The sequence below is a fragment of the Oncorhynchus kisutch genome, linkage group LG17 (assembly GCF_002021735.2).
Source record: "Oncorhynchus kisutch isolate 150728-3 linkage group LG17, Okis_V2, whole genome shotgun sequence".
Classification (NCBI taxonomy): domain Eukaryota; kingdom Metazoa; phylum Chordata; class Actinopteri; order Salmoniformes; family Salmonidae; genus Oncorhynchus; species Oncorhynchus kisutch.
In genome coordinates, this window is record NC_034190.2 from 28938022 (window position 1) to 29082200 (window position 144179).

At 41.4% G+C, this 144179-nt stretch overlaps 1 protein-coding gene across 5 annotated transcripts; it reads right to left on the reverse strand.

Moving 5' to 3' along the window:
- Positions 1–600: 600 nt before the first annotated feature.
- Positions 601–110715, reverse strand: LOC109875608 (ras/Rap GTPase-activating protein SynGAP). 5 transcript variants are annotated; one of them, XM_031793504.1, is made up of 22 exons: positions 110282–110715; positions 92186–92319; positions 86147–86264; positions 26024–26118; positions 24963–25084; positions 24409–24562; positions 24125–24223; positions 23759–23998; positions 23314–23649; positions 23006–23150; positions 22604–22748; positions 22218–22454; positions 21240–21441; positions 19008–19198; positions 18302–18506; positions 17426–18043; positions 16290–16811; positions 15431–15598; positions 12826–13037; positions 12569–12596; positions 6329–6646; positions 601–5587 (listed from the first exon to the last, which is right to left on the reverse strand). In XM_031793504.1, the coding sequence occupies exons 1-21, from the start codon at positions 110301–110303 to the stop codon at positions 6338–6340; spliced, it is 4302 nt and encodes a 1433-aa protein (XP_031649364.1). In that variant the 5' UTR covers positions 110304–110715; the 3' UTR covers positions 601–5587; positions 6329–6337. The 5 variants fall into 5 exon arrangements, with proteins under 5 accessions (XP_031649364.1, XP_031649366.1, XP_031649365.1 ...); XM_031793506.1 differs by lacking the exon at positions 6329–6646 and having other exon boundaries at positions 110282–110714; XM_031793505.1 differs by lacking the exon at positions 6329–6646 and having other exon boundaries at positions 12524–12596; positions 110282–110714.
- Positions 110716–144179: the final 33464 nt, after the last annotated feature.

Genomic DNA, 144179 nt, shown 5'->3' on the forward strand with positions numbered 1-144179 from the left:
CAACCGAGCACCGCCCGAACAAGGAGAGGCAACGACTTCATTAGAAGTCGTGACAACAATAGCTGAAATATCAGTTGTGCAAAAAAAAGGTAGTTAGTGTGCTTGTGTCAGCAACAATTATTCCCCATTAATTTACTCTACCCAGGATTCTCTTCCAGACCTATTTTAAAGGGATAGTTCACGCTAATCATAAATGTACATATGTTTCCCATAGAGATAGAAGACTCATCTTTGTATCTGTGCCATTATAGCATCTTTGACAGGCAGTGCCATTGAGGCTATCTTCATTTTAAAGTTGTGAATTTTCTTATTTAGTGTTTGAATAAAACGTAAAGCTAATATTGGTGATTTACGAACAGTCCAGAACAAATCTTATCATTCATTTGTTATGGTCACTAGATGGCGGTAATATAGTTTAAAGCCATTTACAAATTATAATCAACCCAATTTGAAGACAATTCCCTGATTGTTGGCTGATCACTCCCAACCAATAGGAATCCCCACCCTAATTTGAAATAGTGGAAGCCCTCAATGGCAAAAGCAAAAGACTATAGTTAGATTAGATACAGCAACGTAATTGACAGAGCACACAATGCAATGTGGGAGGATAGGGATATATCTATTTATTCATTTGTTTGCTTATTTAAATCTCCAGAAATATAAACTTCACCCTTATTCACATAAAAGCAATTTCTATTTAATTAAGTAAATATCAATAATTCATTGTAATAGCAATAATAATTACAATAATCATCATACTAATTACAATACCCATTACCATCATGAGACTAACATTCATATGAAATCTCCATAACATTTTGTTAAATATGTTTTTCATTGATCTACAGTATACACACAAAATAATGTCTGCATACAAATGTCTGTGACATTCCCTAATGTCCATTAAAAGTTTGACAATAGGAGGGGGTGGGGTGTTCAGAGGTTATGGCTTGTCAAGGGGCATGGCTAACTTTAAGGGAAGGCCCCATCATAAGGGTAGCATCAAAGGGAAGGCTAAGAGAAAAGGCATTATATCACGTCACTCAATGTTATGAATAAATAGGTAGTTTCAATATGATCGATTAAGGGTTCAGTTGATTTGTATGACAATCTACTCATGTCTAGGAGTAATATGCATGAAATGTTATAGCAAAGCAGCTGAGAATGATTTACATTTGAAACTTGAAAAAATGCCTATATTGGCTAAATCAATATATGGCAATTCATTCCTTGTGGCTACAGCAAACATTTCTATGCTATTCACTTGTATTTTGGACACTCGGTTATTGACGTGAGAAGATGTTGATCTGAGGCCTTTGTAGATGAAAAGAGAAATGGGATTGTGGCATTGTTTTAAAAAAAATCTGATATTTGAACAGAGGCACAGTATATCATTTAAATATAGTGCACCTGTATCTATGAAAAGCATGATCTTAAGTCTATCTAAATCCTTAACTATCTCAAACACTACAAAATCAACGTACCATAAGGTCTACTCATAAAACCAACAAAGATCTGTATGTAAATATATGTACCTTAATAGAACTATGAGAAAATAAAATATTAAAAAGAAAAGTGATTAAATGAATTAAATAGTTTCAAGCGGGAATTTGTAATATCCACTGCCCCAATTTATATACAGAAATTACCAACACATAAAATAATGTCAAAGTTCCATAGTTTGACTAGAAGGGAAAGATAAAGCATATACAGAAATCTCTGTGGGATTCATTTAGTTAGAGTTGGTATGTGAGTCTGTGTGAAAGGGTGTTCTTATGTGTGTGTGAGGCTTGAAATAGTTATTTTTGCGTATGCGTGTGCAGAACAGGGTGGTGTGTATTTGCATGGGTGGAAAACAAAAGATTGATGTTTTGTTTTTCTTCGAGTGGGGGGAACCAAGAGAGGACAATACACAACTCAAATGAGAAGACATGGGATCTGCTCCTGTGTGTAGCCATGCTTGTGTACCCCCTCTCGTCCCTGCCGTTGTGAGGTGTATTTTTATAGATTTTTTTGTCTTAGGGAACAATTCTTCACACACACACTGCATATTCACACATACTGTACAAGCCAACCATATACACTGAGTGTACAAAACATTAAGGACACCTGGACTTTCCATGACATAGACTGACCAGGTAAATCCAGGTAAAAGCTATGATCCCGTATTGATGTCACTTGTTAAATCCACTTCAATCAGTATAGATGACGGGGAGGAGACAGGTTAAATAAGGACTTTTAAGCCTTGAGACAATTGAGACATGGATTGTGTATGTGTGCCATTCAGAGGGTGACCAAATATTTGAACACCTTTGAATGGGAAATGGTAGTAGATGCCAGGTACACTGGTTTGTGTCAAAAACTGCAACGCTGCTGTTTCCTGTGTCTATCAAGAATGGTCCACCACCCAAAGGACATCCAGCCAATTTGACACAACTGTGGGAAGCATTTGAGTCAACATGGGGCAGCATCACTGTGCCCCGATGTATTGATTCTGTTCTGAAGGCAAAAAGCAGAGGGGCAACTCAATATCAGGAAGGTGTTCCTAATTTTTGATATACTCAGTGTACATGGAACCTTTTTCTTGTATATTTAACTATATATATACACACAGTACCAGTCAAAGTTTGGACACACCTACTCATTCTTTATTTTTACTATTTTCTACATTGTAGAATAATAGGGAAAACATCAACACTATGAAATAACACATATGGAATCATGTTGTAACCAAAAACGTCAAGCAAATCAAATTATATTTTATAATTGAGATTCTTCAAAGTAGCCACCCTTTGCCTTGTGACAAGGTAGGGTGGTATACAGAAGATAGCCCTATTTGGTATAACACCAAATCCATATTATGGCAAGAACAGCTCAAATAAGCAAAGATAAGTGACAGTCCATCATTACTTTAAGACATGTTCTACCAAGTGCAGTCACAAAAACCATCAAGCGCTATGATGAAACTGGCTCTCATGAGGACCGCCACAGGAAAGGAAGACCCAGAGATACCTCTGCTGCAGAGGACAAGCTCATTAGACTTACCAGAAATTGCAGCCCCAAAAAATGCTTCAGAGTTCAAGTAACAGACACATCAACATCAACTGTTCAGAGGAGACTGCGTGAATCTGGCCTCCATTGTCGAATTGTTGCAAAGAAACCACTACTAAAGGACACCAATAAGAAGAAGAGACTTGCTTGGGCCAAGAAACACGAGCAATGGACATTAGACCGGTGGAAATCTGTCCTTTGGTCTGATTAGTTCAAATTTGAGATCTTAGGTTCCAACTGCTGTGTCTTTGTGAGACGCAAAGTAGTTGAATGGATGATCTCCCCATGTGTGGTTCCCACTGAGAAGCATGGAGGAGGAGGAGGGGTAATGGTGTGGGGGTGCTTTGCTGGTGACACTGTCAGTGATTTATTTACAATTCAAGGCACACTTAACTACCATGGCTACCACAGCATTGTGCAGCGATACGCCATCCCACACGGTTTGAGCTTAGTGGAACTATCCCTTGTTTTTCAACAGGACAATGACCCAACACACCTCCAGGCTGTGTAAGGGTTATTTGACCAAGAAGGAGAGTGATGGAGTGCTGCATCAGATGACCTGGCCTCCACAATCCCCTGACCTCAACCCAATTAAGATGGTTTGGGATGAGTTGGACCGCAGAGAGAAGAAAAAGCAGCCAACAAGTGCTCAGCATATGTGAGAACTCCTTCAAGACTGTTGGAAAAGCATTGCGGGTGAAGCTGGTTGAGAGAATACCAAGAGTGCTCAAAGCTGTCATCAAGGAAAATGGTGTCTACTTTGAAGAATCTCAAATATACAATATATTTTGATTTGTTTAACAAATTTTTGGTTATTACATGATCCCATATGTGTTATTTCATAGTTCTGATGTCTTCACTATTATCCTACAATGTATACATTTGTAAAAAATAAAGAAAAAGACTTGAATGAGTAGGTGTGTCCGAACTTTTGACTGGTACTACACACATATATATATATATATATATATATATATATATATGCAAGGAACAGATACACCCATTCAATAATTGAGACATTAAGTTATTCCATCTGATGATTGTTCTGCCACACCCCTATGTGATGATAAGGGGAGGTGAGTACGACCTGAAGGTTGGAGTCCAGGCATCTGCACGAGTCCAAGGTGAAAGAGTGGCGTCAATTCAACTGGAACAGGTCACTCATGACAATTGCAGCATCCCTGATCCCCAGCCAAACACGAGCTCTGTAGCTGAGCACCACTTGAGGAAGCATCCTTCCTCTGCTATCGAGTGCAGATTGATACTATGGTCACAAGAGGGCAGTGTGTCCCAGATTTTGATGGAGGCAGAGCAGGTCAAATCCACCTCTTTTCCATCTCAAAGAGAACCCATACATACACAAGCGAAGTGGTCCAGAGGAATTGTCCACAATGTAAAGAAACCTTACTGGGATATCAATTTAAAGAAACAAACACCACACATGTCCAGGTGAGTAATTCATATCATTAAAACACATATGTAGGAAATGTAAAACAATGTCCATATGTCCCAGCTCCTTAGGTTTAAATTGTATCCAGATGACATAGATAATCGAAACCTTTTGTCCTTCTGTTGTGAAACATAGGGCTGTGCATATTTAGTTTGTTTACTCTCGGGTGGAGATAGAGAAGAGCAGTACAAGGGAAAAGGAGGAAACAATTTGGCCAGAGAGAATAGATATGTTCACGGCATTACAGAGATATATAGTCTGAGAACAGGGGCAGTATTGGCATTAGGCTTTCATTTCATTCACCGTCTGTAATACTAAGTATTAATCTACTCAGTTTAATACTAAGAACATTAAAAAAACATAAATTGGAGCCATAGTGTTTGACAGCATAACTGGACGCGTTACCCAGTAAAAGTATCCGATTGCTGCCATTGTTTTCAATAAAACATGGGCGTAGGCAGCATGTTTCTCCGACAGGCTCCCGGGTGCTGGTTCTGTTTTCAAGAATTCTACCCTCTGGCCGCGGGTTACGCGTTCAGCATAACAGTTAAAAAACCTACTGCTTTCGCGAAGGCCTCGGTGTAGTAGGTTTGTCACAGGGGAATTAATAAAGTGATGTGAATATTTGAGGTAGGGGGAGGAATCTTGGGATACCCCAAAGTCTCTTTCTCTCTCTTTCTCAGTATTGTGCTTTGTCATACCTATTTAAACAGAAACAACAGGTTCAATATTGCCATGTTTCATCACTCGTGAATGGGTCACTGCAACAAGCAGACAATGTAAACATCACCACTCATATTGAGCTGATTGTCACCAGGGTCAAAACTTACAGTGGTATTGCAGAGAGAGGGAGAGAAAGAGCAAATGCATGAAGGAGTGTGTTTGTGTGTGTGTGTTAGCATGTGAAGACCCCCCCCCCCCTTGAATTATCCAAAAGTTCAGCTTGTTGTGGGAAGTCAACAGATCTGGAGCAGCCATGTACTGCAGACCTCTTCTATGTTTTGCCAGCCAATAGAATTATGCCGGGACCCATATCAGCTCTGCCAGTCAGGTTCCAGGGTGTCCTCCGTAAAACGGTTGGATTGGCTGCAGGAAGGGAGGGAGGGAAAGAAGAAGATGGTGAAAGGGCAATGGATGAAATAACAATACGAATCTTTGAGTTATTCTAGACTGCAATAGAGTTAAACATTTAGCAACCACTGCAATAGAACTATATGGTAAAACAAAATACCCTCTCCACCTGTCTCTCTCCACACACACACACACACACACACACACACACACACACACACACACACACACACACACACACACACACACACACACACACACAGCATGAAACCCCTAGTAGGGAAATAAAAAATGAGGCAAATAAAGAGGTACAAAAAGCCTTCCCAATCCACACGTTATTAACTATGATTTACTAATTGTCAACCTCAAAACTGATAGAAGCCCATTTGACCATTGAATTAAAAACGACATAACCACCATCTTTGGATCAGCCGTCAAACATCAGAGCATGGCTCCTTTAGTCTTTAAAACTAACATGTCATTTTATTATTATTCCTTTATTCAACAAGGCTTGTTAACTGAGAACCAATTCTCATTATTTCAAAGCCCATGTAGTGACTGATGGTGGAAATTAGCGCAAGCTAAAGCAAGACGGTGCAATGCATCTGCCATCTGGTAAATCAATGTGTCAATGTCATTAAATCTGTCCCTATCAAGTAAATCTACTATTATTTTGGGGAAAAAGGCTAAAAGGAGAAACATAGCCAAGAGGATGTTCTGGGAGTGAAAACTCGTCTCTCCACTTTCAGTAATCACATTTCGTTATTAGACTGCTCTCCCCCCGGTTAAACTCGGATTTGATGCTGCTGTTGCCGAGGTCCATGATGCCGTGCTCCTGGCTGGCGTAACCATGGTAGTAGTCGAGGGGTAGGCTCGGTTGCCATGGAGTTCCCCATTGTGGCTGACGTGTAGGCGGGGAGGTGGGAGGGGAGGGAGGGTTCCTTTCCAAGGGGAGTTGGCACAGGAGACACCTGAAAAGGAGACCCCGGGCCTGGCAGTGGCGGTGGCTGTCCCCCCCCCACCTCCGGGGAGACCATGGGGGTCTGCTGAACCCAGAGAGGAAGAGTCCTCTTCCTATCGATAGCAAGATAGAGGGAGGGAGGGAGAAAAGGAGGAATGGTGGGTGGGAAGGAGTCAGAAGAGAACGCATGGGGAGAGAACGTCACACAGGAGGGGATAGAGGAGGGGGATGGGGGGAGTTTTGCAGAGAGGGAGAGAAGAAAAATGGGTTATAAAGTAGAGGAATGATAAATTCCAACAAAGATGAAAGAAAAGAAAGAAAGAAAGAAAAGAAAGAAAGACCCCACAAGAAAGCACAGGACAGAGGGGGGGGGGGGGGCACGGGGTTGGTTTAGGGTTCATTAGGAACCCAACTGAAGAAGACAGACTGATATTAGAAAAGCTATTTTTCATTTTGCGTTGCAAAACATTTTTTGTTGTTGTATGCCTTAATAAACACAAACCAGGTGTAGTCCAACCATTTGTCTGAGTCAATACAGCCTCAGCTGGCAGTAGAAACCTTTCCCTTCATGTAAAAAAATAAAAAAAAGTCAGTGTTGGTCATTGAAATTTGAGAAAATGTAGTTGTCAATGGGCTTCATATCAGTGACACCCTAACAGTGTTGGCTGCCTTAATTCACTACAGACTCTGGCCTTATACACTCAATGAACAAGTAAAGCTAGATATGGCCAATTTACGAAAAATGTCACGTGGAGTCTGGTTGAGTGGGCAATGCTCTCGCCTTTGGATCCTGGTTCGATCATGAGCCCGACACATTTGTACTCCGTTTATGCTGTCTCCCTGCTTCTGCTCCTATCCTTTCTCAAATAATAAAAGAAAAGTCTCATGTTTAACCTCTGTTCGGATCATCAAAAACTCATGCTCCTGATCAATCAAAACCACTGTTTCAGGCATCTGGCAGATGCCACAAACTCATCCTCAACACAGAGATGCATGGAAAACTAGCATTAGACATGCACATGCACTTTGTAAGACTTACAAAAAGAAATAGCGCTAATTTCATGTAAAGATTTATCAGTACACAAACATAATTTCCTGTAAAGACGTATCAGTACACAAAGATGCTAATGTATCCACCCCACCACCCCAAAAGAACTGATGAACATAAACACAGAGGCAACACAGTTTGAATAAAACAACAACCAAAATCACAGGTACCACGGTATGTGAAATCATGCTACATGAAAACAGAAATTCACATTACCCACAACCCTTTAGCAAGAAGAAACCCCTCTTTGCAACCATTAAGAAAGCGAAGAATCTAGTGAAGTACCCTCTCAAAGAAAAGGGTTGTTTGAGTACAAAAAGTGCTACATAGAACCATTGCTGTTTGAAGCTTTAATATAGCAGATAGTGAGTTTTATCAATGTCATTGTTTGCATCATTTCTAAATCCACTTATTTAAATGTTTTATTTATTTATATATTTATATTTATATTTATACTCTACTTTTTTCCTCAATCCTGTTTACTATCAGTGCAATCCCCAGCTTCTTTCTGATTCACACTTTTGAAAAATTAAAACAATGTACGAATATTTCAAATGATGAATTAGAAGTTAATACAGTTGTACCATGGTAAGCTACGGCATTTTGTTTTCAGAAATATAGGGGGTAAACTGTTTGTGCCTACATCTGTAATGAGGGAATTTTGCTAAACAAATTGGTCAGTGATTGGATCGCCTTCAACCAATCAAATGTTGTCCAGTTGATAAAATTCCATTCTCTAGGACTCAGTAGAATATACTGCAATGCATAGCAACACCCCAAATATTTACTACACCATTCAACCTTCTACCAAGATGGCATAGCAGTCACACGTCTTTGTCCTGTCTTGTCTTGTCCCGTCCCGTGTATATATTGTTTTCTTCGTGTATATTTTTAATCTCAATTTCAACATACTCTCCTACAATCCGCCTCACCCAATGTGGTATGGATCTACTATTTTTTATACTTTAGAACCGGAACCCCGATGAGGAGCTAGCTAGCTAACTAGCTACTAGCTAGTAGTCAGTTAGCCACTGCTAGCGGTCATCACCGTTAACTAGGACATCAGCCAGCATCAGCCCGGTCAATTCCCGACTGTCTGCGCAGCGTGATGTCAACCAAGAGCATATCGGACTGCTTTTTCTCTACCACATCTCCGGATTCCTACCGCAAGCTCTGAACCTTTTCCTAATGCAAGCTCTGCACACCGGATCATCGCAGCTAGTTAGCTGCTATCCGAGTGGCTACTCCTGGCTAACGTCTCTGTCCCGAAGCAAGCACCAGTTAGCCTGGAGTTAGCCTCAAGCTAGGCCCATCTCCCGGCTAGCCAAAGAGATCCATCAGAAAATTCCTGGGCTTCAATACCTATTTTGCCAATTGGCCTGGACCCTTTGCTGTCGACACGGAGCCCCGCCAATCCATCACGACTGGTCTGCCAACATAGCCATTCGAGGGGGTTTCAACAGGCTCTCCAGTTGCGACGTCCCCCTGAGGCCCATCTGCTAGCCCCTGCCTGCTAGCTGTCTGAATCGCCGTGTCTCTGGCTCGCCCAGCTACTCACTGGACCCTATGATCACTCTGCTACACATGCCTTGTCTATTGCTGTTTTGGTTAGTGATTATTGTCTTATTTCACTGTAGAGCCTCCAGCCCTGCTCACTATAACTTAGCTAGCCCTTTTCTTCCACCCCCCACTCATGCTGTGACCTCATCTGGTTTAAATGGTGCCTCTAGAGACAAAACCTCTCTCATCGTCACTCAATGCCTAGGTTTACCTCCACTGTACTCACATCCTACCAAACCATTGGCTGTACATTATGCCTTGAATCTATTCTTTCGCGCCCAGAAATCTGCTCCTTTTACTCTGTTCCAAATGCACTAGACGACCAGTTCTTATAGCCTTTAGCAATACTTTTATCCTGTTCCTCCCTAACCATAACATTTTACGAAAAGATAGAACTGCCAAAAGGGGCGGAGTTGCAAACTACTGCAGAGTTCTGTCTTACTATCCAGGTCGGTGCCCAAACAATTCGAGCTTCTACTTTTAAAAATCCACCTTTCCAGAAACAAGTCTCCAACCTTTGCCACTTGCTATAGACTACCCTCAGCCCCCAGCTGTGCCCTGGACACCATATGTGAATTGATCTTCAGAGTTCGTACTGTTAGGTGACCAGCACTGGGACATGCTTAACACCCCGGCCTTCCAGCAATCGAAGCTAAATGCCCTCAATCTCACACAAATTATAAAGGAACCTACAGATACAACCCTAAATCCGTACCCAATGGCACCCTCTTAGATATCCTCCTGACCAACTTTCCCTCTAAATACACCTCTGCTGTCTTCAACCAGGATCTCAGCGATTACTGCCTTATTGCCTGCGTGCGCAATGGGTCCACGGTCAAATGACCACCCCTCATCACTGTCAAACGCTCCCTAAAACACTTCAGTGAGAAGGCCTGCCTCGCCTGGTTAGATAGAGTCCACGCTCTTCAACCGATTGCTGCCCGCACCCTCCCGCCCGACTAGCATCACTACTCTGGACGGTTCTGACTTAGAATATGTGGACAACAACAAATACCTAGGTGTCTGGTTAGACTGTAAACTCTCCTTCCAGACTCACATCAAGCATCGCCAATCCTAAATTAAATCTAAAATCGGCTTCCTATTTCGAAACAAAGCCTCCTTCACTCATGCTGCCAAACATACCCTCGTAAAACTGACTATCCTACCCATCCTTGACTTTGGCTTTTTCATTTACAAAATATCCTCCAACACTCTACTCAGAAAACTGGATGTAGTCCATCACAGTGCCATCCATCCCCATATACTACCCACCACTGAGACCTGTAGGCTCTCGTTGGCTGGTGCTCACTACATATTCGTCGCCAAACCCACTGGCTCCAGGTCAAGTCTTTGCAAGGTAAAGCGTAGCCTTATCTCAGCTCACTGGTCATCATAGCAACACCCCACCCGTAGCACGCGCTCCAACAGGTATATTTCACTGGTCATCCCCAAAGCCAACACTTCCTTTGGCCGCCTTTTCTTCCAGTTCTCTGCTTCTAATAACTGGAACAAATTGCAAAAATCACTGAAGCTGGAGTCTTATATCTCCCTCTCTAACTTTAAGCATCAGCTGTCAGAGCAGCTTACCGATCACTCTACCCGTACATAGAAAATCTGTAAATAGCACACCCAACTACCTCCTCCCCATATCATTACTCTTGCTCTTTTGCACCCAAGTATCTCTACTTGCACATCATCATCTGCACATCTATCACTCCAGTGTTAATGCTAAATTCTAATTATTTCACCTCTATGGCCTATTTTTTGCCTACCTCCCTATTCTTCTACATTTGCACACACTGTACATAGATTTTTCTATTGTGTTATTGACTGTACGTTTGTTTATGTGTTACTCTGTGTTGTTGTTTTTGTCGCACTGCTTTGCTTTATCTTGGCCAGGTCGCAGTTGTAAATGAGAACTTGTTCTCAACTGGCCAACCTGGTTAAATAAAGATGAAATAAAAAAAATAAAAAAAATACATCCAGTCTACTCCATCATACAGTAGATGCCATTCACACCAACTTTGAGTTAGACATGCCTCAATATGAAACTTTTGTCTTTTGTCAGTGGTGGTAAAAATTTAAGAATGTAGGGACATTGTGCCTTGACAGACATTCAACAACTTACATACGACGGAACAGACATGGTGCACATGTTGTCAAGTAAACTAATTCATCAATGTAAAGTGAACACCATTGTAGATGTTTCGGCATGGGTTTTTTCAAGGGAAACTGATGTTGAGAAACTGGATTGGGTCCATGAATTATCAAGGCCCTTTATGGGGTTAAGGACACGACCATTCAAAAGTTTGGGTTTACTTAGAAAGGCAGAGTTGCAAAGAAAAAGACATGTCTCAGACTGGCCAATAAAAATAAAAGATTAAGATGGGCAAAAGAACACAGACACTGGACAGAGGAACTCTGCCTCAAAGGCCAGCATCCCGGAGCTGCCTCTTCACGACGACTGGTGTTTTTGTGGGTACTATTTCATGAAGCTGCCAGTTGAGGACTTGTGAGGCGTCTGTTTCTCAAACTAGACACTGTGTGCTCAGTTGCACACCGGTGCCTCCCACTCCTCTTTCTATTCTGGTTAGAGCCAGTTTGCTCTGTTCTGTGAAGGGAGTAGTACACAGCATTGTACAAGATCTTCAGTTTCTTTCCAATTTCTCGCATGGAATAGCCTTCATTTCCCAGAACAAGAATAGACTGATGAGTTTCAGAAGAAAGTCCTTTGTTTCTGGCCATTTTGAGCCTGTAATCAATCCCACAAATACTGATGCTCCAGATACTCAAAAAGTCTAAAGGAGGCCAGTTTTATTGCTTCTTTAATAAGCACAACAGTTTTCAGCTGTGCTAACATAATTGCAAAAGAGTTTTCTAACGATCAATTAGCCTTTTTAAAATGATACATGGATTAGCCAACACAACGTGCCATTGGAACACAGAAGTGATGGTTGCTGATAATGGGCCTCTGTACACCTATGAAGATATTCCATTAAAAAAATCTGCCGTTTCCAGCTACAATAGCCATTTACAACACTAACAATGTCTACGCTGTATTTCTGATCAATTTGATGTTATTTTAATAGACAAAAAAGTTGCCTTTCTTTCAAAAACAAGGACATTAACTTTTGAATGGTAGTGTATGTTACAGTCTTTTTTGCCACAGTTACGGCATATCTGGGTAACCCAGTCATATCTGGGTAAGCATGTTGCAGAGTGGCAGGTTTCCAAATGCATTCCACTAGCTACATGCTGCCACTACTAATGTAAAAATGGCACGCATGACAGACCAGTGAATCCATAATAAACCATGTCGACGTACACGCCATAGACTCAGAGACTAGAAGACACTCTCAGCCATACAGACAAACGGACAGACCTGCTCTCTGAACATTCTGGGCTTGATTTCAGGAATGGCACTCACTCTCAACTCATCCTCCACAGCCATGAGCCTGGAAAAGAAGGAGACAATGTTTATTTTAGAGAAAGCTACAGAGCCATGATTCCGTTTATTTCTACTATTTTGGCTCCCAACATTAGCCTTTCCGTTTTTTGAAACAGATATGATGTTCAGGGAATTGAAATTCTCTCTAAAGTAAATGCATTCAAAGTAAATGTTATCTAGGCAAGTGAGCAAGCAGACATGAACCTTCTTTCTTGTCTTGTTTTGGTCGAGCTCACCTGTTGATAATGCCTTTGATTTGACTGTCTTTCTCCAGCTGCTGCTGCCTCAGCATGCGCTCGCTGTCGTCCAGCCGGCTCTGGTACTGTGATAGGATCTTGCTGGTCTGCTGCTCCTGTGAAAGCATCCTGCGCTCATACTCCTCCAGCTTCCGATGGGACATTATCAGACGCTCCTTCAGGGAATGGATCTCCTCCTCGTATTCCTTTACCTGGCAGAGAGACGACAGGAGAGGGAGATCAATGCTCTGGAATTCTGAATGTATTAGCATATACAGTTGAAGTCAAGTTTACATAGACTTAGGTTGGAGTCATTAAAACTAGTTTTTCAACCACTCCACAAATTTCTTGTTAACAAACTATAATTTTGGCAAGTCGGTTTGGACAACAACTTTGTGCAAGTAATTTTTCCAACAATTGTTAACAGACAGAATATTTCAGTTATAATTCACTGTATCACAATTCCAGTGGGTCAGAAGTTTACATACACTAAGTTGACTGTGCCTTTAAACAGCTTGGAAAATTCCAGAAAAAGATGTCATGGCTTTAGAAGCTTCTGATCGGATAATTGACATAATTTTAGTCAATTGGAGGTGTACCTGTGGATGTATTTCAAGGCCTACCTTCAAACTCAGTGCCTCGTTAATTAACATCATTGGAAAATCAAAAGAAATCAGCCAAGATCTCAGAAAATAAATTGTAGACCTCCACAAGTCTGGTTCATCCTTGGGAACTATTTCTAAACGCCTGAAGGTACCACGTTCATCTGTACAAACAATAGTGCGCAAGTATAAACATCATGGGACCACGCAGCTGTCATACCGCTCAGGAAGAAGACCCATTCTGTCTCCTAGAGATGAATGTACTTTGGTGAGAAAAGTGCAAATCAATCCCAGAACAGCAAAGGACCTTGTGAAGATGCTGGAGGAAACAGGTACAAAAGTATCTATATCCACAGTAAAACAAGCCCTATATCGACATAACCTGAAAGGCCACTCAGCAAGGAAGAAGCCACTGCTCCAAAACAGCCATAAAAAAGCCAGACTATGGTTTGCATCTGCACATGGGGACAAAGATCATACTTTTTGGAGAAATGTCCTCTGGTCTTATGAAACAAAAATAGAACAGTTTGGCCATAATGACCATTGTTATGTTTTGAGGAAAAAGGGGGAGGCTTGCACGCCAAAGAACACCATCCCAACCATGAAGCACGGGTGTGGTAGCATCATGTTGTGGGGATGCTTTGCTGCAGGAGGGACTGGTGCACTTCACAAAATAGATGGCATCATGAGGAAAGAAAATTATATGGTTATATTGAAGCAACATCTCCAGACATCAGAAAGGTAAAGCTTGGTCGCAAATGGGTCTTCCAAATGGACAATGACCCCAAGCATACTTCCAAAGTTGTGGCAAAATGGCTTAAGGACAACAAAGTCAAAGTATTGGAGTGGCCATCACAAAGCCCTGAACTCAATCCTATAGAAAATGTGTGGGTAGAAGGGGGCCTACAAACCTGACACAGTTACACCAGCTCTGTCAGAAGCAATGGGCTAAAATTCACCCAACCTACTGTGAGAAGCTTGTGGAAGGCTACCCGAAACATTTGACCAAAGTGAAACAATTTAAAGGCAATGTTACCAAATACTAATTGAGTGTATGTAAACTTCTGACCCACTGGGAATGTGACGAAAGAAATAAAATCTGAAATAAATCATTCTCTCTACTATTATTCTGACATTTCACATTCTTAAAATAAAGTGGTGATCCTAACTGACCTAAGACAGGGAATTTTTACTAGGATTAAATGTCAGGAATTGTGACAAACAGAGTTTAAATGTATTGGGCTAAGGTGTATATAAACTTCCGACTTCAACTGTATTAGGCATACCCGGCCCCAGGATAAAGTGACTAAGGGTGTAGTTGAAATCGGGGGGAATTATATTGAATTCTGTTTATATCACGCTATACCACAATAACCATTAAGCGCTGGTGTTTCAACGATGATGGTGATATTTACAAATTCACTGAGTTAACAAAACATTAAGAACACCTTCCTGATATTGAGTTGAACCCCCCTTTTGCCCTCAGAAAATCCTCAATTAGTCACGTCAACCAACCACTCAATCATTTGAACTTTTTTTATATTTTTATTTAAGGTCATAAAACTAAAGCTGGCCCCGTCGTGGAGACGGGTATGGTATTAGGGCTGACCCCAATGTTTCAGAGCTTCTACACTGCACTTTATTCCACACCTGTAGCATTTTATTGCTGACTTTTTCACAGTGTGAAAAACATGCATGAAAAAATGTATGTACCATCTGGTAGGTGAGGAATTAAATGAATTAAAGCATTCCTTTCTTCAAGGAACAGATGTTAATTCAAGGAACAGTCTAGCAATATTCTCAGGCCCCAATCCTGGTACATCAAATTATGACATAGAGTGAAGGTTTTCCTTTGACCCTGCCATAACATTCTTGGAACATCATGCTGGAGGTCAAATGTTACCATACAACAAAATGGAAATCAGATAAAGACATTCCCTTATAATCTAGAAACCTTCTTTAATTTACCAGAGAGGCTGTCATCACCACCAAAATAGACTCACCCTATCCATGCGTGACTCGTCCATGCTCTTGGAGTACTCCTTCAGCTTGAGGTCCTCAAGGTTCGATGAGCTACGCAATATTTCAATGTCGGCAGAGAGGTGTGGCATGTTGGACACCCAAGCCACAGTGCGCTCGTTGGGGGTCAGGGTGGAGGGAGACTGAGAACCCTGAAAGAAAAGAGGCAAGATGATACAGGAAGAGGCTCAGAAATCACATGATCATGCTATCAAGATTATTAAGACTAAAAGGTACTCCTATCTCAGAAAGTATTTAGGAAAGCTTGTGATGTTGTCTAAACTGTTAAGACAGATTACTTAAATGACTAGCTAAACCAGCAACACCTTTCTGTGCTTTTTGGTTGGCTATCCATCTTCTACATGTATCTCTTTGGACTTACACGTACTTAGATTTTTTACAATATGCCGTAATGTTCAAACAATAGCCTTCAATACATAATCGATTTTCTTTGTTCTTACATTTACATTACATAATTTTTACATTATGGGAAACAAATATAGATTTGTTTAAAATCGAACAGAAATTACATGTTCATAACACTGAAGTTGTGACACAGGCTAAGCTATCTCAGTAATCCATCCCTCCTAAATCAGCTGAGACTCTGAGAATCACAGAAGTGTGATTAATATTGGCACCGGTTATTAACAGGTTTGATTGTACATGTAGCCGAGGTGGTTTGTGACAAGTACTCTTGCCTGAGAACTCTAGACTCGTTTTAGCTCCCAGAGCTAATGCCAAGGCTTTAGCTCAGTGGACTAACACGATCTCAAGTCTCCTGGATTTCTCCAGCTGGATACCCAGGCATTCCAACACAGAGCCCATGGCGTTCCATTAATAGACCTGTTTATTGACTGTCGGCTTGAGCAGGTGCTGCTGTGGAGGCTGCTGCTGCTGGGACTGCGGCTGGGGCTGCTTGGTGTTCTTAGTTGGGGTGTCTGTGGTCTGAGGCTGCTTTGTGCTCTTAGTCGGGGTGTCTGTGGTCTCTCCGTTCCCCCCTTGTGGCGCCCCCTGGCCGTCCCTGGCAGAGCTCGACTGGTGCGGGAGCCCAGGGGCTGGGCTGTCAGACTGTTTGACGGACAACTGCTGCTGTTGTTGCTGTTGCGAGGGCTGCCTGCCGCCAAAGCTGGAGTCGGGTGACTGGAGAAGGAGGTTCCTGCTCTGGGGGCGGGCCTTGGGAGGGGTGGAGGTGGCCCCGGGGCTGATGGACAGCTGGGATTTGAGGCGCTGTGGGGGAGGCGGTGCTACAGAGCCATGACGGACAGGGTACACGGTGGAGGGGGGAGTGGCCAAGGAGGTGGGAGTGCCCGTGCCTGTGGCCGTCTGAGGGGTCATGCCCATAAGAATCTGCTGCTGAAGATTCTCCTGAGAGAGAGAGGGTGGGCGGGAAAAGTAAGAGAGGGAGAAAGAGGGAGGGGGGGCAGGAAATATTTAGAAAAAGAAGATACAGTATTTGAGATCAAATACTATAGGAGAGGGAGAAAGAGGGAGAGAGTGTAAGAGGAGAGACAAGGAAGGAGATGGAATGGTTGTGAAGTCAATTTAATTGGACAACTCCTTTTAATTGGACAATCCCTTTTAATTGGACAATCCCTGTCTAACTTGTTTTCAAGCATCTACAGTAGTCATACAAACAATAGGCAAATACTGTACATTTCACTATCAATGCTTCTAAAAAGTGACTGCTGTGTGAATTCACATTGTCAATTTATTTTGAAATTATATGAAATATCTATTTAAATCTATGATGGGGTTTATCAATGCAACAGACCGCAACAACAGTCTGCAACAGCCTGATTGCTAAATGTAATGTCTACGGGTGTTACATGCACTGTGTGGTGTATGTTTAGTATGAAGGGATGTATTCTTGTTAACATGCACTTAGGCTCTGCCAATGTCATCTTAAATGCTGCTACCGGAATGAATAAAGTTGAATTTAATTGAAATTGATTTCGTGATATTTTCCTGGAATTACCGACCTGTACTTGCAGCGAAAGCTGGCGCCGGGCGTATTCAGCATTCTGGTTTTGCCGTGTGTAGTCGTCACTGTAGCTGTGCGAGTGGACAACACTGGGCTGCACCAGACTGCTCTGTGGCCGCAGGGCTGAAAGGTCCTCACTACGCGAGAAGCCGCCGTGGCCAAATGCCCGCACGTAGCCCTGTTGGTGGTGGGCATTGTCAAGCTCTGGGGCCAACAAGAGTGGAGGGGGAGGTGGCTGGGCCTGAGGACGACTGTGGGGCTGACCCCGAGGGCTGTCGGCAGCCAGATGGAAGAGGGGATTCTGGAAGGAGAGGGGGAAGTGCATGGCGGCTGCCGCATGTTGCTGCTGCTGGGAGAGAGAGTCAGTGGGACCCCCCATGTGGTGAAGGGGTCCCCCCATCTGGCTTAGCCTCAAGCCGGAGCTCCCAGAGCCACCGGCGGACATATGGCCTCCCATGCGAAGCGGGCCGCCCAGGTTCCCGAAACTGTGGCCCAAGCCTGCTATAGAGGCCTGGGAGGAGTTGAGCATATCGCCCACTGAATGGAGGTTGGAGATGCTATTCATGCGTGAGTCCTGCAGGTCCATCATGGACACGCTTTTGTTAACACTGAGGACCTAGGAGAGAGACAGAACATAACCTGTCAACTGGAATAACCTATTACAATGTCACTTATAACAATGTTCACTACTTAGTTATTCGGGAAATTCATAACTACATTTTGAGGTATACTACAAGTTGTAATATACACTGTCATGGAAAGAGCAGGTGTTCTTAATGTTTTGTATACTCAGTGTATGTGTCCAACTCAAAGTTTTTGTTGGTCAATTTACTGATGTCTGCTAGTGGCGATAAATCGATGCATCAAAGTTTACCTTTGGGTCTGGGTCAGTGATATCAGAACTGCTGGTGCAGTATGCAGGGCTGGACCGAGCCAAAGGGGGACGGGTCACGTAGAAAACATCCTTTGAGCCGTGGGGGTCTCGTTCTGCAAAGCTTCCCATGCTTACATGAGACGAGAGGACACCACCCCCAGATAATCCCGCGGTTGGGGAGGGGAGACGGGAGATGTCTATTGAGCTGGAGATGATCATCATCATTATCTATCATCACTGCCATTGTCAGGGGCTGTATTTTAAAGCTATACTACAGCATATATTGTAGGGGACCCTCAAGGCTCACACCTCACCCCTCTTTGCATCAACATTATTTGTTTACAAAGACTACAAACGACAACCAAAAGCATCAACAATGAAATTGTACCACCCTAGCTGCTGAATTATATTAAAGGTGAAACAAGGGATTTATAACTTATGCTCTTCAATAATCAATGCATATTTTTTTTACCTTCATTTAACTAGGCAAGTCAGTTAAGAACAAATTCTTATTTTCAATGACGGCCTAGGAACAGTGGGTTAACTGCCTGTTCAGGTGCAGAATGACAGATTTGTACTTGCAACCTTTCAGTTACTAGTCCAACACTCTAACCACTAGGCTACCCTGCCACCCCGATCAATTGAAATGACTATTGAACCTGAAGAAATCTTACACAGATGGTGCGTTTAAGCCAGGAGCAGTTACCTGTTGAGGTCCCGCATCATGAGGCTCTGGAAATCGGATGATACCAGGCGATTGAAGGAGGGCCGTGTGATGAGCCTGTCCTGCTGCCTGTCTGGCTGGTGGCTGGCCTGCCGGTGGAGCTGGGGGTTCCTCAAAGCTACACTGATGTCATTCAGCAGACGTGGCAAGGGACCAAGCTTCAGAATAGCGTCCTGGGAGACAAAGCGTAAATGAAAAGATGTGACTGTTTATCCCAAATTCTGTCCTTTCTCCCAAAGAGTGCACTCATTCACTTCCATTAATGGATTCAAAAGGAAAATACTGTTATAAGAAATGTGTTGGAACCTCTATTGAGTGCAGGGCTGTTCATTTCCGGTCCTGGAGTGCCAAAACACTTCTGGTTTTCATTCTTTCCTTCTAACCAGGGACTGATTCAGACCTGGGATACGAGATGAGTGAAATGAACTACCAGTTAAAAACAGAAACGAGAAGTGTTTTGGCCCTTCAAAACTGGACTTGAACAGCTTTAATCACGCCCATGCCTCAGTGCTTATAAATGAGTGGGGAGGAGTGCATAAGTGTACACTTCTGGAGAAAGGACAAGGAATTGGGATACAGGGATCATGGAGAGAATTTGGCTACATCTCAATAGTCTAAAGTGGCTTCTTTTCCTCTCATTCATCTACACTGAGGTGAAGGAGCTGAGCAGGTGAAAGCAGATGTCAACCATATTGTTATCACCTGTTTTGTGTTCTCAGAACAGTGCACATGGAGGAAGGGAGACGAAGAGAGGAAGCCACTGTAGACTATTGAGATGCAGCCACGGGCTCAATTAAAACAAACGTGTTCAGTCGCTCACTCCACTCATTGATTACATGGGGAAACCCTAGAGTTGGAGGTGTCCAATATTTCAGTTGAGGTGTAGATTTTGCAGATGTTATGTCATTTCACCCTATTGTTATGAATTTTGATCTCAGACAATAAAAAGTGATTTTCCCTTCCCCCTCGTTCACTCCCCTTTCAGTTTCACTTAAGTGATATTTTGCCAGTCCTCCAAAACATTTGCATGCTCCCTTATAAAATGGATTTTGTCATTTTAAAATGAACAGAGTGGAGGGAGCCAAAATAGAAATGGAATTCAGCCAAGTGAACAGCAGGAGTGGAGGGAGTGAAAATACAAATGGATTTTAGCCAAGAGGTGGTGAGAGAAGAGGTGTAAAGGGGTGGGGGAGAATAACTAGTAGCAGGAGGCATATCAGCAGAATAAAAAGGTGTTACAGCTGTATTACAGTCACTTTAGATGTATTGTTACACTTCAAAGACACAAATGCAAACGTAGCAAATAGAAAAAGTGACTTTTGTACGATAAAAGGCATGTCTAATGCCTTGCTGCCTCACTAACACGCTCCACCTCATGCGGACAGTGTTGCGGGCAGCATTGACAACAGCAGGAGTGTAATCAGTCGTGGCTCAAGCCGTGAAGACAAATGTGGCAGGTGTAGCATTGCTGTTACCTTGCTCAGCTGGAGATGGCAAAATATTCAGCAACTCTTGGAGGACAATGGAATTTGTCCTCACAAACAAGTATTATCCAAACGAATGCATTTAGGATGGGATATCTCAAGGAAGGGTACAGTATACGCAAAAACATGTTGGTTTTAATAAGAAATAAGTATTTTTAACTTCCTTTGTCCTCCAAGATTTGCTTTTCGGTTAATGAAAAGTGAGGGAGCGACAGTATTTTCTTCATGGGTGATGACTAACCTTACCTGAGACCTAAAGACTGTGACCAGGCTTTAGATTCTGCGGGTTTACGCATGTGTGTGGTGTTCAGACGACCAGGGTTTGAACCTAGACGGTCACATTCCTCATAATCTCGTTCCCAGACAATTCCGCCCAAATGCCTGAAGAGTCTGGTGGACCAACATGTCAAACTTGGCATTTGTTAGGCAATTATACAGAGAGATTGGGAGAAACTTAGGCATTGACTTAATAGGCTTAATCTACCAGCCGATCATCTCCCACAACACCTTCCCCCTAACACTACACCGTAGGTGTCTTGTGCCTGATCCTGCCTCCATTTGGAGCCACGCCTCACAGTCGTGTGATTTGCTCAAATTAAATGACAAATAATTTACTCAGTAAGGTCACTCCCATAGAATTCTATGATCACTCCCAAAAAGGCCAACTTTGAATCGTTGATGTCCCAGGATTATATGCACAACAGCCTGGAGAGGTTACATTCCCCATTACCTTGCTCAGTTGGGCCATGACTTCCCACAGCAGGCTGTGGAGCACTGACAGCTCCCTGCCCAGGTCGATGTAGCCCTCAAAGCCCCCGGCATTGCTCCCCGTGTCCATGTTGGAGATCTCGTACAGGAACTGCTGCATGGAGCCCCACTCCATCTCCAAAAACTCGTTCATGAAACACATGTGGTCCTCTTTGCCACTAAACCTGAGGGCAGAAGAGACAGCAGCGTGGGGGGAGCATAGAGAGAGTGGGGGGAAAGAGAGAAAGAAGTTCCCACAGACAGTGAAAGATTGAGGGAGAAAGGGACAAGATACATAGTATGGCGAAGTACAGAGAAATAGTGATAAGGGCGTACGGAGAGAAAACAAGAGAGGGGAGACAGACAGTGTGAGAATGCAAAGAATGAAAGAGCAGGTGAGGAAGATGGAAGGATACAGTATGAACAACAGGTGATGGTGAGGGGGAGAATTGAATTATTCGTACTGTAACCTTGTCTGCAATGTGCCAAGAACATCGCTAAAAGAAATAGTATCGGTGCACACAGACTTCTCCACCCTCTGAACATTTGTGCCATTGAAACCTGTTACGGTCATCTTGTTTGTGGACAATCATGTTGGATGAATTCTTCATTCACTGTCACCAAAGGACAAGCTTATTTCAGAATAGTTTACTTCATGCTGACTGATATAATGTATTATGATACAGTTATAACGCATAGTAAGACTTAAGCAAGTCTTAAGCATGTATGACTCAAACGCAATGTCGTGGAAATAATTAATGGATTGGAAGAGGAACTGGCTGAGGACATAGATAATGACTTAACAAGGCTTGGCTGGTAGTGGACATACTGGATCATTTTGGGAAAGGCAGGTTAATTGTTAGAGGACAGGTGAGGGGAGGCTAAATGTGAGGGAAGGCTAAAAGAAAGGTCATGCAAAAAAAAGAGGGAAGGCTACATAGGAGGGAAGGTGGTGACTGACTTGGAGAAGCTGGCCAGGTTCTGCACCACCTTGGCGATGAGGGTAAGTGTGCGGGAGGTCCGCTCTCCAGGGTACTCCTGGGTGAGGTTGAAGAGAGAGGGCGACATGATGGCGGGACACAGGAAGCGTAAGAAGAGGGAGGAGCTGATGAGGCGGTCTGCGATGTCCTCCCTTCCCCGCTCGGCACACCGGACCCTCCAGGAGGCAAATACGTCCTTCAGCTCCCGCGGAAACACACTAGGACAGAAGGATAGAATTGTACTTTATTTTTCATTGCAAACTTTTTTTGGGGGGGGGTGGGGAACAAACAGCCCATCATACTAGAAAGGACACTGTGTTACTGACACATTTGTACAATGGGGTAGTCATGTGGAAGAAATTCTGACCAATGAGAGTTGACAATCTTGCAGAGTGCCAGCTCGCAGCACATGCGAAGATTGGCTTGGTGGTCGGCCAGGACAGACGGTGGAGTACGCATGGGATCCACTTCACAATTCTCCTCTGACTCGTATAAAGCTCGAATGAACTCCCCTGTCAACGAGACAACCGTCCATTAATCCTCATCAGTATCTTCTTCTTCATCATCATCACCATCATAGTCTTCTCATCAACATCATTGTCACTCATCATTTCAAATACTTTAGCAAAGCTCGCTCAGCGGGCACTCCAGGCAGGCTAAAGCAAACGCTAAAAGTATTTGAATGATTTCAAATAGTATTTGAACCCAGGTCTTGATTTGGTCATTTTACACTGGTATTGGTATAAAATAAAATAATTTGCAGTTTTACCTATGGCATCCTTGAGGTACCGGTGCCCTATCAATTTGAGGTACTCCTCTATGGCTTTAGTAGCAAGGGTGTTCTCTCGAAAGATCAGATGCTCTCGTTCCATGAATCTATCCACCTCGCACATCGCCATGTCTGACAGGAAGTCCTGAAAAAAGAACATGCTCCTCAAACAAACAACACAAACACATTGTACAACAGACACAGGGGCCAGGAAAGATGCTACAGGCCTCATTTACAATAACCTCAGAAAGAGGTTACTCTACAACAGGAGTGCTTGGCCACCTCTGCTTTAGTGCCTTCCTTCCTACCTTCGCCTTGCCCGTGCTCTGGAGAATGTGCACCAGCGCGAACGCCACCTCCTCTTTGCTTTTGACACTGAGCAGAGGCTCCAGCACGGCACACAGCGTACGGTAGTTATTGGTGATGTACTCAGCGAACTCCTTGTACAGCTCCATGGGCAGGATACTCATGGTCTGGTAGCGGGACTTGAGGCGGATTGAGGCATTGATGACCTTGCCACCGCCTACACCGCCACCCTTAGCCAAAGCACTGGGCTGGATCACCGGATACCACTGCTCCACAAACTGCCTGCCTGTGATGCTCGATATGGGGATAGTGACCAGGCCGAGGTACGTGCTCTTCTCCTAGGTTAGAGAACAGAACGGAGAATAGAATAGAAGTAAATATTTGAGTAACTCTGCAAACACAAAAGATACACAAGGAAAAATACAACCGCCATAGACAGACACACACCTTGCGTCGCTTTTTGTCTGTCTCCTTGTAAAGGTGCAGGCGTAGGCTACGAATGGCAGGCAAGTTGTTGAACTCAAAGTGCTCGCCCCAGAAGACAGTGTCCGTGCGGGGCTTGCTGGTGGTGCGAGCGTACAGCATGTCATCCAGACACAGCTCACAATAGTACCGCTTCTTAGGAGGAAGGTCCCTGGCCTCAATGATCCACAGCTTAAGCACATTGTCCACCCTTCGACTATTGTCCTAAAATGGGAGCATTGGAGAGAGAGGTGAAGACTGCTGAAACTAATGGAGATGAAAGGCATTTTGATAAAAGGCATTTTGAGTGTGGACTGCAAGCAGGGTCCTTGTTCCTCTCTATTTTTTCACCTTGTTGGGCTTGACAGCTCTCTGTAGATTCTCAATCCATTTGTCTCTCTCTGCAGCCGAGCGGCAGGCAAAGCATTTTGTCCCTGAAATGGTGGTCACCTACAGTCAAACAGACACAGAAGTGAATTCATCAATGATATAGTTTGTTGCTTGTTAGTGTGTAACAGTTGATCAATTACTATCACCATGACACATCAACTTGGTAGACTGAGCTGTAATAACTGTTTTAGATTTAATATTAGGAGAGATACTATACACTATTTTTCTCTCAGAAGGGCAGTCACCTCAAAGCAATACTCCTGGCCCAATATGCTGGAGTGGACAGGTTTGATGACAGCATCTTCATCCAGCGTGAGGTCCAGAGCCTCCGCTGCACTGCTAGGGGAAAGCAGGGACTCATGAGAGTGGGACTCCTTGAAGCTCTGCATTAGACGTGTCCTTGAGAGAGAAAGACAGAGAGAGAGAGAGAGAGAGAGAGAGAGAGAGAGAGAGAGAGAGAGAGAGAGAGAGAGAGAGAGAGAGAGAGAGAGAGAGAGAGAGAGAGAGAGAGAGAGAGAGAGAGAGAGAGAGAGAGAGAGAGAGAGAGGTTAAGACACACTGTGGTCCCATTACAATGTTAAGGGAAACAGTGCATTGAAACAAGCACTGCTAAACATAAAATCTGGTACCAGGTAGGGCTAAAAATTGTGTTAAATTCTTGCAATAAGTACCCAAAAGTAACCACTGTTAACATAAACTGTACATATTGGAAAACACAGGTAAATACACAAAACAAGGAGTGTAAAATAAATATTTATAGAGTGTCACACATCCAATCGTTTGGGAAAGCGTTACCTACCTCTCCTGATCAGCACTACGGAAACGGGGTAGAATCATGTGGCGGAAGCTGCTGGTTCGATCCAGCTTGGGCTGGCTCTTTGCCCTTTTGATGGAGCCCTTCAACTTTCGACTGAGGAAGCTCTGTTGGGGACAAGATTGGAGACCATTACACAGGTGGAGATGTCCATTTCATTAAAAAAAAATGTAATTTAGCAGAAGCTCTTGTAATTTGCTCCAGACTGACTTACAATCAGTGCATTAAACCCTTCTTTCAAAATAGGACGCTATCTGCGAAATCAGTGTTAGCATGAATCCATGTTATTGGTAGTGGTGATGGTTGTGGTACTGATGGAGGTTGAGGAGAGGAACCCACTTTGGAAGTGTTTGTGTTTTGCTTCCTTCAGATGACCACTGGAGGAGCCTATTGGGCTACAGATGAAGCAACAATGGCTAATTCAATAATGTTCTTTCAGTGGGCTATGCGAATTCAGCCACTAAGATGGATGGTGTAAGCCTATTTGAAGACTTGAAAACTCAACTGGCATGAGGTTGAACTGGTGAAATGTACAGGTGTATCCCATACTGCTATAATGTACTTTTAATTTGGAATCAGTAAATTATTAGCATTACAGTTAGCCTACTATCTATTACTAGCCTCCTGAGTGGCGCAGCAGTCTAAGGCACTGCATTGCAAGGCTAGAGGTGTCACTACAGACCCTGGTTTGTTCCCAGGCTGTGTCACAACCGGCAGTGATCGGGAGTCCCATAGGGCGGTGCACAATTGGCACAGCATGGTCCGGGTTAGGGGTGTGTTTGGCCTGGGGGGGGTAGACCGTCATTGTAAATAAGAATTTGTTCTTAAACTGACTTGCCTAGTTAAATAAAGGTTAAATAAAAAATGAAAGAATGACTATTATCAATTCTGCTCTGAACAAAAGAGAACAGGGTAATGAGGGAGAATAATGATAGAGAGCAGGAAGTGAAGCTAATAGTGGGTAGCACTTTATTGTATGGCTCAGAATAAGTGGAAATGACACGATAATAATGGAAAGAGGTAATATAGCATTTTCGAGTACTTACTTGTTGTCTGAAGGGTTGTTGGGGGGCAGTGGGAGGGATTTCCATGCTTGGCTGTCTCGCAGTGGCAATGCTCTTCCTGCGAGCGCGAGCGTGCTCTGTGAGAGAGAGAGAGTAAATCTCAGTAAGACAAAATAATGGTGTTCCAAAAAAGGTCCAGTTGCCAGGACCACGAATACAAATTCCATCTAGACACCGTTGCCCTAGAGCACACAAAAAAACGATACATACCTTGGCCTAAACATCAGCGCCACAGGTAACTTCCACAAAGATGTGAACGATCTGAGAGACAAGGCAAGAAGGGCCTTCTATGCCATCAAAAGGAACATACAGTTTAAGTCAGAAGTTTACATACACATACATTTAAATACATTTCAACTCAGTTTTTCAATTCCTGATATTTAATCATAGTAAAAAGTATAGTCTGAGGTCAGTTAGGATCACCATTTTATTTGAAGAATGTGAAATACCAGAATAATAGCAGAGAATGATTTATTTCAGCTTTATTTCTTTCATCACATTCCCAGTGGGTCAGAAGTTTACATACACTCAATTAGTGTTTGGTAGCATTGCCTTTACATTGTTTAACTTGGGTCAAACGTTTCCAGTAGCGTTTCACAACCTTCCCACAATAAGTTGGGTGAATTCTGGCCCATTCCTCCTGACAGAGCTGGTGTAACTGAGTCAGGTTTGTAGTCCTCCTTGCTCGCATACGCTTTTTCAGTTCTGCCCACTAATTTTCAATTGGATTGCGGTCAGGGCTTTGTGATGGCCACTCCAATACCTTGACTTTGTTGTCCTTAAGCCATTTTGCCACAACTTTGGAAGTATGCTGGGGGTCATCGTCCATTTGGAAGACCCATTTGCGACCAAGCTTTGACGTCCTGACTGATGTCTTGAGATGCTGCTTCAATATATCCACATCATTTTACTTCCTCAAAATGCCAGCTATTTTGTGAAGTGCACCAGTCCCTCCTGCAGCAAAGCACCCCCACAACATGAGGATAGTGTTCTTCAGCTTGCAAGCCTCCCACTTTTTCCTCAAAACATAACGATGCTCATTATGGCCAAACAGTTCTATTTTTGTTTCATAAGACCAGAGGACATTTCTCCAAAAAGTACGATCTTTGTCCCCATGTGCAGTTGCAAACTGTAGTCTGGCATTTTTATGGCTGTTTTGGAGCAGTGGTTTCCTCCTTGCTGAGCGGCCTTTCAGGTTATGTCGATATAGGACTCGTTTTACTGTGGATATAAATACTTTTGTACCCGTTTCCTCCAGCATCTCCACAAGGTCCTTTGCTGTTGTTCTGGGATTGATTTGCACTTTTCGCACCAAAGTACGTTCATCTCTAGGAGACAGAATGCATCTCCTTCCTGAGCGGTATGACGGCTGCGTGGTCCCATGGTGTTTATACTTGCGTACTATTGTTTGTACAGGTGAACGTGGTACCTTCAAGTGTGTGGAAATTACTCCCAAGGATGAACCAGACTTGTGGAGGTCTACAATTTATTTTCTGAGATCTTGGCTGATTTCTTTTGATTTTCCAATGATGTCAAGCAAAGAGGAGTTTGAAGGTAGGCCTTGAAATACATCCACAGGTATACCTTCACTTGACTCAAATAATGTAAATTAGCCTACCAGAAGCTTCTAAAGCCCTGACATCATTTTCTGTAATTTTCCCAGCTGTTTCAAGGCACAGTCAACTTAGTGTATGTAAACTTCTGACCCATTGGAATTGTGATACAGTGAGTTATAAGTGAAATAATTTGTCTGTAAACAATTTTTTGAAAAATGACTCCAACCTAATGTAAACTTTCGACTTCAACTGTATGTAAAATTCGACATAGCAATTAGGATCTGGCTTAAAATACTTGAATCAGTTATAGAACCCATTGCCCTTTATGGTTGTGAGTTCTGAGGTCCGCTCACCATCCAAAGAATTCATAAAATGGGACAAAGCCCAAATTGAGACTGCATGCAGAATTCTGCAAAAATATCCTCCATGTACAATGTAAAACACAAAATAATGCATGCAGAGCAGATTTTGGCCGATACTACTAATGATCAACATCCAGAAAAGAGACGTTAAGTTCTACAACCACCTAAAAGGAAGCGATTCCAAAAGCCATCAACAACAGAGAAATTAACCTGGAGACAGGCCGCCTAAGCAAGCTGGTCCTGGGGCTCTGTTCACAAACACAAACAGACCCTACAGAGCCACAGGACAGTAACACAGTTAGACCCAACCAAATCATGAGAAAACAAAAATATAATTACTTGAGACGTTGGAAAGAATTTACAAAAAAAACAGAGCAAACTAGAATGCTATTTGGCCCTAAACAAAGAGTACATGGTGGCAGAATACCTGACCACTGTGACTGACCCAAAATTAAGGAAATCTTTGACCATGTACAGACTCAGCAAGCAAAGACTTGCTATTAAGAAAGGCCGCCGAAGGCAGACCTGGCTCTCAAGAGAAGACAGGCTATGTGCACACTGCCCACAAAATGAGGTGGAAACTGAGCTGCACTTCCTAACCTCCCGACATATGTATGAACATGGAAAGGCGGCAATCAGTGAAGAACAAACACCATTGTAAATACAACCTATATTTATGTTTATTTATTTTCCCTTTTGTACTTTAACTATTTGCACACAATTACAACACTGTATATAGATGTAATATGACATTTGAAATATCGTTATTCTTTAGGAATGTGTAACGAGTGTAACGTTTACTGTTAATTTGTTATTGTTTATTTCACTTTTGTTTATTATCTATTTCACTTGCTTTGGCAATGTAAAGATATGTTTCCCATGCCTATAAAGCCCATTCAATTGAAAATTAGAGAAAGAGAGGGGGTGGGGGGGCAGAGAGAGGGTCAAAGAGAGAAAAGAGATAAGGAACACCAGAACCTTAAAAAGTGCAACCTGAAACTGTCACCATGGGAAAAAGTACAAGATTAGTCCAAATTCGAACAAAAAAATACAAACACAAGCAAAACTTTTGTTCTGAGAAGTTCTAAATGTTAGAGAGGCGTGTTTGTTCTATTTAAGTGATAATGCCAGAGAAGCCGCTGTTTGGAGCATGTATTGGCACGGGTGTTGTTAGGCCCGAGACGAAGTCGAGATAAAGGATGAAGAAATCACAAGTACAGTTTGTCAGCTACACAATAAATAAATGTTAGCCATATGTCCACGTCATGTGTGTCTACATTCAGAAGCAGATCAAGAAGTAGGCCACCAGCAAAATTACGTGAACATGGAAAATAACCACCAACTGGCGAGCAGACTACATTAAAATAATCCTTAGAATAAGGGCAGATGAGAATTAGAATCTGCGTCAACACTTCTGTTCCCCCGACATCATCTCGCCAAGTGGCTGAGGGAGCTTCAGTTGGCTAGCCAACAGGGGAAGTCAATTATATAAGAATAGGACTGCCTCTACTCTACTATTACACAACTTATAACACAAGGTCATCGACTTTGTTCGTTAGAGCAATGGTAACTTGAATATCTTAAAACCACAACACCAAGATGGTTGCCAGACTGTAAACAAGAGCTGCTCTTATGTTCAGCTATTTTCTACCAATTCTATTTCTATGGTTACACACATGTTCACTCTAAGCTGCATGCACAGCTCCCCCCGAACTGCCGCCCAGAAGCCAACAGAGAGAACGAGACTGAATTTGACAAAACTTTCTAGAATGGTGGTCACCAAACAGTCGAGCGCGATCCACTGGTCGATCTCCAAGGAATTAATTTCTGTAAAAACCCCAAAGATATTGTTTTTATTAGTCTCGGGCTGTTGCCGGTAGATCCACGCGATTCAGCTGCCCTGTGCTCCGGGTAGGATAACTTTTGCCATTTTGTTCCAGTTCATGTGCCTGAAGGTACAAACTCTTCCTTCCCGGCGGGTCCAGAGAGCAAATCATGTGCACTATAAACTTACCGGATGCCTCAGATGACCGTGTCTGCAGCAATGTAGCAGCAATAAGATACGGCACAGCACAGTTGATACTGTGCAGATTTCAAAACGTTTAAAACCATGACTAGAGAGAGACTGTCAACGACTGCAGCAAATATATGCTGTTTTTAGGAGTGAGTTCATGTTTAAGTTCTTACTCAGCACTGTCAACACTTTGTGTTCAACACTTATATAAACTATAAAATGCACATTCTTCCTATTTCGTCTCAGCACTACAACAAGCACTGCAGCAGTAATTAATGAGTAGTAAAGTGTATCTATAGGTTTGCGTTGTTGTTATTAGCGGTTTGGGGGTCTTTTTAAATAGCGAGGAATATTTAACTTTCTCTGTTCATAGCAGTAACATAAATGTGTGCATGAGGCAGAAATAATGCGGTGCGACTCGAGTTTCACCATCAGTCAGTGTCAGTGGAGGAAAGGGAGAGCAGAGGGTTGAGAGGCGGACCCTCAGTCCCTCCACTGAGACTGACCATCAGATGCTGTCACCATCAGCCCAGTAAAATACAAATAAAAAGCAAATGATTTAAATGTATGCTCATTCAGCTGTGCTTCACAAGTAATACAACAACGGATCTATCAGCGGTGTGATCATATAGCCTACCTTAAATGTAGAAATATAATGTAAAAAATGGCCCAAACAACAATACATTGGCTGGGCAATTCAAGAAAGTCAACATGCGGTGATAATGTACTGGGCCTATATTGTAGCTTACTGCATAAACCTCACTGCTACAGTACTGTTATTAATGCATTAATGTTACATAGGCTTACATTTTTTTTTAAGTAATGTTTAAAAAAATTGGACCGGTAGATCTCGGCTTGCATTTTGACTCAAAGTGATCTTGACTCAGAAAAGGTTGGTGACCACTGTTCTAGGGTTTTCCCTGTTTATACTATCAACGTTTACCCTTTACTGTGGCATTTGTGATTGAATCAACGCAATATTATCCACTTTCAATGCAACATACGGTAACAAAACAAACTATGCAAGATATTTTGTTGCAGGCAGAACACATTGGAGTAGGATTCTATTGCATTGACACGCACTACTCAGCCCGTAATCTACCCAGACCTGTGCGGCATAAACAATCAGAGCTGCAGTAGTCCTATATGCAAATAGACCATTGCCATACATGGATCTGTGTCATTTACATTCAACTGGACTGTGTTTACAGCATGAGTGGCCATGAGTAGATGCACTTGTTTTGAGATCAAAGCGAGAGCTGCATGTAGCCACGTGTGCACATTTAGTTCATATCCTTTGCTAGTTAGTGAGTTATTAGCCCAGTTATAGATCACCTGTAGTCAGCATTAGGGGAGTGATTGCTTCCTACAAGACCACAAAACATGCACTTTTCTAGACATCTTAGAAAATCAAGTCAGGTAAAGAGCTTTTTTGCATCAAAGGAGCAGTGAGCAGTGTTGTATTTTGAGACGGGCTTGAATAAGCTAAGTAGTCAGTAGGCAGAGAGTAGCATAATTTGTCTGATTCTCTGTATTAATGGTATGGGAATAATAATGCATTTTATTTTGTAAAGTGGTTTCTTGCATCACACAACACAACAACATTTTCAGTCAGCTCCTTGTCTGAGGTGGATAAACAGGTTAATGTAACCTTTTAATACATATTAAGGCACCATAAATACTCTCCTTCTATCTGTTCTTCTCTCCCACGCACTTTTTTTACATAATTCCAGCTGTGTACTCCCCCTCCTCTCGTCTCTATCTATCTGTCATCCATCATGTAGGTCTACATTCAGAAGCAGATCAAAAAGTAGGCCACCAGCAAAATTATGTGAACATGGAAAATAACCACCAACTGGCAAGCAGACTACATTAAAATACTCCTTGGAACATGGGCAGAATAGAATTATCATCTGCGTCAATACGTTTGTTCCCCCGACTCCATCAAGTCAAGTGGCTGAGGGAGCTTCAGTTGGCTAGCCAACAGGGGAAGTCAATTATATAAGAATAGGACTGCCTCTACTCTACTATTACACAACCTATAACACAAGGTCATCGACTTTGTTCCTTAAAGTAATGGTAACTTGAATATCTTAAACCATGCCACCAAGATGGTTGCCAGACTGTAAACAAGAGCTGCTCTCATGTTCAGCTATTTTCTATCAATTCTATTTGTATGGTTAAACCCACACCAATGTTCACTCTAAGCTGCACACGTGCATAGCCCCGAGACTGCCCATGCAGCTCCCCCAGGACTGCCGCACAGATGCCTACTGAGAGAAGCACGAGATTGAACTTCACTAAACTTTCTAGAGCAGTGGTCACTAAACGGTCGATCTCCAAGGCATTTCTAGTCGAGCACCAAACATTTCTGTAAAAAAACAACGAATAAAGCCTTGTGTTTTTGTATTAGTCTCGGGCTGTTGCCGGTAGGTGCATGTGATTCAGCTGCCCTACACTCCGGGTAGGCAAACTGTTGCCATTTTGTACCATTTCATGTGTCTGAAGGTACAAACTCTTCCTTCCCGGCAGGCCCAGAGATCAAATTAAGTGCAATATAAGCTAACCGCTGGCCAATCGGATGGCTCAGATGACCGTGTCTGCAGTAACGAAGCAGGCATACAAAAAAAGTCCAGCAAAGTTGATACTGTGAGATTTTTTTTTTTTTTTAAGAATTACTAGAGAGAGACTGTCAATGAATACAGCAAAGAGCTGCTGTTTTTATGAGTGAGTTCATGTTTAAGTTCTTACTCAGCACTGTCAACACTTTGTGTTCAACACTTTTATAAGCCATAAAATGCACGTTCTTCCTATTTCCACCCAGCGCTACAACAAGCACTGCAGTAGTAATGAATGAGTAGGAAAGTGTATCTATAGGCTTGCGTTGTTATTATTAGTGGCTTTAGTCTTTTTTAATAGCGAGGAATATTTCACTTTCTCCGTTCATAGCAGTAACAACATGAATTTGTGCTTTAGGGTGAAATAATGCGGTACAACTCGAGTTTCACCATCAGCTGGAAGATTGTGCCTTCTTTGGTTCAGTGTCAAATCAAATGTTATTGGTCACATACAAGTGTTTAGCAGACCGTCACCCTAATGTCCTCAGAATAGGGAGTTACATTTCCGTCAAGGGGCTTAAATAGGATTGGGAGAGAGGGCCGTGTTTCATAGTTTACAACCACTGTCTGTTCACATGGGCGGGGCCACTGAGTTGGCAGAGTTCACTCTATGACAAACTGCTCTCTCATTAAGAAGCTAAATTACATTTAATCTTTTCACAAATAGTTTCATATTTAAACATTTAAATTGACAACAATTCCATGTGAATCTGAAAACTATATAATGTGTAGACTTTCCAAGATAGAGTTTATGTCGTCCTTTCATCAGTAATCATGTCTCAGACGCCAACTGAACTGACATCATATTCATTAAGTCCCAACGCATATTTTCAACTGGTTGGATTAGTGAAATATGGTTCCGTTTCCCATCTTTTGATGTCACCAGAATCTCTATGTTAACAAAGGGCTTTTCAAGAGTAAATTCTATAGGATAGAGAGAAACGGGGGGAAAGGTATTTATGGGGGTCATAAACCTCCCCCATCAAGCCAAGTCATGACAATAGGCTTACATTTTTTAAAGTCATGTTAAAAAAATTGGAGTGGTTGATCTTGGCTTGCCTTTTGACTCAAAGGGATCTTGACTCAGGAAAGGTGTAATGAACATGAGGGGAGACAGAGAGCTGGTCTCAAGCGCAGGGCGCAGCAGGTGTTTATTGCAAAGGACCACAGGAGGAGGCAGGTAGCTGGTTCCAGGGGCAGGGAGAAGGTCATACACAGGGGTCCAAAAGTGCAACAGTATAGGCAGGGAGAAGGCTAGTCCGGGAGATCAGGCAATAGGTAGATAACAGGAAATGTGATAGGCTAAAGTACAGGCAGGGAATAGGCAAAAGGCGTCGTTTGTGAGGCAGGCAAAAACTATTAAACATGGGAGGAGTAAATCACGGGGAAAAAAGAGCTCTGAAAGATATCTGTCACAAAGCAAACAATACCTCACAGTGATGGGGTGCAAAGATCTGAACTAAATAGTGTCTGATAATGACATACAGGTGTGTGAACAGGTGATTAGAATTCAGGTGATTGGGATCTAGAGAGTGAGCTAAGTTCAGTGGATCTAGGTGTTTGAGAGTGTGAGCTGGAAAGTGGGCTAGAAAGTGAGCTGCGTTCAGGGATCTACATGTTTGAGGGTGTGAGTTGGAAGCAGACGTTACAAAAATGTTTGTGACCACTGTTCTTGAGTTTTCCCTGTTAATATCTATCAACCTTTTCCTTTACTGTGGTAACTGTGATCGAATCAACGCAATATTATCCACTTTCAGTGCAACATACCGAAACAAAACAAACTATGCAAGATATTTTGTTGTAGGCAGAACACATCGGAGTAGGATTCTATTGCATTGACACACACTACTCAGCCAGTAGTCTACCCAGACCCATGTAGCATAAACAATCAGAGCTGCAGTAGTCCTATATTCAAATAGACCATTGCCATATATGGATCTGTGCCATTTACTTTGAACTGGACTGTGTTAACAGCATGAGCGGTCGTGAGTAGATTCACTTGTTTTGAGATCAATGCGAGAACTGCATGTAGCCACGTGTGCACATTTTGTTCAGATATTTTACTAGTTGAGTTATTAGACCAGTTATAGATAACTTGTAGTCAGCAATATGGGAGTGATTGCTCCATACAAGAGCACAAAATGTGTACATTTCTAGACATCTTAGAAGGTAAACAGATTTTTTATTAACTTAAAGGAGTAGTATTTTGAGACAGGTATGAATAAGCTACGAAGCCAATAGGCAGAGGGTAGTATAATATGTCTGATTCTCTGTATTAATGGTATGGGAATAATAATTCATTTTATTTTGTAAAGTGGTTTCTTGCATCAAACAACACAACAACATTTTCAGTCATCTTCTTGTCTGAGGTGGATAAACAGGTTAATGTCAAGCCCTGCATGTTTTTTTTCTTCTCAAAAGTCTCATGGAATGTAGGCCTACATTGAACAACACACATTGGCTGCCACTATAGGCTAATGATATGAGCTATTTCCATGTTAAAATGTTATAGGATTTTCTCCATTGTTTTGGATGGTAGGCCACTCTGGTAATCTACATGGCCACTGTTAAAACTGTAACTTAAAGCGGGTACAGCCTCAGTGTTCACAGTAAACACATGCTGGAAGTAGCACAGAATTTTCACAGCTTTCAAGTTCACGCTCAGTAGACCTGAAATTTGCTCAGTGCCGAAACAAATTTGAGGGAACATTGACCCACACCCCTTTTATTTTCCCCGAAATATCTGACACTCCTGGTTACATTCTCCTCAGTTTCCCAGTGGATACTTAAGGCACCATAAATACTCACTCTCCTTCTTTCTATCTGTTCTTCTCTCCCACGCACTTTTTTACATAATTCCAGTGGTGTACTTCCCCTCCTCTCATTTCTTTCTATCTGTCATCCTCCCCTCCCCTCAACTCTGCACGCTCTCTTCTCTCTCTTTTTTCATTCTATCCTGCTGTCTAACAAATTTCCCCTCCTAGTCATTTCTCTTAGAAGGGCAACATATTTTAATGTGAGTTGATACATATCAATTAGTGAAGAAAAAATAACAGACCCTAAAAGCTGACCCTTATTTAGGTTGTATACATACATACATACATACATACATACATACATACATACATACATACATACATACATACATACATACATACATACATACATACATACATACATACATACATACATACATACATACATACATACATACATACATACATACATACATACATACAGTACATGCATGCACACAACCACCCACACAAATCCTTATGAAAGTCTTGACTAATTTTCATTTTAAAAAGAGACCTGTTTATAACAGCTGTTGAAGTGCATTACGTCTTAGACCTATGCTGTATTGTATGTAATGGATAGTAGAATTCAATAGATTCCATGTATTGTACATCATGAGGTAATAAGTAACGTGTGTTCTCCAGATAGAACAAATAAAATAGGAAGAGTTTAACGAATTTCGTCCCACAGTCTTAAATAATGTATATTATTCCATTATTCCAGATTGGAAAGATGTACAATCTGAGGTACCGTAGATTATCACCAAAATATAACTGCCCCAGTCATTGATGTGTAAACAGCTTTAAAACAGTACTTATCTACCATGGACCTGAACAAGGAATCAACATAGATTTGTATTAATATGTGTGCTGGCAATGTTTTACTGGATTCGGCTCTCAACATCAATATTCAGCCAGCCTTTTCCAGCGTAAATCTGCTGATACACAACAAGGAAATCACATTTGATTTTGAAAGTTCGAACAAGAGTGAAATATGTCCTAATGGAATGCAAGCTTTGATCAATGCGGTGGCATTGCGAAAGTTAGTTTGCTCACTCTCATTGAACATGCATAATTCATCTTGCTGAGGGCAATCGGATGTCGTGAACTGTGAACACCCTGAAATAAGTGCCTATAATAATAAACTATTATATGGACTTACTTCAATATGAGTTGGTAATACAAAAGGCATTCATGAGCACATTCTATGAGGGAGAAAAAAATAAAATCACCACATCGTCCTAGAAAAGGATTCAACTAGAACGTTCACATTGGTTTGCAGGTTTTTGTGGCAATGTTGCAAAACGATGTATGAAAAAAAGATGAGAGATCAACTTTAATGCCAGCCAAGGTTGTGCGCCTGAGCACATTGGTGAGAATGCATCAAACTGCACAGGCCCCATTTAGAATAACCTTGAACATCCCTGCCACAGTGTGACTCAAAGCAGACAAAATCCTGACAAAATCCTGACTACCATAGAGCCATAGACCATTATTTCCATATTTATATCAGATAAAACCAGCATCACCAAAGATCCACCTTGTTTCCTATAAATTTGTATCTAAAAATGCTTTTTCCTCAATCTCATTCACACAGCTGGAACGGTGGAAATTATATTTTCTAACAACCAAGGATTTCACCCTGGTGAATATTTATACAGTGAAGATTCTTTGTAAACTCCATCACCTAGTGTCTGAAATGTCCTGGATAGAATACCCTCTATTTCATAACACATTCTTTGTCTTTTTGTGTCCCAATGACTCACATAGGAAGGGACTGAGTCACATACAGTCGATTCACATATGGATTTAAATTGTTACTAGCCTTTTCATTTCAGAGTAACTATTTTTATTTTATTTAGTGTCACTTGGCTCTCCTAAATGCTACATTGTCCTGAGTAGCATATCTTGACAAAAATAGCATCTTTCCAAAACATGGCCAAATGTGTCATTCAGTACAACCTATTATTTCAGGCTTTAGGTTCTTACAAGATCTTAAAAGTTGATGGTACAGTGCATTGGGAAAGTATTCAGACGCCTTCCCTTTTTCCACATATTGTTACGTTACAGCCTTATTCTAAAATGGATTGAATTAATTGTTTCCCTCATCAATCAACCATATAATGACAAAGCAAAAACAGGTTTTTAGAAATGAGTGCAAATTTATATAATAAAAAAAATGAAATACCTTATTTAGATAAAGTATTCAGACCCTTTTCTATGAGACTCGAAATTGAGCTCAGATGCATCCTGTTTCCATTGATCATCCTTGAGATGTTTCTACAAATTGATTGGAGTCCACCTGTGGTAAATTGATTGGACAAGATTGGGAAAGGCACACACCTGTCTATATAAGGTCTCACAGTTGACAGTGCATGTCAGAGCATAAACCAAGCCATGAGGTCAAAGTAATTGTCCATAGATCTCCGAGACAGGATTGTGTCAAGGTACAGATCTGGGGAAGGGTACCAAAAAATGTTTGCAGCACTGAGGTCCTCAAGAACACATTGGCCTCCATAATTCTTAAATGGAAGAAATTTAGAACCACCAAGAATCTTCCTAGACCTGGCCGTCCGGCCAAACTGAACAATCGAGGAGAAGGGACTTGGACAGGGAGGTGACCAAGAACCTGATAGTCACTCTGACAGAGCTCCAGAGTTCCTCTGTGGAGATGGGAGAACCTTCCACAAGGACAGCCATCTCTGCAGCACTCCACCAATCAGGCCCTGATGGTAGAGTGGCCAGACGGAAGCCACTCCTCGGTGAAAGGCACATGACAGCCCACTTGTATTTGGCCAAAAGGCACCTAAAGGACTCTTAGACGATGAGAAACAAGATTCTCTGGTCTGATTGAACCACGATTGAACTCTTTGACCTGAATGCAGAGCGTCACGTCTGGAGGAAACCAGACACCTCTTATTACCTGGCCAATACCATCCCTACAGTGAAGCATGGTGGTGACAATGTGGGGATGTTTTACAACAGCAGGGAATGGGAGACTAGTTAGGATCTTGGAAAAGATGAACGGACCAAAGTACAGAGAGATCCTTGATGAAAACCTGCTCCAGAGCACTCAGGACCTCAGACTTGTGCGAAGGTTCACCTTCCAACAGGACAACGACCCTAAGCACACAGCCAAGACAATACAGGAGTGGTTTGGGGACAAGTCTCTGAATGTCCTTGAGTGACCGAGCCAGAGCCCGTGCAGCGACACTCCCCATCCAACCTGACAGAGCTTGAGAGGATCTGCAGAGAATAATGGGAAAAACTCCTCAAATACAGGTGTGCCAAGCTTGTACCCAAGAAGACTTGAGGCTGCAATTACTGCCAAAGGTGCTTAAACAAAGTACTGGGTAAAGGGTCTGCATATTTATGTAAATGTAACTTCCATTTTTTTCTTCGTAATAAATTTGCAACAATTTCTAAAAACCTTTTTTTTTTGTCATTATGGGGTATTGTGTGTAGAGAGATCAGGATAAAACTATTTACTCAATTTTAGAATAAGGCTATAATGTAACAACATGTGGAAAAAGTTAAGGGGTCTGAATACTTTCCGAATGCACAATAGAAGACCTGCGCACAAGACCAAGTTACGCACCTCCACGTTATCTCACTGAAAGATCTCAACTACCCAAACATACCTGCCAATATTGATGAGATGGAGAACCAGAGATTTGATCATTTGGCCAAAAACAAACATAGTTGACTGAGTAGAGGCTCCGTTTTACTGTACAGTTTAAGACCACTTTAAACCCAGGTCCAAAAAACAGAGTAACTGCGTACCATACGTTGAAAAAAAAAAAGATTCATACACCAAACACTGTATGTCATACACTCTTGCTCAAAAAGTGACTATGTTCAGTCCAGGCTATTTGATTACATTAGGGACATTATGTGCTGTCAGCCCGTCACTCAGTTTTCTTCAGACCGTACCTAACTGAAAGTGTTTAGTACCGTTCAATTAAGTCTGCTGATACAAGAGTAGAGAGAGTGCCACATCAAATTCAATTCATTTCCCTTTTAATGCACTGTTTAATTAGCAATACTATTAGTCATTATATCAACTTTTCTAAAATGTTTTTTACTGCCTGCTAGACTAATCTAACTGAGGATATTATTGAAAAGGTCTCTTACTGTTCAATAATGCATACATTTTTTTTATCTGAGATTATTTTGTGTTTCTTAGGCCTCATACACATTTACTACAATGTTAACGATAACATTATGAATTGAAATGTTTGTGTTCAAGAGCTCATAACAATGTTGAAAAGGGATAATGTTAGCTAACTTTACAAGGTAGCCAGCCCTATGTTGGTTGAAGAAAAATGTACATTAGCCAACTGTACAACATTTCTACCAGTAGCCTGCAAAGTAAACATTATCAGCTAACAGTACATCGACAAATGCTGCTTGACAGGCAGAGCCCACCAAGGATGGGAAATTAACCTAAACCACTCACACTTGTCAGGTATAGTTCACATTTATTTGAAATCACTCAAACATCCAATTAATGGGGGACAAAACTGAGCGATATCGTGAGTCTATCCTCACGTATCTGAAATGACATGATCAATTGATGTTTACTGGTCATGAAAAGCATGCAGTTGCTTGCTGTATAACTCTGATGATAGAGCTAAATGTGCGCAATTGTTCTGACTAAGGTGATGATATTACAACCAAATAATTCGAATTAATTTAACAATCCCCTGAAAACGGCATGTATTGTCAAACGTTTTACCAGAGCTGGTGTCTCCTTGCCGCCGGCAGGCAAATCAATCACTCTGCACCTTATTGTGACGTTTTATTGATAATGACCTATATCGAACTGTCTCTCTCTCAAATGTACATTTAAATTCACGTTGCTTTATTGGCATGAAAAATATTGCGGCAATATTGCCAAAGCAACAATGTATACAATATGCATTGTAATAAAATTATAAAGAATAAAAAATAATAAGATAAAAAGGTAGTAAATAATAATACTAAAAAAATACAAAAATAACAACAATAAAATGGTAACAGTCAATAGTAGAAATATAATAAATATCAAAGGCTAAACGTGGAAAATGAAACTATAACTAACTTAAAACTAACTTAAAACTAACTAACACTCAGTACTACAGTTACCATCATTACTACTACTACCACCACCATCACTAAACTGCTATCATTTCCATCACCCCTACTACCCATACCACAACTTTTTGGAATAATAAATCACAACAACAATAATAATAAGAGTAATAAGAATAATAACACTAATAATAATAATAATATTAAAAACAATAATACTAAAGTTACTGTTTACTATGCAGATGCTATTATCCAGATGCTATTAGGCTATGGCAGGAAAATATATATTTGGCTGGAAGAGGAGCCATTGCTCCTTCGCCCATGAGTATTTTGTGTTTTTCCTCTGGGTTTAATAAGTTAAAATTTGAAATAAATGTAGAATTTCTGTGAATAATGAATATCTTGGTGGGGAATATTTATCACACTAAAAGAGAAAGTGCATCCTCTGTTTCTACCTCCCCTGTTGTACAGTGACCATATACACACTCCTCTTTGGGTAGCCATGTCTTTTTATGTCTGCCGGTTTCTATTGCCAGCCTGTACTTGGTAAGGATCGGTCTCTGCTTCGTAACTCTGACAGAGTAGAAATAATCAGCCAATTCATATTCTCTGTTTAGGGCCAGACAGCAATTTAGTCGGCTTTGTGATTTTGTTTAGTTTTTTCCAATGTTGTGAATATGAGTCCTTTGATTGTTCATGATTTTATTTATTTATTTATATTTTTTTAAACAGTGCTGGTATCAGCCTGGTTGGTTCGGTTCAACACCAGATGACTGAGAGGGCTCGTTTCAGGGCTCAGCTCTTGAGTTTGATGTGTTTTAAATTGGAGACTTGAATTTGGACTTGAATTTAGGTGTAGCCAAAATGTTCATGATCTTTTCTGTATTTCCATTACCACTGGAAAGCGGCCCAATTCTGCCCTACATGCAATAGTTGGTGTATTTCTTTGGACTTGTCAAATTTTCCCAAAATAATTCTGCATGTAGGGCTTCAATTGGATGTTTGTCCCGCATTTTAAAGTGCAGTTTATTGAGGGGCCCCCAAGCCTCACTAAGAGCTATTAGTTGGATTACGCTCTCAAATATTTTGGTCAAAATTCTAATTGGGGTGTTGATTTTGAATCATTTCATATGTATTGTATACAATGCTCTGCTGGCATTTTCTTTGAGAGCATTCACTGCCATATTACACTTTCCTACAGCTATGGTCAGACCAAGGTATGAGTCATTTTTGTGTGTTCAATTAGGTTGTTGTTCAAGGTGAATGTATACATTTACTGCCAGGGCCCAATTATGGCAATATTGCTCTAGAATATTAAGGTTATGTTGAAGACCTCCTATGCTTTGTGATAGAAGAACCAAATAATCAGCATATAGCAGATATTTTAACTCCGTGTCAAATGGGGCTGCAGAATGGTCCAACCTGTCTGCTAATTCATTGATATAAATGTTGAAATGGTTTGTACTCAAACTGCGGTCTTATCTCACACCTCAACGTCACAAAAATAATTATGTTCGTTGATTTTAGATTTTTATTGCACACTTGTTTTCTGTGTACATACATTTTATTAAGTCACACTAATTAATAAACACGTCCACCTAAAAAAGGGGGCAAAATCTTTGCTTGCTATATTAACTTCAAAAACCTTACCACCAAGCCCACTTTGGAGAATTTTGAAGAATAGACCTTCGTGCCAAATATAATCTAATGCTTTTTAAAGTTAATAAAGCAAGCAAAGATTTTGCCCTATTTGTTTGGGTGGACGTGTTTATTAATTAGTGTGTGTAAGGTGTATTTATGGTCAGTAGTGCGATGGTTGGGGAGGAAGCCAATTTAAAATGTACTTACTACATTCTTTTCTTGAAGAAAAGTTTGAATTAATGAATTTAAAATGCTACAGAAAACCTTTCCCAAGTTGCAGTTTATGCAAATTCCCCTGTAATTATTGGGGTCTGATTTGTCTTGACTTGACTTTTGTGGATAATGGATAGTACCATGTTGAACAATATTAGCACAGAATTTTGCAACTCAGGTGTGCTGTTTTTCAGAATATAATTTCTGATGTTATCTAGACAACAGGCCTTCTTTGGTTTTATATATTTTATCTTTTCATTTTGTTTTTGTTGGGTTATTGGGTAATCTAATGAATTTTGGTTGTTTTTAATGACTGATTCAAGCATGTTAAATGTTTCTTGAATGTCAAATTGGGTATGTTGTAAGTCTTTTTGTGTGATATTTCTGTATAGATGACCAAAATAAGACTGTCATCAAGGCAAAGGGTGTCTACTTTGAAGAGTCTCAAATATAAAATATATTTGTATTTGTTTGGCACTTTTTTAGTTACTCTATGATTATGTGTTATTTCATGGTTTTGATGTCTGCAAAAGCATTCTACAATGTAGAAAATAGTAAAAATAAAGAAAAGCCCTTGAATGAGTAGGTTTTGTCCAAACTTTTGACTGGTACTGTATATATACACACACACACACACACACACACACACACACACACACACACACACACACACACACACACACACACACACACACACACACACACACACACACACACACACATATATACATATATACATATAAATATATACACATACATACACATATAAATATATATATACACATACATACCTGGACACAGCTACTCATTCAAGGTTTTTTTCTTATTTTTTTCCTACATTGTAGCATAATAGTGAAGACGTCAAAACTATGAAATAACACGTATGGAATCAAAAAAAAGAGTGAAACAAAACAAAATAGATTCTTCAAAGAAGCCACCCTTTGCCTTGACAGCATTGCACACTATTGGCATTCTCTCAACCAGCTTCATGAGGTAGTCACCTGGAATGCATTTCAATTAACAGGTGTGCCATGTTAAAAGTTCATTTGTGGAAATTATTTTCTTCTTAATGCGTTTGAGCCAATCAGTTGTGTTGTGACAAGGTAGGGGCGGTATACAGAAGATAGCCGTATTTGGTAAAAGACCAAGTCCATATTATGGCAAGAACAGCTCAAATAAGCAAAGAGAAACAACAGTCCATCATTACTTTAAGACCTGAAGGTCAGTCAATGCGGAAATTTTCAAGAACTTTTAATGTTTCTTCAAGTGCAGTCGCAAAAACCATCAAGAGCTTTGATGAAACTGGCTCTCATGAGGACCGCCGGAGGAAAGAAAGACACAGTTACCTCTGCAGCAGAGGATAAGATCATTACAGTTACCAGCCTCAGAAATTGAAGCCCAAAGAAATGCTTCACAGAGTTCAAGTCTCAACATCAACTCAGAGGAGACTGCGTGAATCAGGCTTTCATTGTCAAATTGTTGCAAATAAACCACTACTAAAGGACACCAATAAGAAGACGTTTGGGCCAAGAAACATGAGCAATGGACATTAGACCGGTGGAAATCTGTCCTTCGGTCTGATGAGTCCAAATGTTTGATTTTTGTTCCAACAGCCGTGTCTTTGTGAGATGCAGAGTAGTTGAACTGATGATCTCTGCATGTGTGGTTCCTACTTCGAAGCATGGAGGAGGAGGTGTGATGTGTGGGGGTGCTTTGTTGGCGACACTGTCAGTGATTTATTTACAGCGATACGCCATCCCATCTGGTTTGAGCTTAGTGGGACTATAATTTGATTAACAACAGGCCAATGACCTAACCCACCTCTGGTGTATGTAAGGGCTTTTTGACCAAGAAGGAGAGTGAAGGAGTGCTGCATCAGATGACCTGGCCTCCACAATCACCCGATCTCAACCCAACTGAGATGGTTAGGGATGAGTCGGACCGCAGAGTGAAGGAAAAACAGCCAACAAGTGCTCAGCATATGTGGGAACTCCTACAATACTGTTGGAAAAGCATGCCAGGTGAAGCTGGTTGAGAGAATGCCAAGAGTGTGCAAAGATGTCATCAAGGCAAAGGGTGTCTACTTTGAAGAATCTAAAATCTACAATATATTTTGATTTGTTTAACACTTTTTGGTTACTACATGATTCCATTTGTGTTATTTCATGTGTGTCAAAACATTTTGACTGGGACGGTATAGACACATATACAGTGCATTTGGAAAGTATTCAGACCTTTTTACTTTTTAAAAATGGTTTTGTTAGGTATAATTTTGTTAGGCCTTATTCTAAAATGTATCAAATATATATATTTTTTACCCTCATTAATCTATACACAATACCCCATAATGACAAAGCAAAAACAGGTTTTTAGAAATGTAGAAAAAACGGGAATATTACATTTAAATAAGTATTCAGACCTTTTACTCAGTACTTTGTTGAAGCACCTTTGGCAGCGATTTCAGCCTTGAGTCTTCTTGTGTATGATTCTACAAGCTTGGCACACCTGTATTTGGGGAGTTTCTCCTGTTCTCCCTGCAGGATCCTCTCAAGCTCTGTCAGGTTGGATGGGGAGAATTGCTGCACAGCTATTTTCAGGTCTCTCAGAGATGTTAGATCGGGTTCAAGTAAGGACTCTGGCTGAGCCCTTCAAGGACATTCAGAGGCTTGTCCCGAAGCCACTCCTGCGTTGTCTTGGCTGTGTGCTTAGGGTCATGGTCCTGTTGGAAGGTGAACCTTCACCCCAGCCTGAGCGCTCTGGAGCAGGTTTTCATCAATGATCTCTCTGTACTTTGCTCCGTTCATCTTTTCCTCGATACAGACTAGTTTCCCAGTCCCTGCCGCTGAAAAACATCCCCACAGCATGATGCTGCCACCACCATGTTTCACCATAGGGATTGTGCCAGGTTTCCTCCAGACGTTATGCTTGGCATTCAGGCCAAAGAGTTCAATCATGGTTTCTTCAGACCAGAGAATCTTGTTTCTGATGGTCTGAGAGTCTTTAAGTGCCTTTTGGCAAACTCCAAGCAAGCTGTCATGACCCTTTACTTAGGAGTGGTTTCTGTCAGGTCACTGTACAATAAAGGCCTGATTGGTGGAGTGCTGCAGAGATTCCACAGAGGAACTCTAGAGCTCTGTCAGAGTAACCATCGGGTTCTTGGTCACCTCCCTGGCCAAGACCCTTCTCCCGATTACTCAGCTCAAATTTTTTTTTGCATCCTTCCCCAGATCTGTGCCTCGACACAATCCTGACTCTGAGCACTACGGACAATTCCTTCGACCTTATGGCTCGGTTTCTCTCTGACATGCAGTCAACCTTATATAGACAGGTGTGTACCTTTCCAAATCATGTCCAATCAATTGAACATACCACAAGTGGACTCCAATCAAGTTGTAGAAAAATCTCAAGGATGGTCAATGGAAACAGGATGCACCTGAGCTCAATTTCGAGTCTAATAGCAAAGGGTCTGAATACTTATGTAAATAAGGTATTTTATATATTTTTTCTTTTTTAGCAAACATTTCTAAAAACCTGTTTACGTTTTGTCATGATGTTGTATTGTGTATAGATTGATGAGCGAAAAAACTAACAATTTACTCAATTTTGAAATAAGGCTGTAACGTAACAAAATGTGGAACAAGTCAGGGGGTCTGAATTCTTTCCGAAGGCACTGTAATCATACATGCACACATACCTATCATTACACATAGAATTATTATGATGATACCAAAAAATTAAGAATAGTTACAGTTAGAAGTTTACATACACTTAAGTTGGAGTCATTAAAACCTGTTTTTCAACCACTCAACACATTTCTTGTTAACAAACTATAGTTTTGGCAAGTCGGTTAGGACATCTACTTTGTGCATGAAAGTAATTTTTCCTACAATTGTTTACAGATTATTTCACTTATAATTCACTGTCTCACAATTCCAGTGGGTCAGAAGTTTACATACACTAAGTTGACTGTGCCTTTAAACAGCTTGGAAAATTCCAGAAAATGATGTCATGGCTTTAGAAGCTTCTGATAGGCTAATTGACATCATTTGAGTCAATTGGAGGTGTACCTGTGGATGTATTTCAAGGACTACCTTCAATCTTAGTGCCTCTTAGCTTGACATCATGGGAAAATCAACTTATTGTGGGAAGCTTGTGGAAGGCTACCCAAAACATTTGAACCAAGTTAAACAATTTAAAGGCAATGCTACCAAATACTAATTGAGTGTATGTACACTTCTGACCCACTAGGAATGTGATGAAAAAAATAAAAGCTGAAATAAATCATTCTCTCTACTATTATTCAGACATTTCACATTCTTAAAATAAAGTGGGGATCCTAACTGACCTAAGACAGGGAATTCTTACGAGGATTAAATGTCAGGAATTGTGAAAAACCGAGTTTAAATGTAGTTGGCTAAGGTGTATGTAAACTTCCGACTTCAAGTGTATAAACAAATCAATAAGAATGGAATAAGATTGCATAAAAAATTGGTACAATGCAATGCAATCTTCAATCCTTTGTATATATGTTTTTCTTGTGTGTGTGTCTGTGTGTGTGAGAGTGTGAGTGTGTGAATTAAAAGGTCTGTCTAGTCCAGTAGTCTGCATATTAAATGCAGTAGTTGGCGCACCTCTCCAATCTCTGATAGTTCTAGGTGTCTTTTGTGAGAGGTTACCTCACTATATGTCGGCTGATACATTTATTTATTTATTTTATGTATTTTAGCAGGTAGGAAATCTGGCTGAGAACACATCCTCATTTACATCAACAATCTGGGGAATAGTTACAGGGGAGAGGAGGGGGGATGAATGAGCCAGTTGTAAACTGGGGATGATTAGTTGGCCATGATGGTGTGAAGGCCAGATTGGGAATTTAGCCAGGACGCCAGGGTTAACACCTCTACTTTTACGATAAGTGCCATGGGATCTTTAGTGACCACAGAGAATCAGGACACCCATTTAACGTCCCATCCAAAAGAAGGCACCCTACACAGGGCAATGTCCCAAATCACTGCCCTGGGGTATTTTTATTTATTTTAGACCACAGGAAAGGTGCCTCCTACTGGCCCTACAAAACCACTTCCAGCAGCATCTGGTCTCCCATCCAGGACCAACCCTGCTTAGCTTTAGAAACAAGCCAGCAGTGGGATGCAGGGTGGTATGCTGCTGGAAAATTACACATGGTGTAGACTGCATCATGTGGACCACTTCTCTGAAGGAAAGTATTATGCCCAACCTTACAGTAGTGGTCAGTGCTATGCTGTGATGGGCCGGGTCTAGTAGAGCTGTGTTTTGATGGGACGGGTCTAGTAGAGCTGTGTTGTGGTGGGCCGAGTCTAGTAGAGCTGTGTTGTGGTGGGCCGGGTCTAGTAGAGCTGTGTTGTGGTGGGTCTGGTCTAATAGAGCTGTGTTGTGATGGGCCGGGTCTAGTAGAGCTGTGTTGTGATGGGACGGGTCTAGTAGAGCTTTGTTGTGATGGGACGGGTCTAGTAGAGCTGTGTTGTGGTGGGCCGGGTCTAGTAGAGCTGTGTTGTGGTGGGCCGGGTCTAGTAGAGCTGTGTTGTGGTGGGCTGGGTCTAGTAGAGCTGTGTTGTGGTGGGCCGGGTCTAGTAGAGCTGTGATGTGGTGGGTCGGGTCTAATAGAGCTGTGCTGTGATGGGCCGGGCCGGGTCTAGTAGAGCTGTGTTGTGATGGGCCCGGTCTAGTAGAGCTGTGTTGGGATGGGCCGGGTCTAGTAGAGCTGTGTTGGGATGGGCCGGGTGTAGTAGTACTGTCCAGAGGCGGGTCTGGTCTGGTAAATCTGTGCTGTGTTGGGCCCGGTCTTGTAGATCTCTGCTGTAATAAGCCATGTCTGGCGCTTCTGTCCTGGGGATGGTGGGGGTGCTGTTGTTTCAGATAGTGGAGCGGGGGGGGTGATGGGTGTGTGGGTCCCTGCTAAGTGTTGCATCCTTTAGGTCCTTAGCAAAGGTTATGACACTGTCCTGATCAAGGTGTACATTATCGTATAAGTGTTCACATGTCAGAATGGGATGGTGAGCCATTCTGACATTGAGCAGTGAGTCACTCTCTCTCTCTCGTTCTTTCTCTATGTTCTATTCTGGATTCCAGCTCATTGTATTGCATCCATGGTAACAACTCTAAAAGCTTCCACTTGAACCATAAGACATTGGCACAACTAATAATTTGGAGCAAGAGACTTGAGAGTTAATCATCCAGGCCAAAACCACAGTCAATTCACACCAACATACAGTACCCCACACACACACTACACGTACAGTACACAACCACCACCCACACAATGTGCAAATCAGAGTGAATTTTTCACAATCATGTATGAGGAACAAATCAAATAGTTTTGCCAGAGGAATGGAACAGTAATAAGACACACAACTGGTATCCTAGTGCAAACACATGCCTTTTGGCTCTTGCTGTGACATTATTACATATCACACAACAAAATATTTAAACATTGAAATAACATTATTGTCTTGTGTGTGTGATGACATCGTTGTGAAAATCTCTGTATTTGTGTGCGTGTGTGTTTATATTCTAAATGTAAATTTGATATCAGGCCAGAGTGTGTGTGGGTGGTAACAGCTTCCAGATAACTGAGAGAGAGAGAGAGAGAGGGGAGGGAAAGGGAGAGCAAAGAAGATTGAGAGTGGGTGTTTGAGAAGTACACAATAGCCCCAAGCCTTCCACATGTTTCTCTGTTCATGAGTTTGAGATATTTTTGTGGACTAAAACTTTAATCGGCCTACATCTCTACATTTTAAAGAAGTAATAGGAATAGATGGCCTATTCAAAAATAGTTCCGGCTTTTGTTGACCAGCGGAGGGCCAGTAACTGAAAGGTTGCTGGTTTGAATGCCCCGAGCCGACAAGGTGAAAAATCTGTCACTCTGCCCTTGACCCTAATATGCTACAGGGGCGCCGTACTACTATCGCTGACCCTGTAAAACAACACATTTCACTGCACCTATCCGGTCCGTGACAATAAAACATAGTTTAATAAATATCTTTTTTTTATATGAGAACATCTGTAAAGTCAGAACGAATTGGAACATGTCGTCCATTCTGTTCAACAACGCCCACAAGATTTACAGGACTCATCTAAAGTCGGTCCCGTCGACTTGCCAACTCAGCACAGGTCTTCTCATGAAAACGTCTGTAAAGTCTGAAGGGTTTGAGCCCATTATTTGGAACGAACATGTCGTCCGTTTTGCTCTACGACGCCCACAAACTTCACAGGTGAATAGGCTTATTTTGAAACCAGGGTTGCACATTTCCATCCCTGATGCTTTCTGATATCTCTTAGATGCATTTCAGACATTTAAAATCATACTTTTTGATGTATTTTTGTACAATTTTATTTTGCCCTGTATCGAATGTGTTATTCAATGCGTTTCTATGGGCTAATAGCAGTAAAGCCGAATTCAATGTTTCATCAAATATTTTTTTTTATATTTATTTTGGATACCTACAAGGGTCCTACAATTCCAAATCAAATAGCAATCTTATGTCCATCTTAGAAAATGCTAAATATTAGTAGTTTAATAGATATTGCCAGAGCCTTACACTCTGGGATTAATTAACATAATCTGTAGCTAACTACACTCAAGCACACTCGATTAGTGTTGGCTGAACAATTTGATGTGTGTGAACAACAGGAATGATACTGCAAGAGTTTGCCACAGCATCTACGGTAGGTTTATATCTGCTTCAATGCTGTTCCCAGTGCTCCCCTTTTTCTATTGTTACCATGACAACTATTCATTTGAAGTTCTCACTGCACACACTAACTTCAGTTTCCAATCTGTTAGGTACAGTACAAAGATAATGCTATATAAGGGACTCAACTGAGTCAGAAAACAGGAGCTTCACATTTGGAAGCACGTCATCAATAGACATCTTGATGGCAAAAGTTCAGAGCTATGACTAGCATCCAAGAAGGTGTGGAACTCATGTATTTGCCAGGTAGACTGAGCACAGAACAAGGGCTGGAACGCTATCAGGAGTGCCTTTGATTTGCATAGCAGCACATCCTGGGTCTAGTGAGTTTAGAAATTGTCTGTCCCATGGTGTGACCCATTCAGTGCGGGTGGCAAACCTGGATGGAATGTCATCCAGCTCACGGAATGAGACTGCTTATTGCTAAATCAAGTGTCGACTCTCTCCAATCCATGACACACCAAGAATGTGCACGTCAAAAACTTCTGAAAACAATGTGGAAAACCCACCATCTGTAATTATTTAATTCTGGCTAAAATGTGGAAATGGCAAGACTAGCGTTTTAACAGGAACAAACTAAGGACTTAAGTATACTGTAGTGTTACAAGCAGGGATGTAGGGGTAAAAAAGCGGACATAGACATTGGGGAATATAAAGGGTGCAGAGTACCAAACACTAAAGCTAACACTAACAATGCTAATTTAGAATAATAGGTGCATAAGGGTATTCACCAAATATAAAAAGACTCCACTACATTATTGGTTACAATACATTAACCAGGAAGAAATACTGGTAAAAACAAACATTGTGAGCCTCAGGTCCTCCATCAACAAATCAAGATGTGATGTGACAGTTCAGGTAGCCTCTGAACAGCACATGGCATGCATGGCCAAGGCCAAAATTAATGTTACAATAACACTTTTGAGCAATCAGTAACATACAAGCCAACCAGTCCCATCCCTTGCCTCTTATTGGCTTGTGTTTATCCAGATTTCTATTCTGGATCCTTTTCTTTCCACAACAGCCCACGGCCAGGTCCAAAAACAATCCCTGGGCACTTCATGTAGATCTGAAGGAATTGGACAGGTAAAACCATATGGTAGTAGCTCCATCTTGCATACCAGAGGGCGAAGGAGCTACTACCATATCACTTATACCTATGAAATAAATTCAGATTCACATGGCGATAGGGGTTGGAGCTAGGGGTTGTTTCTGGAAAAGGCCCTTGTCGAGGCAGGTATATATTGGAACTTACAGTTAGACAGTTAGACACTTCTGACATTCAACATTGGAGAGGATTACATGGACAAATCATCAAAGACACTGATAGATTTACAGGCCTTACCCAAAAGTCAGGCTGTGAGTCGTTGATTTCCAAGTACTGCAGCTTGACAACTGAGTTATATCAGGGAGTCAGAGTCAGGGTTGGTTTCCAAGTTGCTTAAGCAGGGGGGTTAGTAGAAAGGTTCCAGGTTTTGTTGGTCCACAACACAGGGGGTGTAGGCTGAGATGTGTCCAGTAATAGGGTATAGGGTCCTCTCCTTTTTAAGTTAGCTTGTGCTTAACAGTATTCTCTGTGACCACATTTGAGACACTTAAAGTGGCCTGATATCCATGCTCCTTTATCACTACCAAATTGGTACTCTTCACATCACAATGGACAGGAATAGGAGTGTGTGCATCTCGTTATTTTAAGCTAAATTAGTATGCATTTGAAAATGTTCACCTTTACTGTAGATGTTCTTTGAATGTGTGCAATTGCATTTATGATAACACACTTTCAATAAGTGAAGATAGCTCTCTGTGAAGTAAGCATATGTAATTTGCCAAAATGTTGTGCATTTTTGAGGACAATGAGTGATAAGGCTGTTCATCTTGCTGGCAGTTCTCATCAGTGTGCAGATTTTGGAGAAGCACATTAACAGGATACTGTTTTCAAATGAGTTTGTGTCGCTTGTGACATGGACTTAGCTTGTGTCTGTGGTAACGTCTTTCCAAACATCCCATTATTACAATACTATAAGGTCAGTGCAACTAAGAATACAAGTAGGCTATTATTCAAATATACCTGCACACAGTCTTTAGATTATACATATTAGTAAATACAACATACACATTATAAATAGCCTTTGTTAAAATATGCTAATAATGACCAATATATATATATATTATATATATATATTTTGTTGAAATGGCTACTTGCCACACCTCTTAACACAATCAAAAATGTGGTAGGCCTATTACTCAAAAGATTTCGTGATGTATATTGTTATAATGATCGTTATGATGTCTCAAGATTATTCGATTCTTTCTTCCACCAACCCCAAGCCATGCTTTTCAACGCTGGCAGCGGTAGCTCCTTGTCGTGCAGTCCCACAGAAGGCTCCTTGGCCGCAGCGGCTCCTTCTCTTCTGACTGTCTCACAACCCCAACGCTGAAATGTGACCCCTTTGCCGTTTTCTCGGTAACCTACAGAATCTCTTCTGAGGCTGACCTTTTTCATCTTTTTGTTGTGTTTATTTTTGCAGCCTATTATTCTTTCAATACGTAACTGGCGTTCTTTTTTTTAAAACACTCTCTGGTAGCCTAATGATCAATAAACAAGTAGGCGAATCTGTCAAATGTTTGTCAAATGCATTCAGTATTCTGTGAAATAAACTGCTGATTATTGCAAGCCATCAGAAATGTGATTAAAATTCCCAGAACGATGTGTGATGATTGAGATAGGTGAAATGCGTACCATAAATCACCACTACTTTCATCGATATGACAAGGTCGGGGTTATCATACATGCAGAAACGTGTGTAGAGATTTAGGGTGTATGCCAACAGCTAGGCTACGAATGCATCATCGTGCTTAGGCTATGTGCGCGTACACACCACGTCTGTCCATCAATAAAGAAAATATAGCCTATAGACTTATTATACCTTTCCAATGCGCGCATATGCCCAAAATCCAGAAGATACGTAAAACATGGACTATTTTACAATTCGTAGACTACATTCTGTTTGCTGATAGCAGCGGGGAAGCAGAGGACGCGTCCGTAGTCTGTCATCCTTCATTGAAGTAAAATAAACCGACATGTATTGTAAATGCATCACAATCCAAAGTAACAGGTTAATTAATTCAAAGGATTTGCAGCTTTGATGCTCCCTCTGTTCTATCGTCAAAATATATTTCTCTATGGTGCTGCGTCAGACTTTATCGGTAGCTTGGAAAGATGGAATGATCGATGGCGTCGCACAGGTTGGTGATCTTGTATACATTGTCTCCCATCTCTCTTGTCGCTGTTCCTCTAGCTCCGTCACTTGCAACGAGATGATTGAGACGCAAATAGTCAGAAAGAGGCGAAGGAGGTGTTGTAAAGTGATTGGTGAAATCTCTCTCGATTATACTCTCTCTCCGTCTCTCGCTCTCGCGCACACGCAAACACGCAGCGTAACAAGACGAGGTTACGAGAGAGTGGAAAGTGTGTGGGAAGGTTGTGCTCAATAACGGTATCGGTTTACAGGATGCTCGGTAGACTAAATGGTCACAAATGAACCAGACAACAGCCAACCAACTACACATTCCTTTTTGGCTAAAGAAAACAGCTCTCCCAAGACTAAAACATTAAATTGTGTCTGAAAAATGCCCACATCTGAGAGAATAACAATTTTGCACCTTATTGCTGGTATTATCATTAGGCTACAATCAAAAGTGTAGCATATAACAGTTGGCTATATTCAGACCCCTTGACTTCTTCCACATTTTGTTATGTTACAGCCTTATTCTAAAAATGATTACCTAGTTTTTCCCCCCTCATCAATCTACACACAATAAATACCTCATAATGATGAAGCAAAATTTTTTATATTTTTTTTATTTTGCAAATTTATAAAAAATAATAAAAAATTAAATATTACAATTACATAAGTATTCAGACCCATTACTCAGTACTTTGTCTAAGCGTCTTTGGCAGCGATTGCGGCATCGAGTCTTCTTGGTTACAAGTCTACAAGCTTGGCACACCTGTATTTGGGGAGTGTCACGCATTCTTCTCTCCAGATCCTCTCAAGCTCTGTTAGGTTCGATTTGGAACGCTGCTGTACAGCCATTTTCAGGTCTCTACAGAAATGTTAAATCGGGTTCAAGTCAGAACTCTGTCTGGGACACTCAAAGACATTCAGAGACTTGTCCCGAACCCACTTCTACGTTGTCTTGGCTTTGTGCTTATGGTCGTTGTTCTTTTTTAACGTGAACCTTTGCCCCAGCCTGAGGTCCTGAGCGTTCTGGAGCAGGTTTTCACCAATGATCTCTCTGTACTTTGCTCTGTACAGCTTTCCCTCGATCCTGACTAGTCTCCCAGTCCTTGCAACTGAAAAACATCCCCACAGCATGATGCTCCCACCACCATTCTTCACCGTAGGGATGGTGCAAGGTTTCCTCCAGACATGACACTTGGCATTCAGGCCAAAGAGTTCAGTCTTGGTTTCATCATGGTCTGATAATACTTTAGGTGCCTTTTTGCAAACTCCAAGCGGCTGTCATGTTCCTTTTACTTCCGTCTGGTCACTCTACCATAAAAGGCCTGATTGGTAGAGTGCTGCAGAGATGGTTGTCCTTCTGGAAGGTTCTCCCATCTCCACAGAGGAACACTGGAGCTCTGTCAGAGTGACCATCGGGTTCTTGGTCACCTCCCTGACCAAGGCTGTTCTCCCTGATTGCTTAGTTTGGCCAGGCGGCCAGCTCTAGGAAGAGTCTTGGTGGTTACACACTTCTTCCATTTAAGATAATTGAAGGCCACGGTGTTCTTGGGGACATTTAATGCTGCAAATTGTTTTGCAAAATGTTTATTCCGTCGACCTCATGGCTTGGTTTTTGCTCTGTCATGCACTGTGGGACCTTATATAGAAAGGTGTGTGACTTTCAAAATCATGTCCAATCAATTGAATTTACAGGAAGGGTGGACTCCAATCGAGCCGTAGGGACATGTCAAGGATGATCAGTGGAAACAGGGTGCACTTGAGCTTATGTAAATAAGGTATTTCTGTTTAAAACATTTTACAAATTTGCAAACCTGTTTTCCCTTTGTCATTATGGGGTATTGTGAGTCGACTGATGATGAAAAAAATAAGTTAATACATTTTAGAATAAGGCTAGAACGTAACAAAATGTGGAACACGGGAAGGGTTCTGAATACTTCCTGAATGCACTGTAATTACATGATTTAATAGTAGCCATGTCCTTGTTCCCTGGATAAACCAACTTATGTTATTTCATGCTAGATTGATTGTGATGGGCTGTCTAACATCTGGAATCCATCTGATGGTTTCCCTATGCTGTGTGGACACAGCACTCAAAATAATTAGTGTAGTATTCACACCCCTCAACTTTTTTTCACATTTTGGGGTGTTACAGCCTGATTTTAAAATTTATTTTATTTTTAATTTTTTTATCACTGACCTATACCCCATAATGTCATTTTTGAATTATGTTTTACCAAATGTTTACAAATTAATTGAATATGAAAATCTGAAATGTCTTGAGTCAATAAGTTTTCGACCTCTTTGTTATGGCAAGCCTAAATATATTCAAGCCTAAAGAATTGCTTAAGTCACATATTAAGTTGCATGGACTCACTCTGTGTGCAATAATAGTGTTTAATAACATGATTTTTGGTTATCTGTAAGGTTCCTCAGTCGAGCAATGAATTTCAAACACAGATTTAACCACAAAGACCAGTGAGGTTTGCCAATGCCTCACAAAGAAGGGCATTGGAAGTTAAAAAAGCAGACATTGGCTATCCCTTTGAGCATGGTGAAGTTATTAATTACACTTTGAATGGTGTATCAATACACCCAGTCACTACAAAGATACAGGCGTCGTTCCTAACTCAGTTGCCAGAAGGGAAGGAACCCGCTCAGTGATTTCACCACGAGGCCAATGGTGACTTTAAAGTAGATACAGAGTTTAATGGCTGTGATAGGAGAAAACTGAGGATGGATCAACAACATTGTAGTTACTCCACAATACTAACCTAATTGACAGAGTGAAAAGAAGGAAGTCTGTACGGAATACAATCTTCTAAAACATGCATCCTGTTTGTAGCAAGGCACTAAAGTAATACTGTAAAAAATGTGGCAAAGCAATTCAATTTTTCTCCTGAATACAAAGTGTTAAGTTTGGGGCAAATACAACACATTACTGAGTACCACTCTCCATATTTTCAAGCATTGATTTGATTTGATCATGTTATGGGTATGCTTGCAATCGTTATGGACTGAGTTTTTCAGGATAAGAAAGAAACAGAATGGTGTTAAGAACAGGCAAAATCCCAGAGGAAAACCTAGTTCAGTCTGCTTTCCACAACACATTGGGAGATGAATTCACCTTTCAGTAGGACAATAACCTAAAGCACAAAGCCAAATCTACACTGGAGTTGCTTACAAAGAAGACAGTGAACGTTCCTGAGTGGCCGAGTTGCAGTTTTCACTTATATCTGTTTGACAATCCATGGCAGGACTTAAAAATGACAGAACTTAAAGAATTTTGAAAAGAATAATGGAGAACATATTGTACAATCCAGGAAAGCTGGAAAGCTCTTAGAGACTTATCAGAAAGCCTCACAGCTGTAATCCCTGCCAAAGGTTATTCTAACATTAAGGGGTATTATGTACAGATGGGTAGAAAACACAACAAAATGTGGAATAAGTCAAGGGGTGTGGATACTTTCTGAAGGCACTGTATTTGAAAATATGTGCCTACAGGGTGATATTTTGGCAGCTATAGCATACTGTAAGTGGACCTTTATATTTGACTCTTCAGTCATTTATATGTATTCCGTCTGAAGAATACTGACAGTTATACATTGTCATTAAGGCATTGGCGTAGGAAACCAACCAACAGGGTTGATACATCATATTTGACTTCATAGGAAATCTCCATCTGTTCAAAAGATGCTCCTCCAGCAGTAGCATGTGTACTTCATTTATTACACACAGACGTGTGTTGTTCAACCCTGGTCCTGGCGATCAACTGGATGTGTAGCCTTTTGTTGAAGACCAATAATAACAAACCTGATTTAACTAATCAAGGGCTTGATCAGTTGTGTTCGAGTTGGGCTAGAACAAAACACCTACTGTACACATCCTGGGTCTCAAAGGACCAGGATTGAAGACCACTTACACACAAATGCTGTCTCTCTGAATCTAGTAGATCTGTAGCATCAGCACTTCATCCCACATGCTGCCACACCAATCACTAATCAAGGGCTTGATCAGTTGTGTTCAAGCTGGGCTAGAACAAACACCTACTGTACACATCCTGGGTCTCAAAGGACCAGGATTGAAGACCACTTACACATAAATGCTGTCTCTCTGAATCTAGTAGATCTGTAGCATCAGCACTTCAAGAAAAAAAATGCTAAGCATTTAGAGAGAGAGAATTTTCCTACAGGGTTACAGTGAAGTTTGCTTTCAATTCCTTCACCATTCCAAGCCCAAACTTCATGCCCTACATTTCTATCAGCATTTATTTGTCACGTGCGCTGAATACAACAGGTGTAGACCTTAGTGAAATGCTTACTGACAGGCTAGTGCAAAAAAGGTATTAGGTGAACAATAGGTAGGTAAAGAAATAAAAACAACAGTAAAAAGACAGGCTATATACAGTAGCAAGGCTATAAAAGTAGGGAGGCTACATACAGACACCGGTTAATCAGGCTGATTGAGGTAGTATGTACATGTAGATATGGTTAAAGTGGCTATGCATATATGATAAACAGAGAGTAGCAGTAGCGTAAAAGAGGGGTTGGTGGGTGGTGGGTGGGACACAATGCAGATAGCCAGGTTAGCCACTGTGTGGGAGCACTGGTTGGTCGGCCCAATTGAGGTAGTATGTACATGCAGCAGCAGTGTAAAATGAGGGGTTGGGGTGGGGGGGGGGGGGGGGGGGGGGGGGCACACAATGCAAATAGTCCGGGTAGCCATTTGATTATCAGTTCAGGAGTCTTATGGCTTGGGGGTAAAAACTGTTGAGAAGCCTTTTTGTCCTAGACTTTGCACTCCGGTACCGCTTGCCATGCGGTAGTAGAGAGAACAGTCCATGACTGGGGTGGCTGGGGTCTTAGACAATTTTTTGGGCCTTCCTCTGACACCGCCTGGTGTAGAGGTCCTAGATGGCAGGCAGCTTAGCCCGTACACACTACCCTCTGTAGTGCCTTGCGGTCAGAGGCCGAACAGTTGCTGTACCAGGCAGTGATGCAACCTGTCAGCATGCTCTCGATGTTGCAGCTCTAGAACCTTTTGAGGATCTCAGGCCAAATCTTTAGTTTCCTGAGGGGGAATAGGCTTTGTCGTGCCCTCTTCACAACTGTCTTGGTGTGTTTGGACCATTTTAGTTTGTTGTTGATCAACAACGGATAGAGTAGGTCTAAACGTATAACACTTAATTCAACCACTGATGCAGATGGCTTTCGTTAAACAAAAAACTTCTTTGAATGAACACATAACTGCAAAAATTGTATTCTGACAACCTGTTCCATGTTCTACAGTAGTTTAGTCCAGATGGGACGTTGTTAGCCAATCATGGTTCCTGGATCCAACCAAGCCAGACATGTGGGGGATAAATCAGTATTCCCAGTTTCCATGACAACTCTACTGTATGCCTATGAATATTCTCCTTTTTCACTGCAGGCAGCACAAAAGGAGATTTTTACTTGAAGAGGAGGAAAATATAGAGGAACATGGAGATAGTGATGAGAGAGAGGTCAAGGTGATGGTGGCGTAACAATAAACTGAACGGGTTACTATTTAACAGACTTCAGCCTGGTTATTACCATGGTTACCATCAGGAGAGAGATGTACTTTGACCTCGGTAATGTTGCAGTCTCATTGTATTTCCCCCCACAGAGAGAATAAAGTAGATGTCACGGGTCAAAATTTTGATTGATGACCCTATGTGAACTCTATGTGAACCCTATGTAGTGATGACGTGTGCATGTCTTCTGGTCAGGCAAGCCTGGTTAGGTGGGGGCTATGGGGTGAGTAAGGGTCCATTTGACAGGCCGTTAATGATTGATGACCCAAGCCTGATAGACAAGCCTGGTTAGGTGGGGGCTATGGGGTGAGTAAGGGTCCCTTTGACAGGCCGTTAATGATTGATGACCCAAGCCTGATTTATGACCCTATGTAATGATTTATGACCCTATGTCATGTAGAAGGGTGCATGCCCTGGGTTGAGTAAGTGACCATGTGTCAGGTCAACCTGTTACTGTTTCTCACGGTTTGGGTTGGTTAAGGCCCCTTATAAAGCCGCTGAACAATACCTGTTTAAGACTGTACATGATAACCCCCCTGAATATTAAACAAAAATGACACCTATGCCAATTTTAGGGATGTTATGCTCGGCTTGTCATGAACCCAGTGACCAAAGCCTTGAAGAAGTTCTGTGTGAAGCTCCAGAATGTTTTAAAGGATTTTTGGGTACGAGTGAGGGCCACATGTCTTACATATTCCACCCGGAGGATTCTACGGTAAAGATATTCACAGACCGTGGACCCAAACCCCTTTATCCTGCAAAACCTGGGAGTTTTCCCCCGGCTCTGGGGATGAGAGAATGGCTAAACATCAGGCTGGCTCTTTGTAAAATTGAACAGGTCCTAAGTGTTACAAATGTGCCAGGATATGCGTTGGAAGAACAGGTCTGCGGCCGCAGTGATCTCAAGGCTCTAAGAATTGCTTCAATGGACTATAGCCCTGACAACAAAGTGACAATTTTAGCCTGTGACCTTTATGATAAGGCTAATGCTACAAAGTCTGTCAATTCTCCGGTAGCTTCCAGAGCCCGCAAACATGTAAACTTTTTTATTCCTGTGTTTAGTTTTAAATGGGTGGATTATCCAATTTTCATAACACTTATGAATAAGCTGGACATTCTCTTCCAAAATGGGGAACAGTTAAAGCGCTGGGCGAGGCTTTCCTTGAGACAGAGTCAAGACCAAAAGGCCCGACGGCGGATCTACCCCTGGAGTGAAAACTTACCATGTGTTGATGGACATAGCAAGAGAGCCTTGCCTTTTGAGGGTGAACTCGACACGGACAATTGCGGTTGGTTGCATAAGCTCCCAGGATCTGTAAGAAAGGCATCGTAAAATACCTTAAGAATGTAACGATATAAAATGTATGTACTAAATATTTTGAATGAAATAAATGGTTTTAAAATCAGAATCTCACCACGTTATGAACTCTCGCGTTTGTTCACTCTTAGCGCAGTCTGTCCCTGAGAAAAATCTTGCGGAAAAAGCCATGTGCGCGCGCATGTGCGTGAGGGAGTTTTCTGTAGTGGCTGTGTGTGTGTGTGTGTGTGTGTGTGTTTCAAAAACAGAAAAAGGGGGGCGGGTTGTTTGTTAAAAAAATACCCATGCATGCCTGGTGGGTCGTTTGAAACCAAGGTTTACACTAGCCTGCAAAACAGATGCCTACCCCCCAACAATAATATTGTGTCTTACGACTCCTAATCTTAAAGGCCTTTCATAAAACTATTTTTTTTAGGTGGGCTAAAAAGTCATTCATCCCAGCGATGTCGAGAACAACACACCCCCATGCATCTAGGTGCTAGCACCCCGGAGATTTTAGAAGCTCCAAAAGGATCCTAATGTTTAGACACACCCAATACCATGTGTTTGAAATGTGTCAAATATACCATGGGCGGGGGTATAGCCCAAAAAAAACGACAAACCCCAAATGCTATGTAAAAAAATCATTCAGGGGTTTTTCTCTAGGTCGTAGGGTACAAAAGCGCTAGAAACCATGGGCAATGTTAGCAGCGTTTTAGTTCCGATGCAAACAGCACCTCCAGAAACTCCAAGAATCGTTATCGGACTGAAGCGTTAAAAAAGATAATCGGGGAAAACAGTCTAATGGATCTATCGCAAGGTGAGTTCTTGAAATAAATCTTTATTAGATTTGATTGTTGTGGGGAATTGTTTGAAAAGCGTGGGATGTTATAGAAATATTAAACAATCATTAGGATCAGTATGCTTACCGTATAACAAGGCAATATTAGCTAAAGTGATTATAGCTTTAATATTGTCGAATGTTTTATAGATTCTGAAGCATTCACGCAGATACTCCGAGGTATAACTGAGCTCGAATCATCCCATGGGGCTCCGAAACAAACGCCTGCCCTGAATTGTCAACGTAAGTAAGCTCCAAGAATTCCATACATAAAAATATTTATACCTTAAAAACAAAAAGTGTGGGCATCTTATATTAAAAGTTATTTTATATGTTTACAGAGGACCTAAAGCCTAGAAGGTTAAACGATGCCCTATGGAGCCTGAACGGTTTCTGCGAAGCATATGACTACGAGACAATTCTGCCCTACTCCCAGGATGTATTTACCCAAAAGCAGCGAACAGAGACTTTAAACGGCAGGTCAACTCCCCTTGGCCAGGACAACGTTGTCCCCCATATTTCTAAACACCAAAGGATAATTAGTGCTCAGATCCACAGTTCCGCTTCACCCGAACAATTCTACTTGGCCGATATTCACGAGACGTCGTTCCAAGGACTAGGTATGAATCAATTATATATTATTATTTATATATATTATTATTTTAATATTTATATATTTTTTTTATGCCGGAATATGTTAAAACAAGGCCTAATGCTGTTTTTTTTGTTTTTTTCAGGCTCCCCATCTACCGGACCTGCAGATGTTGTAATACAGGTTGAACAAAGACAAAAGCCCCTGGTTTCAGAGCTTCTTCAGAACAGCCCTCGTCAAAAAAGCCGAGGTATTTAATTAATGTATTGTTAATATATAGGCTTATATCTGAAATGTATTTGGCATTTTTAACATATTTTAGGGTTAATAACCTATTTGTGTATGTATTATTTTTATTTCAGACTCCTCACCGGCTTATGAACACAACGCACAAACATCGGAGGATGCCCAGACAAGCATCCCCGAGGAGGCTCCAAAGACACCAGCGAAACCTGATGATGTCAAAGATTTAAATGACATTTCTGAGGTAGACGATTTGATGTTCTGTGAAGCTGCCAACCTTCTTGAATCGGCCAATTCTGTGAGGGAAACAGCAGATTCTGAAATAGACCAAGAACGTTTTTTCAAAGCGTTTACCCTGGGTTTAAAATCACGAAAGGCTCTACTCCAGAGGCGCATGTGTATTCTACTCGAGCATCAATACAATCAGGATGTGTCATTCTGGCGTAGCGAGCTACCCCGTATGTTAAAAAACATTAGGGCTAAAACAAGCAAATACCGCCGTTAAAAAACACACATGTAAACACACACACACACACACACACACATCCTTAATTAGACAGATGGCGCCCCCTATAGACCAAAGTGAGACAATTGAAACACTCTTAGCCAGGATCCCTACAGAGCTCCAAGATATAGTTAACCATATGAATGATTCGGGGGTAATTGACATAATGACAATAGATGAAAATCTATTATCCCAGATTCCCTCCGAACTCATAGACATTATTACACGTATGAATGAGTCAGGGCCTTCCGAGGAAAACATGTTAACACAGATTCCCGAAACCATCATATCTCTAATTACCCAGCTTAACGCGAGCCCTAGGTTTAATTCGGCCCCACAGACACCTCTAAGACAGCCTTTAACAACATTGTCCGAAGAGTCTGAAAGTCAATATGATGTTTTTGAACAGTTGGACAAATGTCTAGCAAATCTGGAGGGGGGCGGTCTTGAGATCAGTGTACAGAACGAGAGCGCTAGGTTTAATTCGGCACCCCAGACACCTATAAATCAGCCTTTAACACCAATGTCCGAAGAGTCTGAAACCCAATACGATGTTTTTGAACAGTTGGACAATTGCCTAGTAAATCTGGAGGGGGGAGGTCTTGATCGAAGTGTACATGTTTTGCGTCGAAATAAATTCAACAATATTGAGGTTCGCCAGTTTTTCAATTTCGCATGGGGGGGTCAGATTCGGGAATATGCTGTGTTTTACGTAATGCTTATGGACACTTTGAATGAACTGTTAGCTAGGATCAGAGATTATAGCGAACCTAGGGATCTCTTACAGTTGGAAATTTGTGGAGACAGTCTACAGAGCAAGGTATCGCTTATTTTACAGAATGGTGAAGCAGAGCTTGAACAATTTGTTAAACTGCTAGAACGCCTTGTACAGTCAAATTTAAACGTGCTAGCAGATAGGACCCTCGAACTTGTAGTACAATTAGTACGACAACCACAAGGGGGCGGGGGTCAGAGACGAAAGCTCGAGAGTTTAATGCAGTCCGAAATCATAAGCAATAAAAGGGCCTATCTCATAAACGTTCACAATCCAGGTAATAAGCTATGTTTTGCCATAGGTTTGGCCCACTTACTCAGCCCCGGATGTACGGATCAAGCCGCGTTACATAAAGCTCTCGAGCTACAAACTGCGGTGGGTCTCGGTATACAGGATGCTGTGGCTTTCTCAGACATAGTCAAATTTGAAAACTTTCTGAACATCAAGATTGTGGTTTTGTACCACAGTAGGGCTAATGACGCTCTCCTCAAGTTCCAAAATATACCCGAACCACATCCTAAGACTATGTACTTTTATGTGCAAAATGAGCATTACTATGCCGTAACTAACATCACAGCCTTTTTAGGCGCGCCATATGTCTGTCCAGCCTGTCATACCGGCTACACACGCATGGGGGGGCACTCGTGCCGTTACAACTGTTCAGTATGTCTGGATAAACATTGCCCTATGCAGCCGCTAAACTTGACCCCCTGTGCGGATTGTCACCGCACATGTCGTTCGGCCTACTGTTACGAAAAACACAAAACTGAAACATGGCATCCCAAGGCATGTAAATCTGTAAGCAGTTGTGACATTAACAAGAAATGTCCAAAATGTCATTGCAATTACAACCTTAAAATAGATAGCCCTAAACCTCATGTTTGTGGAATTATACACTGCCCAATCTGTAAAGGTCCTTTGAAAAGCAGAGACGCGGAAGCAGTTCAAGAAGTAACACATGAGTGTTACATTCAGCCCTTGGCTGAAGATGAACATACAGAGAAATATGTGTTTTATGATTTTGAGACAACTCAGCAATCAGGGGTTCATTTGCCTATTTTTGTGTCAACCATGACTTTCAAGGGTGAAAAATGGTCGGCCGAGGGACCCGATTGTGCCCGACTCTTTCTAAAACATTTTAGAAAAGCCCAGTACAGAAACTTCACGTTTATAGCTCACAATGCTAGGGCCTATGACTCCTATCTGCTTCTGAACCCTTTGATACAGCAAGGCGTGGCACCCAGTGTCATAGCTCAAGGGAGTAAAATATTATGCTTTGTTGACCCCGCCTTCAAACAGAGATACATTGACAGCTTAAGCTTCTTACCCATGAGATTGGCTCAAATGCCAGAGGCCTTGGGTTTTGAAAACTCTGTCAAAGGCTATTTCCCTCATTTCTTCACATCTGAGGAGAATCTACATTATATAGGATCTTATCCAGCCCCCGAAATGTACGGGTGTGATCAAATGTCTCCCAAAGAGCGTGAGAGATTCATGACATGGTACGAGACCGTAAGACATGGCACTTTTGATTTCCATAAAGAGATGGAATCATACTGTGACAATGACGTTGTTATACTTCGTGAAGGATGCCTCAGATTCAGAGAAGAGGTAATCAAAGATGCGGGCATTGACCCCTGGAGCTGTACAACTATTGCATCAGCGTGCATGAAAACCTATCGTACACACTATCTAACTCCTGAATCTATAGCTATCCCATCGCCAGACAACTACCGACGCCAATTCAAGGCCTACTCTAGTGGTTCCATTCAATGGTTGGAGTACTTGGCCCAGGATAAAGATATTTTTATCCAACATGCTTTGAATCGGGGGGAGAAGGCTTTTGGGCCTTACCATGTAGATGGATACACACAGATTGACGGGGTTGAGACAGTGTATGAGTACAACGGTTGTTTCTTCCACGGTTGTAAATTATGCTTTGTCCCCCACACCTTGTGTGTCCTAACCCAAAAGACTTTTGGGGAAATGTACCAAGAGTTTCAAGACAAACTGAATTCTTTAAAGGCTACTTACGGGTTAAAAGTTGTGGTTTTGTGGGAGCACGAATGGACAGCCCTCAAAAAGGTAGATCCTAGTGTTAAGGCCTTCCTTACCCATTATGACCCTCCAGAGCCCCTGGAACCGCGACAGGCCTTGTTTGGAGGCCGGACCAATGCTTTGACATTGCGTTATGTAGCTCAACCCGACGAGACAATAGGCTATGTAGATTTTACATCCCTATATCCTCATGTAATGAGTTCCTCATTCTATCCTATAGGGCATCCTAAAATTATTCACAGCGACTTTGACGAACCCCAAAATTATTTTGGTTTAATCAAAGCGACTGTCTACCCTCCTAGGGGGCTGTTTATACCTGTGTTGCCTTACAAGGGTCCTAAAGGAAAACTTTTCTTTCCCCTTTGTCGCACATGCTGTGAAAACCACAACCAGGAAAACCCCTGTGATCACACAGATCAAGAAAGAGCCCTGACCGGTGTATGGGTCACTGTAGAATTCTCTAAGGCTTTAGAGAAGGGGTATCGTGTGGCCAAAATCTTTGAAGTGTGGAACTTTTCCAGGAAATCAGACACACTTTTTAAAGAGTACATCAAAACCTTCTTGAGATGCAAGCAGATGGCTTCAGGCTATCCTGCATCGGTCACAGATCAAGAAAGTAAAGACCAGTACATTCAAGACTACCATGACAGAGAAGGCATACTTCTTGACCCTGACAGAATAGAGGTCAACAAAACCAAAAGAAATGTGTCGAAATTGTACTTGAACTCCCTTTGGGGGAAATTAGCGCAGAGATGCAATATGCTAACAACTTCGATCATTAAAGACCCCGAAGAATTTTTGGAATTTGTTTTTTCGGACCAATACGAAATTTCACATTTTTCCTTCTTGAGTCAAGACATTGCCTTGGTGCAATGGAGGCGCCACCAAAAGTGGGTTCTACCCCCGGGTAATGTAAATGTGTTTCTTGCAGCATTTACCACAGCCTATGGCCGCCTTGAACTGTACACCCTCATGGAACAGCTTCAGAGGCGGGTTCTTTACCACGACACAGACTCTGTGGTCTATGTAAGCAAACCGGGGGATTGGACCCCCCCACTTAGCAACTATCTTGGGGGTTTAACGAGTGAACTCGAAGAGGGTGACCATATTACAGAATGGTCCTCATGTGGTCCAAAAAGCTATGCTTTTAGGACTAAAGCCAATCACGTGGTGTTGAAAGCCAAAGGCGTGACTCAAAACTATGAAAATGCACCGCGTGTAAACTTGGAATCAATCACGCGCTTGGTCGAGGGGTTCGTAAAGGACAAGAATAGTGACTTGGAGATTTTGAGCTCCTACAACAAAATAGTGAGGGATAAAAAGGGGTTCCATCTAAGAAACGCACCACTCACTAAAAGATTCAGGGTAGTCTATGACAAGAGACAGCTATTGCCTGACGGTACCACATTGCCCTTTGGCTACTGACTTATGCTACAAGCCCCAGTGTGTCTTAAAGCTTAAGATATTATGACTGCTGTCGAGGGTTTTGACCCCCGGCTACAATTGCCTTTTTCAGCATTAATTGCCGGCCCTTCAAACAGTGGCAAAACTTTTTTTGTAAAAAGTATTTTAGAGAATTCTGAACATGTGTTATCTCAAAAGCCTGACAATATTGTATGGTGTTATTCATGTTACCAACCTCTGTATGATGAATTATTGAAGACAATAAAAATCAAGTTTGTTGAAGGAATACCCGATTCGCTGTCTGATGATGAACTTCTCCCCCCACATGTAAATAATCTGCTGGTTTTGGACGATATGCTATTTGCTGGTAGCGAACACCCTGAAATTGCACGAGCTTTTACCCAATATACTCATCATAGAAACCTGTCCGTGCTTTACTTGGTCCAGAATGTGTTTCACCAAGGTAAAAATAGTCGGACCATTAGCTTGAATGCCAACTACATGGTATTGTTTAAAAATCCTAGAGACAAACTGCAAATTAGCACTCTAGCTCAGCAGATGTACCCTGGACGGAAATCATACTTTATGGAGAGCTATGAGGACGCTACCAAAGAGCCATTTTCTTATTTAATCGTGGATTTAAAAGCAAATACTCCAGAACACCTTAGGCTACGTACAGGGCTGTTTCCGGGGGAGAGGCCTGCTGCATACCTTCCTAAAAAGTAAACGCTATGTCTCTGCGTTTAAAAAGAAACCTCCCCCTCTTGAGAAGGCTAGTAGGTTCTACAGCTAAAGAACGGAAGGCCATCTTGGGTCGCTGTTCTTCAGATCTCATATTAGCCCTATGTGAGATTGCTTTGAATCTTCTCAAAGGACGCATTCCACTCACCCTGAACCAATTGAAAAAATTAAGGAGACAAAAGACAGCGATCAAACTCTTTGCCAATAAAAGGGCCAGTCTTCAAAAGAAAAGACATAGTATACAACAGTCTGGGGGTTTTCTTCTACCTTTACTCAGTATAGCCGTGCCCTTCATCACCAGCCTTATTGCGGCCAGACGTGGTGGTTGAACACGCGGGTGTGATGGCCACTAAAATGTACTTGGTGCCTCAACAAGAGTTGGATAGACTTAAAAAACAAATGCAGGGTCCTGAAGATATCAGACAAACAGCGGAAAATGATTTGGATACGGCCATGAAGGATGTTTTGAACCGAAAAGGATTGAACCCCTATGATAAGATTCAAAAATACACAAACCTAATGCAAAGGTATTTGACTCGGGTAAAGCAAGGGGAGAGAGAGACTAACCATTTAACCCTTTCCCTACCGGACCCTTTAACAGATGTCGAACCTAACGATAGCCATGCCCCTGTAAGGCCTGTACCGTCGATCTTACCTAGTGGCGATAATATGTCGGGTGAAGCTCAAATGCCATTTGAAGATAAAGTTATGCATGACCTACTGACACATGTGCCTTTACGTAACAGGAAGAATGTTAAATACATTATGAACAAGATAAAAGACTCAAAGGGGATAGCTGCTTGGAACGACTCTGGAGAGTTTATCCTTCAGGGCTCTGTGGTTAGGGGGTCCCATATGCAGGACTTGCTTAAAAGTACCACGGCTGCCCACAAGGTTGCTGATGACCGAAGGCCTCCCGGCTGGCGTCAGTTTCTTAAGGCCCTGGCAATCCTCAACATCCCCCTCTCCGGTGTACCCAACCATAAGCTTCGTCAACAGATTCAAGCTTTAAAACAAAAGCCTTCAACGAGATACAGCACCCCTAAAGATGCCCCAACGACACCGGCCCCATATGAAAGCGATGATGCTAACTCATTTACTCCCATGAACGTCTCAGGACCTTTTCCTAAACCCGATCTCTCGGCGTGGTTAGACTTTTGAAAATGACTTTTGAATGACTATGATTAAATTCAATAAATTTTTTATTTGAAAAATAAGCAAGTTAACATTTGTGGCATTCTTGAAACATATGACGTGAGCATACGCCTTGATTACGCGTTCTTAAAGGACACACATTTGAACACTTTTGATATTTTCTAACAAAACAAGATACAAGGTTATCATTACTTCTTAAATCATCCTTATAAAGAGACATAACATCTTCAAAAGAAACTCCCCGGGCTCTTTGGCACAGGTAAAATACACAGTGGTGACCGCATGTAGTGGAAAGGTTATCTTGCACTTGTTTGATGTTGTAGTAGATCTTTGTACCGTTTAGGGTCAAAAAATCTTTAATAGATTTAGGGAAATGTGAAAAACCGGGGGGAAAGCCATAGGAATCAAAAAAAGTTGAGATTTTTCGTCCACCTTCCTGTTCTAATGTCATAGCTAGCCAATGTTCACCAGGCATGTGTTTAGGATGGGTATTGACAATAAACATTGCAGGCCTCTCAGACCATATCTCCATAGGTAATTCATCACAAGCCAACACTCCACAAAATTGTTTTCCAATCAAGCGGCTCATGAGCCCGTCCAACTCTTGGGTATTCATGTCTTTGTTCAAAGGTCCTTAATAATAATCCACTAAGACCTGTCTTCGGGCATTCACTTCCAAGATTGAATCAGAGCATGCGTAAACAATCATGCTAACTGTACAGGCTAAAGGTGTACGGAAACGCATTTCCAGCCTGAGGTTACCTTGGGACACCACAGACAGATTTCCTGAGGTGTCATCATCAGGTGATAAATTGAAAGCATACAATGTGTAACCCTCTGCAAAATCATTTCTGTCAATAGGTAAAGAGAGATCTTTTAGATGTCGCCCTGTAGCCAGGAATAGATTGTAAAATTCTCGCACAGATATGTTGTTATTAAATTGTGGTTGGAAAGCCTTCGCCGGAACCTGACGTCCGTCCTGACAGAGCGCTACATACTCTGCATTGAAGTGCTGAAAATTAAAGGGGTTTTTATCTAAACTTCCCGTATTAGAGGCGTGATCAACCAGACCTATAACCACATATCTAGGTAAAGGGCCTAGAAATAGGTTTTCTTGACTGCAGATTCTACTGCCCACAGGTATGCTAAAGGTTTTCATGGTAATTCTTTGGAGAGGGTAAAGGGCATTTCCTTTCATCAAAGCATGTGAGTGACCCAGGCGCACGGCCGGAGATACAGATACTTTTTTAATAAAAAGGGTTGCCCCCAACACTTTCAAACTAAAATCCCCGTCTTGGGGAGACATCAGGCAAAAATCATCCTTGGCCCTGGTTAATTTTAATCTTAAATCAACCGAATTTAAGAGTAACCGTTCTTGAAAGAAAATGTCAGAGTGTATAGGGCCTAGCAAATGAAACTCTCGAGATTCGGCGCAGTAGCGAGCTCGTGCCGCTAGTCCTTTGTTTGCACCGGTGGAAGGGTCTGTCGATTCCATAGAGGCTCCTGCAGTATCCTTGCTAAACAGCCCGGCGCTAAATTGGGTTTTGAGAGTGTCTTCGGAGTAGTTTAGTAAACACTCCATGATGGCTCTATAAGGGTATGTAGCGCTGCTTTGACTGATTAGGCGTTCACCCAAAGTCACATCAACTTGGGAGAAAATGGTGGCCAAGGGGTAATTAATGAGACTCACTTTGGCATCGTCTGCAATATTAGACCCATCTCTTTTGGTCACTTTTAGACGTAAATGCACCAAGGTGTTGTTGAGGTCCAGATAGTTGTCACCATGGCCTGGTATGAAAAATTCGATAGGCCCGTTATCGGTAATAGCAGAGAGAGGGGCTATCTCCACATAACTGGATCTATCTATTGAATGCTGCGTTAACGGTGCCGTGAAAAGATCAAGTTCTGTCTTTATAGCTTCAGAGGACATTCGATGTAAAAGAGCCATGTCACTTATTCTTTTAGAAAATACTTCCTAGTATTCTTTTAGCCTGTTTTGGTACAGACCTCCTCACTTTACCCCGTCTTTGACTTACTGAGGTTCTTTTAACAGTTAACCGCCGCTTTTTAGGTGCAGGTCTACGCCTTAAACCAGGAGGTCTCTTTTTTGGCCTTCGAGACAATATCATAAGCCCCGAGCCTTCTTGATGCTCCACCTCTGGTGACGCCCTTCGGGTCATAGCATTGGCTACAACCTCACTTACTATATTTTTAGCCGCTGATTTTAAATGTGGTTTGGCTATGCTGAAGCCTCTCTTCATAAACGGTAAAACCATCCTGAAGAGGTTACGGAATATACCTCCTATCCCCGAACCATACATTGTCGGCGCTCCATGATATCCTGGTAGTCCATTACCCACTTGATCCACATAGTATGAAACATAACGGTTAGGGTCGAGCTGATGGTGCTCCATAACCCTTTTATTTGTATTATGTTTATAAATATAATACAGCTATTATATATGTAGAGAGGTTTTGGTGGGTCTAAAGTGGAGTTTTACAATCGTTTTACCATAAGTAAATTCAATGTTTTCGTTCTGATCCGTTTTAAGCTCAACCAGAATGTTTTCAATATAGTTCTTGCTGACATGTACGTAGTGCGGCTTGTCATAATTGACAGTGACGATGTCCCCATCCTTGCCGTCTATATGAACTGTTCGCAGGAGGGGCACACAGCTGTCTCCGACCCTTTGATAGGTTATGATGTCGGTATAGACAAATATGTTGTAAAAGCCTGCATGTATATCCGCAGGGAATGGGAATAATTTATCGTTCACATACGTCCATTTATTGGGACCCATCCCCAACATGTAGGATAAATTACCGCTGGTCTTTATACCTCCGTTAGCAGGCCCTGAGATTTGTATCCTTTTATGGATTGGATTGTAGAATAGGAATATTTCCATCTTGTTCAGGGTTAGGTGTTCATTCAACTCTGAGACGATCCTGTCGACGGTTCTATAGAAACCTTTTTTAAGCTTAATAAGTTTCGCAGGTTCCGAGAACCTTTTGCAATAAAAATCACGGTCCTTAGCTTTGATATTATACCAACTATGGGGGTATGTAATCTCGCTGAGACCTACTTCCCAAGCCTCTGATAACTCTATAGGCTTTGGAAAATTGGTTGTATACTTCGAACTCTGATTATTACGATATATCTGTGCCGACGCATTACTGGGGAGAGTCAGGTAGAAGCCGCTGTGTTCCATGATGCCCAACTGTGTACACGCGAATGATGCGCTAGTTATCATGACTAGGGGTTTAAATTAACCCCCGTTGCCTCCACCACATCCTGCTCCAATACCCAACTGTTGAACTTTTGAGGCCAGTTTTTCCAGCGGACCAGCAACCATTTTTTACCCTTTTCTCTCTTCTGATCTAGAATCTCCTCCACGTGAAAGACTTTGTCTTTACCCAACTGGACCTTCTGTAATTCCTTCTCATAAAAAGATCCCTCTATAAGATCCCCGTCATAATCTTTTAATTTGTAGACCGGCGGAATGCGTGGCAGACATTCGGTAACGGTAAACAACTCCGAGCTAAAGCCTTGTTCGTATTTTTTGTCGAAAACACCCCTCAACTTTGATATACGCACCAAGTCACCCACTAGGAATTTAAAAGTCATTTTTTTCTTACGGCGAAGTGGGAACAAACCATACATATTTTTAAAGACTTGAAAAGAGTTTTCCGAAGAGACCTCCGAGGGCTTCATACGTATAGTCTTATGGTAGCTGTGGTTGTAACCGTTTACTAAATCCTGAACTATGTCTGTATATCGGTTGGTGTTGTGAGCTGTAAAATAGCGCCACATCCGCTCTTTCAAAGTCCTATTAAAGCGTTCCACAACCGAAGCTTTCAAATCAGAGCCTGTAGCAAAATGTACTATATTATACTTATTCATTAGCTTCTGAAATGTTTGATTAAAAAATTCTTTTCCGCCATCCGTCTGCACTTTCTTGGGGGCGCCTCCTGCCTTCAAGATCGATTCAAAGGCCCTGGTCACCTCTGCCCCGCTCTTATTTTTTAACACCCTTACATAGGCTAATTTAGAGAAAATATCTATAACCGTTAGCATGTAGCGATTTCCATCATTTTTATCGGCAAGGGACTGCATGTCACATAGATCCGCCTGAAATTGGGATAATGGATGCGTAGAAAAAACTCTATTTCTTGGAAAATGTTTTCTTACAGGTTTATGTAGAGTGTAGGCATCTTGCTCTGATAACCATTCATTCACTTTAGCATCGCTTAACAGACTACCTGTTTCTTCGACTATAGCTCTCTGTAAACGCTCTTTACCCCCATAAGACCCGGGGTTAGAGGGATTATAATATATGTTTTTCAACAGCTGCTCAGCCATCCTTCTTGCCTCTCTGAGGTACAATAACTGTAATGAGCCACTTTCATATAACGACAACATTTCAGTTTGTGAATTTTTATTTTAAGAATGCAACAATTATTACGTATACAGACAATTCAGGATTTGTTGCAAGATACAAGTCCCCGTTTTCTCAACAATCACAGCATGCAACACCCTGTATATATTGTTTAGATTTACAGGTTTGTTTCGCTGAATTTTTAAAACACACACGTCTGATATATAAGTATATAAACAACAAATATGATACACATTCACATTAAAGGGTGGTTCAAACAAATAATGTAAAATCTTAGCCAAAGTTATTTCTAGTTCTTCAGAATCCTCAACAAGCCTTGATACCATATGTGACCATTGTAAACTCTCGCCCGTATGTCGGACATGTTTCATGATTTGCTCCATTTTTAACACACGCTCTACAATAACCCCTGTATTGTGGGTTGTGTAGAACTTTACATTGTTCACTTTATTTTCAATAATCTGATGCATAACATTTGTAAGGTCTCTCAAAAGAAAAAATGTATTTATTCGCTCAAACATCGTAGACACATAGTTACCCATAGCTCTAAATAAACAAAATGTCACTCGGTCTCTTGGGATTTATTGAGCCAGAAAAGCATCACATCAGCCATCACAGCTTCCCTGTATTTGTTGTCGTCCACCAGGGTGTGTCGGATTTCTTTGAGTTTCTCATGGATGAAGAGGGCCTCCTTCAGTTCATGTAGGAAGGCTTCGGTTACCCCGTAAACTCTAGGGATAGACGGCGCAATACCCATAGACTCCAGGGCGATGACCAGCGCTGGTATAAAACGGCAGGACCACAGTCTTTTCACCAGCTCCTCAAAATGATTGAAAAAGTAGTATCTAGGAGGGTCGTAGAGGCAAGGATGACGACGCTGGCTGGGATGATTGATCTCACAGCCGATGCATTTTTCTCGTATATATTCGCCAATCACCACGTTTAAAAGTGTAGCTACAGAGGCCTTGATTGTATCCACAAAAACAGTACTGGCCACCCCATCAAACACATCCTCAGGCTGGGTAAATGTCGGGGGTGTCACGGGTCTTGCCAGGGGTGCGTAGAGTGTAGGGCTTCGTGGCATAGAGTCTTTAGTGTCGGGCCCCCATGACGTAGTGGCTTCCTCGTAGATGGTCTGGAGATCCATGGTGTATGCTGAAATGAAGAACTGTCTGCTTTTTTTCTTTTTATTGTAGAACAAGGCCCTTGGGTATCTGGGGGGGCGGGGTTAAAGCATCCGCTTACTTAGTTTTCTTCTGACGCTGTATCTTCTTGAGGCTCTTTTGCATCGTAATCTTTACGATTCGTATATATTATGCACTTCTTTAAATGAACAAGGCTCTGACGCTGTTGGCTCTGTACAAAGAGAGCATCCAACGGTTGCAACATTTTCAATTCCAGTACATCCCAACTGTTAAAAGGAATAAGCAGACGCAGTCGGGTATCCCCAGTCAGGCCACCACCCCTAAGTTTGTGGTTTCGGATTGCCTCGGTGCCGATATAGAACTCCACGCTGCCGCACGGTCGGCCATTCTTTCTTTGTATTTTCACCCTGTGAAATATTTGTCCTGAGGAGTCCGGGGTACCTTCCCAACGGGTCTCGTGGCCCGTGAACACACTATACCCCTTGGTGATAAGGCTCAGTTCAGGACACACAACCTTGCGAAAACCGACCAGTCTTCAACACCATATTCCAAGCCTACAGTCTGGTCTGTATATTCTTCTCCTTCATCTACCGTATAGAGGGTCACTCTACAGGCCAGGTAATCAACCGATACCCCCACTGCTGGCCATTAGACATCAACACTTGATCTGTCAGAGCATTTGTTGGCGGTATTTGGGTTCTATACACATTTAAAAAACGTTTTTTTGGCGCATCATATATTGCTGGTTGATACTTGCCCTGCTCTATGGGCACCCGAAGGCTGTTTCAGTTGTCTTACAGTCATCACTGCTTTGGTACCGATCCCAAATTCCATGGTATTGCTTTACGATCTTGTGCACTCTTAAACAGGGTATTGTTCAGCGGCTTTATTAAGGGCCTTAACCCACCCAAACCGTGAGAACAGTAATCAGGTTGACCTGCCGAACATGGTCACTTACTTAACCCGCATGCACCACATATACCCCATAATGACATCACTATACCCCATAATGACATCACAAACCCCATAATGACATCACTATACCCCATAATGACATCACTATACCCCATAATGACTCACTATAACCCATAATGACATCACAATACCCATAATGACATCACTATACCCCATAATGACATCACTATACCCCATAATGACATCACAATACCCAATTTACATCCACTAATCCCCACAATGACATCACTATACCCCATAATGAAATCACAATACCCCATAATGACATCACTAAACCACATAATGACATCACTATACCCCATAATGACATCACTATACCCCATAATGACATCCATATACCCCATAATGACATCACAATACCCCATAATGACATCACTATACCCACAATGACATCACATATACCCCATAATGACATCACATACCCCCTAATGACATCACTAAACCCCATATGACATCACTATACCCCATAATGACCTCACTATAACTCCATACTAACATCACTATATACCCCATAATGACATCACAATGCCCCATAATGACATCACATACCCCATAATGACATCACTATACCCCATAATGACATCACAATACCCCATAATGACATCACTGTACCCCATAATGACATCACTAAAACCCCACGACATCACTATACCCCATAATGACATCACTATACCCCATAATGACATCACTATACCCCATAATGACATCACTGTACCCCTAATAGACATCACTAAACCCACAATGACATCACATATATACCCCATAATACATCACTATACCCCATAACGACATCACTATACCCCATAATGACATCTCTAAACCCACAATGACATCACTATACCCCATAATGACATCACTATACCCATAATGACATCACTATACCCCATAATGACATCACTATACCCCATAATGACATCACTATACCCCACAATGACATCACTATCCCCATAATGACATCACTATACCCCATAATGACATCACAATCCCCATAATGACATCACTATACCCCATAATGACATCACTATATCCCTATAATAAACCCCATAATGACATCACAATACCCCATAATGACATCACTATACCCCACAATGACATCACTATACCCCATAATGACATCACTATACCCCATAATGACATCACTATAACCCATAATAACATCACTATACCCATAATGACATCACTATACCCATATGACATCACTATACCCAATTGACATCACTATACCCCACATGACATCACTATAACCCCATAATGACATCACAATACCCCATAATGACATCACTAACCCATAATGACATCACAATAATACCCATAATGACATCACTATACCCCATCTGACATCACTATACCCATAATGACATCACAATACCCCATAATGACATCACTATACCCCCATAATGACATCACTATACCCCATAATGACATCACAATACCCCATAATGACATCACTAACCCCATAATGACATCACTATACCCCATAATGACATCACTATACTCCATACTAACATCACTATACCCCATAATGACATCACAATACCCCATAATGACATCACCATAATGACATCACAAACCCCATAATGACATCACTATACCCCATAATGACATCACTATACCCCATAATGACATCACTAATACCCCATAATGACATCACTATACCCCATAATGACTTCACTAACCCCATAATGACATCACTAACCCCACAATGACATCACTATACCCCATAATGACATCACTATACCCCATAATGACATCACTATACCCCATATGACATCACTAAACCCCACAATGACATCACTATACCCCATAATGACATCACATACCCCATAGACATCACTATACCCCATAATGACATCACTATACCCCATAATGAAATCTCTAAACCCACAATGACATCACTATAACCCATAATGACATCACTATACCCCATAATGACATCACTATACCCCATAATAATCACTATACCCCATAATGACATCACTATACCCCATAATGACATCACTAAACCCCATTATGACATCACTATACCCCACAATGACATCACTATACCCCATAATGACAATCACAATACCCATAATGACATCACTAAACCACATAATGACATCACAATACCCCATAATGACATCACTATACCCCATAATGACATCACTATACCCCATAATGACCTCACAATACCCCATAATGACATCACTATACCCCACAATGACATCACTATACCCCATAATGACATCACATACCCCATAATGACATCACTAAACCCCATAATGACATCACTATACCCCATAATGACCTCACTATACTCCATACTAACATCACTATACCCCCATAATGACATCACAATACCCCATAATGACATCACATACCCCATAATGACATCACTATACCCCATAATGACATCACTATAACCCCATAATGACATCACTATACCCATAATGACATCACATAACCCATAATGACATCACTAAACCACCATGATGACATCACATACCCCATAATGACATCACTATACCCCATAATGACATCACTATACCCCATAATAACATCACAATCCCCATAATGACATCACTATACCCCACAATGACATCACTATACCCATAATGACATCACATACCCCATAATGCATCACTAAACCCCATAATGACATCACTATACCCCATAATGACCTCACTATACTCCATACTAACATCACTATACCCCATAATGACATCACAATCCCCATAATGACATCACAATGCCCCATAATGACATCACTATACCCCATAATGACATCACAATACCCCATAATGACATCACTATACCCCATAATGACATCACAATACCCCATAATGCATCACTACTACAACACCCCTAATGACATCACTATAACCCATAATGACATCACTATACCCCATAATGACATCACTATACCCCATAATGACATCACTATACCCCATAATGACATCACTAAACCCCACAATGACATCACTATACCCCATAATGACATCACTATACCCATAATGACATCACTATACCCCATAATGACATCACTATAACCCCATAATGACATCACAATACCCCATAATGACATCACTAAACCCCATAATGCATCACATATACCCCATAATGACTCACTATACTCCATAATTACATCACTATACCCCATAATGACATCACTATACCCCATAATGACATCACTATACCCCATAATGACATCACATACCCCATAATGACATCACTATACCCCATAATGACATCACTAAACCCCACAATGACATCACTATACCCCATAATGACATCACTATACCCCATAATGACATCACTATACCCCCAATGACATCACTATACCCCATAATGACATCACAATACCCCATAATGACATCACTAACCCAATAATGACATCACTATACCCCATAATGACCTCACTATACTCCATAATTACATCACTATACTATACCCATAATGACATCACTAATACCCCCCATAATGTCATCACTAAACCCCATAATGACATCACTAACCCCATAATGACATCACTAACCCCATAATGACATCACTATACCCCATAATGACATCACTATACCCCATAATGACATCACAATACCCCATAATGACATCACAATACCCCATAATGACATCACAATGCCCATAATGACATCACAATACCCCATAATGACATCACTATACCCCATAATGACATCACTATACTCCATACTAACTAACATCACTATACCCCATATTGACCTCACTATACTCCATACTAACATCACTATAACCCATAATGACATCACAATACCCCATAATGACATCACAATGCCCATAATGACATCACAATACCCCATACTAACATCACTATACCCATAATGACATCACTATACCCATAATGACATCACTATACCCCATAATGACATCACTATACCCCATAATGACATCACTATACCCATAATGACATCACTAACCCCACAATGACATCACTATACCCCATAATGACATCACTTATACCCCATAATGACATCACTATACCCGACTTTGTGCTTTTCAGCTAAAAGTATTATATAGCATTCTTGCCACCAACAAAATGTTGAATATTTGGGGCATAAAATCATTCAAAGCTCTGCAGATTTTGTTGTGAGGATACAGAATCAATAGACCATGTATTTTGGTATTGTCCTCAGGTAGCCTGTTTCTGGTCTCAGGTTCAGGAATGGCAGAAAATGCATAGCATTGATCTAAAATTGACCCTAGAAATAGAACTGTTAGGAGATCTGGAGAGACCAGGTCAGTCAATTACTAATATACTGATACTCTTAGTAAAAGTATTTATCTTCAACACGCAATCTGTAGATTCTATTCGATTAGATAGATTCAAATTGTACGTTAAACATCATAACATAGTTGAAAGATATGTGTTGCGTAGAAACACGAAGTGGGTGGCCAGCAGAGATAGATGGAATGGTCTGAAGCTTTAGTATGTGGAATTGGAGACAAGTGGGAGTGGAGTTGCTGTGTGAGAGAGAGAATGATGGTCAAAAGGAGAAAAGAATGTCAAAAGAAAACATAATAAAAGTACATTTGAATGACACTAAGTGGCAGTGTCTTTACAACTAATGCTGGTCTGCCTAAGGCTGATGCTGCGCTGGTGTTTGTACACACACATATACACACACTCTCAAATAAACACATACAAGAACACACACATACATGTAATAGTGCTAGACATGTACACAAACATATACAGTTGGCATTGCTGTTATAATTTCTGTTATGTTATGATGTCCTTTGTTTTAAATGCATATTTTTTGCATTGTTGTTTGCTGTTTTCTCCTGTCTTTTCCTTTTTCTCTTTAGTTCATTATCTTGGTTGTTGGTGCATTGGGGGCTTCTTGGGGTGGGGAATGGAATTATTATTATTATCATTTTTATTATTCTTCCAGGGGCGGGACTGTGGGAGGGGACTCGAATGGTTCAGGGACAGCTATCGGGGAACTGTGGGGGGGATCTTGGAGGGTTCGGGATTCACAAGATTGTGATCATGAAAAAGGAAACTATAACAGATATTTTATATCACTATCATACACACGCATCCTCACACATAAGGATGGCTCTGTTGCGGAAAGACTGATACATATTTGATAGTGTCTTGATGCTGTATTGTTTGTCCTTCATGTTCTAATACTTTAATGTTACCCGTTCCTTGTGTTTTTTGTAATAAATAATAATAATAATAAAAAAGTTTACATACACTAAGTTGACTATCCCTTTAAACAGCTTGGAAAATTCCTGGCTTTAGAAGCTTCTGATTGACATCATTTGAGTCAGTTGGAGGTGGACCTGTAGATGTATTTCAAGGCCTACCTTCAAACTCAGTGCCTCTTTGCTTAACATAACGGAAAAATCAAAGGAAATCAGCCAAGACCTCAGAAAAAAATGTAGAAATCCACAAATCTGGTTCATCCTTGAGAGCAATTTCCAAACGCCTGAAGGTACCACGTTCATCTGTACAAATAGCGTGCAACTATAAAAACCATGGGACCACGCAGCCGTCATACCGCTCATCTCCTAGAAATAAACGTACTTTGGAGCAAAATATGCAAATCAATCCTAGAACAACAGCAAAGGACCCTGTGAAGATCCTGGAGGAAGTATCTATATCCACAGTGAAATCCTATTTAAAAAAATCCTAGTCCTATATCGACATAACCTGAAATGCCACTCGGCAAGGAAGAAGCCACTGCTCCAAAACCGCCATAAAAAAGCCAGTCTATAGTGTGCAACTGCACATGGGGACAAAGATCGTACTTTTTGGAGAAATGTCATCTGGTCTGATGAAACAAAAATAGAACTGTTTGGCCATAATGACCATCGTTATGCTTGGGGGAAAAAGGGGGAGCCGAAGCACACCATCCAACCGTGAAGCATGGGGATGTCAGCATCATGTTGTGGGGGTACTTTGCTGCCAGAGGGACTGGTGCACTTCACAAAATAGATGGCATCATGAGGCAGGAAAATTATGTGGATATATTGAGGCAACATCTCAAGACATCAGTCAGGAAGTTAAAACTTGGTCGCAAATCGGTCTACCAAATGGACAATCACCCCAAGTGTACTGACAAAATGGCTTAAGGACAACAAAGTCAAGGGATTGGAGTGGCCATCACAAAGCCCTGACCTCAATCCTATAGAAGAGTGTGTGCAAGCAAGGAGGTCTACAAACCTGACTCAGTTACACCAGCTCTGTCAGGAGGAATGGGCCAAAATTCACCCCTTATTGTGGGGAGCTTGTGGAAAGCTACCCGAAACGTTTGACCCAAGTTAAACAACGTAAAGGCAATGCTACCAAATACTAATTGAGTGTATGTAAACTTCTGACCCACTGGGAATGTGATGAAAGAAATAAGGGCTGAAATAAATAATTTTCTCTACTATTATTCTGACATGAAACATTCTTAAAATAAAGTGGTGGTCCTAACTGACTAAGATTAAATGTCAGGAATTGTGAAAATCTGAGTTTAAATGTATTTGGCTAAGGTGTATGTAAACTTCCGACTTCAACTGTTTGGGGTAGAAATGTCCTTGTTTTTGAAAGAAAAGCAAATTGTTTGTCCATTACCATCAAATTGATCAGAAATACAGTGTAGACATTGTTAATGTTGTAAATGACTATTATAGCTGGAAATGGCAGATTTTGAATGGAATATCTAGATAGGCGTACAGAGGCCCATTATCAGCAACCATCACTCCTGTATTCCAATGGCACGTTGTGTTAGCTAATCTAAGTTTATCATTTTAAAAGGCAAATTGATCATAAGAAAACCCTTTTGCATTCATGTTAGCACAGCTGAAAACTGTTGTTCTGATTAAAGAAACCATAAATCTGTCCTTCTTTAGACCAGTTGAGTATCTGAAGCATCATCATTTGTGGGTTCGATTACAGGCTCAAAATGGAACTTTCTTCTGAAACTCGTCAGGCTATTCTTGTTCTGAGAAATGAAGGCTATTCCATCTGGGAAATTGCCATGAAACTGAAGATCTCGTACAACGCTGTGTACTACTCCCTTCACAGAACAGTGCAAACTGGCTCTAACCAGAATAGAAAGAGGAGTGGGAGGCCCCGGTGCACAACTGAGCAAGAGGACAAGTACATTAGAGTGTCTAGTTTGAGAAACAGACGCCTCACAAGTCCTCAAATGACAGCTTCATTAAATAGTACCCGCAAAACACCAGTCTCAACATCAAGGCATCGAGGCGACTCTGGGATGCTGGCCTTCTAGGCAGAGTTACTCTGTTCTGTGTCTGTGTTATTTTGCCCATCTTAATCTTTTCTTTCTATTGGCCATTCTGAGATATGTATTTTTCATTGCAACTCTGCCTAGAAGGCCAGCATCCTGGAGTCGCCTCTTCACGATTGACGTTGAGACTGGTGTTTTGCTTTGAACCTGTCTTTAAAAGTAAATTTGTAAAAATCAAAATAACTTCACAGATCTTCATTGTAAAGGGTTTAAACACTGTTTCCCATGCTTGTTCAATGAACAATAAACAATTAATGAACATGCACCTGTGGAACGGTCGTTAAGACACTAACAGCTTACAGACGGTAGGCAAATAAGGTCACAGTTATGAGAACTCAGGACACTAAAAGAGGCCTTTCTATTGACTCTGAAAAACACCAAAAGAAAGATGCCCATTGTCCCTGCTCATCTGCGTGAATGTGCCTTAGGCATGCTGCAAGGAGGCATTAGGACCGCAAATGTAGTCCGGGCAATAAATTGCCATTTCTGTACTGTGATACGCCTAAGACAGCACTACAGGGAGACAGGACGGGCAGCTGATCGTCCTCGCAGTGGCAGACCACACGTAACTACACCTGCACAGGATCGGTACATCCGAACATCACACCTGCGGGACAGGTAAAGGATGGCAACAACAACTGCCTGAGTTACACCAGGAACGCAAAATCACTCCATCAGTGCTCAGACTGTCCGCAATAGGCTGAGAGAGGCTGGACTGAGGGCTTGTAGGCCTGTTGTAAGGCAGGTCCTCACCAGACATCACCGGCAAAAACGGCGCCTACGGCTACAAATGAACCGTCGCTGGACCAGACAGGACTGGCAAAAAGTGCTCTTCACTAACGAGTCGCGGTTTTGTCTCACCAGGGATGATGGTCGGATTCGCGTTTATCGTCGGAGGAATGAGCGTTACACCGAGGCCTGTACTCAGGAGCGGGATCGATTTGGAGGTGGAGGGTCCGTCATGGTCTGGGGCAGTGTGTCATAGCATCATCGGACTGAGCTTGTTGTCATTGCAGGCAATCTCAACTCTGTGCGTTACAGGGAAGACATCCTCCTCCCTCATGTGGTACCCTTCCTGCAGGCTCATCCTGACATCACCCTCCAGCATGACAATGGCACCAGTCAAACTGCTCGTTCTGTACGTGATTTCCTGCAAGACAGGAATGTCAGTGTTCTGAAAAGCCTGGATATCAATCCAATTGAGCACGTCTGGGACCTGTTGAATCGGAAGGGTGAGGGCTAGGGCCATTCCCCCCAGAAATGTCAGAGAACATGCAGGTGCCTTGGTGAAAGAGTGGGGTAACATCTCACAGCAAGAACTGGCATATCTGGTGCAGTCAATGAGGAGGAGATGCACTGCAGTACTTAACGCAGCTGGTGGCCACACCAGATAATGACTGTTACTTTTGATTTTGACCCCCCCTTTGTTCAGGGACACATTAATCCATTTATGTTAGTCACATGTATGTGGAACTTGTTCAGTTTTTTTCTCAGCCAATATTACACATGTTAAGTTTTCTGAAAATAAACACAGTTGACAGTGATAGGACGTTTCTGTTTTTGCTGAGTTTATCAGGGGACCAAATGTTCAAAGGCATGAAGCAACAACGTCAAATAATAGCCACGCTCTTAAATGAATATTGAATGGGTGGTTATGGTTTCATCCACTATATACCTGCAGCATCAACCTAGCAGTTACTAGTCAGTACCCAGTTGGCAAAATGTGTCATTTGATGTCATAATTGTTGTAAACTTCTATACTGGTGATCATAACCAGACAAAGATTTATTTTCTCTTTATAACATCAAGACGTCTTTTGGAAAGACTTCTTATTTCGGTTATCTAGTCAGATACCAGATTATTGAACCAAATTACAACCAGATAAATACATGTATTGCTACATTGGCATTTACAAAACTTAAAGGTAACATACTGTACCACCTGACCATGAAGTCACAACATCATAATGCAAAATGTACATTTCATCGACATAGAATAATAGGACAATTAAAAGTGAAGAATTTGTGAACCAATTTGTGAACCACTAATAAAGTAGCCAGCATTAAATGACTTATTCCCTTCATCGGTAATTACATGAATACATATTGCAGTCCCACTGAAATCCACTCGAAAGTACTGTTGAATTAGAAAAAGTGTTAATGATCATAATTGCACATTACCACCATCAGCCAATTCCATGGGCACTATAGACAAATCTGAAAAACTTTTTAGAAATATCTCCAATTCAGAATATACAAATGTGCCAGTGTCGTTCCATGAAATGAGTGCCTTTGGTGTCCCTTTGATATTTTAAATAGAAATTGTGCAGCAATATTGAATTTGAAAAGCCTTTATATTTAATAAAGTGCCCTTTTAATATGGACCACATGGATAATTAAATAAATCAGATTTGTTAAAGTGCAAAAATGTAGCATTTTGAAATGTGCCTCCATGCACCCTCTGACTGCCAGGAAGATTTAACATGCTTAAACCTGACATTTCTCCACGTTTTCACAATCATTGTAAAGCCTTAGTTATTTTATTAATAATCTGAAGATTATTATTCATTGACGTCTGTCCCTCATTTTAAGGTCAACCCTGTTATGTGAACTGAACTCTCATTTTAATATGGTGAAACTATTCCTTTTTAATTATTACTATTCCTTTAGAAAAGAAAAGAAAATCAAAAGAAACATTGAACTTCTCCTAGGCAAATCATAGCGTAAAAGCAGGTTCTACTCTTTTTTTGGCAGTTTTGTGGTGTTTTGTGGTGGAAAACTGAATGGGTTAAGCATAACATGTTAAACCATGTTTCCTGTATAAAGTCAGCATAGACAGACAGGCTAGAAATGTTTTAACAATAAAAAACATGTTTAAGCTTGCATTCAACTGCCCCTCCCTGTTGCATACAACAAGCGTCTTTTTTCCCTGTCACAAGGGAATTCATAGCTGATTTAAGATTAAATTGTCAACACAGCTACTTTATTTGGCACTTAATAGGCACTTAATAGGCACTTAATAGGCACTTACTATCGTGATCTTTTTGAGATGGTAAACACGTTTTTTATGAACCTGAACATGTGCTCTTTTATGACAGAATTGTTTTAACCTTTATTTAACTAGGCAAGTCGGTTAAGAACAAATTCTTATTTTCAATGACGGCCTAGGAACAGTGGGTTCACTGTGGGTTAACTGCCTTGTATTAACAAATGTACCAACAAAGCCAATAGATATATTCTTAGAGACACAATCATAGTTACAGAATTCTGTTCATGAAAATCATTAAATGATTGTTATCAATACGCATGTCTTCATCTCTGTACATGAGTATGGTATACATGCCAGCCATCAGGGAACGCAGCCCCCTTAGCTTGTTTCATGGTGCAGTTTGAATACAAATGTATTCAAATAATTTAACTATTCTATGCTTCCAGCATAGTAGTATAATAAAAAATACTTATAATATTTTGAAGCTGACAAATACCAATACGGTCAAAGTGTTGTTTGACATAGCGCATCACGTCAATGCATCACTTAAACAACAAAAGACTACAGTACTTAAACTGAAAGTGGGCACTTCTTATTTACCGTATTCAAGGTGTGACCTACTGAGGGTTTATAATATACCATTTGATTTCACTGACACATAAAAAGGCACATAAAAAAGGCACAGAGAAGGAGTGCAAAAAAGAAGGGTAACCAACAGTATGCTTTCATAGCGGTGTATTTATTTAGTCTCCAACAAATACAATGGCTTGGGAAATGCAAGGATGCATGTACCAAACCAGAGCTTGCAGACATCCAGAAAAATAAAAAACAATGTATTTGAATTGGTTCTATTGAACTGCAATACACTTACATTGTTCGCACTTTGCAATCCAATACACATCTTTTTCGGTATGGGTTCTACATACCTATCTCGGGGTCCTGACTTCTCCCCTCCACCGGCACACTGACTGTCCTTCGGAGCAGCTTGGTGCGCTCACTGCGCTGAGAGCCTGGGCGACGCTCATGCATCAGTAAAGGGTGAACCTAAGGTAAGAACAGGAGGTCAGATGGGTTTTCAGCCTGACCTTGACCTATCTCTTAAAGGGAATGCAGCCCTAAGAAGTTAAGATTGTGCCTTGGTCACTCCACGCCTGACCATCGCTCCTCCTAGCACTTCCCCTACATACTGTATAAGAAAAAGTTAGTTGTGTAACACAGCTACATGTTTTTTTATTTGTATTTATTTATGTCAATTTCACAGGTGTAAATGTTTCAGAGTTAGATTCATATGATTTGATATTTATGTATTTAACGTAATAAAGCAATAAACTGAAAACCTCCCCTACTGCAATCCAGACCGTTGAGAGTTGAGCGTCTCAAGGACCAGGGGCATTTTCCACCCACACTTAAAATAAAGGCTAGCACAACACATTCCCAATGTGGTTTACAGAGGTGAGAGGTCAAATTGCTTTTCAACACACAAAGCCTCACCCAGAAGCACTTTGTCTCTATGTGAAACAAATAGTTAACAAAGTGAATAGGTTGGCATTAAAGCTACATTCAGGTATTTAATAAAACAATAAACTGCCACTTGCTTTGGTATACAGCTGAGGGATGGGGATAGGGAAATGTAACCCCTCTCATATTATTAAACAGCACAGACTGACATCCACATTATCGTTTTACACATTTAGAAAATATACATTGATTGTTTATATTTTTGTTGCTTGTAAACAACGTAACCTTATTTGGATTATAATATAGAACGGATGTTGTGCTAGGTTCATGATGCATTTAAAAGCTATATTCTTTAGGAATCAATTGGTAAATAAATATCCATTCATATAAATTACCATTGTACAGATTTCCAAATCCTAGACTATACCTTTAATGTTTTGTAGGGGGTGTGTTCTGGCGGCAGAGAAGTCAGGCACAGGAGAGCCAAAACTGATTTGCAATGGCGCAGTTTAATAAACAAAACCACCGTAAACAGAACAATAAATCAACGGGTAAACAAAACCCGTTAAACACCAGTATAACGTGCACAAGCACTACAATAAACAATTCCGGACAAGGACATGGGGGGAACAGAGGGTTAAATACACAACATGTAATGATGGAATTGAAACCCGGTGTGTGGGAAAACAAGACAAAACAAATGGAAAATGAAAGGTGGATCGGCGATGGCTAAAAGACCGGTGACGTCGACCGCCGAACACCACCCGAACAAGGAGAGGGACCGACTTCGGCGGAAGTCGAGACATGTTTGTATTGTATTTTTTTAAAAATTGTATTGTATTTAATGTTTTGTATTGTATTTCATCGTATTACTAACCATCAGTCTTGTGTCATTTCCAATTGTGAAATCGTGAGACCGGAGACAACTCAAGTCACTTTAACAACTATGTAAACTTCAGAGCTGCCAATATCTCTTCAAAATCAGGCTTGTTGACCTTGTCTATAATTTATCATATACTGTAGGTTACTGTGAACTCCAAAACCATGCCGCACATATTGTACTAAGTGTCATATATCATTTGTGAGCCATTCTTATGTCCCCTATGCTCTCTGTAAATGCTAGCTTTGTTGATCCTCTTATTTGTTGAAATTGTAACATTTTCCCAAATATTGCATTGAATTTAAATATTCCATCCCACATATTTCATTGAGTTCATTTGACTATATATAGTTGTTTGACATACCACAGAGAGAAAAGTTGATGGCTCAGTACAACCTCAATGAACTTGGAGAGCTACTGTACATTATATTTAGTGGGTTCTGCTGTTAGTTGTGGCAAAGAGCCCTTGGCTAAGGGACAGTGAAAGGACAAGAGTGTGTGGCCCGAAATAGCTTCTCCCACAGGTATTTCCCCAGACAGGTGACATGAGCCAGCACTGGTAACTGCATCACCAGAAAGTGCTGAAGTTTAGAGAGAGAGAAATAATATTCGCACTGTGATACTTTGCCATAGTAAATAGCAGAAAACACAAACAAATTGAGCTCAGGTAACGTTAGCAATGACAAATTGCCATCCCAATTGACTTAAGATCTACTAAGTTGAATATAAGTTGAATAGCACTTTCCTTGATTCAGAAATACAGTACTGCACATATTTTTTTAAGTGCAGCGAGTAAAACACATATTGGGGATGTTTTGTATGACTATAATTAATAATGAACTATATTAAATGCTTGTACAGTATGTTCTCAGATCAGTATATTAATGTAATCCCCTATCCCATCCAGACACACTAAAGGAAAAGGTTACATAAGTAGAGGAATTCCTCTCATTTTCATAGAAAACTAACCCTCAAACAATTCACATGAATCACCTGTGTATGATTACGATCATATCAGGTTCAATTTACAATTGAAAAAAGTGTCTCCCTGAGTAGGGGGTCTTTGCAAGAGTACCTGCCATATCAATTTAGAAGAGGAAAGATTATTTTGGGATACCACATTGTAAAGTTGAATAATGTCTCCCCCCAATGGCTTGTTTTGGGACTTCATCTCTCACATCTGGGCTGCCCTGTTATTGATGGGCCCGTGATGTATTCCACAAATCTGCCCAGTTCTACTTTCCTACTCAGAACTAACAAAACACTGATAAATTGCTTTGCATCATCAATGCATTAGCTTGTGCTAATTTCCAGCATCTGTCCGTATATGGGTTGTAAAATAGGCGTATTCAAGTGGGGGATTAAAAGAAAGAAAAAATAAAACAAAATGGTATCATACAATAACATGCTTGCAGTTCTTTATACTAGCTATTCCTTAAATCTGCTCTTACCCACTTGATGAGACACCTCGTATTAACTAAATAATTCAATACTCCCACTTGGACCTAATGGAAACATACAGAACTTAAAAGAAACATAATTGAGCTAGGGATATAATGTCGATGTACCGCTCTATGGCTGCGTTTACACAGGCAGACAATTCAGATCTTTTTTTCACTCAAAGGCATTTTGATCGATCAGACCAGCTCTGCATGAGATCTGATGTGATAGGTGAAAAGATGAAAGACAATTAGTGCTGTAAAAAAAAAATCAGAATTGGGCTGCCCATACGACACCACATTCAATACAACCTGTATTTGCTGCCCACTGCGGTACCTAGTTTGTCGCCCCTGTCTCTCAATCGGAGACTGATAAAGACCTAGGTAGCCTGGTGTACGGACTCTCTAGTAGCGTTATAAAGTTTAAACACATCACCTTTAATAGGGTTTGGCCCTGAAAGTTCAGTAACAGAAAAAAGTAGGACCTTGCATGGGGAGCGTTGCTACACAGCTATTTTCAGGTCTCTCAAGTAGAGGTCGACTGATTATGATTTTTCAACCCCGATAACGATACCGATTATTGGAGGACCAAAAAAGCCGATACCGATTAATCGGACAATAAAAAAAAAAATGTATTTGTGATAATGACAATTACAACAATACTGAATGAACACTTAACTTAATATAATACATCAATAAAATCAATTTAGCCTCAAGTAAATAATGAAACATGTTCAATTTGGTTTAAATAATGCAAAAACAAAGTGTTGGAGAAGAAAGTAAAAGTGCAATATGTGCTATGTAAGAAAGCTAACGTTTCAGTTCCTTGCTCAGAACATGAGAACATATGAAAGCTGGTGGTTCCTTTCAACATGAGTCTTCAAAATTCCCAGGTAAGAAGTTTTAGGTTGTAGTTATTATAGGAATTATAGGACTATTTCCCTCTATACCATTTGTATTTCATTAACCTTTGACTATTAGATGTTCTTATAGGCACTTTAGTATTGCCAGTGTAACAGTATAGCTTCCGTCCCTCTCCTCGCTCCTCCCTGGGCTCGAACCAGCTACACAACGACAACAGCCACCATCGAAGCAGCTTTACCCATGCAGAGCGGGGGGGGGGAAGAACTACTAGAAGGCTCAGAGCGAGTGACGTTTGAAACGCTATTAGTGCGTGCTAACTAGCCAGCCATTTCACTTCGGTTACACCAGCCTCATCTCGGGAGTTGATAGGCTTGAAGTCATAAACAGTGCAATGCTTGATGCACAACAAAGAGCTGCTGGAAAAATGCAAAGAAAGTGCTGTTTGAATGAATGTTAATGCGCCTGCTTCTGCCTACCACCGCTCAGTCAGATACTTAGATACTTGTATGCTCAGTCAGATTATATGCAACGCAGGACACGCTAGATAATATCTAGTAATATCATCAACCATGTGTAGTTAACTAGTGATTATGATTGATTGTTTTTTATAAGATAACTTTAATGCTAGCTAGCAACTTACCTTGGTTTACTGCATTCGCGTAACAGGCAGTCTCCTTGTGGAGTGCAACGAGAGAGAGGCAGGTCGTTAATTGCGTTGGACTAGTTAGCTGTAAAGTTGCAAGATTGGATCACCGAGCCGACAAGGTGAAAATCTGTCATTCTGCCCCTGAACAAGGAAGTTAATCCACCGTTCCTAGGCCGTCATTGAAAATAAGAATGTGATCTTAACTGACTTGCCTAGTTAAATAAAGGTATAAAAAAATAATAATAAAATCGGTAAATCGGGGCCCAAAAATACAATTTCCGATAGTTATGAAAACTTGAAATCGGTCCTAATTAAATCGGCCATTCCGATTAATCGGGTTCAAGTCCGGGCACTGGCTGGGCCACTCAAGGACATTCAGAGACTTGTCCCGAAGCCACTCCTGCGTTGTCTTGGCTGAGTGCTTTTTGTCATTGTCCTGTTGGAAGGTGAACCCCCATCTGAGGTCTGAGTGCTCTGGAGCAGGCTTTCATCAAGTATCTATCTGTACTATACTCTGTTCATCTTTCCCTCGATCCTGACTAGTCTCCCAGTCCCTGCAGCTGAAAAACATCCCCACAGCATGATGCTGCTACCACCACGCTTCACCGTAGGGATGGTGCCAGGTTTCCTCCAGATGTGATGCTTGGCATTCAGGCCAAAGAGTTCAATCTTGGTTTCATCAGAGCAGAGAATCTTGTTTCTCATGGTCTGAGAGTCCTTTAGGTGCCTTTTGGCAAACTCCAAGCGAGCTGTCATGACCCTCTTTCTGAGGAGTGGCTTCCGTCTGGCCACTCTACCACAAAGGCCTGATTGGTGGAGTGCTGCAGAGATGGTTGTCCTTCAGGAAAGTTCCTCCCATCTCCACAGAACAACTCTGGAGCCCTGTCAGAGTGACCATCGGGTTCTTGGTCACCTCCCTGACCAAGGCCCTTCTCCCCAAACTGCTCAGCCTGGCCGGGCGACCAGCTCTAGGAAGAGTCTTGGTGGTTCAAAAAGTTGTCCATTTAAGATTGATGGAGGCCACTTTGTTCTTGGGGACCATCTAGGTACCCTTCCCAGATCTGTGCCTCGACACAATCCTATCTCGGAGCTCTACAGACAATTCCTTCGACCTCATGGCTTGGTTTTTGACATGCACTGTCAACTGTGGGACCTTATGTAGACTGGTGCGTACTTTTCCAAATCATGTCCACACAGGTGAACTCCATTCAAGTTCTAGAAACATCTCAAGGATGATCAATGGTAACAGGATGCACCTGAGCTCAATTTCGAGTATCATAGCAAAGTATTTGAATACTTATGTGAATAAGGCATTTTTGTTTTTAATTTTGTATAAATTTGAAAATGTTTCTAAAATCCTGTTTTCGCTTTGTCATTATGGGGTATTGTGTGTAGAGTGATGAGGAAAAACATTTATTTAACCCATTTTAGAATAAGGCTGTAATTATGTGTGGAAATATTCAAGGGGTCTGAATACTTTCTGAATATACTGTACCTGTAGGTAAATAAATCAGTGATCAATGTGGACTCTCAACCCATCAGGTAGACTCTAGTCAATCAAATACATTCACTGACCAATTAAGGGCTAGGGAGAAATGAAAATCAGCAGGACTGTGGTTGTCTGCCATGTCCTGCATGTGCTTGTCTCTGGTGAACAAGATGGAGGTAATCATCCTACCTCCTCCTGGTCAAACATGTAGCGCTGACTCCCGGTTCTCATCGAGCGGCGTAGGTTCCAACCGGGGGAATCATAAGCCAGGCCATTGGAAGGGGTCTGGGGCCGCGAAGATAACGGGGAGGCACACCTTCCATCTTAGAATGAGATAAAAAAGGAATTAGTGAATTAACTTTGTATAGAAAAAAAACCAGCACAGCAGCTGGGATCAATAGCACAATTGACAATGCCAGAAAAATAATACTTTGTTTTTTCTCCAGGAGGTAGCAGCAGAGCTTCCATTTTTTACTTGTTATAAATAGAGTTGGCAATCAGGTCTACTGATTGTCCTAAAAATAAAATAGACCTGTCCTCAATTCAGAAACTTCCATGAGATAGAAAGACAGTGGTGTCTTTTGACAAAAAAAGTAAGAGACCTGATATATATCTATGTGCTGCCTCATGATACAGAAACTTGCTCCTGACCATGTGGGCTGTTCTGGCTCGGACAAGGCTTACTTATAATATATACATTTTATATATCATAAGTTGCTTGTTTACTGGCAAGTTGCAGATACAAACAGCTAATCCTCTTTCACGATTAGTTGTCTTTCTCAGTAGATGAAAACAAACTATTTAACACCACCTCGCATCCCTGCCCCATTTATTTTGGGGTATTATAATAAAGTAAGGAAGTAGTACATGAAGCCGCATTCTTCAAATACTACAGATAAATAATGTTACCCAAGAAGTCTATATGTACCACAGCAGTTTGCCCAAATCTAGGAGACAGAGATGCATAACAAAAACTACAACATTGACATTAATAAAACGGACATACTCTTGCGTATTGTATTTGGCAATATAGCAAACCTAATGATGTTGATGGAAAAGTATGTGACATTTCAATTCTGTGTTAATTCTCCATTGGTGCAATGACAATGATAAAAAATAATAATAGAGAACCATTTCTCTAATTTGCCCACTCATTGTGCTGGGAGGATAGCCAAGCAACACAATTATTATCCACCTACTTGGAGGTATGGTGATTTTCATACAAGAATGCAATACTGTATATACAATTTGACTGTGTGTCATATTTTGTGCACTGTTAAAGATGTACATCCAGAAATAGAGAAGGAGTGCACAGGAAGCTAAAATTCTGCTCTGGCGAGGTCACTTCCGCAACGCCCACTCCTTCACTCGCTCTCACTCACACACACACCCCCAGCCCATCGCCATGGCAACTGAGAAAAGAATAGACTAAGGGACTGCTGGAGGGAAAGATGATCTGCAAAGGATAGAGCGAAAGATTCCAAGCAGGATGACGAGAGAAATGGAAAGAGGAAAATGGGTTCGAGAGAGGATAGGGCTAGCGTTCCAAAGGAGAGGAAGAGAAGAGAACATCTGATAGAACTAACTACCTAAAGGGGAAATTGATGTTTGTGAACCATTGACAGTGGAAAAGGTGGAAGAGAGAGATAGTAGAAGGGGGAGGAACTAAAGGAAAGGAGGGCACAATGTTTTAAGTGAAGCCCACACTTTGTCTCCATGGCAACCCTGATACACGTGAACAAGTGACTAGTCTCCTCCCTCTCTCGTCCTCTATAGTCTTTAAATGTACAATATCACATGTCGTATGTAGGAGGCCCTGCAGATTCCAAAAGTAGAAAGTAGATATTCCACCACTGTAGTTGTGTGTGGGCTTGTGATAACCTTGACCACTACACACTGGAAACATTAGACTACTTCATAGTCACAATCATATTTTTCCTTATGGCTTACCCCTCCCCCCTCCCCCTCTCTTTTTACCCATCTGTCCCTATTTCCTTCCCTTTCCTCCACTTTACTCCCTGCATTTCACTCTCTCCCACTCTCTCAATTTTTCTAAACTAACATATGGAATTGTTTTCAGCTGGTCATACCAAGGATCACTTAGCTATTTGAGTTTGAATTTTAAGACCCCTTAAGGTATCAAAAAATATATATTTAAAAATTATTTGATAAAACATTGAATTTGGCATTACTGCTATTAGCCAATAGAAACAGCGTGAATAACAGATTCTAAAGAGGTTTGTTGTGAAGTATCTGTCCTATATCTGAGAAGTATAAGAAAGATTAGATTTTTTTATCATGTAATTATCCCATTATTTTAGGCACTGAACTATGTCCATATATACTTCCATTCATTTTTTAAAACTGGTACCGGGACCTTCAGACAAGGCTTGTGAGGCTTGTGCGCATCCTTGAGCAAAACGGAGAACACCATCGTGTTTGTTAGTCTCATCTTTCAATGGAGTGGCCATGATAGTTTCGGCCAAACTGTTCGGACACTACAGATGTTTTCGTGAGAAGACCGATTTTCGGGAAGGCTCATGGTCTGATAAACACTGCTCTGGCTCTGCCACCTTTCACCGCAGCTGTGGAAGGGCGATATCGGCAGATGCAGTGGATTGATGGGGATTTATTTATTTATTTATTATGTTGTGCAATGTTGTTACTGTAGCTAAGTTCACTGCGTGAATCAGGCCTTCGGGCTCGAATTGCAAATAAACCACAGCATTCTGCAGCAATACACCATCACATCCGGTTTGCACTTAGTGGAACAATCATTTGTTTTTCAACAGGACAATGACACAACACACCTCCGGGCTATGTAAGGGTTATTTGACCAAGAAGAACAGTGTTAGAGTGCTGCATCAGATGGCCTGGCCTCCACAATCACCTGACCTCAACTCAGTTGAGATGGTTTGGGATGAGTTGGACCGCAGAGTGAAGGAAAAGCAGCCAACAAGTGCTCAGCATATGTGGGAACTTCTTCAAGACTGTTGGAAAAGCTTTCCAGTTGGAGCTGGTTGAGAGAACGCCAAGAGTGTGCAAAGCTGTCATCAAGGCAAAGGGAAGCTACTTTGATGAATCTCAAATATATTTTGAGTTGTTTAACACTTTTTTGGTTACTACATGATTCCATATGTGTTATTTCATAGTATTGATGTCTTCACTATTATTCTACAATATAGAAAATAGTGAAAATAAAGAAAAATCCTTGAATGAGTAGGTGTGTCCAGATTTTTGACTGGTACTGTATACCTATGCCGCCTAGTGGATTGACCCATTTCAGCACCATGCCGCTGTCCTTAAGTGCTCCCAAATGTCTAGGGAGTTTTAACCATTTCAGCACCACATCATTGTCCGCACTGCTCTCACAGACACACCCACACCTGTAAACAATTGATCTAATTCACATTAAGACCATGGTCACATCCATGCTAACGCTAACAGGGTATGAAGTAGAAATGCTCCATTGATGTCATCAATGGAAAATCGTGCCAAAACATATCAACTGACCAAGGCTTGAATTCTATCAAACCCGCCATAGCAATATGTATTCATGTGTTTGTTTACAAACTTCACCACTTCACCTCATGCACACACACACTTCTTATTCTGAACAATGATAGCATACCCGTGAGGTGAGTCTACCTGGTAATAGTTGTAGGTCTTTATATAGTAACCAAGACCAATGGGCAGGCCATATGAATCAGGTTTTATTGGGCAGCATTGGGAACCACAGCACTTGATTGTGTTCACTTAGTTGATAATGAGTTGAGGGAGTTTAAATCAAAAGGTTATCTGCAGCTAAGTATAGACTTTTGTCAATACATTAGCCTCAAAAGACCTACGTAAATCTGATTACATCCATTGCTCTACTACATGACTGCTAGGGTGGAACAGACTGGGACAGAGTAATGTTTAAAAGTAGCGATCTGACATACTCACAAAAGGTTATAAGAAAGTGGCCAGATTAGCAACAGGAAAGAGCTTGTGTAAAACAATACAAGGCCAAGACAAAAGCCATTGCACACAATGGACTACTATGGAATATATTTGATTTAACCTTTATTAAACCGGAATGTTCCATTGATGTTTGAATACTTCTTTCCAAAGAAAGGGAGGCATATTTGATCCATTTAAAGCAACTACAGTGCTGCATAAAAACATAAATATCAAGAAATACCCACCATCATTGTAAAACATGAAGGCTTTGTCATCCAGACCTGAAAGGGTAGCTTTAGCCTTGAACTCCTCTATCTGGATAAAGTACTCTAAATTGAAAAATATCTGGAGATTATTCCAAGACCAAGAAAACCAGAAAACTACATTTTTAAGCTTTTGCATTTACAATCAATTCCAGCCGAGTACATTTCTCTTTCAGTTGTAGTCCTTTGAGTTATAAGGGTGTAAAGCTATATTTAAATATTTCTTCATTTGTAACATTATAGTGGTTTGCAATGTAATATCCAATCTCTATTGGAATCCAACTTGCAGGAAGTCATCCAGCACTTTTACATTTCCCCAAATTTGCATTTAGCATACCTGTCATTGTAGGGAAGAAAATACAGTATTTGGAGACTACCTACACACCATGTAAATGTCATAGTTTTGATGTCTTAACTATTATTATACAATATAGAAAATAGTAAAAAAATTCAGAAAAAACATTGAATGAGTAGGTGTGTCCAAACTTTTGACCGGTACTGTATGTGTGAGGGGCATCGAGTCTCAACATTCCATGATACAAAGTGTCCGACAGGTGTCAACTGATGCACGCATAGAGATTATATCCCAAAAATCAGTTGTGGCAGACACTAGTCTTTTCTGTGGTCAAAAATGTTGCCTTAAAAAATAAATAGGATATAGGCTATGGAGAGCCATGGTCAGGTTCTCTTGGGTATATCAACTGCAGTTACATAGACCAGAGACCTGTGAAAGTCGAACAGGAACCAACCTGGACTGGAGGGACACGTTTGAATTTTGGACCCAGACCGGTTTGGATCCCCAGTAGGGTCAGTATACAGGTTCTGCATACTGTTTGTATGCGGGATGAATGACTGTGTGAGCTTTGGTGGAAACTATCACCCTCAGCACTACCTTGAAGAACCTTGAAGAAATTTAAAATATTATTTTGATTTGTTTAACACTGTTTTTGGTTACTACATGATTCCATATGTGTTATTTCATAGTTTTGATGTCTTCACTATTATTCTTCTATGTAGAAAATAGTAAATAATTTAGAAAAACCCTTGAATGAGTAGGTGTGTCCAAACTTTTGACTGGTACTGTATATGTAACAAAAAAGCTGAAAAACGAAAAATAAATACTATTTTTGACATCGGAAGAGGGTGCATTAATAAAAGAATATGTTATAAAAAATTATTAAAAACAACTACAGGTGACATTATAGTCATATGGTCCAGAGTAAACTATCACTCCAACACTAAACATGTCAAAATGGGTTGGTAGTGTACGAATGTAAAGATGTTTTTATATAGTTTAACATAGTTATTTTTTACAGATATAAACCTCCGCAAACTGAACATGTAAATACAGTCCTTCAGAAAGTATTCACAACACTTGACTTTTGACACATTTTGTTGTGTTACAGCCTGAATTTTAAAAACGTGTGTCACTGGCCTACACACAATACCCCATAATGTCAAAGTGGAATTATGTTGTTAGAAATGTTTAAACATCAATTAAAAAAGAACATCTGAAATGTCTTCAGTCATTGAAACCCTTTGTTATGGCAAGCCTAAATTAGTTCAGGAGTAAAAGTTGCTTTACAAGTCACATAAAAAGTTGCATCCCCCATTCGAGCAGTGGATTTCAAACACAGATTATAGGGAGGTATTTTAATGCCTTGTAAAAAAGGGCACATATTTTGTAGATGGTGTATCAATACTAGAGGTCGACCGATTATGATTTTTCAACGCTGATACTGATACCGATTATTGGAGGACCAAAAACGCTGATACCGATTAAATCGTCCGATTTGTAAAAATGTATTTGTAATAATGACAATTACAACAATACTGAATGAACACTTATTTTAACTTAATGCAGAGCAAGGGGAACAACTACTGGAAGGCTCAGAGCGAGTGACGTTTGAAACGCTATTAGCGCGCGCTAACTAGCCAGCCATTTCACTTCGGTTACACCAGCCTCATCTCAGGAGTTGATAGGCTTGAAGTCATAAACAGCGCAATGCTTGACGCACAACGAAGAGCTGCTGGCAAAACGCAAAGAAAGTGCTGTTTGAATGAATACTACCACCGCTCAGTCAGATACTTAGATACTTGTAAACGTGTATGCTCAGTCAGATTATATGCAACTCAGGACATGCTAGATAATATCTAGTAATATGATCAACCATGTGTAGTTAACTAACTCCAAATGAGCTTCAATGCCATACAACACTCCAACTGCTCTTAAATGCTAGTAAAACCAAATGCATGCTTTTCAACCGTTCGCTAACTGCACCCGCACGCCCGACTAGCATCACCACCCTGGATGGTTCCGACCTAGAATATGTGGACATCTATAAGTACCTAGGTGTCTGGCTAGACTGTAAACTCTCATTCCAGACTCATATCAAACATTTCCAATCTAAAATCAAATCTAGAGTCGGCTTTCTATTCCGCAACAAAGCCTACTTCACTCACAACGCCAAACTTACCCTAGTAAAACTGACTATCCTACCGATCCTCGACTTTGGCGATGTCATCTACAAAATAGCTTCCAATACTCTACTCAGCAAACTGGATGCAGTTTATCACAGTGCCATCCGTTTTGTTACTAAAGCACCTTATACCACCCATCACAGCGACCTGTATGCTCTGGTCGGCTGGCCCTCACTACATATTCGTCGCCAGACCCACTGGCTCCAGGTCATCTACAATTCCATGCTAGGTAAAGCTCCGCCTTATCTCAGTTCACTGGTCACGATGGCAACACCCACCCGTAGCACATGCTCCAGCAGGTGTATCTCACTGATCATCCCTAAAGCCAACACCTAATTTGGCCGCCTTTCCTTGGCCGCCACCCAATTTACCTACCTCATCCCAATACTGTTTTTATTTATTTACTTTTCTGCTCTTTTGCACACCAGTATCTCTACCTGCACATGACCATCTGATCATTTATCCCTCCAGTGTTAATCTGCAAAAATTTTAATTATTCGCCTACCTCCTCATGCCTTTTGCACACAATGTAATATACACTCTTTTTTTCAATAACTGTGTTATTGACTTGTTTATTGTTTACTCCATGTGTAACTCTGTGTTGTTGTCTGTTCACACTGCTTTGCTTTATCTTGGCCAGGTCACAGTTGTAAATGAGAACTTGTTCTCAACTAGCCTACCTGGTTAAATAAAGATGGGCTACACATACAGAGAGGCGCTGTTTGTTCGCTTGGATGCTTTCGCCGGTGAGATACATTCAACCTCTTGCGAATTGAAGGACATTTATGAAACAACGAGTGACAAAAGATAGATTATTTTGTATGTTTTATTCATTTTTTCTTGGTCATTCTTGGGAGGGAAGCCTGGCTTCCCTTGGCATCCACGAATACATGCCCCTGCAAGTGGCCAATGGTGTCACACCCTGATCGGTTTCACCTGTCTTTGTACTTGTCTCCACCCCCTTCCAGGTGTCGCCCATCTTCCCCATTGTCCCCCTGAGCATTTATACCTCTGTTCTCTGTTTGCCTGTTGCCAGTTCGTCTTGTCAGGTCTTACCAGCGTATTTTCCTAGTTCTCAAAAGTGTTTGTTTCCTAGTTTTCCCGGTTCTGTTCATTCTGCCTGCCCTGACCCAGAGCCTGCCTGCCGTCATGTATCTGCCTGACTCTGACCTGATTATGAACCTCTGCCTGTCCTCGACCTGCCTTTTGTCCCATGTTATAATAAATCATTGAGAACTGTACTATCCGCCTCCTGTGTCTGCATCTGTGTCATATCCTGAGTCATGACAAATGGTGACTTTAAAATACACTGCTCAAAAAAATTAAGGGAACACTTAAACAACACAATGTAACTCCAAGTCAATCACACTTCTGTGAAATCAAACTGTCCACTTAGGAAGCAACACTGATTGACAATAAATTTCACATGCTGTTGTGCAAATGGAATAGACAACAAGTGGAAATTATAGGCAATTAGCAAGACACCCCCAATAAAGGAGTGGTTCTGCAGGTGATAACCACAGACCACTTCTCAGTTCCTATGCTTCCTGGCTGATGTTTTGGTCACTTTTGAATGCTGGGGGTGCTTTCACTCTAGTGGTAGCATGAGACGGAGTCTACAACCCACACAAGTGGCTCAGGTAGTGCAGCTCATCCAGGATGGGACATCAATGCGAGCTGTGGCAAGAAGGTTTGCTGTGTCTGTCAGCGTAGTGTCCAGAGCATGGAGGCGCTACCAGGAGACAGGCCAGTACATCAGGAGACGTGGAGGAGGCCGTAGGAGGGCAACAACCCAGCAGCAGGACCGTTACCTCCGCCTTTGTGCAAGGAGGAGCAGGAGGAGCACTGCCAGAGCCCTGCAAAATGACCTCCAGCAGGCCACAAATGTGCATGTGTCTGCTCAAACGGTCACAAACAGACTCCATGAGGGTGGTATGAGGGCCCGACGTCCACAGGTGGGGGTTGTGCTTACAGCCCAACACTGTGCAGGACGTTTGGCATTTGCCAGAGAACACCAAGATTGGCAAATTCGCCACTGGCGCCCTGTGCCCTTCACAGATGAAAGCAGGTTCACACTGAGCACATGTGACAGACGTGACAGAGTCTGGAGACGCCGTGGAGAACGTTCTGCTGCCTGCAACATCCTCCAGCATGACCGGTTTGGCGGTGGGTCAGTCATAGTGTGGGGTGGCATTTCTTTGGGGGGGCCGCACAGCCCTCCATGTGCTCGCCAGAGGTAGCCTGACTGCCATTAGGTACCGAGATGAGATCCTCAGACCCCCTGTGAGACCATATGCTGGTGCGGTTGGCCCTGGGTTCCTCCTAATGCAAGACAATGCTAGACCTCATGTGGCTGGAGTGTGTCAGCAGTTCCTGGAAGAGGAAGGCATTGATGCTATGGACTGGCCCGCCCGTTCCCCAGACCTGAATCTAATTGAGCACATCTGGGACATCATGTCTCGCTCCATCCACCAACACCACATTGCACCACAGACTGTCCAGGAGTTGGCGGATGCTTTAGTCCAGGTCTGGTAGGAGATCCCTCAGGAGACCATCCGCCACCTCATCAGGAGCATGCCCAGGTATGGTAGGGAGGTCATACAGGCACGTGGAGGCCACACACACTACTGAGCCTCATTTTGACTTGTTTTAAGGACATTACATCAAAGTTGGATCAGCCTGTAGTGTTGTTTTCCAATTTTGAGTGTGACTCTAAATCCAGATCTCCATGGGCTGATAACTTTGATTTCCATTGATAATTTTTGTGAGATTTTGTTGTCAGCACATTCAACTATGTAAAAAAAAAGTATTCAATAAGAATATTTCATTCATTCAGATCTAGGATGTGTTATTTTAGTGTTCCCTTTATTTTTTTGAGCAGTGTAGTTACAGAGTTTAACGGCTGTGATAGGAGAAAACTGAGGATCAACAAAATTGTACTGTAGTTACTAAATTACAGAGTGAAAAGAAGGAAGCCTGTACAGAATAAAACATTGTTTTGCAATAGGGCACTAAAGTAATACTTCACAAAATGTGGCAAAGAAATTAACTTTAAGTCCTTAATACAAAGCATTATGTTTGGGGCAAATCCAACAAAATACATCACTGAGTACCACTCTTCATATTTTCAAGCATGGCAGTGGCTGCATCATATTATGGGTATGCTTGTCATATTCAAGGACGAGAGAGTTTTCTAGGATAAACATTTATGGAATAGAGCTAAGCATCCCAGAGGGAAACCGGGTTCAGTCTGTTTTCTAACACTGGGAGACACGTTAACCTTTCAGCAGGACAATAACCAAAAACACAAGGCCAAATATTTGCTGGAGTTGCTTACCAAGATGATATTGAATGTTCCTGAGTGACTTAGTTACAGTTGTTACATAAATCGGCTTGAAAATCTATGGCAATACATCAAAATGTATAGCTACAATCAACAACATACTTGACAGAGCTTGAAGAATTTTCAAAATAATAATGTTCAAATAGTGTACAATCCAGGTGTGCAAAGCTCTTAGAGACTTACCCAGAAAGACTCAAACCTGTAATCACTGCTAAAGGTGATTCTAACATGTATTGACTAAGGGATGTGAATACTTACATAAATTAGATATTTATTTCATTTTCAATACATTTGTAAAAAAAAAATTCTTTTTAAAATATAAATTCTCAATTCAGACTGTAACACAACAAAATGTGAAATAAGTCAAGGGTATGAATACTTTCTGAAGGCACTGTACATAAGGAATTCATAACACCTTCATGACCAGGCATGATACTGCAATACTCATAAAGGTATCTTTCAGAACAACATTCCTAACACATTTATCAGTGAAAGGCAGTTCTCAAAATATAAGTCTTGTAGAAAATATTCTACAATGAAAACTGTCAATCTATCCAACCTCCTGACACACAACGGGCTGGGATCAGTCTCAGAGCACTACCCTTGTAGTAGTTAGGGGTTAAACGCCTAGATGCCAATAGATACTTATCACAGTAGGAGGCCATTCCTTCTCTTACTAGAACAAAATACGTACCCCCTGTACACTGACATGGTAACGACAAACTTGTTGTTTCTACTTGTACAATCACAATAGTCGGCAGTGGCCGACAACTTGACTTTGAGCCAATCAGAAGGCACAAACCTACATGTGGAGGACCGACAGGAGTGACAAGAAAAATTTAAAGGATAGGGCACTTTTTCCAGTCGAATCCACCTTCTTTTCATCAGAATTGTTCCAACTAAAACAATAGAGCTGCATAATAGGGCCTACGTCTTTTTTTCTTGAGCAAGTTTTCTTGGCGTATTAAGTTAGCTAGCTAGCTGGCTAATGTTAGCTTGCTAAGTGAGCGAGGCAGTCACACAGACTTCATATGAAACGGATGGCGTAGTAAGTGCAGCACAATGCACACCACTAAATGCTTTACCAAGCCAGCTATCTGGCCACTGTAGCTACTAACATTATAATTAAATCACAATGGCTGCCCATGAAGCAGCTGCCTGTAGCTGGCTGCCGAGAGCAAATGCAACGTCTTTACTTTACTTAGCTAGCACAACAGCTAGCAAGCGAATCATGCTAATCATTTAGCTAATGTAATCCCCCTACTGTAACTGAGCTTTGTAGGATGTAAAACAGGGGTGACCACATACTAAAAAATAACCAAAGGAAGGTAATTGTCATATTTTGTATTTGGAAAATGTATATTTTTAACAGTATAAATTACCTTTGGGCTTAATTCAGTAATGTACAGAAATATAACTCTTTAGACTGGAATCCAATGTAAGGCATATAACTCAGAATAAATCCAAATAGTATGGGGCAATTCAATTCAGAAACAAAACCAATCAGTATGGCATCATGCAAGAGAAAAGGCTTCAATCAGAAACAAAACCAATCAGTATTTTATCATGCACGAGAATTAGAATTCATTAACTCATAGTTAACTCAGTAATCCAACATCAGAAAAAATATAAACATTCAATAAAGTATAACCTGGTTGCAACCTTTAAAAACCTGGAGTACCCCTCATTATTATTCAGAGCTCTGAAATGTAACAATTATCTTACTACGTTGCAGTGCTTCGTCCCTCAACGGAACTAGATGAACAAGAGCATGTGCAGTCCTTGTGCTTCTCTGTGTCTGTGTGTGGGTGTGTGTGAGTTCTGGGAGCAGGAGTAAAAAATGCATCAAGAGCGGTCCGTATTCAGTGCAGTGATAGGAAACAGAGGGCAAGCCAGATGACGTTTCGTCACGAGACCAAAACTACTCTGACACACAATACAACTGTCTCAATAGCTACTCTGAACACACAGTAACTCTAGAATTGCTGGTATAGATGTCGTTATCTGGTCTCGTCACTTGATGATCAACTCTTCTTAGCCACTCACACAGTTTATACTCTACACACACATTATTTACAGTCCAGCAAACGGTCACAGCTGTCCGCCATTCACTGGGGATGAAAGTCTTCTCAGAAACACAGTTGCCTGCTCTAACTTCAAAACCAGACCAGTCCCCTCAGGCTTGCTATTGGTGGAAACGAAATGAACTCATGCTCTGCCCAATTTAACTGCCCCGTTTGTGCCATCTTCCCTGGCATTAATTGGTAGTAGTAGAGGGCATGGGCTACACTAATGTTAGCCAGCTAGTTAACCTTTCTAGGGAAGGCGTTCCGCTAGCGGAACCCCTCGACAACATTCCGCTGAAAAGGCAGCGCGCGAAATTCACAAATATTTTTGGGAAATATGTAACTTTCATACATTAACAAGTCCAATACAGCAAATGAAAGATGAACATGTTGTTAATCTACCCATCCTGTCCGATTTAAAAAATGCTTTACAGCGAAAGCACAACATATGATTATGTTAGGTCATAGCCAAGTCAAAAAAACACACAGCCATTTTTCCAGCCAAAGATAGGAGTCACAAAAAGCAGAAATATAGATAAAATTAATCACTAACCTTTGATGATCTTCATCAGATGACACTCATAGGACATCATGTTACACAATACATGTATGTTTTGTTCGATAATGTGTATATTTATATCCAAAAATCTCAGTTTACATTGCGCGTTACGTGCAGTAATGTTTTGATTCCAAAACATCTGGTGATTTTGCAGAAATACTCATAATAAACATTGATAAAAGATACAAGTGTTATTCTCAGAATTAAAGATAGACTTCTCCTTAATGCAACCACTGTGTCAGATTTTTTTTTAACTTGAGGAAAAAGCATCATCTGAGAACGACGCTCAGAGCCCAATCCAGCCAAAGAAATATCCACCATGTTGGAGTCAACAGAAGTTAGAAATAACATAAATATATAATATAAATATTCACTTACCTTTGATGATCTTCATCAGAAGGCACTCGCAGGAATCCCAGTTCGACAATAAATGACTGATTTGTTCCATAAAGTTCCATAAAGTCCATCATTTATGTCCAAATAGCCACTTGTTGTTAGCGTGTTCAGCCCAGTAATCCATCTTCATGAGGCGCAAGACCTTCGTCCAGACAAAAACTCAAAAAGTTCCATAACAGGTCGTAGAAACAAGTCAAACGATGTATGGAATCAATCTTTAGGATGTTAACATAAAAAATGTATAATGTTCCAACCGGAGAATTCCTATGTCTGAAGAAAAGCAATGGAACAAGAGCTAACTCTGTCAGGAGCGCGCGTCATAAGCCTGAATCACTCTGCCAGACTACTGACTCATTCAGCTCCCATTCCCCCCTCCTTTATAGCGGAAGCCTGAAACAAGTTTCTAAAGACGGTAGACATCTAGTGGAAGCCGTAGGAAGTGCAACTTGACTCCATAAACACTGTGTATTTGGTAGACCAAGCTTTGAAAAACTACAAACCTAAGATTTCCCACTTCCTGGTTGGATTTTTCTCAGGTTTTAGCCTGCCATATGAGTTCTGTTATACTCACAGACATCATTCAAACCGTTTTAGAAACTTCAGAGGGTTTACTTTCCAATACTACTAATAATATACATATATTAGCATCTGGGACAGAGTATGAGGCAGTTCACTCTGGGCACGCTATTCATCCAAAGTGAAAATACTGCCCCCTAAACCAAAAAGGTAGTAGCTATGCTCTGTATAATTTTTTTTTGTCATCTTGCTAGCTAGTTATATACCTGTGGCTATTTGGCTAATATCAACAAGGGATTTATAGAACTATAGCAACATCAGCGGAGCTAGTTAGCTAGCTAGCATTGACTAGACCATAAAGCAACATGTCTTTTTTTTGTATCAGTAATGATAATTAACTAACTTATTTTTTATTCGTTTTTTTTACACAATTATGTATTTATAACGCATACCACATATCACTCTCAATCAACAACAAAACACACCACATGGGGCTAGGGTAACCACATGTCCCAGTTTGTGCGGGACAGTCCCACACATTTTGTCCCATTGTTCCCTCAACCAAACAATCATGTCCCACATTTGATCAACAAAAACAAACACCACTAATTTAGAAAAAAGTTGATTTGTCTCATATTTGAGTGAGACATTCCAACCTGTCTCTTGGAGTTATGTTGGCTTTATGACAAGATACTGTATATATCTTAAGGATGTGGTACTGGTGATGCTAAACAATTCTTTCTCAGATGGTTGTTGAAATGTGAAATTCTGTGCAGCGCAAGATGAGAGGTTGGCCAATGTCATAGGCCTATTGTCAACTAATCACGTTTCTCAAATCCTTTTGGGTTAAATTCCAGTTAAACTTCAACAGGACAGTTAGGACTAACTACTTACAAAAAAACGTGCTTTGGATGAAGACCTACAGAAGTAGGCATAAGTAAATAGCCGTATTAGACAAAGAAATAAGGTAATTCTGTCAAACTTATGGGTCTCTCCATTCTCAATAGTTGCTCATTCAACATAATGCTACTTCTCTCAATCCCCTTTTTAAAACAAGTCACCCTTCCTAAATGTTTTACCATCCAGAAATGTTTCCTTTGCCAAATATTCCCAGATTTTGATAAAACATTCACACATGTGGTGTCTTATTTTCATCACAAAATGTTGAGTGAGGCAAAGAAATAGGATAGGTGGAGTGTCACTCCGCCACTTCTCACAATGGTGCTCTTTTAGTAGCTAGATCAAAACTGAATCAGTGTCTTGGAAGATAACATAATGATGAATTGGTATTCTATATAACACAAACAAATATAATTGCATAGTCTATCGTTACTGTTACATCAACAGCATGTTTTTTTTCTCATGCGGCCACTATGCAAAATGTACTTGGATTTAAACAAAATACAGGAAGGCTGAAGGCTAGGGTATAGTTTGTTAACATCCTGCTCTAATTTGTTCACTAAACAGTAATTCAAGAAGATCTAAATGCATATTCCCATGAAACTGATTGAGATCAAATTACTGGTATGCGTAGGCAACACTGTCCTGCGAATGTCCCACAAAATCATACGGTTGTTCCAGATGGGTATTTTAAATGTGGTCACCCTAGATGGGGACCCGTGTCTGAACTCACTCAGTAACACTAGTATCTGTCCACCTCACACCTGCCAGATTCCTTCAGTCAGCCCTGGATTTACACTGGCAAACTTCTACTTACTCTGAGTGTATGCATGAAACTGTTTCTTTTTGTGTGCATGCTGCTGTATCAGTAAATGGGTGGGTGTGTTGGGGTGTGTGCCAGGGAAGTGATGATGCATTTCCTCAGGGCTATTACATTCCTTTCAGCCTATCTATGAATCAAGGACAGATTACTATATTCTGCATCTCACAGGACAAAAACTGAATTTCCATTTCTCTCTAGTTGAAATGGAACACACTAGGTTTGTTTCACAGGGTGAGTAACTAATTGTCTTAGAGTAATTCAGGGCCCACAGATGCTGAGAGTTGATAGTCCGGCATCCCATTGTGACATAGCTACGAGGGTCTGAGACCACAGTCAAAATTCCCTCCCCAAAATGCCCAACCAAAGCCACTTCCTGTACATGTCCTCTATTAATTTTTATACAACGGGTAGGTCTAGTCCTGAATGCTAATTGGTTAAAACCACATTCCAGCTGATGTCTATTTAAGCAATAAGGCACAAAGGGGTGTGGTATATGGCCAATATACCACAGCTAAGGGCTGCTCTTATACACGACACAACACAGAGTGCCTTTGATAAGGTTATTGTAAAAAGGTACAAATCTAAGGTTAACGATTTTAAGGTTGGCACATTAGATTTGGGGTGGGGTGGGGTCACAAGAAACTATTGGGGAATAAATGTGGTCCCTAGAAATTCTTGCTAAGCAATGGCGTCCCCGCTGAAAAGGTTTGAATACCATTGCTTTGAGATGTCCTTATATTAAGTACCCTTCAAATAAAGTGTTACCCCAAATCAAAATGTAACACCTGATGAACTGTCAAACAGTTTCATAACATATCTCAACACCCGTCTCGGAGTTAGGAGTGGTTTAGGACGAAAACCCTAAAAACACATACCATAATTATGATATTTTCTGATACACTTTATGAGGCACTTTAAAGGTCGAAGTAACCTTCTCAAAGCTTAGCAAACTCGCAAGGAAGTACCTGTACATTACAGCAACAAGCTCAATGATTGAGTTACAGCACATACAGTAATGTTAATGTCTCCAGTCATCTATAAATCCAGATAATGTCAAAATGTTTTGGGGAAAAAAAATCGAACATGTTTGACAATTCGGTTGATAAACTGAGATCATTATATATATATATTCAGATGAATGTCTTCAGAATGTCAAAACATGTGTGTGTGAAGTTGCATGTTTGCTATTTGAAATATTAAGGAAACAAAACTATTATTTTTCAATTTACAAAAGCTAAGCTGGTAAATTTTTATTGTGCTTTATTTTGTGGAGGGGCGTACTCAGACTAAGATTGAGATGGACTTTGAGATTATTCATGTTATATTTGTTATGAACTAAACAAATGAGTTCTGACTGAGCAAGGCCTTTTGATTTCCTTATTATGTTATGAATTAAAGTTTCATATGATATTTTGCAAAAACGTTAGCAAAAAATCCTATCTGATTGGTCAAGAGACCAATTAGTGAAACAAATCAGAATTGGGCTGCCAGTGTAAAGGCAGCCTAAGTTGCTTCAAACATACACTGAGTGTAGAAAACATTAAGAACACCATTGTAATATTGAGTTGCACCCCCCCTCACCTTTGGCCCTCAGAACAGCCTCAATTTGTCTCTACAAGATGTCGAAAGCGTTCCACAGGGATGCTGGCCTATGTTGACTTCAATGCTTCCCACAGTTTTGTCAAGTCGGCTGGATGTCCTTTGGATGGTGGAACGTTCTTGATACACAAGGGAAACCAAGCAGCGTTGCAGTCCTTGACACACTCAAACCGGTGCGCCTGGCACCTGCTACAGTACCATACCACGTTCAAAGGCACATAAATATTTTGTCTTGCACATTCACCCTCTGAATGGCACACATGCACAATCCATGTCTCAATTGTCTCAAGCCTTGAAAATACTTCTTTAACCTGTCTGCTCCCCTTCATCTACTCTGATTGAAGTGGATTTAACAAGTGACATCAATAAGGGGTCATATAACTTCCATCTGGATTCAGCTGGTCAGGCTATGTCATGGAAAGAGCAGGTGTTCATAATATTTTGTACCCTCAGTGTATATTCATGGTCCGTGTGAGTGTAGTTAACCCCTGACTGCATCACAGTATTAGCATGAGCCTTAAAACTATATATACAAGGTCTGTTAATTATATATTTGCTTAATAGGGTGATTAACCAATTAGTCTAGTAATATATTTACAACATGAAATTAATGCACGGCAGTTCATTAACATAACAGTTCGACATTGAGACTTCCAAAGTTTTAAAGCTATAACACAAACCTGTATCAGCTTGATCCTGTGTATATCCACATTTAAGAAATAATAAATGATTTCATGTTTTGGGGCTATGCACAACACAAATTCTCATGACCCTCAACTCATTGGTGTAATACTCCAACTCCCATGACCCCCTGCTCCAAATATTCTCACCTCAATTCCACAACTCTTCACCGTTGGGCTATTTCGAAATCTAAAAATACACTATGTGTGCAGTGCAGTGGCTGGCGTAGGCTTTAGTAAAATACCCCGAGGCTAACACCTCCCCTCTACAAATGAGAAGTGCACTGTAGAAAGGGTCAGGTTGTGCATTGATAACAAAAATAAATGTCCTATCAATAATTGAATAGTGACTGAACTATACACACTATTAGAACATCAAGTACCTTTAATGCTGTATAATCATCTCAGAGTATTTCAGGACCAACTAGTCACGCATTCAGTGTTTCCGTCAACTGAAATAGTCAAGAAGACGTCCTTTTAAAAAAACATACAGCAACACTTCAGATACAGTGCATAAACGTACAACATTTGGCCACCACTGTTAACAGCAAATCCAATAGTCCAGTTGACAAAGCAACACGATTTCATACCTTACGAAATTATACAACCCGACACAATCTCACAACCTGCACTGTGCCACTTTCTCACTCTTTGTGGGTGATGAGGCAACCAGAGGAAGGGAGATGGTAAGAGCTGTTAAATATCTGGCTATCTTACCTTGCGAAGAGACATAGGACATGGTCTAAATACATCCAGAGTCGCCCAGAGCAAGCTCTCATCACTTTCAATCTCGTCTGTAGAAATGCCATTAATAAAACGGCTACATAATGATTGGGCAAAGCCTAGGAACCGTTAACTGAGAAAATACAACGGCAATGCATAAAAATGACTCAGTCCATCTCCGTTGGAGGCCATTTCCGACGATAGAGGAAAGGACATAAATATAAATACATGTAAATTGTTGTCTACATAGAAATATGGGTATATCACACGAACCGAAGTGAGTGGGAGAGGGAGGCAAGAAGAGGTGGAGCGTTTGAGCGCTTGCGTGTGCAATGTATTAGGCTACCAAGTGCACGTATAGGCTACCTTAATCGTTATCTGCAAAATTATCATGAGGTCAAAGTCTATGGCCATTGAATTTAGTCCCATTGAATGAAACTCTTTTCCGCGTTCTCGTCGGCGCACGTTCATACACGTTGCTTACACACACACACTTTACAAATAGTGCACGGGAGGTGGGCGGGATAGTGTCCATTTATAGGATACTATAATATAGACTATACTAATATTTTTCACTCTATTTTCTCTGTTTTTGATCATTAGTTGAAACAATAACAAAGCGAATCCCCCGCCTCTGTTTCAGTAAAAAGCTTATGGATGGGGCTGGATAAATGTCTCAAATTCGCAGACAGAGCTGTGTATGTAACTTACATTACATCAAAAGTATAGTTTTAAACATGTTTTGAGGCTATATTATCTTTGTTTTCTACACTATAAAACAAGCTCATATTTTGGGTTCTGATGGGGTATGACAGTTGAACTAAGCTCACAATCAATCAATCAATCAAATTCAGCAGATGTCACAAAGTGCTATACATTTATATTTATAAGTACTTTTCCTTGTTTTGTTTTGACTCATCAAAAAGTTATCTTGAGAATCACATTTCAGGACAATATTTGTAGCATGGATGTCTCCCAATGCTGGAAGGGAGGCCTGAGTATAAAAGTTTGGGAACCTTTGGAGTTAACTCTGCGGCACCATCCTCATGTTGAATCGGGTGCACCCACTTTTTCTCCATCGCACCAAAGCACAAATGGAACTGACAGTCTGTCAACAGATTTATCAACTTAGTGTAGCACTTGCTTATGAGTGCATGCAGGCTATAGTTTGTACATTGCAAGATATTACTACATGAACACCTTCACAATAAACCATTGCATTGTTATATTTAATCATTTAACAAAGTGAGACTTACATTTCATTCAAATCTAGTGATGGGACGATTGATACCAGAGCTCTGACGCTCCGATGTAGTTTTCAAAGCACTACAGATCCGACACAATGTACTGATGCTCGTTTCAAAGAAACTTTATAATGTGATCAATGATGTCCGAAGCTTCGTTTGAGCACATCAAATCAAATCAAATTGTATTTGTGATATGCACGGAATACAACAGGTGTAGGTAGACCTTACAGTGAAATGTTTACTTACAAACCCTTAACCAACAATGCAGTTTTAAGAAAAATACCCCAAATAAATAAATAAAAGTTACAAATAATTAAAGGGCAGGAGTAAAATAACAATAGCGAAGCTATATACAGGGGGTGCAGGTACAGAGTCAATGTGTGGGGGCACCGGTTAGTTGAGGTAATTGAGGTAATGTATACATGTGGGTAGAGTTATTAAAGTGACCTATGCATAGATAATAACAGAAAGTAGCATCAGCGTAAAAGGGGGGGGGGGGCAACGGACCTAGACTTGGCACTCTGGTACCGCTTGCCGTGCGGTAGCAGAGAGAACAGTCTATGACTAGGTTGGCTGGAGTCATTGACAATTTTTAGGGCCTTCCTCTGACACCGCCTGGTATAGAGTTCCTGGATGGCAGGAAAATTTGCCCCAGTGATGTACTGGGCCGTACGCACTACCCTCTGTAGATTTATTTATTATTTTTCAATTTCACCTTTATTTAACCAGGTAGGCTAGTCGAGAACAAGTTCTCATTTACAACTGCGACCTGGTCAAGATAAAGCAAAGCAGTTCGACACATACAACAACACAGAGTTACACATGGAATAAACAAACATACAGTCAATAATACAGTAGAAAAGGTCTATATACAGTGTGTGCAAATGAGGTAAGATAAGGGAGGTAAGGCAATAAATAGGCCATGGTGACGAAGTAATCACAATATACCAATTAAACACATAGATGTGCAGAAGATGAATGTGCAAATAGAGATACTGGGGTGCAAAGGATCAAGATAAATAAATGAATACAGTATGGGGATGAGGTAGTTGGATGGGCTATTTACAGATTGGCTATGTACAGGTGCAGGGATCTGTGAGCTGCTCTGACAGCTGGTGCTTAAAGCTAGTGAGGGAGATATGTGTCTCCAGCCTCAGTGATTTTTGCAGTTCGTTCCAGTCATTGTCAGCAGAGAACTGGAAGGAAAGGCGGCCAAAGGAGGATTTGGCTTTGGGGGTGAATAGTGAGAAATATCTGCTGGAGCACATGCTACGGGTGAGTGCTGCTATGGTGACCAGTGAGTTCAGATAAGGTGGGGTTTTTACCTAGCAAAGACTTGGAGATGACCTGGAGCCAGTGGGTTTGGCGACGAGTATGAAGTGAGGGCCAACCAACGAGAGCGTACAGGTCGCAGTGGTTGGTAGTATATGGGGCTTTGGTGACAAAATGGATGGCACTGTGATATACTGCATCCAATTTGTTGAGTAGTGTATTGGAGGCGATTTTGTAAATGACATCGCCGAAGTCAAGGATCGGTAGGATGGTCAGTTTTTCGAGGGTATGTTTGGCAGCATGAGTGAAAGATGCTTTGTTTTGCAAAATAGGAAGCAGATTCTAGATTGTATTTTGGAATGGAGATGCCTAATGTGAGTCTGGAAGGATAGTTTACAGTCTAGCCAGACACCTAGATATTTGTAGTTGTCCACATATTCTAAGTCAGAACCGTCCAGAGTAGTGATGCTGGACGGGCGGGCAGGTGTAGGCAGCGATCAGTTGAAGAGCATGCACTTAGTGTTACTTGCATTTAAGAGCAGTTGGAGGCCACAGAAGGAGAGTTGTCTGGCATTGAAGGATAGTTAACACACTGTCCAAAGAAGGGCCAGAAGTATACAGAATGGTGTCGTCTGCATAGAGGTGGATCAGAGAATCACCAGCAGCAAGAGCGACATCATTGATATATACAGAGAAGAAAGTTGGCCCAAGAATTGAACCCTGTGGAACCCCCATAGAGACTGCCAGAGGTCCGGACAACAGACTCTCCGATTTGACAAACTGAACTGTATCAGAGAAGTAGTTGGTGAACCATGCGAGGCAGTCATTTGAGAAACCAAGGCTGTTGAGTCTGCCGATAAGAATGTGGTGATTGACAGAGTCGAAAGCCTTGGCCAGGTTGATGAAGACGGCTGCACTGTAATGTCTCTTATCGATGGCAGTTATGATATCATTTAGGACCTTGAGCGTGGCTGAGGTGCACCCATGACCAGCTCTGAAACCAGATTGCATACTGGAGAAGGTACGGTGGGATTTGAAATGGTCGGTAATCTGTTTGTTAACTTGGCTTTCAAAGACCTTAGAAGGGTAGGGTAGGATAGATATAGGTCTGTAGCATTTTGGGTCTAAAGTGTCTCCCCCTTTGAAGAGGGGGATGATCACGGCAGTTTTCCAAACTTTGGGAATCTCAGACGATATGAAAGAGAGGTTGAACAGGCTTGTTATAGGGGTTGCAACAATTTCAGCAGATCATTTTAGAAAGAGAGGGTCCAGATTGTCTAGCCCAGCAGATTTGGATGGGTCCAGATTTTGCAGCTCTTTCAGACCATCAGCTGTCTGGATTTGGGTGAAGGAGAAATTGGGAAGGCTTGGGCCAGTTGCTGTGGGGGGTGCAGGGCAGTTTACTGGGATAGGGGTAGCCAGTTGGAAAGCATGGCAAGCCGTAGAAAAATGCATATTGAAATTCTCAATTATAGTGGATTTATCGGTGGTGACAGTGTTTCCTAGCCTCAGTGCAGTGAACAGCTGGGAGCAGGTGCTCTTATTCTCCATGGACTGTATAGTGTCCCAGAACTTTTTGGAGTTTGTGCTACAGGATGCAAATTTCTGTTTGAAAAAGCTAGCCTTTGCTTTCCTAACTGCCTGTGTATATTGGTTCCTATCTTCCCTAATGCGGTACGCCTAAGGATGCTTTTGTGCTGGTCAAGGGCAGTCAGGTCTGGAGTGAACCAAGGGCTATATCTGTTCGTGGTTCTAAAGATTTTGAATGGGGCATGCTTATTTAAGATGGTGAGGAAGGCACTTTTAAAGATCAACCAGGCATCCTCTACTGACGGGATGAGGTCAATATCCTTCCAGAAAGGCCTGCCTGCTGAACTATTTTAGGGAGCGTTTGACAGTGATGAGGGGTGGTCGTTTGGCTGCAGATCCATTACGGACGCAGACAATGAGGCAGTGATCGCTGAGATCTCGGTTGAAAACTGCAGAGATGTATTTGGAGGGCAAGTTGGTTATGATGATATCTATGAGCGTGCATGTGTTTACGGATTTGTGGTTGTACCTGGTAGGTTCATTTACCATTTGTGTGAGATTGAGGGCATCAAGCTCAGATTGTAGGATGGCCAGGTTGTTAAGCATGTCCCAGTTTATGTCACCTAGCAGCACGAGCTCTGAAGATAGATGGGGGGCAATCAATTCACATATGGTGTCCAGGGCACAGCTGGGGGCAGAGGATGGTCTATAGCAAGCGGAAATGGTGAGAGACTTGTTTCTGGAAAGGTACATTATTAAAAGTAGAAGCTCGAATTGTTTGGCTACTGACCTGGATAGTAAGACAGAACTCTGCAGGCTATAACTGCAGCAGATTGCAACTCCACCCTCTTCTGCAGTTCTATCTTGTCGTGCATTGTAGTGCATTGCGGTCGGAGGCCGAGCAGTTACCATACCAGTAGCCGGACGCTGCTCTGGTCTGGTGGAAGTTACGTCGCCGTTTCGACTCTCCACAGCTATCTGGCTGATGATCGGTAGGGTTCCATCCCCGAAGGTGTCTCCCCCTTCCCTGGAGAACGGAGCTGTTCTAGACCCAACCAACCAGCCATGGAGGTACGTCACTCGCCATGGAAGTCAAAGAAGGCGTCCTCTGGCAACGAGGGTCTCCATGGAGATGTTGAGTCCGGAACTGACACTGAAACAGCTTTGCCTCCCTGGATCCTGGATTCTTCCTTGGTGGCTTCCCAATCAAGATCGGATCCAGAAGTACCTGCGTCTTCATCCTCGGTTCTGTCTCTCTCTCCAGTGGCTTCTACCTCTGGTTCAGATCCTCGGAGCTCCCAGCCTCACCAGACTAAGGAGGCTGTCTGAGAGACCGGCCCATTCATCATCACCAGCTGTCATCATAGGCAGCTCTATGGTGAGAAACGTCTCGGTCCTCAAGGCAAAAACCCTGAGCTACCCAGGAACATGAGTACAGGACATAACAAGGCTGCTTCCGACTGTTCTACCACAGATGTCGGGAGCTGACACTGTCATAGTTCATGTGGGGTCAAACAACATCAGGAGGGCTACAGTGGCTCGGAACATTTGAAATTTGATTTTAACATTTCTGTCGCCGGTGTTCCGCTAGCAACCCACCTCGACAACATCCGGTGAAATTGCAGAGCGCCAAATTCAAAATACAGAAATAATCTACATTCATGAAAAATTCAAGTGTTATACATTGGCTTAAAGATTCTCATTAATCCAGCTGCTTGTGAGATTTCAAAAAGGCTTTACGTTGAAAGCATAACATGCAATCATCTGAGGACAGCGCCCTGCTTATAAAAGCATACAAACATTTTACAACCATGTAAAGGAATTCCCAGCTTCTGGGCCTGAGTAACAGGCAGTTTACTTTGGGCACGCTTCTCATCCAGACGTTGAAATACTGCCCACAAGCCATAAGAAGTTTTAAAATAACTGATTTTAGCATTAAAAGACTACAGAAAACGGCCAATAATTTCAGGTCCAGTACCATCGTTGGGCCACAAGTGTAAAAGATTCAGCAGACTGCTGGCATTACACACCTGCCTAAAATACTACTGTAGCTCTGCTGGAGTCACTTTTATTGATACGTTTGACACCTTCTGGAAACAGAAGATACTCTACAGGAATGACAGAGTCCATCTAAATCATTTTAGCTCCTGGACTCTGTCCACGCATTTCTAGGCTCCGTTGAAACAATGCTGGTAATTGATCCAAGACCAGCTCAGTTAATCCCTACCATTGTGAGAATTAGTAGTCATAATGCTACATCAAATGTACATGATCTTAGGGGCATTGGCAAACACAATGTAAGTAATTTTATTTATGTATCCCTCTGTTTATCCTACTGCTATTGTAAGCAGTAATCATGAGACTATAAACCAGAGTTACACTGTTAGCACTGAGGCGGTGTGCACTAGCAGGAAGACCACTTCATGCAGCCTACCCTGCCTTATCAGCTCCAATGTAAATAACATGAGTAAGTCTACCTCTGTTAAAACCGCTTGAGTGTAGGGGGCAGTATTTTGATGTTTGGATGAAAAACGTACCCAAATGAAACTGACTATTTCTCAGGCCCAGAATCTAGAATATGCATACAATTGTCAGATTAGGATAGAAAACACTCTAAAGTTTCCAAAACTGTCAAAATATTGTCTGTGAGAATAACAGAACTGATATTGCAGGAGAAAACCTGAGGAAAATCCAACCCGGAAGTGCTGTTTTTCCTGAAAGCTCTCTGTTCCATTGCCTGCCTTCGCTCCATTTAAAGGGATATCAACCAGATTCCTTTTCCTATGGCTTCCCCATGGTGTGAACAGTCTTTAGACATAGTTTTATGCTCTTATTTTGAAAAATGAGCGAGAAAGATGGCTGGCTGGATGCCAGATGACTGGCTGAACGCTGGCAGCATTTTGCATGCACAAAACAGCTTGCAGCAGACATTTCTCTCTCTCTCCTATTGAAGAAGCTACTGTCCCGGTTGAAATATTATTGATTATATATTATAAAAACAACCCGAGGATTGATTATAAAAAATGTTTGACATTCACTTTACGGATACTATTTGCGATGTCGTGACCGCTCGAGCCTGTGGATTTCTGAAAATAACGCGCCAACCAAATGGTGGTATTTTGGATATAAAAATAATCTTTATGGAACAAAATAAACATTTATTGTGTAACTGGGAGTCTCGTGATTCCAAACATCCAAAGATCAAAGGTAAGCGCTTCATTTAATTGCTTTTCTGATTTTCGTGACTAATCTACTTGGCTGCTAGCTGTTTCTACTGAGAGAGATGTCCTTACATAAACGCTTGGTATGCTTTCACCGAAAAGCTTTTTTGAAATCTGACACGCCAGGTTGATTAACAACAAGCTAAGCTGTGTTTTGCTATATTGCACTTGTGATTTCATGCAAATTAAATATTTTTAGTAATATAATTTGAATTTGGCGCTCTGCAATTCAGCAGATGTTGACGAAAATGCAATCAGATAATACATTTGATGATACAGTGGTAGCAATACATGGTTATAACCTCTACCGAAAAGACAACAGAGGCGGTATTGCACATTCCTGTAAAGCTTAGAGACGATCTAATGTTAAATACTGTTGAAGTAATATGGCTACAGGTTCATCTGCCTCACCTAAAGCTAATTCTTGTGGGAAGCTGCTGTAGACCACCAACTGCTAACTGTCAGTATCTGGATAATATGTGTGAAATGCTTGAAATGTATGTGATATCAACAGAGAAGTATATTTTGTGGGTGATTTAAATATTGATTAGCTATCATCAAGCTGCCCACCCAAGAAAAAACTTCAAACTGTTACCTGTGTCTGCAACCTAGATCAGGTTGTCAGTCAACCTACCAGGGTAGTTACAAACAGCATAGGAATTAAATCATCAACATGTATTGATCACATCTTTACTAATGCTGCAGAAATGTGCATTAAAGCAGTATCCAAATCCATAGGATGTAGCAATCACAATATAATAGCCTTATCTAGGAAAACCGAAGTTCCAAAGGCTGCGCCTAGTATAGTGTATAAGAGGTCATACAAGACGTTTTGTATTGATTCATACGTTGATGATGTAAAGAATATTGGCTGGTCAAATTAAGAAATCGTGTAACTAAACAAAAGAAAAATAAACTATACTGTGAAACAAAGATAAATTATACAAAAAATGATAGTACAAAGTTTGGGCACCTTAAATGAAATTTAAGGTGATTCATTGAATCAGATGGCTAATTCATCATAAAGCCCACTGATATTTACAACTTCTTTAATGACTTTTTCATTAGCAAGATAAGCAAACTTAGGGATGACATTCCAGCAACAAACGCTGACACTACACATCCAAATATATTGTACCAAATTATGAAAGACAATAATTGGACTTTTGAATTTCTTAAAGTCCGTGTGGAAGATGTGAAAAATTATTGTTGTCTATCAACAATGACAAGCCACCGGGGTCTGACAATCTGGATGGAAAATTAATGAGGATAATAGCAGACAATATTGCCACATCTTCAATTTAAGCCTACTAGAGAGTGTGCCCTCAGCCTGGAGGGAAGATAGTCATTCCGCTACCCAAGAATAGTAAAGCCACCTTTAATGGCTCAAATAGCCTACCAATCAGCCTGTTACCAACCCTTCATAAACATCTGGAAAATATTGTGTTTGATCAGATACAATGCTTTTTCACAGTAAACAAATTGACAACAGAATTTCAGCATGCTTATAGGGAAGGACACTCAACAAGCACAGCACTTACACAAATGACTGAGGATTGGCTGAGAGAAATTGTGGGGGCTGTCTTGTTAGACGTCAGTGCAGCTTTTGACATTATCAATCATAGTCTGCTGCTGGAAAACATATGTGTTATGGCTTTACACTCCTTGCTATAATGTGGATAAAGAGTTACTTGTCTAACATAACACAGAGGGTGTTCTTTAATGGAAGCCTCTCAAATATAATCCAGTTAGAATCAGGAATTCCCCAGGGTAGCTGTTTTGGCCCCTTGCCTTTTCAAATTTTACTAACAACATGCCACTGACTTTGAGTAAAGCCAGAGTGTCTATGTATGCGGATGACTCAACACTATACACATCAGCTACTACGGCGACTGAAATGACTACAACACTCAACAAAGAGCTGCAGTTAGTTTCAGAGTGGGTGGCAAGGAATAAGCTAGCCCTAAATATAAATATAAATATAAAATATTTGGAACAAAACACTCACTAAACCCTAAACCTCAACTAAATCTTGTAATACATAATGTAGAAATTGAGCAAGTTGTGATGACTAAACTGCTTGGAGTAACCCTAAATTATAAACTGTCATGGTCAAAACATATTGATGCAGTAGTAGCTAAGATAGGGAGAAGTCTGTCTATAATAAAGTGATGCTCTGCCTTCTTAACAACACTATCAACATGGCAGGTTGTACAGGCCCTAGTTTTGTCACACCTTGATTACTGTCCAGTTGTGTGGTCAGTTGCCACAAAAAAGGACCAGAAAATTGCAATTGGCTCAGAACAGTGCAGCATGGCTAGCCCTTGGATGTACACAGAGAGCTAATATTAATAAGTCAATCTCTCCTGGCTGAAAGTGGAGGAGAGATTGACTTCATCACTACTTTTATATATGAGAGGTATTGACATGTTGAATGCACCGAGCTGTCTGTCTAAACTAGTGGCACACAGCTCGGACACCCATGCATACCCCACAAGACATCCCACAAGAGGTCTCTTCACAGTCCCCAAGTGCAGAACAGACTATGGGAAGCACACAGTACAACATAGAGCCGTGACTACATGTAACCCTATTCCACATCAAGTAACTGACGCAAACAGTAAAATTAGATTTTAAAAAACCCTTATGGAACAGCGGGGACTGTGAAGCAACACAAACATTGGCACAGACACATGCATACACACACACACAATAACATACAGTACGCACTGTACATACACATGGATTTAGTACTGCAGATATGTGGTAGTTGTGGAGTAGGGGCCTGTGGGAACACAGTGTGTTGTGAAATCTGTGAATGTATTGTAATGTTTTTAAAATGGTATAAAATGCCTTCATTTTGCTGGACCCTAGGAAGAGTAGCTGTTGCTTTGGCAGCAGCTAATGGGGATCCAAAATAAATACAAATTAAAATACTGGGCAGTGATGCAGGATGCTCTCGATGGTGCAGCTGTAGAAACTTTTGAGGATCTGAGGACCCATGCCACATTTTTTCAGTCTCCTGAGGGGGAATAGGTTTTGTCGTGCCCTCTTCATGACTGTCTTGGTGTGCTTGGACCATGTTAGTTTGTTGGTGATGTGGACACCAAGGAACCTGAAGCTCTCATTCTCACATAGGTGTTCCTTTTGTCCAGGTGTGAAAGGGCAGTGTGGAGTGCAATAGAGATTGCATCATCTGTGGATCTGTTGGGCGGTATGCAAATTGGAGTGGGTCTAGGGTTTCTGGGGTAATGGTATTGACATGAGCCATGACCAGCGTTTCAAAGCATTTCATGGCTACAGATGTGAGTGCTACTGGTCGGTAGTCATTTAGGCAGGTTACCTTAGTGTTCTTGGCACAGGGACTATGGTGGTCTGCTTGAAACATGTTGGTATTACAGAGTCAGACAGGGAGAGGTTGAAAATGTCAGTGAAGACACTTGCCAGTTGGTCAGCGCATGCTTAGAGTACACGTCCTGTTAATCCATCTGGCCCTGCGGTCTTGTGAATGTTGACCTGTTTAAAGGTCTTACTTACATCGGCTGTGGAGAGCATGATCACACAGTTGTCTGGAACAGCTGGTGCTCTCGTGCATGTTTCAGTGTTACCTGCCTCAAAGCGAGCATTGAAGTAATTTAGCTCGTCTGGTAGGCTCGTGTGGCTCAAACATGGATTGTCATGTTTGTTTATTGGGCATACACATGATATACATGATATGAAAATAACAGACAAGAGCCAAACATGTTTACCTGATAAATGGAATAGCTTATAAGACCTGTATAATTCATTTCATTTTGTCAGTTCTACCACCTCAACTTTGCCTATTTTAAATCGTGTTAAATATCAAATTGTTGTAAAGCTCAGCTTCAGTCCACAGAGGGGCACTGTGTCACTGTCAGAATACATGTACTTCTATTCGGTTTCAGCTAGCTAGCCAGCGAGTAGCTACCGAAGTGGCTAGTCAGCCAAGTTATCTACCAAAACAAAACCCATCAAATACACTCGCTGGAAATAAGCACTTCCTAATATCATGACTTACAGTGGGGCAAAAAAGTATTTAGTCAGCCACCAATTGTGCAAGTTCTCCCACTTAAAAAGATGACATAGGTACACTTCAACTATGATAGACAAAATTAGAAGAAAAAAATCCAGAAAATCACATTGTAGGATTTTTTATGATGGTGGAAAATAAGTATTTGGTCACCTACAAACAAGCAAGATTTCTGGCTCTCACAGACCTGTAACTTCTTCTTTAAGAGGCTCCTCTGTCCTCCACTCGTTACCTGTATTAATGGTTTGAACTTGTTATCAGTATAAAAGACACCTGTCCACAACCTCAAACAGTCACACTCCAAACTCCACTATTTGTGCACAACATTTTAAAGAAATATTGTTTTTGCGTGTATGAAACGTTTTTGGTATATTTTATTTCAGCTCATGAAACATGGGACCAACACTTTACATGTTGTGTTCATATTTTTGTTATTTTTGACGTGAGTCTACTAGGCTACATCTAGGCTACATATTGAACTTCGGCTACATATTGTCTCAGGCCAGTGGCACTGGCACAATATAAGCATTAATGGTTAGATCAGAAATGCCGTCATAATCATTGGCCTGGACAGAGAATTAAGTCAAAACCACAAGTCCAAATCCCCATCTCCATCCATGGCTTAGGAAAGGGCCGATTTAGCAAATTAGCTACTGCAGGACATCAACATAAGCAGACCAGAAACAGTTAATAATAACCCACAGTTGAGCTCAGCTCAATGGTGATGGGCAAATTATTTTATAAAAAAAAATATCAAGGGACGCCAAATGCTTGCTAGTATCAATCAATTGATTGCTACGGCAGCAACATGTCATACTCTTTTGTTCTAGACAGCTTCGGATACATGGGTTACACATACTGAAACAGAGGGGCGCTGTTTCTCTCGCTCGGATGATTTGTCCCGTGAGTTTCAGCCACTTTTCGGAAACATTACCTTGCTTGACCATGCTGTGTTCTTGTAACTGTAGGTCATGTAACTGTTTGTTACATGCAAAATGGTTTGTGGACTGAAAGAGGTTGCACTCCGGTTTTGTGATGAAATGAAAGTGTGGTTGAATTTATTCTGTGTCTTCTTATTGTCTCAGCATTAGGCTTATGCAGTACATTCGGAAAGCATTCAGACCCCTTGACCTTTTCCACCTTTTATTATGTTACATCCTTTTTCTAAAATGTATATATTTTTTAAATTCCCTCATCAATCTACACACACTAACCCATAATGACAAAGCAAAAACTGGTTTTAGAAATGTTTGATAATTTATAAGAAATAACAAACTGAAATATCACATTTACATAAGTATTCAGACCCTTTACTCAGTACTTTGTTGAAGCATCTTTGGCAGCGATTGCAGTCTCGAGTCTTCTTGTGTATGACGCTACAAGCTTGGCACACCTGTATTTAGGGAGTTTCTCCCATTCTTCTCTGCAGATCCTCTCTAGCTCTGTTAGGTTGGATGAGGAGCTTCGCTGCACAGCTATGTTCAGGTCTCTCCAGAGACGTTTGATCGGGTTCAAGTCCGGGCTCTGGCTGAGCCACTCAAGTACATTCAGAGACTTGTCCCGAAGCCACTCCTGTGCTGTGTTAGCTGTATGCTTAGGGTAGTTATCCTGTTTGAAGGTGAACCTTTGCCCCAGTCTGAGGTCCTGAGCGCTCTGGAGCAGGTTTTCATCAAGGATCTCTCTCTACTTTGCTCCAATCATCTTTCCCTCGATCCTGACTAGTCTCCCAGTCCCTGCCGCTGAAAAACATGATGCTTCCACCACCATGCTTCACCTTAGGAATGGTACCAGGTTTCCTCCAGACGTGACGCTTGGCTTCATCAGACCAGAGAATCTTGTTTCTCATGGTCTGAGAGTCCTTTACGTGCCTTTTGGCAAACTCCAAGTGGGCTGTCATGTGCCTTTTACTGAGGAGTGGCTTCTGTCTGGCCACTCTACCATAAAGACCTGATTGGTGGAGTGCTGAAGAGATGGTTTTCTTACTTGAATGTTCTCCCATCTCCGCAGAGGAAATCTGGAGCTCTGTCAGAGTGACCATCGGGTTCTTGGCCATCTCCCTGACCAAGGCCCTTCTCCCCCGATTGCTCAGTTTGGCTGGGCCCCCAGCTCTAGGATGAGCCTTGGTGGGTCCAAAGTTCTTCCATTTTAGAATGATGGAGGCTGGGGCCTCCCGAGTGGCGCAGCGGTCTAAGGCACTGCTTCTCTAGAGGCATCCCTACAGACCCGGGTTTGATCCTGGGCTGTATCACAACCGGCCATGATTGGGAGTCCCCATAGGGCGGTGCACAATTGGCCCCGCCTTGTCCAGGTTTTCCGGGGGGGCTTTAGCGACTCATTTTAGCAGGCCGGGCGCCTGCAGGCTGACCTCGGTCGTCAGTTGAATGGTGTGTCCTCCAACACATTGGGGCTTCCGGCTTAAACGAGCGGGTGTTAAGGAGCATGGTTTGGCAGGTCATGATTTCAGAGGACACATGACTCGACCTTCGCCTCCCGAGCCCACTGAGAAGTTGGAGCGATGAGACAAGATCAAAAAAGGGGGTCAAAATAAAAGATTGATGGAGGCCACTGTGTTCTTGGGGACCTTCAATGCTGAAGACATTTTTTGCTACCCTTCTCCAGATCTGTGTCTCGACACAATCTTGTCATGGAGCTCTACAGACATTTCCTTCGACCTCATGGCTTGGTTTTTGCTCTGACATGCACTGCCAACTGCAGGACATTAAATAGACAGGTACAGTGGGGCAAAAAAGTATTTAGTCAGCCACCATTTGTGCAAGTTCTCCCATTTAAAAAGATGAGAGAGGCCTGTAATTTTCATCAAAGGTACACTTCAACTATGACAGACAAAATGAGAAAAAAAATCACATTGTAGGAATGTTTTATTTTTATTTTATTTTTTTGAATTTATTTGCAAATTATGGTGGAAAATATTTGGTCAATAACAAAAGTTTATCTCAATACTTTGTTATATACACTTTGTTGGATATGACAGAGGTCAAATGTTTTCTGTAAGTCTTCACGAGTTTTTAACACACTGTTTCTGGTATTTTGGCCCATTCCTCCATGCAGATCTCCTCTAGAGCAGTGATGTTTTGGGGCTGTTGCTGGGCAACACAGACTTTCAACTCCCTCCAAAGATTTTCTATGGGGTTGAGATCTGGAAACTGGCTAGGCCACTCCAGGACCTTGAAATGCTTCTTACGAAGCCACTCCTTCATTGCCCGGGCGGTGTGTTTGGGATCATTGTTATGCTGAAAGAGCCATCCGCTTTTCATCTTCAAAGCCCTTGCTGATGGAAGGAGGTTTTCACTCAAAATCTCACGATACATGGCCCCATTCATTCTTTCCTTTACACGGATCAGTTGTCCTGGTCCCTTTGCAGAAAAACAGCCCCAAAGCATGATGTTTCCACCCCCATGCTTCACAGTAGGTATGGTGTTCTTTGGATGCAACTCAGCATTCTTTGTCCTCCAAACACAACGAGTTGAGTTTTTACCAAAAAGTTCTATTTTGGTTTCATCTGACCATATGACATTCTCCCAATCTTCTTCTGGATCATCCAAATGCTCTCTAGAAAACTTCAGACGGGCCTGGACATGTACTGGCTTAAGCAGGGGGGCACGTCTGGCACTGCAGGATTTGAATTCATGGCGGCGTAGTGTGTTATTGATGGTAAGCTTTGTTACTTTGGTCCCAGCTCTCTGCAGATCATTCACTAGGTCCCCCCGTGTGGTTTGGGATTTTTGCTCACGTTCTTGTGATCATTTTGACCCCACGGGGTGAGATCTTGCGTGGAGCCCGGGATCGAGGGAGATTATCATGCATGTCTTCCATTTCCTAATAATTGCTCCCACAGTTGATTTCTTCGAACCAAGCTGCTTACCTATTGCAGATTCAGTCTCCCCAGCCTGGTGCAGGTCTACAATTTGTTTCTGGTGTCCTTTGACAGCTCTTTGGTCTTGGCCATAGTGGAGTTTGGAGTGTGACTGTTTGAGGTTGTGGACAGGTGTCATTTATACTGATAACAAGTTCTGATAACTGATAACTGATAACAAGAGCCAGAAATCTTGCTTGTTTGTAGGTGACCAAATACTTATTTTCCACCATAATTTGCAAATAAATTCATTAAGAATCCTACAATGTGATTTTCTGGATTTTTTTTTCTCATTTTATCTGTCATAGTTGAAGTACCTATGATGAAAATTACAGGCCTCTCTCATCTTTTTAAGTGGGAGAACTTGCACAATTGGTGGCTGACTAAATACTTTTTTGCCCCACTGTAGCTATAATTTCTTACACCTTTATGATAGCAAACAGGTTATCTGCAAATTGTGGTAATCTTTTGAGTAACATTAACAGATTGATAACAACAATTGTTTGTTTTCAGTTCAAGTACAAAAATCGACCTGATTTAATGGATTTCAAATTGCTGAATGTTAACTTGCTGAACACTGACAGCTGTAGCCTACTAGTAACCCCACATTAGCTAAACATTCGTATGATGTAACTTACGACACTGCACTGTATATGTGTGTATTACTAGCACAGATGTAAACATAATGTTAGGCTAAAGTGGGACCGATCTCTCTTTTCTGATTAACTCTCTGTTAATGGAGCCAAAGTTCTAAAGTTAACTTCCATAGCTACTTAACTTTCGTAAAAGTTGTTCAGGAAACCTAAACCCGATGCTAAACCTTAAAACTTACTTCAAATATGATGCTTTCGACAATCGCAAAAAGAGCTTGTGGAGCTGAGGAAATATTCCCTCTTCTTCTTCTGTATCTCGCAACCAATGTTAATATTCTCTCTTCCTCGTCCTTGTTTTGAAAAATGCGCTGCCGAATATCAAAATAAATGCTTCTTTCAACAAGAGGTGAAATGAGATGTCAATCAGCATCAAATTGCCAGTAGCGAATTACATTTTGGGGTGGTACACAGGGTGGCCAAGTAGATGTCAGTGGTGTCCAGTGCCTCCCGGACACCCCTCTGGCTCTGCCCCTACTTGCCCGCCCAACATTTACTCATCTCCCACCCCTTCTAATGTGACTATCCCCGACGCTTCTCCCTCTTTTTCCCATGCCCTGATACAAAGTTTATCCCTGCTGGCAGTCACTGAGTCTGAGGTTCTAAAGGAGCTCCGTAAACTTGACCTCCAAAGAACATCTGGTTCAGATGGTTTATACCCTTTTGTCTTTAAGGTTGCTGCACTATCATCGCAAAGCCTATCTCCAACCTTTCTGGGGTGGTTCCCATTGCTTGGAAGGCAGCCATGGTTTGTCCTTTATTTAAAGGGGGAGATTAAAGCTGATCCTAACTGTTATAGGCCAAATTCTATTTTGCCCTGTTTATCAAAAGTATTGGGAAATCTTGTCAATAATCAACTTACTGGCTTTCTTGATGTCTATAGTATTCTCTTCAGTATGCAATCTGGTTTCCGCTTAGGTTATGGATGTGTCACTGCAACCTTAAAAGTCCTCAATGATGTCACCATTGCCCTTGAATCTAAGCAATATTGTGCTGCTATTTTTATTGACTTGGCCAAAGGTTTTGATACGGTAGACCATTCCATTCTTGTGGGCCGGATAAGGAGTATTGGTGTCTCTGAGGGGTCTTTGGGCTGGTGTGCTAACTACGTCTCTCAAAGAGTGCAGTGTATAAAGAAAATCTACTGTTTCAGCCACTGCCTGTCACCAAGGGAGTTCCTCCAAGGCTCGATCCTAGGCCCCACGCTCTTCTCAATTTACATCAACAACATAGCTCTCTCATCCATTTATATGCAGATGATACAGTCTTTTACTCAGCTGGCCCCTCCCTGGATTTTGTGTTAAATGCTCTACAACAAAGCTTTCTTAGTGTGCAACAAGCTTTCTCTATGCTTAACCTTGTTCTGAACACCTCCAAAACAAAGGTAATGTGGTTTGATAAGAAGATTGCCCCTCCTCCCACAGGTGTTATTACTACCGCTGAGGGTTTAGAGCTTGAGGTAGTCACATCATACAAGTACTTGGGAGTATGGCTAGACAGTGCACTGCCCTACTCTAAGCACATATCAAAGCTGCAGGCTAAGGTTAAATCTAGTCTTGGTTTGCTCTATCGTAATAGTTCCGCTTTCACCCCAGCTGCCAAACTAACCCTGATTCAGATGACCATCCTACCCATGCTAGATTATAGAGACAACATTTATAGATCGGCAGGTAAGGGTGCTCTCGAGTGGCAGGTAAGGGTATACTCCTCTGTAAACTGGTCATCTCTGTATACCCTTCTCAAGACCCACTGGTTGATGCTTATTTATAGAACCCTCTTAGGCCTCACTCCCCCCTATCTGAGATATCTACTGCAGCCCTCATCCTCCACATACAACACCCGCTCTGCCAGTCACATTCTGTTAAAGGTCCCCAAAGCACATACATCCCTGGGTCGCTCCTCTTTTCAGTTTGCTGCAGCTAGCGACTGGAACAAGCTGCAACAACCACTCAAACTGGAAAGTTTTATCATGGACACTCTTACAGACAGTTGTGGCTGCTTTGTGTGATGTATTGTTGTCTCTACCTTCTTGTCCTTTGTGCTGTTGTCTGTGCTCAGTAATGTTTGTACCATGTTTTGTGCTACTACCATGTTGTGTTGCTACCATGTTTTTGTTATGTTGTGTTGCTACCATGCTGTGTTGTCATGTGTTGCTGCCTTGCAATGTTGTTGTCTTAGGTCTCTCTTTATGTAGTGTTGTGTTGTCTTTCTTGTTGTGATGTGTGTCTTGTCCTATATTTATATTGTATTGATTTCATATTTTTAATCCCAGGCCCCATCCCCACAGGAGGCATTTTGCCTTTTGGTAGGCAGTCATTGTAAATATTAATTTGTTCTTAACTGACCTAGTTAAATAAAAATAAATAAAATAAGATCGAAACCCACTTTTAAGAAGCAATAGTTTCCACTCCATTCCTCTTAAGAAAAGCCACCCTATCAGTCCATTTAAACATGTCCATAGAATCTGTGGCACTGATGCTGCTTTCTCCTAACAAAGTACCGTTTTGATGAATAGATTCCCGGGAGAGAGGTTATTCTGAGGAGTGCCTACAATCAGCTGTGGAGTGCGTCATGGACACTAGCAAGTTGCATAGCTTGAAACCCTCAGTGTGCAAAAAGAGTAATACAATACAATGTATTGTGGAATATTCTCATATGGGAAATGTAATACAAGACGCAATTAAAAAACATTGGCATATTATCAGTTCAAACCCCAGATGCCCCACTATCTTTAAAGAACCACCAAGATAGGTGTTTAATAAGAGGCCACAAAATCTCAGAGACATGTTAATGAAAGCGGACCTCCCACCCCCGCCCACAGCTAGACACTTTCTCAGCTATATTTCCGATGGGAATTATGTACGTGGGCATTGCACAGGACAACTTTACTCACAAATGGCAGGTTTCTTATCACTCAGAAACTGGCAAAGAGATAGAAACCAAAGGCAAAATGTTCTGCAACACCACAAACGTCATTTATTTGATCAAATGTCCATGCGGATTAGCGTGCCTGGGAGAAATCACGAAAGGCAGGAGTTGCATAATGAATAACGATATCAAAAGTCCCCTTGCTGTGCACTTTTCACGGGGAAAGCACAACTTGTCCTCTCTCCACTACCTGGGAATTGAACATCAATATTTCCTATGGTAGGAAGTACTTTTGGATACATTTCCTCAACACTCTGTCTCCAAGAGGCATACGCAATGAACTACACATGAAACATTGTCTATAAAATGTGTTCTGCTCACAGATTGATGCTCTTTCAATTTTACCTATATAATATTGTATATAAAATGAGTGACGCATTTTGTCTCACCCATTTTTTATCTATTGTAAACCTACACTACACTACCAAATGTAGGACACCTGCTCGTCGAACATATCATTCCAAAATGATGGGAATTCATATGGAGTTGGTCTCTACTTTGCTGCTATAACAGCCTCCACTATCTGGGAAGACTTTCCACAAGATGTTGGAACATTGCTTCCATTCAGCCACAAGAGCATTAGTGAGGTTGAGCACTGATGTTGGGCGATCAGGCCTGTCTCGCAGTCGGCGTTCCAATATCCCAAGGGTGTTTGATGGGGTTAAGGTCAGGGCTCTGTGCAGGCCAGTCAAGTTCTTCCACACAGTACTCGACAAACCATTTCTTCATGGACCTCGCTTTGTGCCCGGGGGCATTGTCATGCTGAAACAGGAAAAGGCCGTCCCCAAACTGTTACCACAATGTTGGAAGCACAGAATTGTCTAAAATGTCATTGTATGCTGTAGCATTAAGATATTTCTTCACTGGAACTAAGGGGCCTAGCCCGAACCATGAAAAACAGCCCCAGACCATTTTCCTCCTCTACCAAACTTTACAGTTGGCACTATGCATTGAGACAGGTAGCATTCTCCTGGCATCCGCCAAACCCAAATTCGTCAGATGGCCTGCCATATGGTGAAGCGTGATTCATCACTCCAGAGAATGCATTTCCACTGCTCCAGAGTCTAATGGGGGTGAGCTTTACACCACTCCAGCTGATGCTTGGCATTGCGCATGGTGATCTTAGGCTTGTGCGGCTGCTCGGCCATGGAAACCCATTTCATGAAGCTCTCAACGAACAGTTCAGGCCATTTGGAACTTGGTAGTGAGTGTTGCAATGAAGGACAGACAATTTTTAGCGCTAGTCAGTCCCATTCTGTGAGCTTGTTTGGTCTACCACTTCGAGGCTGAGTCGTTGTTGCTCCTAGACGTTTCCACTTCAAAGTAACAGCACTTACAGTTAAACAGAGCAGCTCGAGCAGGACAGCATTTTGACGAACTGACTTGTTGGAAAGGTGGCATCCTATGACAGTGACATGTTAAAAATCATTGAGCTTTTCAGTAAGGCCATTCTACTGCCAATGTTTGTCTATGGAGATTGCATGGCGGTGTCATCGATTTTATACACCTGTCAGCAACGGGTGTGGCTGAAATAGCCAAATCCACAAATTTGAAGGGGTGTCCACATACTTTTGTTTATATAATCTTACTTGATATGGATTAAAAATAAATATTCATGTTTTTCCATTTGTCTAATATTTATTGTGATGTTTATGTATTTATTGTATTCAATTTACCAGATGTACATGCCTCTAGAGGTTATTTAACTAGATGTGTTTCACAGTGATATATGATCTGATGAAGATTCAACTTGGATCAAAACCTTGTCTTTATCGTGCATCTGATTAAATAACCAGGGGGAGCACACCAGAGTTGAGGACATTCTTTTTTTCACTGGAGAAATGTTACCACTCTCAAATTCATAGAGCTGTGAATGTAAGGAGTGACCATCCATTATATTAAAATTATAGTTTTAACCATGTTTTGAGGCTACATCCTGTTTGTTTAGCTACTTTGTAGATAAAGTTTATATTTGGCATTAAGATGGGGTACAGCAGTTGGACTAAGCTCATGATGTAAGTTATATTCTTCAAGAATCAATGGGTACATATTATTAATTTATAAGTCCAAAAGTGGATGTAGCAACTGCAGATTGCCCCTTTACAGATGTTTTTTTTATTCAGCCACAGTTTTTAATTGATTTCCTGATTTGGGATCCATTTCTGTAAGTACGGCATAAAGCCTCATTTTCCCGTATCCTAGTAGCTCCACCTAGTGGCAACAAGCCTCACATTCTCATATTCTAGTTCTGTTATTCCTAAACACTACTTTCTTTTGGCCAGCCTTTCTGCTACTACAGTTGAAGTCGGAAATTTACATCCACCTTAGCCAAATACATTTAAACTCAGTTTGTCACAATTCCTGACATTTAATTCTAGTAAAAATCCCCTGTCTTATGTCAGTTAGGATCACCACTTTATTTTAAGAATGTGAAATGTTAGAATAATAGTAGAGAGTAGGATTTATTTCAGCTTTTATTTCTTTCATCACATTCCCAGTGGGTCAGAAGTTTACATACACTCAATTAGTATTTGGTAGCATTGCCTTTAAATTGTTTAACTTGGGTCAAACGCTTCAGGTAGCCTTCCACAAGCTTCCCACAATAAGTTGGGTGAATTTTTGCACATTCCTCCTGACAGAGCTGGTGTAACTGAGTCAGGTTTGTTGTTTCCTTGCTCGCACACACTTTTTCAGTTCTGCCCACACATTTTCTACAGGTTTGATGTCAGGGCTTTGTGATGGCCACTCAAATACCTTGACTTTGTTGTCCATAAGCAATTCTGCCACAACTTTGGAAGTATGCTTGGGGTCACTGTCCATTTGGAAGACCCATTTGCGACCGAGCTTTAACTTCCTGACTGATGTCTTGAGATGTTGCTTCAATATATCCACATAATTTCCCCTCCTTATGATGCCATCTATTTTGTGAAGTGCACCAGTCCCTCCTGCAGCAAAGCACCCCCACAACATGATGCTGCCACCCCCGTGCTTCACAGTTGGGATGGTGGTCTTCGGCTTGCAAGCCTCTCCTTTTATCCTCCAAACATAACGATGGTCATTATGGCCAAACAGTTTGACTGTGCCTTTAAATATAGGTAGGTATTCTCACCAGGTTTCTTTTGGAATTGAAACTAAGGAAGAGTTTGACAAAAATGGAAGGCAAATATCAGCTATCAAGGGTAAGTGGATACTTTTGAGGACCCCTCATTGGTTGAGATTCATGTCAGAACAGGTATGCAAGTTTCAGCTGAATGTAAAAATACAACTTTAATGTATATTCTCCACAAAATACAGTGCATTCGGAAAGTTGACTTTTTCCACACTTTGTTACATTACAGCCTTATTTAAAAAAATTGTAATTGTTTTTTTCCCTCATCATTTGGAAATGTTTGCAATTTATAAAACATAAATAACTGAAAAATGACATTTACATATGTATTCAGACGCTTTACTCAGTACTGTATTGAAGCACCTTTGGAAGCGATTATCTTCTTAGGTATGATGCTACAAGCTTGGCACACCTGTATTTGAGGAGTTTCTCCCATTCCTCTCTGCAGATCCTCTCAAGCTCTGTCAGGTTGGATGGGGAGCGTCACTGCACAGCTATTTTCAGGTCTCTCCAGAGATCATGTAGTAACCAAAAAAGTCTTAAACAAATCAAAATATATTTTATATTTGATATTCTTCTAAGTAGCCACCCTTTGCCTTGATGACAGCTTTGCACACACTAGGCATTCTTTCAACCTGCTTCAAGAGGAATGCTTTTCCAACAGTCTTGAAGCAGTTCCCACATATGCTGAGCACTTGTTGGCTGCTTTTCCTTCACTTGCGGTCCAACTCATCCCCAATGATCTCAATTGGGTTGAAGTCGGGTGATTGTGGAGGCCAGGTCATCTGATGCAGTAATCCATCACTCTCCTCCTTGGTTAAATAGCCCTTACACAGTCTGGAGGTGTGTTTTGGTTCATTGTCCTGTTGAAAAACAAATGATTGTCCTACTGAGTGCAAACCAGCTGGGATGGCGTAACTCTGCAGAATGCTGTTCTGGTCATGCTGTGGTAGTGTGCCATGAATTCTAAATAAATCACTGACAGTGTCACCAGCAAAGCAACCCCACACCATCACGCCTCCTCCTCCGTGCTTCCCGGTGGGAACCACACATGCAGAGATCATCCATTCACCTCCTCGGCGGCTCACAAAGACACCGCGTTTGGAACCAAAAATCTAGAATTTGGACTCATCAGACCAAAGGACAGATTTACACTGGTCTAATGTCCTTTGCTTGTGTTTCTTAGCCTAAGCAAGTCTCTTCTTCTTATTGGTGTCCTTTAGTAGTGGTTTCTTTGTAGCAATTCAACCACAGAGGCCTGATTCACGCAGTCTCCTCTGAACAGTTGATGTTGACTCTGTGAAGCATTTATTTGGGTTGCAATCTGAGGTTCCCTTTAACTCTAATGACTTATCCTCTGCAGCAGTGGTAATTATGTGTCTTACTTTCCCATGGCAGTCCTCATGAGAGCCAGTTTCATCATTGCGCTTGATGGTTTTTGCGATTGCACTTGAAGAAACTTTCACATTTCTTGACATTTTCTGGATTGACTTCATCTCTTAAAGTAAGGATGGACTGTCATTTCTCTTTGCTTATTTGATCTGTTCTTGCCATAATATGGACTTGGTCTTTTACCAAATAGGGCTATCTTGTATATATCTGTATACCACCCCTACCTTGTCACAACACAACTGATTGGCTAAAACGCATTAAGAAGGAAAGAAATTCTCCAAATGAACTTTTTTTTGATACTGACTGTTATGAGAAAGGGCGACAGACAGATAGGAGAAAGGGCAGATGGAGGAGCCCTCCTCGAACTGCTGAGACCGTGAAGGTTTGGGAGCAGAGAGGAGAAGGTGGGGAAGGGGCGCCAGGAAATGAGCAAGATAGGAGTGACACAGAATGGGTAGATAACAGTTACTGAGTAGAGACAAAAGGGGAATGAAAGCTTAGTTGGTTTCTGGAAATAAGGTGTTAAACACGGAAACATTGCCCAGAAATTATTTGGCACAACAGGCCGAAATAGTAGCATTGACGAGGGCCTGTGAAATAGTAAAGGAGAGAAAGGTTACTGTTTACATAGACAATCACATATACATCTAAGACCATACAAAGCAGCACAGATAACTCTGAAAGTAGATAAGACACTTGACAGATAATTGTTTAGATTTGCGGCAATATTGATACGGGGGCGGAGCCTTGTATCAAAGGGGGGGATAGGATAGGACACTTTGTGGCCTATTGGATAATAACTAATAATACAAACTTTTTTTTATAGCGTTCCCAACTTACTTGGCGGACACGATTATGCTAACTGAAATATTAGGTCAAGATATTATCCTTATAGTTGGTTTACTAGGATCTAGTTCTTTAAATAATGGATGACATTCTAGCTAATCAGATAGAACCAATAGAATGACAGAGTTAGGTTCTAGCAGAACACATGAGAAGACTGTTTGTTAACCAAACCCGTATGTCCAAGATGTTATGCTCTACAGGTGAATTACAGGAGAAGGTGATTCACTCAATCCAGTCCCTGATGAGAATAGACGGGTAGCAGCCCCGTTGGGAGGGGCCATACCAAGTCAAGTACTCCTGGTGACAGCCTTCGCGGTGAGAAAGAGCTCCCTGAAAGAGCTACCTGGGTTCATATCACACATTGCAAGAGGGTAAGACACCCTGACACTGTCGAACAATCACAGTGTTAGGAGGAGAACCAAATTCCAATTAGGGTCGGGGGTTACCTCTCTAATGAAGATTCCCTGACCCCACCCTGTCCTCCCTGTGTCCGTTCATAGAAGTGGAAGTATGGTCTGGCCTCTAGCTGCAAATATGTTCTCCGGGAAAGGGTGGGACTTTACAGGAGTGCTGATTGGTCTGAGTTGTCTTATTGTGGGAGCGATCTTCCTAATACACCATGACCCATTCGAGAATGCAGAAGGCGTTAACTTAACCCATAGGTTAGACGAGGAGGATTTTGTATTAACCAAGCATAAGAGATCACTTGATCTGGATATACAGGAAGGGAGAGTGGAGATTGGGAAGGATGTCTCAGTGGAGTTCTATATAGACCAAATGGGGTCTCTGACTCCTTGGCAGTCTAGGACTATGGGCCATTATGGAAGATATCTGTGCAGGTCCCCGTGTAGTTCATGGAAACAGGTCATAGCTAACACCGAGTGAGATGGCTATATGAATCCACATATCCAGTATGGAAGGAGGTGGAGTATAGTGAAGGTGAGGGGTTTTGACTGCAATCCGGAGCGAGAGAAGTATTGCATAAACGCATGTATTACCATTAAAAATGTAACGAAAGAGGATCTAGGGTTATGGTATGTTGGATTCGACCAGGTTTCGGTTAGGGCAGGTGATAGCTCTATTGTCAGCCAGAATACAAGCAGAGCCCCTGACAAAACAGATACTGACAGTGGAGTCGTCCGGAGCCAAGGGCCGGTGCGGATAGTGCAGACGAAAGATCTGAAGGAAGTGATTGAGGTGGAAACTGGTTATGGGGATTCTAACCTATGGTTAGAATGGATTCAGTATACAGCCAGATCAGTAGCGAAAGAAGAATGTTACGCCTGCGTGACAGCAAAACCTCAGCTGACAACCATTCCCTTTCCATTGGATGGAATTGATACACCCAGGGGAATGGCCTGGATTGTAACGCTGTTCATGAAGGCAGGTAAGCCAGACAATGACAGTTGCATTGATCTGCATTATCTGTATCCCCATGTGCCCATTACATCCAGACTTCCCCCTTTCACAGTTACAGGAGGACATTGTTATTGTATGGCTTGCTACGTCACACACGGATGGGCCGTAGGGGAAGTAAGAACATACAATAGGACAGAGAATGTTACAACCGTCAAGACAATGAGGGACCTGACTGGCAGATGAAAATGCCTAGAGCAGATGTCTGGTGGTTTGTGGAGGGGTGAGGCTGTGGCCTGACCTGCCTACCAATTGGACCGGTAGTTGTACACTAGTGCAGTTATATTTTTTTTTAAAGCTGCGTTTGTAACGTCAGGAGAGTGATGGGTGTGGAGTCAGGCGCAGAGAGCAGAAGTTTCGGGGATCGGGGGCAGCTAGTAGACCGGCGACGACGACCGCCGAGCGCCACCCGAACTGCCTTGATGACAGTTTTAAACACTCTTTGTATTCTCTCAACCAGATTCATGAGATAGTCACGTGGAATGCATTGCAATTAAAATGTGTGCCATGTTAAAAGTTCATTTCTGGAAATGATTTTCTTCTTAATGCGTTTGAGCCATTTACATGTGCTGTGACAAGGTAGGGGTGGTATACAGAAGATAGCCCTATTTGGTATTATATTATGGCAAGAATAGCTCAAATAACCAAAGAGAAACAACAGTCCATCATTACTTTAAGACATGAAGGTCATTCAATATGAAAATTCAAACTTTGAAAGTTTCTTCAAGAGCAGTCGCAAAGACCATGAAGTGCTATGATGAAACTGGCTCAAGTAACAGACACATCAACATCAACTGTTCAGAGGTGACTACATGAATCAGACCTTCATGGTCGAATTGCTGCAAAGAAACCACTACTAAAGGACACCAATAAGAATAAGAGACTTGCTTAGGCCAAGAAACACAAGCAATGAACTTTGGACCGGTGGAAATCTGGACATTGGTCTAACGAGTCCAAATGAGTGATTTTTGGTTCCAACCGATGTGCTTTTGTGAGACGCAGAGAAGGTGAAGGGATGATCTCTGCATGTTTGGTTCCCACCGTGAAGCATGGAGAAGGGGGTGTGATGGTGTGGGGGTGCTTTACTGGTGACACTGTGTGATTTATTTAGAATTCAAGACACACTTAACCAACATGGCTACCACAGCATTCTGCAGTGATACACCATCCCATCTGGTTTGTGCTTAATGGGACAATCATTTGTTTTTCAACAGGACAATGACCCAACACACCTCCGGGTTGTGTAAAGGTTATTTGACCAAGAAGGAGGGTGATGGAATGCTGCATCAGATGACCTGGCATGCACAATCCCTGACCTCAACCCAATTGAGATGGTTTGGAATGAGTTGGACAGCAGAGTGAAGGAAAAGCATCATTTCTTAATGTAATGATGGACTGTTGTTTCTCTTTGCTTATTTGAGCTGTTAATTGAGCTGTTCTTGCCATAATATGTCAGTGGTCTTTTACCAAGTAGGGCTATCTTCTGTATACATACCCTACCTGTAATGAATACTCTGGGAGAAAACGGTGTAGATTCACGTGGAGTGTGCGGCAGGTGTTTATTACGCCTTCGCAGAAGGCAGGAATCGTGGTCACAGGCAGGCAATGTTCATACACAGGTAGGCAAACAGGAAGGTGAATCAAAACTAGGACTGAAGGCTATAACTAGTTCTCACAAATGAGCTAGGAAAAGGCTTGATTGTGTCAAAACGAACAATACCTCACAAAGGCACAAACAGAATGAATTGCACTAAATAAGGAGCTGATGAGACCAGGTGAGTAACTAACACAGTTGAAATCAATGAACAAAAACGAAAGACAGGTCTACATTCAAGAACACCACGAAACAGAACACAAGGTTGACGAAGAAAATAAATACAGAACCTTACACCACCTCGTCACAACACAACTGATTGGCTCAAATGCATTAAGAAATCCACAAATTAATTTTTAAGAAGGCAAACATGTTAATTGAAATGCATTCCAGGTGACTACCTCATGAAGCTGGCTGAGAGAATGCCAAGAGTGTGCAAAGCTGTCATCAAGGCAAAGGGTCTTGATTTGAGATTTGAAGAATCTCAAATTTAAAATATATTTTGATTTGATTAACACTTTTGGTTACGACATGATTCCATATGTGTTATTTCATAGTTTTGATGTCTTCACTATCATTCTACAATTTAGAATTTCAAATAAAGAAAACCCTTGAATGAGTAGGTTTTATAAAACTTCTGACCGGTAGTATACATATTACCTCAGCTACCTCTACCACTGCACATTGACTCGGTACAGGTACTCCTTGTATATAGGCCCCCTTTTGTTACTTATTGTGTTTCTATTTATTTTTTATTTGCTAATTTCCTTACCTTTTAATTGTTGGGAAAGGGCTCATATGTAAGAATTTCAGATTAACGTCTACACCTGTTGTATTCGGCATGTAACAAGTAAGATTAGATTTGATTTGATTTGACTGTCCAAATAAAGAGCTCTTTTTTTTTTTGCCAAATTATTTTCCTATTAAGCCAAAACCAGAGTGACAAGTACTGTAATCACGTACAGTTAGATATAAACTGTTGAGAGAAATGTTGTCAGACTGCATAAACTGTGTGGAGGCCCTGGCATGTCACCAGATGGGTGGAGGCCCTTGCACATCACCAGGGAGTGCCTTCACACACACAAGTGACTCTACTGGTTCATACACAGCCCTTACGTAGGTAATGCCCAATATGAGATATAGAGTGGGGTTTGAAATGATTGACATCCTTGATAAAGATGACCAATAATGACTGTATAAAATAAATAAATAATGAAAATACTGAAGTATGCATATTGTAAGCTACAAAAAGGTGAAATTATATTAATTTATACTAATACAATTGTGCACTGGAGGTCTATGGTGCTGTCCTAGGGTCGTATTGTTGTATTGTCTTTTCTGTACTTGTATTGTATTTTTTTAGTATTGAATTGAATGTTATCAGTCAATATGGAGAAGGGAAAACCCTGTGTAGCTCCATTACCAGCAGACAGAATGTGACCAACCGGCTCGATTCGGTCTTAAGTAGCAACATTTGAAATGCTTCTTTTTTTACATTGGATAAAAGTAGAGACTCATCGCTAGAAAATGGTATATCATACACTACAGCTGAGGAATAATGGAAAAGTAATTCTGCTTTGAAATTTGATGAACTTGTATCCTCACTTTTGAGAAAATGGCCCTAATATAATTTTGTAAACCTGCTGGAGAGCTCTTCTTTGTCTACACCCATTCAGCATTGTTCACATCCTCTTAAGCCTTAGCCCCAATCCAAATGACACGTGAGGCCATGTACTAAACAACCAAAGATTTCAAGATTAAAGGCTGTTTTAGACTACGGCTATTGAATAGCTGTCGCAGTTACATTGAACATTTTATTGTCGTCCGACATCAAACGTGTCTTTGTTGTTATGAAAAAGTATAAACACAAAAACTACATGCTGCGTGACATCTGCAGCCTTGGGGTCCAAAATAGCATAACTAGTGTATTTTTACACCATCGTTTAAAAATGAATTTAGTGTATGTCAAACTAGCAAACCAGGCAACTAAAATAAACTTTCTAAACAATGTTTTGGTTTGTTTCTAGCTTGTTAGCTTGGTTTGTTTCTTAGCTAATGTTAAGTTATCTGGCTAGCCAGTTCGACATCATGGGTTTACTAGCCACCGGCCCTGGCAATCATCATTAAGCGCACCTGGTACCAATCATTATGCACACCTGTGTATCATCATGAGACACACATGGACTCCATCACTTCACTGACTACCTCCCCTATATCTGTCACTTCCTTAGTTCCATTCCACAGGGAGTATTGACTATGTGTTCCATTTCTATACACTACTCGTGGTTCTTGTATTGGTCTATGTTCCGTATATAATTAAACTCACCACCGAATCCAAGTGTATATGTTACAGGTTGTGAGTTTGATGAAATAAAAGCAGTTTATTCTACAGAATTGTTCAAAACTTGCACACTGTCTCATTGGCATAAAGTTATATCCTAATTTGACTTTGGTGCAGGTCATGTTCTTCACATTACCGTCTCTGGTAAATACATACTATATCAAATAAAACCTACGTTTATTTGTCACTTGCACAGGATAAAGAAGGTGTAGTGAAATGTTTACCAACATAGTGGAGTCTTTTGTTTAGACTGGCTAACTAGCTGGCTAAACATACCATAATCCCAACTCATAACATTACTACCCTGCATGAATCTGCAGGTAGCTAACCAACTAATTTCAATATTAGCTAGCTAAGATTAAGGCTATTACTAGCAATGCAAATGACTCTTTGAGATACGAATAATATTACTACACAGATCATACACTAGCTAGCGAGCCAGCCATCTGATGTTAGCTAGCTAACAGTAAGCTTTAACTTGACATGAAAATTACTTTCTGACAAAATGCGAAATGTAAAATATCTGCAAATGTAGCTAGCTATGGCGCCGGCAGACATGACAGCTCTGCTTCTAGATCCTAACCAACTGTGCAGTATATACATGTTTTGTGTGTTATGTCTTACATTATTAGCCCAGAAAGTTTTTTGTGCTATTAGATGCATCCGGAAATAACTTTTGGTTATCAGAGTGGCGGTAACTCACCAGCATTACTATCAGGAATACGACTTTTCCGAATTGGATCCTTTGTTTAAACCCCACAGGCAAAACATCAATACAGAGACAAAGTAAGGTTGCAATTCAACAGCTCAGACACTAGACGTATGTGGCAGGGTCTACAGACAATCACTGATTACAAAGGGAAACAAACCACGTCGCGGACACCAACGTCTTGCTCCTGGACAAGCTAAACACCTTCTTGACCCGCTTTGAGGATAACACAGTGCCACCGATCTAGCCCACTACCAAGGACTGTAGGCTTTCCTTCTCCGTGGCCGACGTGAGTAAGACGGCCCAGACGGCATCCCTAGCCGCGTCCTCAGAGCATGCGCAGACCAGCTGGCTGGAGTGTTCACAGACATATTCAATCTAGGGAGCTATCCCAGTCTGCTGGCCCCACTTGCTTTAACATGTCCACCCATCAGGACTCAGGATAAGACTCAAATGCAGACAGTCCCAATCACAGATGTTTATTTACAAAACAGGGGGCAGGCATAAACACAGGTATAAATGCACAGGGAATAATTGGGAAAATAGCTACACCTGGAAGGGGGTGGAACAGATCAGGGTGTGACAACACCATTATTCATGTACCCAAGAAAGCAAAGGTAACTGAACTAAATGACTATCGCCCCGTAGCACTCATTTCTGTCAACATGATGTAATTTGAGAGTCTTGTTAAGGATCATATAACCTCTACCTTACCTGACATCCTAAACCCACTTCAATTTGCATACCACCCCAATAGATCCACAGATGATGCAATCGCCATCTCACCGCGCACTGCCCTATCCCATCTAGGACAGGAGAAATACCTATGTAAGAATGCTTTTCATTGACTATAGCTCAGCCTTCAACACCATAGTACCCTCCAAGCTCATCATTAAGCTCAGTGCACTGGGTCTGAACACTGCCCTGTGTGTCCTGGACTTCCTGATGAGCCGCCACCCAGGTGATGAAGGTAGGAAACAACACCTCCATTCTGCTGATCCTCAACACAGGGGCCCCACAAGGGTGCATGCTCAGGTCCCTCCTGTACTCCCTGTTCACCCATGACTGCGTGACCACGCACGCCTCCAACTCAATCATCAAGTTTGTAGACGACACAACAGTTCTAAGCCTGATTACCAACAATGAAGAAATTCGGCTTGGCTCCTAAGACTCTCAAAAACGTTTACAGATGCACAATTGAGAGCATCCTATCACTGCCTGGTGCGGAAACTGCCCTGCCCGCAACCGCAGGGCTCTCCAAAGGATGGAGCGGTCTGCCCAACAGTTCACTGGGGGCACACTGCCTGCCCTCCAGGACACCTACAACACCTGATGTCACAGTAAAGCCAAAAAGATCATCAAGGACATTAGCCACCCGAGCCACAGCCTGTTCACCCAGCTACCATTTAGAAGGAGAGGTCAGTACAGGTGTATCAAAGCTGGGAACGAGACTGAAAAACAGCTTCTATCTCAAGGCCGTCAGACTGTTAACTAGCCATCAATAACCTATTACAAACCTGTTACTCAACCCTGTACCATTTGAGACTGCTGCCCTAAATACATAGACATGAAATCACAGGTTGTTTTAATAATGGAAGACCAGTCACTTTTATAATGTTTACATATTGCTTTACTCATTTCATATGTATATACTGTATTCTATTCTACTGTATTTTACTCAATGCCACTCTGACATTGCTCGTCCTAATATTTCTATATTTTTTAACGCCATTATTTCACCTTAGATTTGTACAGTATTGTTGTGAATTGTTAGATATTACTGCACTGTTGGAGCTAGGAACACAAGAATTTCGCTACACCCGCAATAACATCTGCTAAATATGTGTTTCAATACAATTTGATTTAGACTATCCTATCTCCCTCTCATTCACTGATGCCATAGTTGCCCTTAGACAGGTGTTTTATACAACAACCTTCTGTGTGTTCTCTTTTGACTCCCTCTGCATATTTTCAATCAAACTCCAGAATTTTCTCCATCTACTTAGCTATCATACTCCACCGGACATTTAAATGATTTCAAAACTCGATCCTCCAGAAAGTGGAGAACAACACTTGTAATTCAACAATGTGATATCTATTTTTTAAAAGCTGCGTTTGTAACGTCAGGAGAGTGATGGGTGTGGAGTCAGGCGCAGAGAGCAGAAGTTTCGGGGATCGGGGGCAGCTAGTAGACCGGCGACGACGACCGCCGAGCGCCACCCGAACTGCCTTGATGACAGTTTTGCACACTCTTTGCATTCTCTCAACCAGATTCATGAGATAGTCACGTGGAATGCATTGCAATTAAAATGTGTGCCATGTTAAAAGTTCATTTCTGGAAATGATTTTCTTCTTAATGCGTTTGAGCCATTTACATGTGCTGTGACAAGGTAGGGGTGGTATACAGAAGATAGCCCTATTTGGTATTATATTATGGCAAGAATAGCTCAAATAACCAAAGAGAAACAACAGTCCATCATTACTTTAAGACATGAAGGTCATTCAATATGAAATTTCAAGAACTTTGAAAGTTTCTTCAAGAGCAGTCGCAAAGACCATGAAGTGCTATGATGAAACTGGCTCAAGTAACAGACACATCAACATCAACTGTTCAGAGGTGACTACATGAATCAGACCTTCATGGTCGAATTGCTGCAAAGAAACCACTACTAAAGGACACCAATAAGAATAAGAGACTTGCTTAGGCCAAGAAACACAAGCAATGAACTTTGGACCGGTGGAAATCTGGACATTGGTCTAACGAGTCCAAATGAGGGATTTTTGGTTCCAACCGATGTGCTTTTGTGAGACGCAGAGAAGGTGAAGGGATGATCTCTGCATGTTTGGTTCCCACCGTGAAGCATGGAGAAGGGGGTGTGATGGTGTGGGGGTGCTTTACTGGTGACACTGTGTGATTTATTTAGAATTCAAGACACACTTAACCAACATGGCTACCACAGCATTCTGCAGTGATACACCATCCCATCTGGTTTGTGCTTAGTGGGACAATCATTTGTTTTTCAACAGGACAATGACCCAACACACCTCCGGGTTGTGTAAAGGTTATTTGACCAAGAAGGAGGGTGATGGAATGCTGCATCAGATGACCTGGCATGCACAATCCCTGACCTCAACCCAATTGAGATGGTTTGGAATGAGTTGGACAGCAGAGTGAAGGAAAAGCATCATTTCTTAATGTAATGATGGACTGTTGTTTCTCTTTGCTTATTTGAGCTGTTAATTGAGCTGTTCTTGCCATAATATGTCAGTGGTCTTTTACCAAGTAGGGCTATCTTCTGTATACATACCCTACCTGTAATGAATACTCTGGGAGAAAACGGTGTAGATTCACGTGGAGTGGGCGGCAGGTGTTTATTACGCCTTCGCAGAAGGCAGGAATCGTGGTCACAGGCAGGCAATGTTCATACACAGGTAGGCAAACAGGAAGGTGAATCAAAACTAGGACTGAAGGCTATAACTAGTTCTCACAAATGAGCTAGGAAAAGGCTTGATTGTGTCAAAACGAACAATACCTCACAAAGGCACAAACAGAATGAATTGCACTAAATAAGGAGCTGATGAGACCAGGTGAGTAACTAACACAGTTGAAATCAATGAACAAAAACGAAAGACAGGTCTACATTCAAGAACACCACGAAACAGAACACAAGGTTGACGAAGAAAATAAATACAGAACCTTACACCACCTCGT

Bases quoted from the DNA above. Each gene is read 5' to 3' on its own strand.
- LOC109875608 (XM_031793504.1), bottom strand. From the start codon at position 110,303: ATGTCCTATGTCTCTTCGCAAG. The intron at 22,455-22,603 runs GTCAGAATTTCT...CTTCTGTCCTAG, and splicing joins AAGATTGTCAACTCTCATTG to TGTGTTTCCGCGGGAGCTGA. The intron at 18,044-18,301 runs GTAAACTTTGAT...TCTCTCTCCTAG, and splicing joins TCACTGACCCAGACCCAAAG to GTCCTCAGTGTTAACAAAAG.